The sequence below is a fragment of the Raphanus sativus genome, chromosome 4 (genome assembly GCF_000801105.2).
Source record: "Raphanus sativus cultivar WK10039 chromosome 4, ASM80110v3, whole genome shotgun sequence".
NCBI classification, from domain to species: Eukaryota; Viridiplantae; Streptophyta; class Magnoliopsida; order Brassicales; family Brassicaceae; genus Raphanus; species Raphanus sativus.
In genome coordinates, this window is record NC_079514.1 from 37580318 (window position 1) to 37721143 (window position 140826).

Here is a 140826-nt window from a genome sequence, read left to right on the forward strand (position 1 = left end):
GTATCAAATGCCTGCTGCCGGTGTGGGGAAGCAGAGACCTCGCTACATATGCTCTTTCACTGCCGTTTTGCTGAAGAAGTATGGGCGCTGGGACCTTGGACCACTGCTTTTGACCCTTCGCAAGTCACCTCCTTCAAGTCAGCTCTTGTTCTCTCTACTGCTTGGATCAACCTTCCGCCACACGGAATCTCCTCTAATGTATTCCCATGGATTTGCTGGTTCATATGGACCTCGCGAAACCAGTTACTATTTGAGAAGAAACCATCAACGGCGGCGGAGATTAACATCAGATCGATCAGAGCCGCAAGAGAGTGGGAACAAACGCAACCGGGGATGGCAAAAGCAACAAACAAACCGCCTCCCCTGCCCCTCCCTCCTCCTTCACTGATGCCGTCGTCTCTCAATCCCGATCTGGTGATTGTCAACACAGACGCGGCGTGGGATGCGAGAACAGGCAAAGCGGGATTAGCTTGGGTGCTGTTCGATCATAATGAAAGAGAGATGCGCAGAGGATCTCACCTGCAGGAACACATCCAGTCGGCTTGCATGGCGGAGGCGTTAGCCGTCAGAAGCGCTCTACTACATGCCGCCGATCTCAACATCAAACATATCTGGCTTCGATCAGATTCACAAGTGCTCATCGGAGCTTTGGGATCGGGATGACGATCGATTGAGCTCTACGGAGTGCTCTCGGATATCGCTGTGAGGGATTAAACTCACACCTAGATTTTAGATCAGGTTTAAGGTTTAGGAAAGGTTAGGGAAAGATAACGCGGGCTGAATCCCGTAATAACTTGTTGAATGAACTTCGATTTGTATTGATGATTTTAATAAAGAGGTTTACAAGAGATGATCTCTGATAAATACAAAGATTATAAGAATGTTACAATAATGAGAATGTTTTCAGAGTATCGAGTGAAATATGGATTGAATACTCGCGAAAATGAATAAGAGTTGAATTCCCTTCTTTCTTGACTTGCTTTCTCTTTAAATAGCCTCAGGTCCCGCTTGATCGTCACCAACTGATTCCCGAGATCTTCTCCGTTTGTTGAGGAATCCGCAACAGCTTCCCTTTGACCGGGTCCTGCGCTCCTTCTGTTACGACGTGAGCTTCCTTTTCATCGTGACCTCTTTAAAGATCGCCTTTAGCTTTCAGCCTCCGGCTCCGTATTAGACCTCAGTTTAGGTCTCCGATACGTGTTGAGCTTTGACTCGGCCCAATACTTGTTTTGGTTTTATCATCAGCTAACGGGCCATATTCGGGCCCAACAATCGCCACGATTTCTTCTTCATCTTTTGTTTCTTGTCATTTCAATTTCATTAAGAGAGACCTAAATGGGTTTGCGGATTTACATGCTAAGGCATGCTTGTATTCGGGTCCAAGCTTAGTGGCCTCTTAAACTCTTTGTTTGGTTTCAGCCTTTTAATCAAATGCATGTGTTTCAAAAAAAAAAGTGATAAAATGATAATACAAGAAACTCAAACAAAAAAATCAATGTTTTTACCAACTCTAATTAGGTTGGCCTATTTGAACCGTTGTTTGGCGTCCTGTGTTCCCAACCGAATCTATAGACCGTAAATAATACAAGAGAAACTTGTGATTTTCATCAATAAATTACTCTATCTAAAAAAATTCTTAAAGTTTGGTGACCGTAGACCGTAAATAATACAAGAGAAACTCAAATCTCATTGTTTTAGTGTACATATAGAATTGGTATTGTGTAATAGAGTTTGGATTACGGTTTATAAGATCGGTTTAGTTTTGAGTTAAAGTCTATATAAACACAAACTTGTACATTTTTCATAATTAAGAGAATGATATTATTTTACTAATATCGTATCAGAGCTGTGCATTCTCTAACAAACTCTTTCGCAGTCGTCTAACCGCTTCTTCCGTACAAACTTGAAAATAATATATTTTCAATCTAATGTCACGAGAAGAGAATTTAGCATCACCTACCAAGCCGAAATTAAGCCAATCTAAACGGACAATAGAATTCGTTTTTAGACTTTAGAGAGAGGCAGCTAGCTAACTAGGGCCCGGTCTTGTTTATTTTTAGTAAAAAGGCCGTGTGGTCTTACACAAACCGTGTCTAAGTGATTTTTCTATTCCAATATCAAAACATTGAAAACCAATTCTTTTGTAATGAAGTCAAAGTCAAAGTTCATATATGCGTGGTGTGTGTATACATAAGATAGTGAGACGAAACTTGCACAAGTCAAACAACGACGTCTCAAGAACCTTATAAATAAGAGTCATTATCGAATTATTTACACATACAGACCAAGAAAAGACCCTAACCAATAAATTCTAGTTTTTTTTTGGGTATTGGTCATTCTTTTAAGAAGAAGAGAAGAAAAGTCTTAAGTATGATGAAGAGACAATTAGTGCTCGTAATTATCTTAGTTGCTATTTTCGTTGTTGTCTTGGACGTTATGCAAGTTGAAGCCATGAGGTCTTTCCCGGTGGCCGTCGATGAGATCAGTCTGCTGCTGCAAGTGCTGCAAAGAGGTCCGGTTAGAGGCTCTGGTAGGAACGGTTGCACCCATATTCCTCGTGGTTCAGGAAGATGCCGCCACGGCTAAAGCTGTCATACAAAACTTCTTCGACTTCAAATTTCTTTGATTTTTTTTCCCACATTTGTGTTACGTACATAATTGCATATACGTAATTATAAGATACATTTAGAGTTGGTCTCATATACATTTAAAGTGTAATCAGCTGAAATTTAATCAATTATACTTAGTGTGTGTACTCAATGACAAATTGACAACACAAACATGTTTTGTTTTCCCTATTCACTTGGTCTAGAAAAAAAACATTTATAGAAACAAATGTAATAATCAAAGATACTTTTCGTTTTTTTCTTAAATGTACTGGACTTTTCAGTTTGAAAAGGTAAAAAGTACAGTGAATAATTAAAGTAGTTGACTTTTATAATTTTCCCAACAAAATCACAACACAGAAACATGCTATATATACAGCGTGTGAAGAAAAAACTTTTTTCATGGCAGTCCCATTGCTTAGAACATACTCCCTCTGTTTCTTTATATATATATATATGTAGTTTTAGCCAAAAAAATTTGTTTCACAATGTAAAATGTTTACATAATTTAAATCAACTTTTGCATTAATTATATATTGTGTGACCAATACAATAATACATACATTTTTATTATTGGTTGAAATTATATACTAAATTCTACTTTTTCAAAAATAATAACTTTCTTGATATTGAGACTTTTAACTAAAACTACCTACAAATAAAAACAGAGGGAGTATATTACAAGATAGCATAATATATTTATCAATAAAATTATATAAACGATACTAATTTCTTTATGATTACTATTACTATTATCAAATAAATATAATTTATGTTTATATATACACTTTAATAAAATTATATAAAAGTATAAGTAAAAAATAAAAAAAATATAAGTAAAAAATAATAAAAATATAAGTGTAAATTATATAAAGCATAAGTAAAATATTATTTTAAATGTGAGATTTTGTATTAATAACTGATTTTTAGTAAATTGTAATTGATTATAGCCAAAGTTTTGGTAATAATATTAACAAGTATTGCTATAAACACATGCTATATATATATATAGTAGACCTTTAAAGGTCTATCAGCTGTGCTCTTTTTAGTTGCTCTTGACTCGGACGAGGGTGTTCCTTAGCCCTCCATTTCCTTATGAAGACATGTTGAGGATCTTTCACGAACAAACCAAGATAGTTATGTATCCGTACTTATCTTAATACACCAAAATTTAACAGAACAAAAGATAAGAGTTAGTTGCCTGAGATTTTGCATTTGTTATTCTTTGCCACAGAGACTAAGAACTAGAATCCTGATCCAGAATTCTTTAGGATAGATATCATCAGTCTTAGTTTAAACTTGTGAAACAACTTGGGAATGAGTTTTTGGTCTTGTAGAAGTATTACCTTGTGCTCTATATTTTTTTTTGAAACCACCTTGTGCTCTATATTAAAAAGGATACAAAGCTTGATTTAGTTTAGGATGCTTTGATCTTAGTATTGAGAGTATACAAAGCTTGTCATCTGCTTTCATATATAGAGGTGGTTTGTTTCTGCTGAACCATGGCGAACCAGAGCCTCTCCAATATGCTGTGAATGCAGTTTTTCTGGCCACACTGTCCAGTGACTACCTAGACGCTTCTGACACTCCTCAGTGGTATTGTGGCCCAACATTCTTCACAACTCAGGTCCTACGCGACTTTTCAACATCTCAGATATTGAAATCAGAAAGAAAATGTTACCGTTATATGATCATCTCCAGCCGGATCTTATCTGATCAATCTTTTGTGCATTGGCGAATCTACGTTATGTACAAAGGAGGTAGCTGCCACCACAAAGACATACGATTACACTTAATTGCATAAGGGTTATATAAATATTCTATAGTTCTAGTGAACAAAAGTTATAAGTTGCCTCCACTCAACCTGGGCTCAAAGCCCCTTTGCTTACTATTCCTCCTTTTTTCTGAGTTCTTTTTTTATGCATGTACTCAAAATATTTTCCAGATCCGCCACTGATGGTAGAATACTCCCACTAACACTGTTCGTCAATCGTCACCGGAGGTTTTTCCCTACGACCCCTCTTCTTGATTAAGACATTATAAGATGTCAGGCCTTGACGGCAATGATAAAAACGCTCCTTTTATGTTTCCTGATTCACGGTAACATATGAATCTGATATGTTTTGGTTGGGGATTTACACATTCAAGTATTAAGGACAAAGATGCCACATCGGATATTGAAAAAGATTTTTAGTAATATAGAAGATAGATAAGTCACTCTATTTATCACCAATTGATTTTAAGTTGGAATCTCATCTAGTTTAATATAGTATCGGAACCCGATCCAAACAATCCAGTTCAAACCAATTAGTAATATATAAGATAGATAAATTATTCCAGTTATCACCAAATTAAAAGTCCATTTAACTTAATATAATATCGGAAATGGACTAATCCACTTATCACTAATTAGTTTTAGGTTGAAAGTCTATCTAACTTAACAAAAAGATACCACCATTTTCATCCATGTTCCTGTGACAACAAAACATGAATTGGTGTAGACTTAAAATAGCTGGTCCATGTGAGAAAGGAAAAAGTTTTCTCACCATCTAACAAGATATAGAACTAAAAAAAAATGACTCGTTGAGCATATAGTATCCCAACCTGAAACAGACTCAACCTTTTTTTTCCAGTAAAATAAGTGTTCAGATTGGTGACAAAGAGAAGATAGAAGTTGACTAGCAGAAAGGTCTTCAAAGATCTCAAGGCTATAGTCACCCAAATGATTTACCTATAGACCATTTGGTTGATAGCAGTTAATTATTTGGTTTGAAAGATAACAAAATTGGGGTTTATGAATTATGGACACTCCCAAACAGGTCAATTATAATAATTCAGTTAAACAATATATTTTCGAAAATATTTTAACAATTTAATCATAATATATATACTCAAATATTAACTCACAAAGTAGTCTTAATCATTAAAATTAAAGTAGTGCCTAAAATTATTTTTTCAGATTAAATTAGTGATTAAAATAATTAAAATAAAAATGCATGTGTAAAAATAGTTTGTTGTTAAATTATTATTTTTTGTCAACATTTATATTGATGGGACCCAAGCCCAATACTAATACAAATGGAGAACAACCTCATACACATACATAAACAGCCATTTTAAGCCCAATTACAGCATATAATTATGAATTAAACGAAGACGAGAGTGTCCTCCACGCGTCTTTCACAGGGCTGAAGAGCCTTGATACGTGTTGCACAGTGGGAATAGCTGGAGCTTCGCATGACTGGAGGCAAAACTGCTGCGTCTCCGGTACGGTGGCCACCTCTGGTTGCGAATAATCCAAGAACAGAAGACCCCAAGTTCCATCTGCATGCTTCACTCTCCCTTTTACGCTTCTGACTTACTCTGAAATTCCATTATTCCCACCAGATATGTAAGACCACCAAGTAGTTTGACTCAATTCATTATCAGCCTTTGTCTGAAACGTTTGTATATAACAAAACTCCGATTTTTCTTAAGCTGTAACAGATTGAAAAGTAAACTTGCAAATCTCAATTCTTCATGTGTTTGGACTACTCTGCCTTTTTTTTTAAGGAGCAGAGGTTGATATCTTTGAAGATGAATGTTGAGGATGCCCTACGGGAATAATAAAACCCAAAAGAGACAGTCGGGATAGAATATTTAACCAGAGAAGAAGCTTGAACTATAGGGTCAAGTGATCCCACTCTCACGCAACTGCCTCCGCCCCTTCTCCAAAATCTTGGGAGAATGTTCAATCGAAACGGTTGAGGGTTTAAGCGTTTTAAGAATCTCTCTCGCCAATGAAAAACAACAACATTCGAATCAAACCAATCTGAACCGGTACGACACTTACGCCAAATAAACATAACCGGAATCTTTAGACTGGTGACTTTTTTTTTATTACTTGAATGGAAGCTGATCACCACTGACCAGTAGAGAGACAAAACCTTTTTATTGGATTTATGGTACGTAGGCTTTGGTTAATCAAACAAATCAAACATAAACAATGATTTGTAAGATAATCAAAGAATTTATTTCCTTTAACTTTCAAATAGTTTACATTTACAATATCTACAAAACAATCAAACATGTACTATATATTTGCTATAGTACAGATATGTATACATGAACGGTTAAGTATACTTTCTAGTATTTATACAAGAACAAAATATGTTGAGCATTGGGATCCAAATATACGCGAGTGCTCATCCGTGGCACTTTCCCGAGCCTTTGGGGATATGAGTGCAACGGTTCCTGCCGGATTCAGGAACCGTACCCTTCTGCAACGACTGGAACACGGACGGCATCTCACTATCGAGGGTGGTTCGTAACAACCTTGTGGCTTCTACTTGTTTGGCGTTCATGAAAATCAAGAAGACTGCAAGCAAGATCACTCCAAGGATCACTTGTTTCTTCATCATCACTTTATTGTCTCTTTTGAACTAAATAAGGAAAGAAAAGTCAACTAGTAAGGTCTGCGATTATTTTGTTTGTCTACGATTTGTCTTGCAATTAGAGTAGATACATATATATATATATATATTGAAATTAATATTTATATGGTTTGACTTTTACGTAGAATTTGCTGGGTTTTCAACATTTTAACAAAAAAATAAATATTGAAATGGATCAAACAAGTTAACACAACACGGTTTCTGTCTTGGACAACAAGGTTTTGTTTTTGTGGCTCTCACCGAAGTTCGCGTCTCGCGAATTTCAAGCAAATGGGGAGGAAAATACAATAGCAATGTTGTGACACGGTATAAGTTGGTTACTGGAAATTCCGGTTTTGTTAACCGTAATTAATGGGAGGAAACTTGATATTTCTGCCTCATTGCCTAGGTCGTAACGGTATAGGTTCGTACTGTTCAATAAGACTGGATAGGCAATGTTTAGTAGCTTAAACTTCGATTTTATTTGTATCATGAGTCATTTTTAACTCGAAGATATAAAATTGATTATGTTGCGGTATCATATATTTGACTTATAAGTTATCACATAGTGGGATTTGTAAATGTAAGAGTAGTCTAAAGTTGCTGAAATGAGCGAAAAAAATTGTAGAGTAGGTAAAATAAAAGTAAAAACAGCAAAATCTTTCACAATTCTTTTACCCAAATCATAAGGGAAAAAATGCTGGATTGTTTTACTCTTTTTGAATAGTATGTAGAGTAAAAGAGTAAAAAAGTTTTTTACCTGATTGGTACACTAAAAACTGATATGAAAGTAAAAATGTTTTTCCCTCGAATATTCTCGCTCACTGTGTGATAACATCAATCATGTATGGTAAACAAACCAGTTATTATTGCTTTGGTGTTGGTAGAAAGGTGCTGACTCTTGGATGAATTGTATGGTTGAAGTTGCATGCAATTCACTGCCGGTAATTTTGTTGGCCTAAAGCCAAAAAAGCCTTTTTTCATTCACAAGATATCTTATCAAACTATTTTTGAATAAAATTACATATGAGTCTATCATTTTGTAAAACTAAAATACGTACTTGTTACTTAAATGTTTCTAAATCAAACACATGGAAGAACTTTTTTTTTTAAGAACATAATTTTTTAGATCTACTCTTTTAGGTGACTTGTTCAAATCTAATGTTGCTTCTACGAAGAATCATTAGAGAAGCAGTTATATCCAAAAAGAAAACTGGTTGGCTGACTTGATTTCCGAGATGCAACACGTCCAAAAAGTCAGTAGTGACAAATATTTTAGAAGATTATCCCATCTTTAGCAAACTAGTCACTTGTACTCACACAGACCATGGAAACATGACTTCCTGGTAGTAAAGAAATTCATTTGACCGGCAAAGTGACTCATCGCGATCCATGGACGTTGATGCAAAATCACTCATTTGGTTAAGGCTGGAGTCCGAGACTACTTGGTGAAACCAACTGTGAAGATCCTGGGGTGTATCTTGAGCTAGAAACTTCCCTTGTTCACTACAATCCCCTTGAGTGGACTTTCTAGAAGCTTCTTCTCTAAGAAGGAACACTTGCGCTTGTAGACTAACAACCTTAACATATACAATCAAGTCAAAGAACTTGTCACCACACTAGAGATGATGAAAAGTAAAACTGGTTTATTCAACACAAAAAAAAAACTGGTTTCTTATGGAAAAAAAAACACAAAATAGGTTTTATATGAAAAAAGTCCTTTATTTTTTTCGTCACAATTAAGTGAATCACAACCAAATAATAACATGAAAAAAACCTGTTGCTGGAGGGAGAAGATTTGTGAGACGCAGCCGTAAATAGGATCATGGAGACGAGATTGCGCCTCATAAGAGATGGTTAGTACCGCATCGCATCGGTCATGATCTGGGAGATGAGAAATGAGCTTGGAGAAGTTGCTGGCTCCAAACACTTTGTGAATGGCTGCAAAATTGGAAGATCCTTCTTCGTAGCAAAAGTATGGTGCAAATACACAACCTTCTACACATTTCCTACGCAAGAACTTGCATGCTCCACATGGTGAACCTAAACCACCCATCCTCAAAATGTGATTATTAATCTCAAATATTATCGTGGAGGAAGATTAATACTACTAATGCCGATTATATATAGTCCATGGCAGTGTTCATACAGAGTGTATGAGAAAATAAATAAGGTGGGATTTATAATATATGCATTTATAATAACTTTTTGTGTGGTGCAAAATATATATATAGTAACCCAATTTGCTAGTTTACATGTTTGTCTCTCTAATGGCTTGCAATTACAAAAACGCACCTTTATTTTTCCTCCCGCGAGTTTATATACATTGTAAATAATATATAACACTAAAATGTTATTGTGTTTAACCTTTAGAGGAGGAGAATCTTATTAAATATTCGAGAGAACATATTAATATTGATATCTGATCGATTAAGAGATTTGGTTGATGTATATGACAAAACAATGAGTAAACATGAACCAAACTCCTTTTCGTTTTTGTTCTGATTGGTATACTTATGTGGTTAACAATAGTTTTTATTCATTACTTACTTGATTTTTGTAACTGATTTAAATGCTAATTTAAATGTTTATTTTCTCTGTCATTGGTACGGTTGAAAGTGAATGATTCAAGTATATATCGGATTTTCTTCATTACCCTTATTTGAAAGTGTAGAGGAACCTGCACCAAAACAAAGGTTGGTAGTATTATCTCTGAAATTCCCCACTATTCTAACTTGATTTTAAACATTTGCTATGCTATCAGTTTTAATTAAACCTATTAGTTTTAATTAAACTTTACAGGCTAGAAAAATAGAGACCCATCATTATTCAGCCCACATGACAAACATGATTATCAACAAAGATATTCCCAAACAATTCATTTCAAGTACAAAAGGTAAATTATTAGAAAATAATGAACAAGTGATAGTGGATTTGTGACTTAGTGAAGGTTTAGTGAAGATTTAAAATATTCAGAAAAGGATTTTGGAGATCCACGCAAGTAGGCCTGGGCATCCGGGTCTTCGGGTCGGGTTCGGGTCGGGTCTTGTCGGGTCCGGGTCTTTCGGGTCCTCGGAAATTAGACCCATATGTGTATTTATAATTTTCGGGTCGGTTCCGGATCGGGTCTTGTCGGGTCCGGGTCGGTTCGGGTCTAGAATTTTAGTACCCGTAAAACACATATAATATTCGGATATTGTTCGGATCCGGGTCGGTTCGGGTATATAAAACCCCAAAAAACTCGAAATACCCAAACTGGACCCGAAAACTCGAAAAGTACCCAAAAAACCGTAAAAGTACCCGAATATTTACCTAAAATCAGACCTGAAAACTCAAAAAATATCTGAATACCCAAATTATATTTTCTGAAAATCTAAAATTACACTCAAAATTTGAAATTATACCCGAAAATACGAACCTAAAACTTAAAAAAAGATTAGAAGTACCAAAAATATACCCAATCACCCAAATATACCTAATATATAAAATAAATCTCGGGTATTTCGGGTACCCGATCGGGTCTCGGGTCGGATCCGGGTCTTACCCAAAACCCGCGGGTCCAAAATAAAAAGACACATATGAGTACTTATAATTTTTCGGGTCGGTTCCGGGTCGGGTATTTTCGGGTCGGTTCCGGATCGGGTCCTCGGGTCCGGGTAAAATGCCCAGGCCTACACGCAAGAAACAAAACATAAATGAATCCAGAACTGACACGGTACGTGCTGATTGTCTATCTTTACAGAGATAATTCTGTTTGCATTTTTCTTTTTTTTGAGAAATGGCATTCTTTTTTTTTGAGAAATGGCATTTTTTGAGATAATTCTGTTTGCATTTTTCACTTTGTGGTTTTATTTTATATGATTAGTCTGGTCTATTATTAGAACTTACATGTATATATAAATGTAAATAAAGTGTATATAAGTTACCGTGGTATATAATTCAAGATTATAAGAATTACATAATCGATCCAGGTAAGAAATATAATTATTGAGAAAATATCGTTTGTTTTTGAAATATTTTCATTCACGTTTGCATTAATCCTTATATACTAAAGCGCAAGTCGTCTAACGAATTAAATCTTGACACGTGGAATTTTCTTTTTAAAATATATATTTTTTAATTTCCTATTTTTCTACATATTCCAAATTTTCAACCAACTATCCTATTTTTTCTCAAAAACCCACGTTATACTTTTTGAAACCGTTTCCTTTTATGTCATATATAAATTAGTCTACTTTTCTTAATTGTATTCTCACAAAAGCATCGTCTTCATAGGTGAGTTCTGAATTTGAAACTGTTATATCATTTATGTACATCTGATCAAAATTTTACTCACTAATCTTTCTCTCTCTTTTCTTCATCTCTCTTTTCTTTTTCTATTGAGTCCTTCAACTGATAGAGAACTCCATAACTATTCTTAATTTAGATTCAGTTTATATTATTTTCATTTAATAACCTCTTAATTGTTCATTTCATGTGAAAATGACACTAAAATATATTCTGTTTCAAAGCTTGATTGAGTTTGGAAAATCAGAGATTTGCTAGCAATGAAGGAAGAAGACAAAAGACAAACAAGCTTTCTCCGCAACAAACTTCGAACTAAAGTAGAACCGTACTCAATCAAAAAACAAATGGTATGTTTAGTTATTTGATTCACTCTTTTATGTTACTCTTTATAAAACACTCTGTTTTGATTTTGAAACTTGGAAGAAATCATAACTCATGATTAATAAATGATGCGATGCCACTCCACCGAGAAAAAAAGAAAAAAAAGTATCAACAATTAGGAAAACCGTATAACAGTTTCGTGAAACCCCACTACATTACCCATGATCATTCTTCTTTATCCATGACCATGACCATATAGACTTTTTTTAGTAAAATGATGATCATACAGATTTTAAAGTATAGTAGCATACATTAAGCATAGAGATCACATGTTAAAAAAAAGGATCACATGTTTTCTGTTACATTCTATTTTTATTGTTTTATTAGATTTATAATATTAGTTTTGTTCGTAAATTAACATACTGAATGATTTTAGTCAAAGAAGAAAAATTGAAGGTCAAGGTCAAAAATTAGGAAAAAATAATGAAACAAAAAAAGTAGTAAAACGGGAAAGCTTCAAAGTAATATTTATATCCAACAAGCTAACTAAATCAATGAATGAATATTTAAATAAATCTAACTTCATTTATAGTATGTTGGTGGTTAAATAATGGTAAGTGTGTTGAAAAATAATAATAATGGTAAGTGTGTTAGTATGTTTTATATGTACACATATCCTTCTGATAAATCAAAGCTAAATAATACATGTTGTTTGTAGTTATATATAATTAAAATTTTATTTTATTTGTAATCAAATATATTTCCATGGGCGCAATACTAGTAATAGTAAACTCTTGTGTGAGCATAACGTCAACACGTACAACCCAATAACTAATCCAGGTAACTTTTTTTTGCTAAACTGTAAATATCATATATTAATGAATATAAGATTTTACAAACCAAGATCTTAAGTCTTAGCCATCTTGGCAAAAAAAGATGGGACACTGATCTAAACCTACTACTAGAACAACTTATCTCAACCACATAGCCATAAGCAAACTGTATATATGGGAGGGACGTAAATACATAATTAGTGTCAACTTAATTAATCATACATTGCTTATGTGACGAAAAGAAAATGATGTTGGAGATTTATAATAAATCGATCAGTTCATGTTTTCTCTGCTTATGAAAGTTGCTAGGACACCGGTAAGATCAGATCATAGTTCTAGGTGTTATGGAAGTTGCTTAGGACAAGGACGACAATAGATAAGAATCAATAAGTGAGTGTTAGTTGTCTGTTATATTAAATCTGATACAAGAAAACCCGTTAATCTGATCAGATCATATATGTAGCATTCATCGGACGTAGCTCAAACTTTAGTATTCTTACCCACAACCACAAACCCAAAGAAAATATAATGAAGAATATATCGATTAAGGACATAACACAGCGGAGGAAGACCAGTTTCTCAATAGTAAAAGAAGGATGGGATGAGCTGAAGTACATCAAGTGTTGTTAATTTATTTGCTGAATTGAATTTACAGGGATAATCTTTCTTGTGTAATTAATTGGTTTATTCCGGTATAATCTGGTTAAAGCATTTACTCAACGACATAGTCAAACAACATTGAAATACAAATTGCCAAAACAAAATAATCATTGTTATCGTTCTATTCATACCATTAAGAAAGCTACAGCAGTCGAGATTAGTGTACCAAAAAAAACCAACGGAATAAAAATCATTTTGAATGCCTAAAAAAAGAATACTTGCGTGACAGGGTAAGCGCGAGAGTGGGCTAGGTCCAGAGTCGTCGTACCTGTGAAGGATACTAGTGAGGTCTCAGTGAGGGATTACTGTGAGGTACTCCAAACATGCGTCTCTTGTACATCCTCGAGATCATGATCCATCTTAGTGTCCTCTGGAGGCGGTGTTCTGTTTAGATCCAAACCACCCTCGAGTAGGTAGAGGTTGCTGGAGTCACTTGTTGGAGGTGGAACAATACAAACTGAAGGAGTTCTGCTACTCCTTGGAATTTTAGGTAAGAGTCTCCTGTTTGCCTCTTCACACACAAACGGATCCTCAGAGATTGCAACCAGAGCCATGGATGAAGCTGGAGGGTTAACTGGAACCAGAGCTGGAGTGGAGAGATCGAAAGCAAAGTAGAGAGTGCCATCATGGGAGTGGAAGGACCAGAGGGTGATAGTCTGGTTTATCTGGAGGTCGTTTTTGCGGACGAGGTCTTTCCAGCCAGTACACAAGGCGTAGTTGGAACTAGACCTCATCTCCCATATCCTCATGTTAAGGTTCCATTTAATACCATTACGGTTCAACAAGATGACATCAACTCCTTTTGGTTTTTTATCATCATCAACTCCTTTCTTTTTAGCATGTTTTTTTGCTTCCTGATGTTCCTTAAGGATCTTCCGCTCCGCCTCGGTCAAGAAGTTCTTATCAGCTATTTGGAGAAAAGGCATCAAGAGACGTGCTTGGTTTGGTGCGAGATCAGTCTTTGTCAACGCCTTCTCAAATATCATCTTCGCATCCCCCTCACCATTGTTACTCCTCATCAGTTTATACACCCATCCCGGGGTCTTCACCGGTTCTCTTCCAACCAGTTCCTTTCTTTTAACCGGCGCCTTTCTTTTAACCGGTCCCTTTCTTTCTCTAACCGGAGGTTTGATTTCTCTAATAGGTTCTGCTCTGATGGGTTCGTCGTCATCGGACACCACCACACGACGCCTCTTGGACTCTACCAAACTCGGAAAAGAAGAAGCAGTGTTTTCTTGATTCTTGCACTCAAGATCATCAATCTTTCGCTTACCTAGCAAGAAAGTGTTGGTGGCAGCATTAATAACGGTGCGGATCATGAGCATGTTCCTCTCTTGTTCTTCTTGACTTCGTCTAGCTCTTATTTCATCGTCACCGTAAGCGTGAAGCAACGTCGCAAAAAGATCAAAACATCTCTTCTCTCCCGCGCTGCGTTTGTTATCATCATCATGGGTCACCATCTTCTTCGAAAAGTAGACTTCTCTTTTACTTTTTTTCTTGGCAATGAATCAAAATCTCTCTGGACAAAATATATTAAACAACAATAAGAAGATAGTAATGAGGAGCGAGGGAGGGAGGGAGGCAGTGAAAGGGTTAAGTAGTAGGGACTCTGTTTATATAGACGCTTCCTTCACCCTTTCCTGATCATAAGGACACCTTAAAAAAAGGAAAATTTCTTATTGTCTTTGTTTTCTAATTAGTGAACACAATCTGATATAGGTTATAAGTTCTCTCTATTTCCCTTTTCCTTTTTAAATCCGTACTAGATTTTGACCCGCGCTTTTGAAGCGCGGGATATTTTACGATGAAAAAATTCACTAATAATTTAACAAATATTTTGGTTATTTTAAAAGAGTGTGTATTTAAAATATTTTTGCATTTAAATCAATATTTTTAAATTCAACCCGATTGTGATTATACCGGTTAATCCGGAGATCTGACAATTCAATTTATGTTTTTAAAATATTCATATTAAAAATCACTAAAACCCGAGACTAACCGATTGAACTGATTGATGACCGATATGTAATCTAATTGGATTTAAATTGTAATAGTTTTCATAATTTGTAATCTTATAATCGAAATTTTTAAAGTTCACTATTTTGCAATTTATGAAAATTATGACGTTTCTACAAAATTTTAAAGAGAAAATGATAGATATAAAATAACTAAGATTAATTATTGTATTATTTGGAAACATTGATAGTAGTATAAAAAATATATTGTTTGGAAACATTGATAGTAGTATAAAGAAATAAGTATATTGTTTGGAAACATGGATAGTAGTATAAAGAAAGGAACATTAGTGACTTAATGTATGTTTAACTATAAAGTATAAAGGTGTATTTAATTTAAAAACTTACAAAATAAATGTTAGGTCCAACAGAATGTTTCTGTTTTAATAAGATAGATTTATCTTCCTATGTTTTGGTTTATCGCTAACAAAAGGAAAATATTATTTCCTTTCCTTTAGTTTTTTGATTAGTGTAGAGTCTGTAGACAATCTGATATATGTTAGAAGCTGCCTCTATTTCCTTTTTTCTTTTTAAATCCGTATTTATCTTCGTACGTCTTGGTTAGTTTTAAGGGTTTATCGCTAACAAAAAGGAAATATAGTTTCGTTTTCTTTAGTTTTTGATTAGTGTAGACAATCTTAAATATGTTAGAAGCTGCCTCTATTTCCCTTTTCTTTTTAAATCCGTATTTATCTTCGTATTGTTAATGGTAATAAAAATAATAATATAAGTGAATCTCAGAAGATTATCTAGTTGAAGTAAATCTCAGGCGATATTCTCTATTCAGTTTAAGTCCACTCGCGCACTACCACATTCTATGGAGAAATCAAATCACATTAATCTCTGCGTAACGTTTATTTGACAACTCTATTCTTACGATTATATCCCAAATTCCCAATCATCAAGCTTGGAGGGTTTTTTTCTTTCTTTTTTCCGTGGAAACCAAATTTATAAATCATAATAAAGATAACACAAAAGGTCTTATAAGTCTTTTAATATTCAAAGCACTCGTTTCGTAGCCACATTTGAAATAAGCTTTGCTGCAACAATGAAACATGGGTTTGATTCATCATCACTATCATCCAAATTGAATGCCTCAATAAGTTGATTGGTCTAACAATAAATTGAAAGGTTATGCAAGAACAGAAACCCCCACGCTTCATTTTTTTTTTAATATCTAAAAGACTATTAATTCATTTACAGCATTTCAACTTGTTTTCTAGCTTTGCTTCGTTTCCAATCTCTCGCAATTGAGAAAATCCTTCCAGTATAGCTGCAAATTCTGTAATATTGCTCTCATACATTACGGATTTAGAGCAAAGTCCAAAGAGCACCACTGTTTAGGTCATCTTCCTCTTCTAGTTGCAGATTGATCATTGTGTGTGAGGGGAAAAAAGTTAAAAGATCAAGTTAACAAACAAGTACATTACACAAAGCATCACAGACAACTAAATATGCAGAAGTAAGAGCTTGTGTTAATGAGAGAGATCAACGAGAAGCTAGAAACAAAGAAACAGAGCACAAAGGTTACAAATGGAAGCAAAACCTGCATCCATGTTTATGTCCAGAGCTAGCAAACGAAGCTTGGGCCGAGTTCTTATGTTTCGGCGAAGCATATCGGTAATAACCGCAGTGACTTGAGCTTGGAGGTGAAGCTGGGTACGGTTTAATTTTGGTTCGAGAATCAATAGCCGAATCAAACCGAAACAAATCAAAGTGCACCAAACCGAACCGAAAAGCAACTAAAACACTGGGCTAGAGTTTGGTGAAGGGAAACTATTGGGCCTAACTAGACCGACCATGAATTTTAAGAATGTGCTGGTTATTGTCTTTCAAACATTGGATCCGTGAGTTAAATATCCTAATTAACTTTTGTCATTAACGAATTGAATTTTCAGTTCTCTAGCAGCTTTCTTTAATCAGCCACTTCTTACGTGAATACCTTTTTTTTTGTTTTTTGAGCAACCCTTACGTGAATACCTAATATTAAATTGAGTGATTTTAAAGTTTTATTTCTGGTTTGCTTGGTTGCATAAGCAATGACATCAACCACTATATATATAAATTGAGTGTGCCTCCGGGGAAGATGGCAAAAAATATAAGATTTGGTATGCCATGTCTCTCTCGTGTCTCAATATAAACAACATATTAGCACTAAATAGTCTCAGTCACTACAATTCTATGCTTTAAATGAGGCAATTAAAGTTACTATTTCTAAGATTGTCAGAGACTAATAGACTACTCCCTCTGTACCATTTTAAGTGATGTTTAAGGTTTTTATACGATTATTAAGAAAATATAAATTTTTATGCACTTTATCTTGGTTATATAAAAATCACATTAAATAAAACAAGTTTAACCAATAACAAAATAGTACATGATTTTGTAATTGGTCACAAAATTTGAATAACATTTAATCTTACCTAGAATAATGAGAACATCACATATTATGAACCAAAATAAAAATCTTAAAACTTCACTTAAAGTGGAACAGAGGGAGTATAAATCTTACTCTATAAAAAGTGCGTAAGAATATATACTATGTTTCATAAAAATGTCATTCTGGTTTTTTATTTTGTTTCAGTTATTCCACATTTCTAATTTAATATTTCATATTAATTTTTTGTTTACTTTTTTAAATAATCAATAAATATTTAGTTAAATCATTTTACTTAAATAATTGTATAATAAAATAAGGATAAATCAATACATTTTTTATTTTTATTTTAAATACGTGAAGTGTGTCTAAATGACATTTTTGTAAAACGTAGAAAATAAAATTTAATATGATCTACACAATTTTTTTATTTCTATAGTTATTCCCTCAAGATTTTCTGAAGCTTACAATGTTGGGACTTTAATTTTAAAAGGTTTTAAATTAAACAATTTATCAACAAACAATACTTAAGACTAATACCATAAACATTAGGACCTAAAACATGTGTGATAAACTAAGGTTTCGATTGAAATTTTGGAAAGAAGAAAATATTAAAAGAAGAAAAAAGTGAAAACAATGTATCTAAACTAAGATAAAACATGTGTGTGGAAAACAATAGTTAGTGCAAACAATGAAAAGCAATTTTTCTGTTTAACCGATAACTTTGAGCATAATCAAGAGTAAAAAAGATTTAAAGTTGTTATTTACAAAATTGTTAAAATTTTTATACGAAAAAGTTATATAAAAATTTTAAGAGAAAATTATGGAAGAAAATATAAATAAGAAATATTTCACAACCACAAATAAAATGGAAATGATCAAATATTTACAAATTGATACGAAGACAGTAAGAAGAAAAAAATTAACATCAATTTTCTTTTCAAACCAATAAAAAACAACGTTAATGCCTAAATGGTGAGAGAAACTATAAAGGGTACAGTATATGCAATAGTTGGTAAATAATATTTACATAAAGAAAGTTATAATACAAACTCATATTAAAAAAAATTAAAGCATAACTCTTCCATCGAGGAGTCTAACTTGTAAAAGATTAGAGACCCTTGATTTAAAAATCCTCCACCTTGGAAACAAAACCTGAATAAGATTTAGGCCACATTACAGTATTTAAAAAAAACTAGCTAGGTTTGATCAAAAAAAAAAAAACTAGCTAGGATCCTAGGCCACATAATGTTTATAATACGATACACATAGGAATTAAAGACATTATCTTATAACCAAATCACTAACCCACCAACCTTTTAATTGACTATTTATTAAAGGGACATAAGCATAAGCAACAAAGTCTCATCAGCAACATTAACAACATCAAAAACTCAGGGATAAACAAAAAAAGAAGAGAGAAGAAAATGGGAGAAGAAACAAAAGCAAAAGTGTTAGTCTTCCCATTAGCGATCCAAGGACATATAAACCCTCTCCTCCAATTCTCAAAACGTCTAATCTCCAAAAACGTCGCCGTCACATTCCTCACCACATCATCCACACACAACACCATCATCCGCCGTGCCATGGCCACCGCTCTTCCGCTCTCTTTCGTCCCCCTGGACGACGGCTTCGAGGAAGGCCACTCATCCAGCGAACCATCTTCCGAGTACTTTGCAAAGTTAGAAGAAAACGTCTCTCGAAGCCTCTCTCAACTTATCTCCTCCATGGAACCTAAACCAAACGCCGTCGTTTACGACTCGTGTACGCCTTGGATTCTCGACGTTTGCCGGAAACATCCAGGGGTCGCTGCGGCGCCGTTTTTCACTCAGTGCTCCACCGTCAACGCCATTTACATCCATTTCTTGCGAGGAGAGTTTAAGGAGTTTCAAGACGACGTCGTCTTGCCTGCGATGCCTCCGTTGAAAGGTAGCGACCTGCCGGGGTTTCTGTACGACAATAATCTATGCCGTCCGTTGTTTGAGCTCACTTGTAGCCAGTTTGTGAATGTTGATCACGTTGACTTCTTCTTGGTTAACTCTTTCGACGAACTCGAGCCTGAGGTAATTATTCTTCATCTTAAGACTTTTTGTTGTTTATTAGTTATATGCGAAATGAGATCCAAAAATAAATATTTCCACGTGACATTCATAATGGTGGATCGTACTATCCCGTCGAATCACTGTCTCAGTGCTTGATGTGAACCATAGAAAAATGAAACAAAGCCAGAGCAATAATTAAGTTGCACTTCAAATTTAGTGATAGTATTGTAAAATATCAATACTTTTTTTTAGCAACGTAAAATATCATATTATTAAAACTGAAGGATAAAAAGTAATAAAAATTATGTATTTTTAGTTACATATTATTATTATTTAAACAAATCAAAGTGCACCAAACCGAACCGAAAAGCAACTAAAACACTGGGCTAGAGTTTGGTGAAGGGAAACTATTGGGCCTAACTAGACCGACCATGAATTTTAAGAATGTGCTGGTTATTGTCTTTCAAACATTGGATCCGTGAGTTAAATATCCTAATTAACTTTTGTCATTAACGAATTGAATTTTCAGTTCTCTAGCAGCTTTCTTTAATCAGCCACTTCTTACGTGAATACCTTTTTTTTTGTTTTTTGAGCAACCCTTACGTGAATACCTAATATTAAATTGAGTGATTTTAAAGTTTTATTTCTGGTTTGCTTGGTTGCATAAGCAATGACATCAACCACTATATATATAAATTGAGTGTGCCTCCGGGGAAGATGGCAAAAAATATAAGATTTGGTATGCCATGTCTCTCTCGTGTCTCAATATAAACAACATATTAGCACTAAATAGTCTCAGTCACTACAATTCTATGCTTTAAATGAGGCAATTAAAGTTACTATTTCTAAGATTGTCAGAGACTAATAGACTACTCCCTCTGTACCATTTTAAGTGATGTTTAAGGTTTTTATACGATTATTAAGAAAATATAAATTTTTATGCACTTTATCTTGGTTATATAAAAATCACATTAAATAAAACAAGTTTAACCAATAACAAAATAGTACATGATTTTGTAATTGGTCACAAAATTTGAATAACATTTAATCTTACCTAGAATAATGAGAACATCACATATTATGAACCAAAATAAAAATCTTAAAACTTCACTTAAAGTGGAACAGAGGGAGTATAAATCTTACTCTATAAAAAGTGCGTAAGAATATATACTATGTTTCATAAAAATGTCATTCTGGTTTTTTATTTTGTTTCAGTTATTCCACATTTCTAATTTAATATTTCATATTAATTTTTTGTTTACTTTTTTAAATAATCAATAAATATTTAGTTAAATCATTTTACTTAAATAATTGTATAATAAAATAAGGATAAATCAATACATTTTTTATTTTTATTTTAAATACGTGAAGTGTGTCTAAATGACATTTTTGTAAAACGTAGAAAATAAAATTTAATATGATCTACACAATTTTTTTATTTCTATAGTTATTCCCTCAAGATTTTCTGAAGCTTACAATGTTGGGACTTTAATTTTAAAAGGTTTTAAATTAAACAATTTATCAACAAACAATACTTAAGACTAATACCATAAACATTAGGACCTAAAACATGTGTGATAAACTAAGGTTTCGATTGAAATTTTGGAAAGAAGAAAATATTAAAAGAAGAAAAAAGTGAAAACAATGTATCTAAACTAAGATAAAACATGTGTGTGGAAAACAATAGTTAGTGCAAACAATGAAAAGCAATTTTTCTGTTTAACCGATAACTTTGAGCATAATCAAGAGTAAAAAAGATTTAAAGTTGTTATTTACAAAATTGTTAAAATTTTTATACGAAAAAGTTATATAAAAATTTTAAGAGAAAATTATGGAAGAAAATATAAATAAGAAATATTTCACAACCACAAATAAAATGGAAATGATCAAATATTTACAAATTGATACGAAGACAGTAAGAAGAAAAAAATTAACATCAATTTTCTTTTCAAACCAATAAAAAACAACGTTAATGCCTAAATGGTGAGAGAAACTATAAAGGGTACAGTATATGCAATAGTTGGTAAATAATATTTACATAAAGAAAGTTATAATACAAACTCATATTAAAAAAAATTAAAGCATAACTCTTCCATCGAGGAGTCTAACTTGTAAAAGATTAGAGACCCTTGATTTAAAAATCCTCCACCTTGGAAACAAAACCTGAATAAGATTTAGGCCACATTACAGTATTTAAAAAAAACTAGCTAGGTTTGATCAAAAAAAAAAAAACTAGCTAGGATCCTAGGCCACATAATGTTTATAATACGATACACATAGGAATTAAAGACATTATCTTATAACCAAATCACTAACCCACCAACCTTTTAATTGACTATTTATTAAAGGGACATAAGCATAAGCAACAAAGTCTCATCAGCAACATTAACAACATCAAAAACTCAGGGATAAACAAAAAAAGAAGAGAGAAGAAAATGGGAGAAGAAACAAAAGCAAAAGTGTTAGTCTTCCCATTAGCGATCCAAGGACATATAAACCCTCTCCTCCAATTCTCAAAACGTCTAATCTCCAAAAACGTCGCCGTCACATTCCTCACCACATCATCCACACACAACACCATCATCCGCCGTGCCATGGCCACCGCTCTTCCGCTCTCTTTCGTCCCCCTGGACGACGGCTTCGAGGAAGGCCACTCATCCAGCGAACCATCTTCCGAGTACTTTGCAAAGTTAGAAGAAAACGTCTCTCGAAGCCTCTCTCAACTTATCTCCTCCATGGAACCTAAACCAAACGCCGTCGTTTACGACTCGTGTACGCCTTGGATTCTCGACGTTTGCCGGAAACATCCAGGGGTCGCTGCGGCGCCGTTTTTCACTCAGTGCTCCACCGTCAACGCCATTTACATCCATTTCTTGCGAGGAGAGTTTAAGGAGTTTCAAGACGACGTCGTCTTGCCTGCGATGCCTCCGTTGAAAGGTAGCGACCTGCCGGGGTTTCTGTACGACAATAATCTATGCCGTCCGTTGTTTGAGCTCACTTGTAGCCAGTTTGTGAATGTTGATCACGTTGACTTCTTCTTGGTTAACTCTTTCGACGAACTCGAGCCTGAGGTAATTATTCTTCATCTTAAGACTTTTTGTTGTTTATTAGTTATATGCGAAATGAGATCCAAAAATAAATATTTCCACGTGACATTCATAATGGTGGATCGTACTATCCCGTCGAATCACTGTCTCAGTGCTTGATGTGAACCATAGAAAAATGAAACAAAGCCAGAGCAATAATTAAGTTGCACTTCAAATTTAGTGATAGTATTGTAAAATATCAATACTTTTTTTTAGCAACGTAAAATATCATATTATTAAAACTGAAGGATAAAAAGTAATAAAAATTATGTATTTTTAGTTACATATTTTTATTATTTAACAAAAATTAACTTAGCTATATTATGAAATAAAAATAAAATATAATAACTTAATATTTACTGCTGTGAATATAAAACAAGATACAAAATAATATGATATATTTATTTTAAGATATTAAACTAATAATAATTAACTATATTTTAAAATAAAATAAATTATATTATTTAAATATTTGGTGTGATAAATAATGTTATACCAAATTTGATGTAATAATATTTACAAAATACCAAACTTGGGTTTTTAGAGTTTTAATTAAAGTTAAAATATACGGGATTTAATGTCTTAGAATCTCATTGTAATTGCTGTTACACGAAAAAACTCTAAAAATCTACTAAGAGCAGTATTTTAATAATCTGTTAATAAGCTAAAAGAAACTTAAGAAATTTATTATGATTTTAGTGTTATCGGTCATTTTAAAATTGGTTTAGTTTAAATTTAATTATATAGTTCAAATATGTTGGAAATATAATATTATTTATATAAAATTACTTTGGGAATAACCATAAAAATATCTATATTTTAATTTGTATTTAGTGATTAAAATTTAAGATTTAATATTTAGGAAATAGATTAAGGTAAGAATTCAGGGTTTTAAATGATTTTGTTATTTTATTTTTATTTAATGCTGTTTTGAATTTTTTTCTCTTTTAATACTATTTTCATATTTTTTATATTTTGACATTTGACATTATTTATAAATACCCACACTGTTTCTTATTTATAAATTTCCATTACAAGTAGGTTTATCTAAAACGAAACAATTGTTATAATATTTGTATAAATATTTTACAGATAAATAAATTGACGTTTTTTAATAGAAAAAACCACAAGTACACTGCCTGAAAAGGATATTTAATATTATAATATACATGCATCACCTGTCGTACCAGGGACCAAAGACCATTCGAGTAGATCTGGACATCGTTACTCGACATTCATCTTATACTCGTTACTTCATACTTGACTGTATCTGTTTTGAAAATTTAACTATTCAGTGTTGTTAAGTCGAATAACAAATCAACAAATTTCATTATTCGTAAAGACAAAACAAGGACCAGTATTTGCTTTGTTACTTGCTACTCGTTACACGTTCTATAAATAGTAACACGTGTTAAGCAAATTTAGGGTAAAATCAAATTGATATTAACTTTAATAAAAAATTACGATTCTTTTTATAATTTTTATTTTTCTGATTCTTGTTGTCGGTGTGTTATAAAAATTGTTTTGACAAGTAGTTATACTTTCGCAAATGATATGATTTCAGTTTTATAAAACACGTTTGTAGATTTTTTTTTTTGGTGTAACACATTTGTAGATTTTTTTTGGTGTAACACGTTTGTAGATTTGTTTACCAAATTAGCAAAAGGGAAAAAACAAAGGCTTTTCTATGACTAACTCCACAACGAGGAATTGAGTAGTGTAAACTAGACATGAGCATAGACAGGCTTAACAATATTTTGAATTACAATTGGATTCTGACAGATAGCTATTTAGTTTTCTTTCATTGCTACTAAGGTATGGATAATTTACAGGTTAGTTAGTTTTTTCCCACCGTTATAACTCAAATTATAGACTTTGGAACTCTGTTTGTAAGATATTTTAGTTCCTTCAGCCTCCACTTATTAACCAACAGACGCCGCGTCCAGACTTTTCTTTTCGGTTCATGATAACAAACGTTTTAGTCCAGTTTGGTTGACACATTGACATGAACGGTTGATTATGAATTAATCTACCAAGTGAATAAGCAGTCAAGCGAGACTAACGTTTCTTCTATTCCATGTATTTTACTATTATATTTATATTTCTTCTCAGGTGCTAGAATGGATGAAGAACCAATGGCCTGTCAAGAACATAGGACCAATGATTCCATCAATGTACATAGACAAACAATTACCAGGCGACAAAGACTATGGAATCAGTCTCCTCAATGCTCAAGTCAACGAATGCCTTGATTGGCTTGACTCAAAACCGCGTGGTTCAGTGATCTACGTCTCATTCGGGAGCTTAGCGGTTCTAAAAGACGATCAAATGATTGAAGTTGCGGCTGGTCTAAAACAAACCGGTCTTAATTTCATATGGGTGGTTAGAGAAAAAGAGACAAAGAAGCTCCCAAGCAACTACATAGAGGAAATTGGTGAGAGAGGACTGATAGTGAATTGGAGTCCTCAGCTACAGGTTCTTGAGCATAAATCGATTGGTTGTTTCATAACGCATTGCGGATGGAATTCAACTCTAGAGGCATTGAGCTTAGGAGTAGCTTTGATTGGGATGCCGGCTTATAGCGATCAACCGACTAATGCTAAGTTTATAGAAGATGTGTGGAAGGTTGGAACAAGGGTTAAGGCAGATAAAGATGGGTTTGTGACGAAAGAAGAGATTGTGAGATGTGTTGGAGAAGTTATGGAGGAGACATCAGAGAAAGGGAAAGATATTAGAAAGAATGCTATGAGATTGATGGAGTTTGCAAAACAAGCTTTGGCTGAAGGAGGAAACTCTGATAAGAATATTGATGAGTTTGTTGCTAAAATTGCTAGGTAAACTGTTCGTACCTATGTGTTTTTGGAGCTTCAGAAAACTAAAAATTTATAATGCAATTTGTGTTGTTGGTGTTGGAGTTGGTTTTAATTTGATCTGAACAACATGAAAATAATTGGAGCCGGAGCAAGTACCGGCAAGTTTTGTGATTGAAAAATACAGAAACTAAGAAGTTAAGTATTATGCATTTTTTATTTGTTGAATATTTGTTTTCTTCTTATATGTCATTGATTATCTATCACTGAAGTATTTTACTATCAAATAAACTGAAAAACTTACTTTTATGAATTAGGCATGATCACTAGTGTCTGACAATATAAACTTTTTGGCTTGGGAAAACTAATGTGGAATCAAAATCCACATAATCGATTTTTTTTTTTGCTTGACTTCTAACGGAACCGAAGCTTTCGAGTTAATCACACAAAAACACTATGAAATCATAAAAGTCGGAAAAGATTAAATAATTAGTTTTTTTTATTACTTCTTTAATAAAAGCGTTGTTGAGTACAAGATATCCAATCTTTCGTAAGATTCATGTAAAAGCAAAAGTGAACAAAGTAAATTGGACTTTTCAGAAAAAAAAACAAAAAACAAAGTAGATAATCGTCTAAAGCTTAATTCGCTAGACATAAAGTTTATGTTCTCCAAAGTTAAGCTGCGGTATGCTAAGTTTAAAACTTGAATGCTTCTTTCTTCTCGTGAATCTGAATCTGTCTTTTATTGAAGATATTCGAATTGTTAATATAGCTTCAACATTTGGTCGTTGAGGACAAGACTAAATAGCTTATGTCCGAGGAGATGGGTTCCTCGGCCTTATGACCAAATCTAGTCGGCCTATGGCCGAGAAGAGCAGTTTGATAGGCTTCTTGGCCTAGTAACCAAATCGGACCCGTAGTTTTGGATGGTTTAAACTGACCTTGAGTCATTTCCGGTTCACTTGCTTACATAAGAAATTACATCAACCGATAATTGAGTGTGTCTGCGGGGAAGATGAGAAGAAAATAAACTGGTATGTCATGTTATCTCGTCTCTCAATATAAACAACCATATTAACGTTACTACTGTCGATCATACCGTAAATTGTTTGCGAGAAAGGCCAACTAGAGTTATTCATTTTGAAAGAATTAAAATGTTTTTAATTAAATAAATATTACAGTTACCATATTATTAAAGAAACAAAATATTTAGTATTAATTGTTATTGGGTATAAAATAAAAATACAAAACAATATGACATATCAATTTTAAAATTTTTGAATTAATAGATAATACTAATTTAATTAAATTTTCAAATTAAAATAAAATATATTATTTGGATGTTTTGTGTAATAATAATACTATACCAACTTTTGTGTAACAATATTCACAAAACACCATATTTAGTAGAAATATATTAATTTCAGAGTTCTGTTAAAAATAAAATTACTCCAAATTTGAGATTTTAGAGTTTTATTGGAACTGATGTTAATTAGACCAAGAGATCTCTAAAAGAGTCACTAAGAAAATGTTTCAGCAGTATTTTAATAAATTGTGAGTAAGCTAAATTTAAAATATTTATCGTAATTTTAGTATTATTGTCATTTTAAGATTAGTTTGATTCTAATTTAATTATATATTATAAATATGTTATAAACAGTATATTATTTGTAGTTAAATACTTTGGGATTAACCATGAAACCTTTTTTATTCTAAAAATTGCCCACTCAGAAATTTCTCAAAACATTTAAAAGTTTAAAATATTTATATTTCGATTTTGAAATTCTATGTTCGATTTAGAAGAATTTAGAATGAAACAAGCTCATTTTTGGCTTTAGAATATTTTGGTTAATCATTTAAGAAATATATGTATTTGGTATATCTTCATAAAATCTAAAACTGTATGTTTATTTATTTATGTTATATGTAATAATTGTATCATATAATAATTTTAACTTATTAATAGGACTGGATTAGATGTCAAAAAAAAAAGGATTGGATTATGGGTAAAATAAAATAAATGGTTAAAATTAGTAAATTTGAAAAAAACAAACTGTTACTGATAATTAATTATAAGATAGTGATAGAATATAATTAGAATATTCTTTTTGAAAAAATGAAAAAGACTACTGAAAAACATGTTACTTCGGTTTTTGAAATTTTTCAAATTTTAAAGAAAAAAATGAAGTTTACGATTGGAGATGCTCGTAAAACTCTTATTTAAAATTCTCCACCTTGAAAAAAAAAGAAACACCCATTTAAAACGGTCATATGTTTTTTTTAATTTATTTACAATGACATACCACTGAATTAACTAAATGTACATATTTTTAAGTAATTATTGTCTTTTCCTATTTATTAAATCATTTTCTAAATTAAATTTCGTCTAATTTTCGTGTTTAATATATTTCTTATAAATTAGCTAATTTTTTAGGAATATTCAAATTTAAAATCGATTTTAACAATATTAAACTTAGATAATATTACCATTAATTATTTTGAACAAAATTCAAGTTTAAATTCGATATTAAAAATATTATGAACATTCCTACATTATATTTTTAACTCACCATTAGTTATTTTGAACAATAAAATCTATATATGCTAAGATTTAAATATATTTAAACTATTTATAGAACAATAGGAAATATTTGTAATTGTATATTATTTCTTATATAATTAAATCTCCGCTAAGATTATATATATTTAAAAAAATTCTAAAGTATATGTTTAACCATTTCGGTTACTATTAACTATTTTCAACAAGAAAATTTAATACTGAAATTCAAGTATCTTTGAATTACTTTGAAAAATGTTTAATGTTTATAACCAAATATTCTTTTTTCTAAACGTATCTAAATCTTACTATATGTTCTATATCTGATCAAAATATTTAAATTTATATTATATTTGGAAAATAATTTCATGTTGAAAGAAATTGTACTCAAACATATTAATATTAATTTGTCAAAAGTTTAGTAACAGACACAAGTCACTCATTTTTACAGCACATAAACTGTTTTTGACTATTGTGTTTATAATTTTTTTTTAAAATAGAACAAATATTTAAAACATAAACTAATAAATATTTAAATAATATTTATTTATATAAAATAAAAATAAATATCTGTTTGGATCAAAATCTAGTGAGTTTTACTAGGCACATCATTAAAAAAAGACCGAGGATCCTAGGCGGCTTATGCCACATTAATTATAAGAGACACATAAGAATTAAAGACATTATCTTATAGCCAAATCAATAACCCACCAACCTTTTAATTGACTATTTAGTAAAGGAACATCTACGCATTATTAGCAACAAAGTCTTATAAACAACGTTAACAATATCAAAAGAAAAGAGAGAACAAAAAAGAAGAGAGAAGAAAATGGGAGAAGAAGCGATAGCAAAAGTGTTAGTCTTCTCAGTGCCAATCCAAGGCCACATAAACCCTCTCCTCCAGTTCTCAAAACGTTTGATCTCCAAAAATGTCGCCGTCACATTCCTCACCACTTCATCCACCCACAACAACATCATCCGCTGTGCCACCGCCGGAGGAGCCACTGCTCTTCCGCTCTCTTTCGTCCCCCTAGACGACGGCTTCGAGGAAGGCCATTTATCCAGCGAAGTATCTTCCGAGTACTTGGCAAAATTCGAAGAAAACGTCTCTCGAAGCCTCTCTCAACTTATTTCCTCCATGGAACCTAAACCAAACGCCGTCGTTTACTGTGAAGAGATGGGCCCAATCCCACTTCTGGCCCAATTCCAGCTCACTTACAAAAGACCAAACCATGCTTTGTCGGTTAATGTTTTCAGGAAAAGGAAACACCAAAGACGGTCTCGTGTTTTGCAAGAATGGAAATAATCCTTTTTCAGAGAGGATTGGGTCTAGTTTATGATTATATAAGAAGAGCTTCTACAGCAGGGAAAGATCATCCGATCAAAGAGAGAAGAGCAAAGAGATAAAGAGAGAACAAGAGAATTAGCAATTAGGAAGAGGGTTTATTGCTTAAACTTGTGATCTTTATATTTTGTTCTTGAGAAACCTATTGGTATTGAATAAAAGCAAAGACAGGTTTTTGGTATCAAATTTATTCCAAATTCTATAGCATAAAGTAGGTTTAAATCCTAACAAGTGGTATCAGAGCAATCCAGGTTTGATTGGAAGTGCTAGCTAGAATTATGGAACCAACTCGGGGAAGATTTGAGATGGAGAAATTTGATGGCAAAGGTGACTTCGGAATGTGGAAGTACAAGATGATGGCTCAGCTGGAGATACAAGGTCTACTTTCGGTTCTTAAGGAAGACTTTACGGTCTTGACAGAATCTGGAAAAGAAGTAGAAGGAACGGATGCAAAGGTTGATCAAAAGAAGGCTGACAAGGATCTTAGAGTGAGAAGTCTGTTGGGAATAAGTTTGAGTGATTCTATTCTACGGAAGATTATGCATGAAACAACTGCATTGGGGATGTGGAAGGCCCTTGAAAAGAATTATCAAACAAAGTCGCTTCCCAACAGAATCTACTTAAAGAAACAATTCTCTTGCTACAAGATGGAAGAAGACAAGACGATAGAAGAAAACGTGGATATCTTTCTGAAGTTAATTGCAGATTTGGAGAGTCTCAAAGTTACTATATCAGATGAAGATCAAGCTATTCAACTATTGTCGGGACTTCCAGAAGCGTATGAACAATTGGTTCACACACTTCAATACGGAACGGGGAAAGAGACGCTTACCGTGAACGAAGTTGTAACTTCAGCTTATTCCAAAGAAGCGGAATTGAAGCAGAAAGGATTACTTAACAGAAGTAAACCAGCTTCAGAAGGTTTATATGTGGAGTCACGTGGAAGAACTCAAAAGAGATCAGGGAACGGTAATGGAAACTCCAGTAACTGGAGAGGAAGATCTAAAAGTAAGGGAAGGCAAAAATCTGATGCGAACGACACAAGTTGTTTTATTTGTGGCAAGGAAGGCCATTGGAAACGGGAATGTCCTGATAGGAGGAGGCATCCGAGTTCAGCAAATTTTACAAAGGAGCCTGTGCAGCCATTGGTGTTAACCGTTAGCAATCACGATACACGCAAGGAATGGATCATGGATTCAGGTTGTTCATTCCATAGTACACATGACAAAGAAGTCTTGTTTGATTTCAAGGAGTACGATGGGGGAAGTGTATTAATGGCTAATAACACTAAAGGCAGCATCAAAGGAACAGGGAAGATTCAGATTCAAAATTCAGATGGTTCTGAAGTGATACTCAAGGATGTTAAATACATGCCTGATGTGAGTAGGAATCTGATTTCTTATGGGATGCTAGAAAAATCAGGCTGTAGGTATAGAGGAAGCAGCTTCAAGGTTCAATTTTACAAACGCAAGAAGAAAGTAATTTCAGGAAAATTCAAAGATGGGTTATACTTTCTTCAAGGAACGGTTGTAAAAAGTAAGGTGGATACTCCTAAAGCTGAGAAGGAAGGTAAACGAAAGAAGTTAAAGGTGTCTTTCAGTGAGAATCTGATCCAGGGACCAAGTCCGTGTGGTTTTATGACGGAAACAACATCAGCTCGAGGTGGAGACTCTTTTTCAATAGAGAAAGACGAGTCAAGTAAAGAAGCTGAGAATGGGCAGGCTCTAGATGATTATTGTCTTTCAAAGGATGAAGAAAAGTGTAATGATAAACCATCATCAAAGAAAAATAAAAGGCTTGATGGATTCAAGAAAAATTCAGAGGTTTGCATTGAAAGTTTTTCAAACTCAGATTATGCAACAAACGATGAGGAAGCATCAACTACAGGGTTTGAATTTGAAATTAGTGATGCAGAAAGCAATTCTATCATTACGGCAGTCAAGAAGGAAGACGTATCGAACAAGACGGATACTACAGCTAATCATGAAGAGAGGTTGAATGAAAAGGCACCTGATCAGAAGTTGCAGCTTTGCTGTGAACTTCCCAATGTCCACTAATAGGAGAAAAGCGTCACAGGTAACGTCATTATCGAGACACCTCGCACAAGAAGAAATAATGAGTAAGGAACTACTATTGTTTCTTATCGATAATGAAAAGGATTTAGAAAGGTTACCTGTGACGGATAAGACGAGGTGGATGTTTCAGTTCAAGGTGGAGCAGCTGAAACATAGGAAAGTTGCTAATAGGTCTCAAGTAAATCGGATGGAGGGTAGGAGAGGTTTTTTTTTTTTTGAAGTGCTACCTGAGAGAACGTCTTAAACATCAAGAATGGTGAAGGGAGACGAGTATCTCAGGCTAAAAAACAATTGCAACGGGTCGCCAAACAAGGAAGGGGAAGGTTGATGAGAGAACGTCTTAAACACCGTCAATGGTGAAGGGAGACGAGTATCTCTGGTACATGAGAAGCACAACGGGATCGTCGAAGAAACAAAAGGAAAGTCATCGTCAATAGGTTGAGGAAGCAGCGAATTTTGTCCAAGAAGCTAAAGTACACCGAAGGAAGATTTATGTGGTTTCATTATCAAGTGCATAACGAAGAAAAGGAGTTTAGTGATTATCAGCACATAGCTATGAAATAAAAGGGTTAAAGGAAGAGGATTAGAAGAAGGTCTTACTGGAAAACTGCAGAACTCCGGTGAAACTTGTTTTTCTAATTATCCTTAACGAAAGGGTCGTCTAGCGGTGACGGATCCATAAACGATGAGAAACCATCAGAGAATGCGCATAGTGGTTGAATCTTACGGATTAGAGCTATTGTGAACAGTATTAGAAAATCAGAGTTATGATTCAGAGATGTAGGTGGCAGAGACAAAGAAGATGATAATGGTAAAAGGTGTACCTGAACTCATTGAAGCAGCTGAAAAACCATGGTGGTTTATAGGAGTAGCTGTGAGAAAAAAAAAAAAAAAAAAAACAATGATTTCAGAAAGGAACTAAACCCAAAGCGTGAAAGGATGAAGAGGGGTAATGGTATAAGTGGTTACCTTCATTAATCTGAATTTTTTATAGGAGGATGAAAATCAAACGGTGGCTCTAGGGGATCAATTCGCAGCTTCCTGGAAAGACTAATTGACGAGTCAGGTGGTCAGAGTCGTTGGTGATGGATTCACCGGCTGGAATTGAAAAGAATCGGCAGACAAATCAGCTGAAACGACATAGAAGATGGTGGAGGAACTATTTTGGTTGGTGAAGAAGTCAGTTTGTAACTTTGATTACAACAAAGGATAAGTTGTGAAGGTTTATATTAAAAGGCATGCTTCTGGATATTTGCTTCCAAGTGAGAGACGTTGACGATGAAGACGACGGATTCTCCGTCAACGAGAAGACGCAATAGAAGTATGGAGTTGGGCCCAAGGTGGAGATTGTGAAGAGATGGGCCCAATCCCACTTCTGGCCCAATTCCAGCTCACTTACAAAAGACCAAACCATGCTTTGTCGGTTAATGTTTTCAGGAAAAGGAAACACCAAAGACGGTCTCGTGTTTTGCAAGAATGGAAATAATCCTTTTTCAGAGAGGATTGGGTCTAGTTTATGATTATATAAGAAGAGCTTCTACAGCAGGGAAAGATCATCCGATCAAAGAGAGAAGAGCAAAGAGATAAAGAGAGATCAAGAGAATTAGCAATTAGGAAAAGGGTTTATTGCTTAAACTTGTGATCTTTATATTTTGTTCTTGAGAAACCTATTGGTATTGAATAAAAGCAAAGACAGGTTTTTGGTATCAAATTTATTCCAAATTCTATAGCATAAAGTAGGTTTAAATCCTAACATTTACGACTCTGCTACGCCTTGGATTCTGGACGTTTGCCGGAAACATCCAGGGGTCGCTGCGGCTTCATTTTTCACTCAGTGCTCCACCGTGAACGCGATTTACATCCATTTCTTGCGTGGAAAGTTTAAGGAGTTTCAAGACGACGTAGTCTTGCCTGCGATGCCTCCGTTGAAAGGTAGCGACCTGCCGGGGTTTCTGTACGACAATAATCTATGCCGACCGTTGTTTGAGCTCACCTGTAGCCAGTTTGTGAATGTTGACAACGTTGACTTCTTCTTGGTTAACTCTTTCGACGAACTCGAGCCTGAGGTAATTATTCTTCATCTTAAGACTTTTTTGTTGTTTATTAGTTATATGCAAAATGAGATCCAAAAATGAATATTTCCACGTGATATACTTTTTACATAACGGTAGATGGTGCATACTAATAAACTATCCTTCCGATTCACTGACTCAGTACTTGATGCAAGTCATATAAAAATGAAGACAAAGCCACAGCAATATTTATGTTGCATTAAAAAAAGAATAGAAAAAGTTGCATTTCAATTAGTTGGGCGAACATGCAGATTAAAATTAACGGTAAAGGAATTGACTTGCTAACAGCCTTTATATAATATATGCAACTCCTTCTCTTCCGAAAGAGCTTACTTTTTATGGCATGAGCTTGTGAAGTCCGTTATTTTATTATTAAATTGGATGAATTTTCACGAAATATTCTTTACAATAAAGTAAATTTTGTGTATATTTAAAATTTAGAATAATTTCAATAAATTTACTGATAAAAATAGTTAGAGAATTTTTGATTGGTTACAAAGTAAATTTTATTACATTATGTTAACTATCTTAGCAAATACATCTCATAGTATATAACTATATATATACACACATTTTCTTTGAGAAAACCGAAGCATAATAAATTAATAATTAAACTATCAACTCTATATAATATTTACACATGATAGAGTTTCCACTAACTAAAACCTTATACAAATTGATTGATGCATATTACAATACATATTCTATAACAAATATGATTTTAAAGATTGAGTTGATCAAATATTTAGATTTCTATTCTAGTTTTTATTTTTTACTTATTCAATGAGTTCAAATAACATGATAAATTTAAATTGATGACTCCCAATTCAAAATCATAAGAAAATGAAAAAATAATAAAAATAAATTAAAATTATAGAGAATATGATAAATAAGCAAAATTATTTCTTATATAAAAATAAAATAAAATAATATCAAATATCATAAACATTTCTATACATCGTAATATATTATAAATTTTTCAAAAAAGTATTCTTAAAATATATAAATATTATGGAAAATATTTATTAAAATTATCAAGACTCTTGATTATTCCTAAATTATCGAAAAAAATGAAAATAGACAAACTAATTCTTAAACAATATTATTAAAAAATATTTTAGTGGCATTCAAGAAAGAAAAGTCCACTTTTAAATACAATAAATAAGATAATATCAAATACATGGATTATACATGTAATTATCATTATTTTCAAGAGTTTTCTTTATTAAATTATATAGATATTATAAAAATATTAGGACCATCAATTATTTCTAAAATCATGAGAAACTGACAAGTAAGATAAGAATAATTCAAAATATGAAATATAAACAAAATTAATAGTTAAAATTATTAAGAACATGACAACTAAACAAAATTTTCTAAACTCATGGAAAACATGAATAATAAGTAAAATCAATTAAAAATTTGATGAATAGGCAAAATATTAACTGAAATTACTGATAAAATGAAAAATAAACAAATTAACTAAAATCAGGAAGAACATGACAAATAAACAAAATCACTTCTCAAATAATAACATAGATAAATAAATTCGCTGTTTTATTGTTTTATTCTATTTTATCTTCAATCTTAACATTACATTTAACACTAAGATAATATTTTATATTGCTATAAATTTAAATAAATATTAATTATGAAAATAATAAATAATAATAAATATTAATTATTCTGGGGTTACAGTTAAAACATAATTTATAAATAATTAATATTTTGGATTCTCATTAAATTAAATTTTAAATTTGTGTTTTAAAAAACAATATTTATCTCAGTTACTTATAAATGTTACTATATAATATGTAGTAGGAGAAAATTTCAATTTCACCACATGTTTGCTACCACTTTTCAAATTTACATTAACGACTTCATAAATACCTTAAATTGTGATAAAATTACTGTAAGCTAATTTTATAAATATTTATAGAACATTTATAAATCCAATCATAACCCCTTAATACTGAGCCCTAAATAATAATCAGTAAAGATTAAATCCAAATGTTAGTAATTTTTTTATTGGCGGTATTTTTGAAAAATGGTACTTAACTTGTGGTACTTCTAACAATTTCGCTACGTAGTATGATATTTATATCATTTATTAAAAATGAAAAACACAATATAATGTAATATATGCGTTTTAGTTAAATTATTTTTTATTAAATAAATATAAATTACCATATTATTAAATAAATTTAATTATTTAGTATTTACTGTTATTTAGTATAAAAATGCAAAATATATTATATATCAATTTAAAATTTTGAATTAATAAATAATACTAATTTAACTATATTTTCAAATTAAAATAAAATATGTTATTTGACTTTTTGTGTAATAATAATACTATACCAACTTTTGTGTAACAATACTCACAAAACACCATATTTAGTAGAAATATATTAATTTTAGAGTTCGGTCAAAAAGAAAATTACTCCCAATTTGAGATTTTAGAGTTTTATCGGAACTGATGTTAATGAGACCAAGAGATCTCAAAAAGAGTCACTAAGAAAACGTTTCAGCAGTGTTTTAATAAATTGTGAGCAAGCTAAATTTAAAATATTTATCATAATTTTATTATATTGTCATTTTAAGATTGGCTTGATTCTAATTTAATTATATATTTTAAATATGTTATGAACAATATATCTATCTATTAAATTCGAAGTATTTTAAGCTTTTGTTTGGTAATAGGAATAGGAGTCTTAAAAAGATTAAATTTTGTTTGGTAACAAAGATAATAGAGAATTTTGTCTTTTCTTTATTTAAATGATAGATTTAAGTATTTAATGTCTTTTCCTAATTTAAATAATAGATTTATTTAATATAATGAATGTTAACCAAAATAAATTTCTTATATATTTTTTGTTAACATTTAATATTTTTCAATATTTATTAACAAAAATAATAAAATAAAAATCACACATCAAAATCAATTTATATATCATATAAATAAAATATAAAATATTTTTTTACAAATTGTTAGTATAACACTTTTATAATATAAGTCCAATTAGTTATAAATATTAGATTTTTATATGATACACAGTGATATAATAGACGATTAAAATCACATAATATAATTTTTTAAAGTAATAAATAAAAAAATGTTTTAAAATGTTATACTAACAATTATGTAATACATATTAATTTACACACATATATATATATATAGACATTATCATTAGAACAAAGAAAAAAATTGAAGTGAAAGCAAATATTTATACGGCCACGGGTCAAACTATAGAAATAAACAACAATGGTGTAAGATTTTTTTTAACAAATTTATTTTAATTTCAAATATGTTTATATATTTTTGTATTTATAAATTATTTTCTTTGTTATTAAGAATGCTAATATTTTGGAATTAGAAAAAATTATGACCCATCTCTATATTATTTTAATTAGAAATTTAAAATTTATATCAAAATATTTCTTAAAACTTTTAATTTTTATTATAACTAAAAATGTTAATTTTCAATCTAAATTTATGTTTAAATATTACAAATATATCATTTATAAATAAAAAACTAAAAATATAAAATAAATACCGCCCGGTTTGGCGGATCAAGATCTAGTATATTATTAAAATTGAAGTACATTTTAGTAATGTTTGGAAACTTGGATAACATATTAAATGAAATCTGTTTGGAAACATGTATAGCAGAGATTAAATATTTTTTATACACTTAAGCATTGTTTTTTTATATTTCCATATTATGCCGTTTGGAAACTTGAATAGCAGACTAAATGAGATTTGTTTGGAAACACGGATAGCATATCAAATATTTCTTTTTATTTACATATCTAGCCATTACCTTTCTTTATTATTTACAGATTCTACAACTTCATTTAAAATCGAATATTTAGATTTATTAATTACAATGAATTGTTATTTCTTTGTGCTGAAAATAAAAAAACAATCTCGAGATATAGTATTGCATAATTATTTATAAATAAAAATTGTTAAAACTATTTGTAAACAGTTTTTAACAAACACGTCATCTATAATTAGCGTATAAGATATAAGTAATTAAAGGAATTTGATAATTTAGGAAGAGAAAATTACTTCTAAACCGGTGCGTGGTGTTTAATTTCTACACACAAAATACAATGGTCTTTATTAATTTTCAGATTACAGTGTTGCCCACTCCATAAAATATTGTGATCTTATGTACTAATATTTACCAATATATTTAACAGACTTCACCAATATATATATTTCCTACAATTAAGCTTAATTAATTTGCAATCACAACTACCCGTATATTATTATATGGAAAAAAAACTGACCTTTCCTGATTTTCTTCAAATCGAATATTCCAATTTGGATTTTTAAAAATTTAATATAGATGTTTTCGGGTTAGTACTTTTCTTTGGAGCTGGATCGGTTCAATTTTTTTGATTCGGGTTTTTGCCCAATTCTATTATTGAAATGAAAACAAATAACGACACATTTTATAAAAAAATATACCCGCACAAGCGTGCAGATCAAAATCTAGTATTATTTATAGTTAAATACTTTGGGATTAACCATGTACATTTTTATTCTAAAAATAGCCTACCCAGAAATTTCTCAAAACATTTAAAATATTTTATATTGATTTAAATTAATAGATTATTTTTAAAAAATTTAATATTTAGGAAATTGATTATGGTAAGAATCTAGGGTTTCAACTAATTTAGTTATAGCCATTTTTCAAAAAGAAAGGATTAATTTGGTTTTTTTTTAACTAATGCAAATGCAGCTAAAAACGATATTAAATATACTTGTCAATGTCATGCCAAAGATCTTCTGCAATTTTATTTATTTATTAATGCTCATTCGAGTCATTCAAGATCAGACATGTGCTATGTTCCTTGCTGGGTATAATCAAATTTTGCATATACATGTTTTGTTAGCTGTAAGAGCAGCTGCATCGCTAGTTTCTCTGTAAATCTTTTGACCAAAAATAATATTCCCTCCGTTTCATATTATATGTCGTTCTAACCTTATGCACACAGATTAAGAAAATATTTAATTTTACATATTTCCAAAATAAAAACACTATTATCAATACACCTAACCATATATAAACCAATAGAAAAATTGAAAAGAGAATATTGTCAATAAATTTTGCATTGAAAACCGAAAACGACACTTATTTTGAAACAAAAAAATTCCTCTAGAACGACATATAATTTGAAACGGAGGGAGTAGTAAAATATCATAGAAAGAAGAAATAAATAATGAAAGAGAAAGAGACATCAATACTGTTAAAATGGATAGAATCTTAAAAAAAATTATTCATACAAATTGTTTGGACTCTTTCGTTTAACTCATTATTTTTTATCCTATCTTAAATTTCCCTAATTATATAACATTCAATGCATTTAATTAATTATAACAGATTTTAATTAGTACTCGACTAACTTCGGTGTACCAAGTTTCTAAATCATCTTTTGGATGTACACTAAGTGGACCAAATATTAATACATATGTATAAATCCAATATACTAAAATATCATCATCTTTAAACATGTCTCATGATGTATCATAATTTACTAAAATTATATATATTGCTCTTTTTATCAAACTTTGTTTTCAAAATCAAAAAGCTCCAAAAGTATATAATAATAATATGCAATCATTAATTCAGATATATGTTTTGGTATTTTTTGAATATTTAAGATTAAAAAAAACAGAAAATATCCAAAATAGATTCGAAAACTCAAAATATCTAAAAATATTCAAAGCTATTAGGATATTAGGATTTATCCAAAATCTGATTTTTTGACATATGTTATTAGGATTCGAAGCTACCAAAATATTTACCCAAATTATATTTTTTAAAATATAAAATTTTACATTAAACTCGAAAAAATAAATCAAAAAACTCTAACCCGACACACAAAAAATAGAATATAATACTCCAATAGAATATATATATCCAAGTAATTTTGGGAATTTCAAATATCTGATGGGATCTCAGGTAGGACATTTATCTAATAGGTATTTTAGCCTACACTTGACTAAACCGAACCTGTGATTTTTGATATATTTTGATTCAGGTTTTGTGGGAGTAAAATGCTGAAGCCTATGAATAACTAACATGTATTTATATCTTTTTAATATATACTATTAAAAGATTTTAAGATCATTCTGAAAAATCAACTTACAAGGTTGTTGCACTCTTTCATTAGGTTTTTCGAATCCTATACATTTGGACATAACTACGAATTTTAAATTTCTGATTCGGATTCATGTCGATTTTTTGGAGTCCATGTCCATAATTCAAATACCTATACATGACCTATAATTTTTGGATACGTAACGGATCCAAATTGGTTTGAGATATTTAGGACTCGAAATAGACTCGAAGTATCCTGAAACTTAAAAATAATAAAATCCGAAAATAAAAATAAATACCTACAAATATTTAAATTCACAAAAAATAAAAGATTACTATAGATCTGACCTAATGAACCTAAATACCTAAAAACATTTTCTCATACCCAAAACTCCCAAAACATTTTTCTAAAAAAATTGAAATAATACCCGAAACTATAATCTGAATACTGGATCCGAAACTTAAAAAAAAAATACTCATGATACTATAAGTATTTCACATAACATAGTTTTTTTAATTAATTGGGAGGAGTTCGGGCTAGGTATTAATTTCTCTCTAAGTCAGAGACTAGCCGGTGCTAAGAACTGACATTTAAAGTTTCCATCTCAACGGAAATTGAATTAGAAACACAATGTATCTAATTCTAAACGATAATTCATTAGTCCAATGTAGAGTTGATACATAAAATAGTACTTGTAAAAATTCACATAGAATTAAAATAACTTTTAATAAAAGTTTCTTATTCTTGTTGTTGCGGTTATAATATTTATTTTACGGGTAGTTATACTTTCTTAAATGATATGAATTCAGTTTCTTAAACACGTTTCTATAACTAACTCCATAATGAGGAATTTAGTAGTGTAAACTATATATGTGCATAGACAGGCTTAATAATTTTTTTGAGTTACTATTGAATTCTGTCAGATAGCTATTTACACTACAACAAATATGGGTATTGATAGCAGATTATAATAGCACATTTTTCGTAACTGCTATGAAAAGGTTGTTGGAAGTTTGGGTAATAATATTATAGCATTAAAATTATGCTATGCCCATAAATCAGTAAAAGATAATTAAAAACTCACTAATCCGACACGCTTTTACAATTAGCGCCAACAGTTAGAATAAAAAAATGGTTTTCGCGGCCAAATTAGCCAAATCAATAGTTTTAATAGCATTAAAAAAAAAAAACAAAACCTTCTACTCTCTCTCTTTCTCCTTCTTCGCGTTCTTCGTTCTCCTCTCTCTCTCTTTCTCTTCGCTCACCACCAATCTGAAGAAGCTCACCTCCGATTCAGCCCCAGCCTCCTCCGATTCATCCCTAATCTACTCCGATTCGGCCCTCATCTCCTCCGATTAAGTCCAACTCACCGGGATTCATCCCTCCTCGAGTTCTCCGCCGCTTTCAATCCGATTTTCAAAACTGAAAGTGAGTTCTTCCATCGATAGATTCTCGGCCCTCATCGTCTATTGATTATGTTGTTTTTGGCTCTGCTCATTGTTGTCATTAGTTAGGTTTTCGATTTTCTCTATCACTCTCCCAAGGGTTCATCGTCGTTTTTATCATCGATTAAGTGCATATAGATGTTGATTATAGACATCGTTTTTTATTTATAGATTAGATGCATATAGATGTAGATTTTATATGCATCTTGTGATATATTGACATCGTTTGTTGTTTGAGAGTTGTCCTAAAATCACAGATTTTATTTAGACACATCTATATACTTCTCATTTTGTAATACTTTGTTCATGCTTGTATAGAATGAGTTCGTTGTTTGCGGTAACCACATTGAATATTAATTTGTTTTAATTGCTGCTTGAACCATGTACGCTTGTTTGAACTGTCGCAACGGTCCCAACTAGGTTGTAGCAAACAATGTTGGACAAGTCATGGGTCCATTTATGCAGGTATGTACATTTGTTTAACTGTTCCGTTTATGCATTTCAACACTTACTGTCTTAACTGAATTTTTTTTTTGGTTTGATTTACATGTACTAAAGAGTTGATTCTGCGTATGAGAGAGGTGCTAGGGGTTTTGTCAATGCTGTTAGTGATAAGTTAGGAGTTAATGGGAAGATTGTATGTCCATGCGCCCGATGCCGCAATCTAGATCGTCATACAAGTGACCAGGTTGTCTCTCATTTGGTTATAAATGGAATGGATGACGCCTACAAGGGACGCCCGGATTGGTTTCACCATGGGGAAGATAACTCTGTTGCTGTAGTGGAAGCTAGAGATAGATTGTGGAATGGTGAGATCCTTAGTTTATACGAAGCAGCAAAATGTTTAGATGAAGATTTAGTTATTAGGGGGGCACAGTTAGGTGAGTCAGTTGAGGGTGAGGACATGAAAGAAGATGAGTTTTTAGCAAAACTTGCAGAGGCTGAAACCCCCTTGTATCCAACGTGTGCGAGTCATAGCAAGCTATCAGCTGTAGTTTCATTGTTTAGGATTAAGTCTCAGAATGGGTGGTCAGACAAGAGCTTTGATGACTTACTCCAAACGTTGCCAAACATGTTACCTGAAGACAATGTTCTGCACACATCAACTTATGATGTCAAGAAGTTTTTGAAATCTTTTGATATGGGATATCAAAAGATTCATGCTTGTGTGAACGACTGCTGCTTATTTAGAAAGAAGCTGCAGAAGGCTGAGAGTTGCCCAAAATGCAAGTCGTCTAGATGGAAGACCAACATGCACACTGGTGAATTCAAGAAGGGTGTTCCACAGAAGGTTTTGAGATATTTTCCAGTAATACCTCGTCTGAAAAGGATGTTCAGATCGGAGAAAGTTGCAATGGATTTACGATGGCATTTCAGTAACAAGAGCACAGATGGCAAACTGCGCCATCCAGTAGACTCTGTTACTTGGAAGTCAATGAACGACAAGTATCCCTCGTTCGCAGCAGAGGAGAGGAACTTGCGACTTGGGCTTTCAACTGATGGGTTTAATCCCTTTAGTATGAAGAACACCCGATACAGTTGTTGGCCTGTGTTACTGGTTAATTACAACATGGCTCCTGACCTATGTATGAAGGAGGAGAACATCATGCTCAGTCTGCTGATTCCAGGACCGCATCAACCGGGTAATAGTATAGATGTATACCTAGAACCTCTTATAGAAGATTTAAAACAGCTGTGGTGCATAGGGGAGTTAACTTACGATGCAGTTAGTAAGTTAATCTGTCTTACATTGAGTTAATTGTTGAGTTTCCCTTGAGTTTGTTTGTAGGATTGCCATGGGTAAAGGGAGAAAGACAACAAAGAAGAGGAAGAACACTCTACCAAATGATGCGCCTGAATTTGTGGGCACCATATACCCTGAGGGGACGCAGCATGAGACAAGGATTGAGGAAACACTGCCTCAAGACAAACAGCCTGAAGTCGCACAGCAGGAAGACACACCGATGACTCAGGACACACAGCAGGAAGACACACCGATGACTCAAGACACACAGCAAGAAGACACACATCAGGAAACCCAGCCTGGAGAAAAAGAACCCGAGAAAGATTCCCAAGGTGATAAGGGTCGTGATGATGATACTGATATGGTTCAGCCACAGCCTAAGAAACACAGAGGACCAACGAAGATGAAAGATATTGCTAGAGATCCTAGTGCACGCATAAGAGTTGATTTCACAGAGCTTGGAGAACCCTGTGGAGAAGGATCAGTTAAGCTGTCTTCTTACTTAGGTCCCTTGGTAAGGGAACATGTTCCTGTGGTCATAGATGATTGGAGAAAAATTGGTGAGGACCGGAAGACTGTTCTATGGAAATCTGTTAAGGTAATTGTATTCATTAACATTGTAAATTTTTTTGGTCTTAGTACTCTAACCTTTTCTTGTGATTGTAGCTACGGTTTGAACTGGATGGAGAGTACGAGAAAGCGGCTGTTATGAAACAGATGGGATGCATATGGAGGGCCTCTAAATCACGCTTGGTTAATCAGATTATTAAAGCTGATAACCACGCAGAGCGTTTGAAGTTGCGGCCAGACAATATTCCGCTGTCAGAGTGGAGGAAGTTTGTGAAAGAGAAGACTAGTAAAGAGTTCAAGGTATGAAATTGTACTTAGTTTCATTTTTAATTTCAGCATTTTAACACTTCTATATAGGCTGTCAGCGATTCATACAAGGAAAGAAGACGTAAGCAGATTCCTCACACATGTAGCCGTAAAGGAATGGTTAGATTGGCAGAAGATTTAGTAAGTATTCTATCTATAAATTGTATGCAAATTTTATTTTTATAAAATTGGTTTTTATAAGAGACACTGAATCATAATGTAGAAAAAAGAGAGCTCGGATCCCGCTGAAGTGACGAGGCTGAATGTCTGGGTCAAGTCAAGAACTAAAAAGGATGGGACAGCAGTAAACACAGATGCTGCTGAAAAAATAGTAAATCGTTGTTTCTTTTTTTTATTGGCTTCTGATTTTTACTTTACAGTTAAACTACTTGAACAGAATTCGAACATTTTCAGGAAAAGGCGAATGAGTTTATTCAGGCTGATGATCATCCAGGATCATCATCATCAAACCCAAAACAAGACACTCTTACTCAGATCTTAGGACCCGACAATCCTGGACGCTTGAGGGCAATGGGTAGAGGAATGAGTGTGAGCAAACTTGCTTTGTTTGAAGTGAAGAGCAAGCATGTGACTGAAATGCAACAGACACAAAATAAGTTGCAGAAGCAGGTTCATGAACTACAAGAGGCTCTTGCAAAAATGAATAGTCGAGTAAGTGTGCAAGACTCTCAGTACTTTGGTTATTGATTTTTGCAAAATGGTAACCGAATATTTATGTCAATTGCAGCGTCCAGACTCGGAAGAGGGTGAAAATTCAGCACAAAGAGTAAGTAGTAGTTCAAATATAAATATTCTTGGTGAACTTGAACTGAATGTAACTGATGTGTTGAATAATATTTGTAGAGTGTAAACAAAACCACACCGCAGCCTAAGTGTATTCTATACGATTGGTGTGACAAGGAGTGCAAAGTAGCCGACGGTCGTGTTCTGTCTTCTGATGAAATGGAGTTTGTTAACAATGTACCATTGGGCCCTAATTCAGTTAAGGTTGTAATTGAGACGGCATTTGAAGAAGATGCTTTTCTATGGAGACCCGCGCCGAAATTTTTCACAATTGGTCAGGCTGTAGGAGAAACTGTTGCGTGGCCTCAGGATTCTGTTCTTGTTCTTGAGGAGGAGTTATCTCCAAATGTAAGGTTTTCTTTCCTCATCTCATTTTCGGGTCTAAGTTTATATTTTGTAAAATATAGTTATGTGTTTTGTATGTTGGATTTATTTGTTTGACAGAGCCCAGAGACAGTAGAAATGAACAAGTGCAAACTTCTACATTGGCTAACAGATGATGAAGAAACAATTGCTGAAGGGCGTTGGGAGTCTCGTGATCCAAAAGCCTTGGTGGATGGTCTTCCTCTTGGACCAAATGCTGTTAAAGTATTTATAGATGCAGTTACCCTACCTGAGACTTTTCTTTGGCGGCCAACAGAAAAACATTCAAGCCTTCGTGACTGTTTGAAGTCGTTTGTAGCATGGCCTGTGAGCAGGGTTTTATTCGAAAATTTAAACACAGAGTCACCAGCTCCAGCATCACTTCATACGCAGTCAGAAGTACGCACTCCCCCAGCTCCTGCTAAGATTTCAAAACCATTTTCACAAACTCCTTCAAGCTCTCAGAAGGTAAGCCTTAAGTGTATTAGTAGGTTGTGATCATTTAAAGGTGCTAATGCTATTAGACATCGTTCTCATATACAGGTTGTGAAAGAGGGTCAGAAGTGCAAACTACTGGACATTACCGGTCAGAAAGTAGTTGTTGCAGAAGGACGCTGGTCTTCAAACAACCCAGAACAGTTAGTGCATTTTGTTCCGTTGGGAAATAATGCAGTTCGTGTGTGGGTTGATGTAGTCAAGGTGAATGATGCCATCGTTTGGAGGCCTACGTCTGCAATTGAGTGTATGGAAGATGCTATTGGTACCACTATAGCATGGCCTGAAGACAAAGTTATCATCGTTTGAGGTGGAATAATAACTCTATGGTTTTCAACTTTCCTTGCTTTAGATTACTAATGAACATATGATGCTTGTTGCAAATTAGACTTATGTTCTTTGTTTCTAACTTAATTATGATATTGTTTTTCTATTATGGAGAAATCATATTTTGAGACTTGGAGAAATCACATTATGGAGAAATCACATTTCTATTGAAAAATATATTCTAGTTCAAAAAGTTAATAGAATTTCACGACATAGCATATAAAATAAGTCATGATACACTAACTTGGTAGCACATAATAGAAGCTAATATTCATATATATATAACTCAATAATACTGCTACAACTCATCATCGAATAGCACCGTTGAAGTGCTAATACAAAGTAATTGATGACAACAGAAAATAGCTATTTTAAATATATATATAGCAATCATAAAAAGTTATTAAAACATTTAATATAACACGAATTTATTGCTACTAGTAAGTTTAATACAGCAATAAAGAACAGCTCTTCTACAATTTCCTATAGCACAAAATATGTGTCATAAATAACTGTACCACAGCATAGATGTAGTGCTATGGAAGGCCACTCTATGATAGCGGCTTCCTAAAACGCTATCGTATATAGGTACTCTATTATAGCGTCTTATTTCATAGCATTTATAAAACCGCTATTAATACCATTTAATAGCGTTATCTGTATGCTATGAAAAGACATATTTGTTGTAGTGTTAGTTTTCTTTCATTCATACTAAGGTATGGTTAATTTACAGGTTAATTTACAAGTTAATGAGTTTTCACCCACAGTTATAACTCAAATTAAAGACTTAGGGACTCTGTTTTAAGATATTTCTAGGCCCTCCACTTATCCAGACTTTTCTGTTCCGTTCATGATAGCAAACGTTTTAGTCCAGTTTGGGTCACACATTAACATGAACGTACTGTTGATTATGAATTAATGTACCTAGTGTATATGCAATACAATCAAAGCTATGCTAACGTTTCTTTTATTCCATGTATTACTATAATATTTTTTCTCTTCTCAGGTGCTAGAATGGATGAAGAACCAATGGCCTGTCAAGAACATAGGACCAATGATTCCATCAATGTACTTAGACAAACGATTAGGAAACGACAAAGACTATGGAATCAGTCTCTTCAATGCTCAAGTCAACGAATGCCTTGATTGGCTTGACTCAAAACAGTCTGGTTCAGTGATCTACGTCTCCTTTGGAAGCTTAGCGGTTCTAAAAGACGATCAAATGATTGAAGTTGCCGCCGGTCTAAATCAAACCGGCCTTAATTTCTTATGGGTGGTTAGAGAAACCGAGACAAAGAAGCTCCCAAGCAATTACATAAATGAAATTGGTGAGAGAGGACTGATAGCGAATTGGAGTCCTCAGCTACAGGTTCTTGCGCATAAATCGATTGGTTGTTTCATAACGCATTGTGGATGGAATTCAACTCTAGAGGCATTGAGCTTAGGAGTAGCTTTGATTGGGATGCCGGCTTATAGCGATCAGCCGACTAATGCTAAGTTTATAGAAGATGTGTGGAAGGTTGGAACAAGGGTTAAGGCAGATAAAGATGGGTTTGTGACGAAAGAAGAGATTGTGAGATGTGTTGGAGAAGTTATGGAGGAGACATCAGAGAAAGGGAAAGATATTAGAAAGAATGCTCTAAGATTGATGGAATTTGCAAAAGAAGCTTTGGCTGAAGGAGGAAACTCTGATAAGAATATTGATGAGTTTGTTGCTAAAATTGCTAGGTAAACTGATCGTAATAATACTAGTGTTTTGGCAGTTTCAGAAAACTAAAAATTTATAATGTAATTTGGTTTGTTGTTGTTGGAGTCGTTTTTCTTACATGTCATTGATTGTCTATCAATGAACTCTTCTATTATCAAACTAGGTGATACCCGCTCTTTGCGCGAAGTAAATGAACTAAATAAAAATTAAAACTTTTAATCTAAACATATTAGAATGGTAAAAAATTTAGTCACAAATATTATATATTATATAATAAAAGATTGAAGGTCATTGTGCATATTATAGAAAGTAAGTTTCAATTTCTTTTTGGTTAGGTGTAATTGAAGTAAATTTTGTGAAAGTACGTAAATGTATAAGAGTAGTTTACAATTTGTGTAATTAGTTAGATTTTTTTTTTAATTTTAAAAAACACTTGTCTAATAATGTTTCTCAAGTAAATCTCCAAAATTTTGTGTGTGATTTTTAACTATTAATGAGAATTTAAATAAATTTATAGTAAATTTCTTATCTATACTATTATTTGCGAAGTAATTTTTCGCAATGGAGCTCCCACGTTAAAAGTTAGAGTGGTTAATATCGATACTACCCTTAATGAATAAAATCTATAATTAAGCTAAAATAAAAACGAAAATTAATTTATTTGATTAGATAATTGATTAAAATAATAATAGTAAGATTTATCCAAAATCTAAAAATATTTTAAAATATGAATATAATTCCTATATGTATGTTGTGTTGTTATCTGATTTTTTTTAAATATAAAGCTGAAAACATAAAGTATATAACCAAGTATTAATCAAATAAAATTAGTAATTTTTCGCAACGGAGCTCCCACGTTAAAAGTTAGAGTGGTTAATATCGATACTACCCTTAATGAATAAAATCTATAATTAAGCTAAAAATAAAAACGAAAATTAATTTATTTGATTAGATAATTGATTAAAATAATAATAGTAAGATTTATCCCAAATCTAAAAATATTTTAAAATATGAATATAATTCCTATATGTATGTTGTGTTGTTATCTGATTTTTTTTTAATATAAAAGCTGAAAACATAAAGTATATAACCAAGTATTAATCAAATAAAATTCTTAATTTTATATAATTGAAAAGATAATATTAAGTGATTTTTAAGATTTATTTCTGTATAATAAATAATAAATATGTGTACAAAGAAATTTTTTAAAAAACTATAATTAATCTATACTATTATTTGCGAAGTAATTTTTCGCAACGGAACTCCCACGTTAAAAGTTAGAGTGGTTAATATCGATACTACCCTTAATGAATAAAATCTATAATTAAGCTAAAAATAAAAACGAAAATTAATTTATTTGATTAGATAATTGATTAAAATAATAATAGTAAGATTTATCCAAAATCTAAAAATATTTTAAAATATGAATATAATTCCTATATGTATGTTGTGTTGTTATCTGATTTTTTTTTTTTAAATATAAAGTTGAAAACATAAAGTATATAACCAAGTATTAATCAAATAAAATTCTTAATTTTATATAATTGAAAAGATAATATTAAGTGATTTTTAAGATTTATTTCTGTATAATAAATAATAAATATGTGTACAAAGAATTTTTTAAAAAACTATAATTAATATGTAAGAATTTTCAAACGAAATAAAATAATAATTTATTATCATAGTCTTTTAGTTAGTAACACATATATTAATGAGTAATTATAAAATATTTAGTAATTATGATTTAATATAATAAAACCCAAACACAAAAACGAATTTAAAATTTTGTAAAATCGGACAACTCACTAAAACTGATATAATACAAATCTTTTTAAAAATAAAAAGATCTCATATACATATTTTGTTATTATCCAAAAATATCTTTAAAAAAATATTAAACAATTATTTCTATATCTATATATATTATCATCTAAAAAGAATATCTTTCAATTATAAATAAAATTAGTTGCAAAAACATATAGTTCAAAATATTTCTACTATATATATGAAAGCTTTCAAGAAATTCGAAATAATAAATATATAAATAAATTTCATATATAAATAATTTGATATTCTGTAAAAAAACTTAAAGACTATAAACAATAACTTATCATGATATTTAGTTAGTAATTGTAAAATGATTAGGCCCGCTTGAACGGGCACAACACCTAGTATTAACCGAAATCAAAAAGCTAATTGTGTATATCAATTTTCTTTTTTTCGATATTATCAAATAAACTGAAAACTTACTTTTACGAATTAGGCATGATCACTAGTGTCTGGGAAAACTAATGTGGAATAAAAATCCACGTAATCAAATTTATTTACTTAACTTTTAATGAAACCGAAATCATAAAAGTTGAGAGGCAGCTCGGCCCTACATCCGAGGAGATGATTCGCTGAGGCTAGCTCGGCCTTATGTTCGAGTGGATGGCCCATTGGGAGGCTGCGCGGCCTTATGGACGAAGAGAAAGATCAAGTACGTATGCTTGGCTTTCAATCGGGCCCATAGTTTTGGAAGATTTAAACGGACTTTGAGTCATTTCCGGTTCCCTTTCTTACATAAGCAATTACATCAACCGATATAATTGAGTGCGTTTGCGGAAAGATGAGAAGGATATAAACTGGTATGTCATGTCACCTCGTCTCTCAATACAAACAACCATATTAACATTATTACTGTCGATCATACGGTAAATTGTTTGCGAGAAAGGGCAACTAGAGTTATTCATTTCGAAAGAATGCATGTATTAGGAACTACACACATCAGAAAAGATCAACATTAGCATGTTAGAGGATAAAGGGTTCATACATTCATCGACATTAGTTTCAAATTCATAATGAAGTTCGTTAACGATAATCGTGTGCTTTTTTTTATTGAATTATCATAATCGTGTGCTTTTCATTGTTATTGTTTGGTATTTTGGAAGCCCTTACAACCTAAACTTATTTGTTTTTTTAAATAAATTGTTCAGATCCATGTATTTTGTAAGTGTCTACGTGCAACTCGTTAAATCCATTCAATCATTCATTGCATAAGAATCTGGATGGACAGATATTGTGGGCAGTGATTGGTGTCAGGGTCCCTGTATTGATAGAGCATACCTAACAAATACAAAAGGTGTACGTGACATTGATAAAAATATTAAATACCATCACAAATCTAACCTAGCTGACATCCATATAATTCTCTTTTGTCGTTCTTACTTGTTTGTGCAAGATGACTCATGTGAGCCACACGATTGTCTGATTTCTCTTTCTGATTGTGTGAAAAGCTTAAATGTTGGTACTTTATTTTACGAAGATTAAAACGATTGTTAACACGATTTAGCATAAAATCTATACATTAAATATTATAATGAAGAATTATTGTTTAAAAATAATAGTAATTTTCCAAATGTAAATGCAGAATTATTATTTAAACATAATTGAAATTTTCCATACGTAATAAAACGGCATGTTCTTAATTTATATATCACATATTTACAACTAATACAGATTGTTATCCAAATATAAAATCTATTGTTAAAAAAAAAATCAAATATAAAATCACGAAAACCTGAAAATTAAAGACTAGGGACACATCATTTGTAAAAAAACTCAAGACACAATCTTATAGTCAGGTCATTTACCCACCAACCTCTCAATTGACTTGACTAATTTATAAAGGAATATATAGTAATCACATCTTCAACATAAAACATTGCATATATATATTAACTATTATGATCCCTCCCCACCACATATAGAAGAGATAGTGTAAAAAAAACATTATCAAAAACTTAGGGAAGAACAAGATGGGAGAAGAAGCGATAGCAAAAGTGTTAGTCTTCTCATTTCCGATCCAAGGCCACATTAACCCTCTCCTCCAGTTCTCAAAACGTTTAATCTCCAAAAACGTTGCCGTCACATTCCTCACCACTTCATCCACACACAACAACATCATCCGCCGTGCCACCGCCGGAGGAGCCACCGCTCTTCCGCTCTCTTTCGTCCCCCTCGACGACGGTTTCGAGGAAGGCCACCCGTCAACAGACTCATCTCCCGAGTACTTTGCAAAGTTGGAAGAAAACGTCTCTCGAAGCCTCTCTCAACTTATCTCCTCCATGGAACCTAAACCAAACGCTGTAGTTTACGACTCTTGTACGCCGTGGATCCTCGATGTCTGCCGGAAACATCCGGGGGTCGCTGCGGCGTCGTTTTTCACTCAGTGCTCCACCGTGAACGCGATTTACATCCATTTCTTGCGTGGAGAGTTTAAGGAGTTTCAAGACGACGTCGTCTTGCCTGCGATGCCTCCGTTGAAAGGTAGCGACCTGCCGGTGTTTCTGTACGACAATAATATATGCCGACCGTTGTTTGAGCTCATTAGTAGCCAGTTTGTGAATGTTGACGACATTGACTTCTTCTTGGTTAACTCTTTCGACGAACTCGAAGTTGAGGTAATTATTCTTCATCTTGGTCTTTTTCGTTGTTTGTTTTCATGTTTATTAGTATTAATTATCTTCAAAATGAAATCCAAATATAAATATTTTCACGTGTGATAGATATAATGGTGGATAGTGGATACTTTCCTAGCGAATTACATGAGTTAGGCCATATACAAAATTTAAACAAAGCAAGGGCAATATTCAAGTTGCAGATTTTTTTTCTTTTTCTTTTTGCTATAAATCTTGAAAAGGTTGCAGATTTCAATTAAAATTGAGGTAGTTTACAATATAACTCATCTAATTAATATATGGTTGTAGATTTAGGTTCGTGTACAAAATGAAATTTAACGATAGTTTTGTATATACCATTAAATAATAGGAAAAAGACAATAAGAAGAAAAAAAGTTTAATAGAAAATATTTTAGCAGAAAAAAAGGTTCATCATTTTTTTCAGACTACAAAAAGACATCTCTGAAACCGAAAGATATTAATTGGCGATCATCCCAAGGTGCAGATAATTTGTAACATGTCTGAGGTCATCTCGAAATGAGTCCTTTAAGGATGTGACTATCTGTATGTACTTAGGGCATTTCCTGACACTAAATTTATTGAAATTACACTCAATCTAATGTTTTATTGTCAAATTTTTGTCATTTTTAATTATAACACCAAATATTACATCAAAATAATGTTAAATATTATTTAGTATTTTTTTATCATATTTAGTATTTTTATTTTAATAATTTTTTATTTTAATAGTTTTTTATTTTTATTATTTGAAATTGATAAATAATTGTTATTTATCACAAATTGGTGTTATGTTTATTAAACTTTTGTAGATATATGTTTATAAATTTATTTACATTTATATATTTTAGTTTAACAATATTATACATGTATTTATTTTATACAAAATACTATATTAAAAATTACAAATTATTAATTATGAATGCACATAACAAAATAATATAATTATTTTTAATAAAATATGTATAAATTAGTAATACAGGTTTAACTTTATTCTACAATAAAAATATTTTTTTACAGTTTGGTGAATTTAATAGTATTAAATATAATTTAAATAAAGATTATAATAAATATTTTAAAATAAAATAAATGATAATAAACATTCAATGATTTTTATTTAAAAATAAAAATACTATGATATTTTTTATAACATAAAGAAAATGATAATAATAACTTAGTGATTTATTACTTTAAAATAAAATAAAAATAATTTAATTATGTAAAATAATACAGTATATTTATGTTTAGTTACAAATTTGAACTAATTAATAATAATAATTGAACTATATATATCATTCAGTGAAACATAATAAAATATGTATATTAAAAAATTGGTGTGATGAATAATGTTATAGTGTAACACTATTCCTCTACACCAAATTTGGTGGGATAATCTCATTTTTAGTGTTCCACTGAAATATGAAATTATACCAAATTTTTGTGTGTTTGGTGCCATTAGAGTTAGTTTTAATAGAGTAAAACTTTACTCTGAATTTGACTAGAGGTGGACAAGGGCAAAATATTACCATATTTTTAGTATTTATGATTTGTTTCGCATTTCACGGATATTTTACTTTTTATTTGATTTATTTTGAAAAAATACGGATACACAGTTTCCGAATTTTTTTCAATACAAGTAAATTTAGAAACTATTATACAAATTTTGTTTTATATTTTTAACATAATATAAAGATAACGTAAAATTAATACAATTTCTTATAAAACACATGTTTTAGAAAATTTTAATTTTTTATAAATATTTTATTTTATTTTCTTAATATAATATTTTATAAGTAAAATATATGTTAAAATTATAAAATTATAGATGTCTTTGTTCCATTTTTAACTAATACTGATTTTTAATATTTGCTTTACTTCAAAAACTTACGGATATCTAAATTTTTTTGATCAAAACAAAATAAATAACGAATCTAGTTAAATTTAAATTTAAAAGATAAAATGCTCCGTCCTGAATTTGACTATTACTCTCGTTCTAACATTTTTCACGTGAAATTGGAAAAAAAAAGATAAAAGTATATGGGTTTTGGTGAACCATCTCTCCATTAGAATGATGTGAAAACAAATAATCTATTTCTCCACTTTTTATTTTCTATTTTTATTTTCGCCCAATTAAATTATTTATCACCAATCATACCCTAAGATCATTTCAATGTTGTCGTTCAAATCAAAAATAAAAGATCATTTCAATATTATTATTATCATTTTAAAGAAAACAAATGATAAGAGAGTAAACTAAAATAAGAAAAAGGGTCCTATACATCACTGTATAATTTGTTCATAATATAACCTTATTTATTTTTAATTATGTGAGAAATATTAGTATTAAATATATTAAACTTTTTATTAATAGCAATTTTTTTTGAATTATACTTGTAGCAAATTCAAAAGATTTTTTTTTCAAAAAAAAAAAAAAGAAAGCATCTGCACTCGAGCTGTGTTCTTCAGTTCTTGTCCAATTGTGTGGGTTTTATCGTGGCAAATATGTAGCCAGAAAACATATATAGACGTGCCGTGCCATAGGCCATTTGATTATTGTAATATACATCTGAGTTTATGTGTCATGTCTTCCTCGCTAGTGGCTAGTGGGTAAAATTAATTTTCCGTATAAATGTTTACTAGCTGTAATAAAATACATTAAAAATAAATTTACAAATGTTTATTAGCTGTAAAGAATACATTTAATTATTCTCAGTTATGAATTTATGATTGTTGTTGTTCTTGCGGTATTATAGTATTGGTTTCCACGAGTAGATACTTTGACAAAGTATACTATTGCAGTTTTGTAAACTTGTTGTAGTTTTGTACCAAAATAGTTAGAGAGAAAAAATTCAAAAGCTAAAAAATATTTTGAATTAGTTTTGGATTCGGTCATACAACTATCTAACCTATTTCATTACTATAGATTATGAATGGGATATATATGCTCCATACTTGCATGTTAATTAGTTTTATCCCACCGTAAAACGTAAATTCTAGACTTTGGATTCTGTTTCTTTTTATTTTGAATTTCTAAACCAAAAAGATTTGATTCAGAGATCAAAACCATATATGATTCCTAGCAAACTTTTTTTTTTTTTATTAATCTGGGGATATCCCGGGCTTATGGAAGGGCCCAGACTAATCCCCAAAGGAAGGTGCAGCCTACGGATAGATCCTTTCTCCGGATATGCAAATGAGCCCTAAAATATAGGCCCATATCCGTGTTGGTGTCCAGAAATCATGACTTAGTTCCCTACAGCAAGGTTCGAACTCACAACCTGGGTGCAGGAAAGAACCCGTCCTTACTATTGGGCCATGATGTTCTGGACAAAAACAAACGTTTTACTCCAAGAACTTTTAGGTTTTGTCGAACCGGTTTGGTTTACACATTTTACCCAACTTCTTAAATTGTCTTTTTGGGGTATGAATATTTTGAAAATGAAATATAGGTCCCCTTATTTTTAGAAAACACAAAAGTTGATAACTTTAAAGAGTGTAACATATGGCTACGGCGTTAAGCTAACAAAACATACGTATTTGCCGTCATTAACACAAGCTAAATATTAAGCATAATTGTAAAATAAGCTAAACATAAGCAAAAAAAAATGTATCTTTTCTATTAAAAAGTACTATTTCTATCTGCCATAAAAAGTCATAATAGATCAATTTCATTAATTACATAATATAACATAATAATCAATAGATCAATTTTAACTACAAATTTGAATTTTACTTTTGGTTATAACAAAATGTGTTGAGAAAAATCTAAAAAAAAGTCCCACTAAACTTTTATTTTTTATATTAAATAATGCATTAATTAATCTTGTAATTAATAATACAATATTAATTAAATTTTATTATAAACAAAAAAAAGTTCTATGCTTTTTTATAAATTTATAATTATAGTATGTATTATATTAAATTAGAAGTATTATATTAACCTTTTTAAAATGATTTCATTTACATAAATTATCATTTTACCATTAAACAAGTGTTAACTACGTAATATTTTATACCAAAATAAAGTTATAAAATCATATGTTGAAGAAGATTCTTAATTTGATTATTTTAAATTATATATTAGTTGTACCAAACTCAAAAATGTAATAACATTTAATAAAAAGGTAAAACAAAAAAAATAAATCACTATATATTAATAAAGAAATAAAAATCTAAACAATATGATTTAATAGTTATACAAAACATAACACTAAAATATAAATCATATATTAAAAAAATTTACGATAATATCAAAATTTATAAAATGAAAAAACACATGCACGAATGTACGGGTTAAACTCTAGCATTGGTTTATTTGGAGTCGTAAATGAATCAGGCTTTTACTTTCAAATATAATTTCATTTAGATATATTTAACACTTTATTATGTGTTCTCATGTGATCTAGAAAATAAAATAATTCGAGAAGCATAATCATAAAAAAATATCATTCTTTTTCTTAATTATTCTTTTTTATTTCACAAATTTTCTTTTGGGTTAAACTATAGAAATGTGAACTTTTGAAGAAACCACACTATTATAATAAATAACGATAATATCAAAGTTTATAAAGTGAAAAAACACTTGCACGAATGTGCGGGGTAAACTCTAGTAGTATTTTATTTAGAGTCGTAAATGAATCAGGCTTATAGTTTCAAATATAATTTCATCTAGATATATGTAACACTTTATTATGTGTTCTCATGTGATCTAGAAAATAAAAATAATTCGAGAAGCATAAGCGTAAAAATTTGTCATTCTTTTTCATAATTATTCTTTTTACTTCACAACTTTTCTTTTGGATTAAACTATAGAAATGTGAATTTTGAAGAAACCGCACTATTATAATAAATATATAACACATATATGAGAACATAATCATTCAACAACGTGAAATTTATAAAATGACATGAGTTCTATTAGTAACTAAGATTTGTACCAAACCCGTTTCCAATCAAAGTTATATAGTAGAATATATGCATGGATGCAATTGTTTTGGTTTGATTATGAACTAATCTAGCAAGTGTATATGCAATCCAGCGATACTAACGTTTCTCTTATTGCATGTATTTACTGATATGATACCTCTTGTTTTCCAGGTGCTTGAATGGATGAAGAACCAATGGCCTGTCAAGAATATAGGACCAATGATTCCATCAATGTACTTAGACAAACGATTAGCAGGGGACAAAGACTATGGAATCAGTCTCTTCAATGCTCAAGTCAACGAATGCCTTGATTGGCTTGACTCAAAACCGTCTGGTTCAGTGATCTATGTCTCATTTGGAAGCTTAGCGGTTCTAAAAGAGGATCAAATGATTGAAGTTGCCGCCGGTCTAAAACAAACTGGCCATAATTTCTTATGGGTGGTTAGAGAAACAGAGACAAAGAAGCTCCCAAACAATTACATAGAGGAAATTGGTGAGAGAGGGCTGATAGTGAATTGGAGTCCTCAGCTACAGGTTCTTGAGCATCACTCGATTGGTTGTTTCATGACCCATTGTGGATGGAATTCAACTCTAGAAGCATTGAGCTTAGGAGTGGCTCTGATTGGAATGCCGGCTTATAGTGATCAGCCGACTAATGCTAAGTTTATAGAAGATGTGTGGAAGGTTGGAGTTAGGGTTAAGACAGATAAAGATGGGTTTGTCACGAAGGAAGAGATTGTGAGATGTGTTGGTGAAGTTATGGAGGAGACGTCGGAGAAAGGGAAAGAGATTAGAAAGAATGCTCTAAGATTAATGGAATTTGCAAAAGAAGCTTTGGCTGAAGGAGGAAACTCCGATAAGAATATTGATGAGTTTGTTGCTAAAATTGCTAGGTAAACTGATCGTAATAATGTGTGATGCTTAAAAATGTGTTTGTGGAGTTCCAGAAAACTAAGAATTTTATAATGTAACTGTGTGTTTGTTTCGGTGTTGGCTTTGGTATGGACAACGTGAAAAATATTTAAGCTAGATAAATTTCGGGGATTGGAAAAAATAGAGAAACCAAAAAGTTAAGTTTTGTGTTCTTATTTTTGGATATTTGTTTTCTTAGTAAATTCCATAAACATACCTATCACTAAAATATTTTAGAGTCCCAATATTTTATCATCAATTGAAAGAAAACTTACTTTTTAGAAATTAGAGATTTCACTAGTCTTTGCTAATATGAGCCATCTTTTTGCTTGGAAAACTAGGTGAGATAGTAGCAGTATTTTTTTTGTTACAAGCTTTTTAATCATATATGATACAAAGTATTGATGTGTTAAACTTATAATGGGTAAAATAGCCCATTATTTTACAAGTCCAATCTGGAAAGAATACCCATGGATTACCAAAATTACAATTAACTACCAGCGAAAGAGGAAAGGTTTGAAAGATGATTGATTCACATCTCTGTCATGCTCGTTGAAGAAGAAAAATTGAACAAGCTATTAAATTAATAATCTAGGTTGGTTCTTCTTTGCTAAATGAAAGTGAAGATTGGGATGTGGACTGTTATTAGCAGCTTGAATTCCTCTGATCTGGGAACTCCATTATCAGGTACTAAACGAAGGCACATTGAGTTTATAAAATGTACAAGTGTTTGAGTGCCAAAATTTTTATATTTGATCATTTTTTGATGTATCCATGGACCATCCACTTCAACTGAATTTGATTTGAAAAATCAAATCCATTCCAAAACATCACTTTTATTCTTATTTAATCTATTTCGTTAACCTCCGTTTATTTTATAAATAATAATAAAAAGTACTATATCTCAGTATAAGAAAATCTAATAGTTTCAAAACCATATCTTGAATATCATAGACTTCGGAGGTTAAATTATGTTTGATAACAACTACCAACGATTGACTAGTTAAAATCTGTATACCCAAAAATCCTCACAAAATTGCGGCATTTCCTTAAATATAGGATATTTTTCGATAGCTAAATCTCAAAAAGTGTTTGATTTTTAGGTACTTGTATATACGTTTCAGTTAAATGTGGCGAACGTCTATTGGTTCTGACATATGAGTTTCGTTCTTCAGACGTTACTCAAAGCTTTAAAGGGAACACGTGGACATAAGTGATTGGTTAACTATTTATACGACGTGGATACGGAAGCCTATATTAAACGAAATGACGAGAAGAGAGTTTGGTGGCCACAGAAAAAAGAGAGAGACAGAACTTTGTAGAGCGAAATCCTAGCTCCGAGCGAGAAGAAAAAGGGATTTAGTTTCGTATCTTCTTAGGGGTTTGCACCACTCGATCATGGATTATTCGGATGATGATGGCATGCTTGATAATGAATCAGGTGAAGATAATTTATACAGTGACAACATGGCCGACAGTGATTCTGGATTATTAGCCGAGGAAGAAAATGACAAGGATTCCACATCTCAGCTAGGTTACGTAGTTCTCAAGGAAGAAGACATTCATGAGCATCAAAGGACCCATATCGAACAAGTTTCTACGCTTCTCTCTATAAACCAAGTCGAAGCGATCGCTCTGCTTCTTCACTATCAGTGGAGTGTTAGTAAAGTTGAAGATGAATGGTTCACGGATGAAGACAAGGTCCGCAAAAGCGTCGGTTTATTGAAGGAGCCTGTTGTTGTTGCTTTTGATCTAAACGACAAAGTGAATATTGAATGTGGGATTTGCTTTGATTTGTATCTTCAGAAGGAAATCGCAACGGTTTCTTGTGGTCATCCTTATTGCAAGACTTGCTGGACCGGTTACATCACTTCGAAAATCAACGATGGTCCTGGATGCTTAACGGTTCAATGTCCTGAGCCTTCTTGTTCTGCTGTGGTTGGTCAAGATATGATCAATAGTCTTATAACGAAGGAAGAAGATAAGGAAAAGTTCTACCGGTACTTTCTTAGGTCTTATGTAGAATCGAGCCGTAAAAAGGTCAAATGGTGCCCTTCACCGGGATGCGAATACGCTGTAGATTTTGGAGGTGAAAGTGAAAACTATGATGTCTCTTGTTTGTGTTCCTATGACTTTTGCTGGAACTGTTGTGAAGAAGCTCACCGCCCCGTGGATTGCGGTACGGTGGCGAAGTGGATATTCAAGAACAATGATGAATCCGAGAACACGACTTGGATACTTGCCAATACAAAGCCTTGTCCTAACTGCAAACGTCAGATCGAGAAGAACCAGGGATGCAACCATATGAGCTGCTCTATTTGCAAACATCAATTTTGTTGGGCTTGTCTTGGTCCATGGAATAATCACACGTATTGCCACAACTTTAAGGGTGATAGTGAGAGTGAAGTTAAGCGAAAAAGGGCGAAAAAGGCAATCGATAGATACATGCATTATTACGAAAGATGGGTAAGCAATCAATCTTCGAGGGTAATGGCTATGGCAGATTTGAAGAAATTACAATCGGTGCAGCTTAAAAACATGAATGCCAAATATGACATACCGGAAACTCAGCTCCAGTTCACCTTAGAGGCATGGCTTCAGGTTAGTGGATACATATATTTAAATAACTAAGACTTTGGCAACATTTAACTGAAGACAAGTTATGTAGAATGGAAGGTTGGGAGAGAATAACATCGGAAAGTAGATTAACGTCGGCTTCAAAAATGCATATTTCGAAAACTTTAATTGTTGCAACCGATGAGCATAAAACATTATTTAACTTAAAGCGTGTGAATGGTAAAGAAAATTGCAACCACTCTACCGTTATATATAAGAGTTAGTAATGAGACTCTAAGTGGGACTTTGTATTATAACATTTTTCTCAAAAGCAAATCTATGTATCGTGCTGATCTTGCGTTTGTAGATCATCGAATGCAGAAGGGTCTTGAAATGGACATATGCATATGGATACTACCTTCCTGAGCAGGAGAGTACCAAGAAACGATTTTTCGAGTATTTACAAGGAGAAGCTGAAGTTGGTCTGGAGAGGCTACATGATTGTGCAGAGTTGGAGTTTAAACAGCTCGTCAAGGAAACTGAAGATTTCTCTAAAAATTTCGAAAATTTCAGGTGGAAGTTAATTCGTTTGACTAAAGTAACCAAAACCTATTTCGAAAATCTTGTGAAAGCTTTGGCGAATGGTCTTGCTGATGTGGAAGACAATGACACCAAATCAGCAAAAGGGTCTAAAAGACAAAAGTTGGTATAAAATGGTATGAAGAAGATCCAAGTAGCTGAGATCTCTTGGTTTCAAGTACTATCTGTGCTTTATGTTTTTTTTAATGGCAAGGATTTAGAATCTGTGACTTTTTAAACCTTATTTCCTAATAATTATTTAGCATAATGGAATTTGCACTCCTTTTTACTTATGAAGCCTGATCTTGCTTTGGCAAAAATTCAGAGAACATTAAAATTGGTTTTTTGCTCTATCTGACGGGTTTGATAGTTTCTCTCGTCCAGAGTTTGAGATTCCTTTTTCAAGCTAGCCCTCTCCTCCTCTCGTTGAGGATGCACATCTAGGCTTCTCAAGTCCTCTTGCTCAGGTTTGGTATATGGTAAATGTATTTTCTCTGCCGGTTTAACTTTTTCATCATCCATTCATAAGTTGTTTTACTTTAGTCTGGTCACTCCACCACTTTTTTTTCTAGCTCTTTGAAACTCATATTATAGAATAACGTGCAAAAACATGTTTTATCAACACACAATGATTCACTGCTTTCAGCATCTTTGAGCGTCAAGGTAAAAACATTTTCAGTCCCAATCTCTGTCCAGATAATAGATTAGAAACTCAATAGAAGATATGATCACAGAAAAAATTGAAGAAAACAAGAAACATGTGGAATGCCTAGGCCTGGGCGTTCGGGTACCCGTTGGCATTCGGATCGGGTTCTCGGATTCTCAGGTTTTCGGGTTTACGCTCTTAGGTCCCATAGTAAAATTTCATTAGTACGGATCGGGTTCGGATAATAACATTTCGGGTTAGGTTAAAAATTATATTGCGTCCTAAAATCCATAAATTAACCATATATCATTCGGATTCGGGTTATATCGGTTCGGATATAACAAAAAAAAAACAAAAACGTAAAGAAAAACGTAAAGAAAAACAACTAAATTAATAAAAATTAATCTATCACACATAAAATTGTTAAAATAACAATAAAATGTTAAATCAAGTATGAAAACAAACATTATTTGTAAACAATATACATTATAGAGAATAGACTTGCTATTCCAATGAACAAATTATAAACTAATTATTTATAACTAATTGTGTACTTAAAACATTTTTAATATTGTTAATATTTATTATTATATATCATATTACCACGAATATTAAATTTAATAACTAAAATACTTATATATATATATATATTTCAAAATATTTATATTAACTATTAGTTTCGGGTTTTTGGGTTACCCGTTCGGGTTTGGTTAATAACATTTCGGGTTCGGATACTTTTTATACCACCCTACAAAACCCGTTCAGGTATTTTTACATTTCGGGTCGGATAACGGGTCAGATTTTTCGGTTCGGGTTCGGTTTGGATTTCGGGTTCCGGATTTTATGCCCAGGCCAAGGAATGCTTTTATTCTTTTTAAACTAAATTCTGACCTTCTTCTAGTTGCACCTGATAAAACAAAAGTCAGATAACTGATGAGATGCTGAAGATAGCTGATGAGATGCTGAAGAAGAGAATGAAGTCAAAGGCGACTGGTTTTAGAGAAGAAATGAGGAAGAAGAATGAGTCTAATTTGAAAGCCTCCATATACAAATTAGAGATCTTTTTTTTATGCTTAAACAAATTAGAGATCTTCTCACTAAACAAAACCCTTTATGGCTTTATCTTAATAATTTTAAAGTCTCCATATGAATTAGAGGTTTAGAACTAAACAAAAATTCCTTTTTACTATCAATACATCATCATATATTATAACACCATAAACAGAGTCGTCCCAGGACATGTTTTCTCCACAAGACAATCCGCTGCTTTAGTACCGCTTCTTCACACACATTTAAACTCTATAGATGTAAACTTAGATTGTTTGCAAATATATTGGATTACCAGACCCGAAACTACATAGTTTTATGTCAAGCATTACTCTGTTATGTTCCATCTAACTTTTTGTTTGGCTAACAATATTTGGTGGATTTGTTATCGTTTTTCATAGATTAATTTTAGTACTAATTAAACTACTTCGCTCAGTCCAAAATATATACTTTTACTTTTGACAAAAATTAACATGGTCTCTCAATCAGATCTGCTGATCCAATGTATAGTTTATCGCCAGTTGTTGAATTAGACTTAACTCCTTAGAGCAAATACTTTTAATATTAATGAGAAGATTAATAAAAGTGTTCCAAAAAAAAAGTTTTCCAAAAAAAGAGAAGATTAATTAAAAAAAAATCCTAGAGAGCAGATACTACTTCTTGATATTAATGAGAAAACATTAATAAAAATCTATGTTTAGAACAAAATCTACGGTTTTTGAACAAAATCTTGAAAATCTTTGATACTTATTAAAATTATTCTAATTAATAACAATGGCCAGTGTCTTATTTGAAAATACCAATTTCTTTCTTCTTGTATACGTTTCAGTTTCAGAGTTTTCCTTTTTTAGTCGTTACTTAAACTTAATGCGTCCCACGTGTTGAAAACTCATTGGTTAAGTATTATACGACGTGGATACGGAATCTTATAAAACGAGATGAAGAGAGAACTCGCAAGCCCACCACCAAAAGAAAAGTTCTCAAGACTGACTGAAACCCTAATCACGAGACAGAAGAACAGGGTTTTGGGTTTTGTCTGCTTCCTGTATAAATTTCAAAATCATTTTAGGGGCTACTGTCTCTTGATCGGATCATGGATTATTCGGATGATGATTGCATGCTCGATACTGAATCAGGTCGTGAAGATAATTTATACAGTGAGGACGGTGATCATGGATTCGCCGAGGAAGAAATGGACAACGATTCTGCATCTCACCTAAGTTACGTTGTGCTCAAGGAAGAATGATTTACAGATGAAGAGAGAGTCCGTAAAGCCGTCGGTATATTGAAGGAGCCTGTCGTTGTTGATCTTAATCACAGAGAAGTCGCGAATATTATATGTGGAATTTGCTTTGAGTCCTATCTTCAAAAGGACATTGCAACGGTGTCTTGTGGTCATCCTTATTGCATGACTTGTTGGACCGGCTACATCACTGCAAAAATCACAGGTGGTCCTGCTTGTTTGGCGGTTAAATGTCCTCAGCCTTCTTGTTCTGCCGTGGTTGGCCAAGATATGATCGATAAGTTCATATCTAATGAAGAGGATAAGGAGAAGTATTATAGATATTTCTTTAGGTCTTATGTTGAAGCCAGCGGAAAAAAGATCAAATGGTGTCCATCACCGGGATGCGAATACGCGGTTGATTTTGGAAGTGGAAGTGAAAACTACGATGTTTCTTGTTTGTGTTCTTACGACTTTTGTTGGAACTGTAGCGAAGATGCTCACCGTCCTGTGGATTGCCAGACGGTGTCGAAATGGATATTCAAGAACAATGAAGAATCCGAGAACACGAATTGGATACTTGCGAATACGAAGCCTTGTCCCAAATGCAAACGTCAGATCGAGAAGAACCTGGGATGCAGCCATATGACATGCGTAGCGCCTTGCAATTTTGAGTTTTGTTGGATCTGTCTTCGTGCATATCCCTGTGGTGGGGATTGCAACAAGTTTAAGGGTGGTGATGAGGCTGAAAACAAGAGAGAAATGGCGGGAGCTGCCTTGGATAGATACATGCACTATTATGAAAGATGGGCAAGCAATGAATCGTCAAGACTAACGGCTAAGAGAGATTTGGAGAAGTTGCAATCGGTGCAACTTAAGCAGCTTAGTGACAAACAGAAAACACCAGAAACTCAGCTTCAATTCATTGTAGATGCATGGCTTCAGGTTAGTAGATATATACATAACTAAATAACTAAGACTAATTTTATAACTTGGTGTAGAAATTGTATATTTGTTTTCCTTTATCTTTATGCAGAATGGAATATGGAAATGTTATAGGTTAACTGAAAACTAGACCATAACCACGGTTTCACAATTATATTTTTCATGATAATTCTTGTGGAATCGATGAATAGAAAGCTTAATTTCTCTAAAAGTGTGATTAGTAAAAGCTTGCAATCATTTTCATTTGGGAGGTTTTCATGTGACTCATTTTACGATTGCAGATCATCGAATGTAGGAGGGTATTGAAATGGACATTTGCATATGGATACTACCTTCCTCAACATGAACATGCCAAGAAACAATTTTTCGAGTATTTGCAAGGGGAAGCTCAAGTTGGTTTGGAGAGGCTTCATCATTGTGCAGAAGTGGAGTTTAAACAGTTTGTCAGCGAAATCCAAGATCCGTCTAAAGATTTTGATTTTTTCCGCAGGAAATTGACTGGTCTAACTACAGTAACCAAAACCTACTTCGAAAATCTGGTGAAAGCTTTGGAGAATGGTCTTGCTGATGTAGAGCACAATGAAAGCACAATAACAACAGACTCTATGACTTCCACCACAAGATAAAAGTTTGTGAACATGGTCTAAGGAAGATGCAAGTTGTAACTGAGGTTTCTCAGCTTCAGTTTTATGTTTTTTGTGCAAAGCACCTTAGAGTTTGTGATATTGTTTACATTATACCCTAATTGTTGCCACCTCATTGCCTTCTGCTCCATCAATTTTGGGTGAACCAAAACCAATGCCGTTTCTTACAAAAATTATCTAGGCCAGTAGATGTTTCCTCCTTTCAATATTTGTCAATGAAATTTATATTAACCTTCGGCTAGAAAATCTGTAAACAGAACAATATGGAGTGTTTTCTTACCAATCAAACGTCTAGACGGAACAGCAAAACTATATAGATGGAAACGTAAGAGTTTTATTGGAACTGAGAGAACTCAATGCTCCATATAAAAACTAAACATTAGCACCTCTATCCCTATAGTATTTTTATTACAGTATATAATCAAAACAATATGATATTTTTCTTTAGTTTAATTTTATTTTCTAACTTTAATATTACAAAATAAAAATGGATCAATTAAGAAAATGACACATTGTAGTAGCATGGCATGCATTTCTTGAATTCTAAAATTCGATCCATTTGCTATGCAAAACTAAATCATATTATTTCTGGACACCAACATAGATATGGACCCATGATTATATATCATTTGTATATTTAGAGATAAAGTTTACATGTGGTTACATCCCTTTTTCGAGATTAGTCTGTGCTCTTCCATAATCCCGAAATATTTCCAGGTTATTTAAAAAAATCACCTTTTTTATCTTATGTTTCATCTTATATTTTATTTTCACTAACAGTTTTAAGCTGAAATACTATGTAAGAACCTTGCATTTCTTTGTCCATGTCCCTTTTTAAGCTGGTCCACAATTTTTTTTTGAAGTCCATAGAAACAAAATACATAATAATAACACGAAAAAACATGCGCCACAAAAACAAAGAAGATGAAACAAAGAAACAGAAGTATTTCTTCAAAATGTATAATGAGATAATCTACCAAGTTGAAAAATAAAGAAAATAATTGAAACATACTCTGAAATTTTATTTTTTTTGCTTATCCAACATTGTAACTAACGAGACATAACTACAAGGAATCCTAAATACTAGTACATAGGAGAGAGTAGAATTAGAACATATCAATCATCACCCACTTCTTGTTTTCTGCGTCTCTCGGCAAAAAAAAAAAAACATAGAAGAAATGGGTGAAGCTGCACACGGCCACTTACTGTTTTTCCCATATCCATTACAAGGACACATTAATCCAATGATGCAACTCTCCAAACGCTTATCCAAAAAGGGACTCACCGTTTCACTCCTCATTGCCTCTAACACCCACCGTGAACCCTACACCTCCGACGACTACTCCATCACCGTCCACACCATCCACGACGGTTTCCTTCCGCACGAACACCCTCTCACCAAGATCAAAGATCCTCTACGTTTCAACGTCTCTACCACTCGTAGCCTCACCGATTTCATCTCTAGGTACAAGTTCATTTCTTTTAATTTGACCTTTTCTTACAGATTTTGAAAGTCATTTACTTTTTGCTTTTAATAACTGGTACTACTACTTCATTAAAGTCGCTTACAACTAATTATATTGCTAATAATAATGACATGATGAACCTTCATGGCTTCATCCTCTCCCAATTTCACCCATAATCAAATGTCCACAAAAACTCAAAGTTTTACGTTTTAGAATAATGTTGCTTTTGAGTCACATAGTTCAATGATTTTTACAGATTATGAAATATGTGAAAAATATAAAAGATGAAATATTATTAATTTACTTAAATTGGTTTTAGCATATTCAAAACTGTCATTTAATTGATTTTAGTAACTTAATTAGTAAGTCATTCTACTATATATCTAAAATAAATAAATAAATAAAAATAATATAATAAATATATCGGATGGTTAGTTGAATTAGACCATATCACCCACTTATAGTTTCTTTGGCTCTTAACCATACAAAAATGAGTGGAGCAAGCGGTCATGTGCTGGTGTTTCCTTATCCCTTTCAAGGGCACATCAACCCAATGATCCAACTCTCTAAACGGTTATCCAAAAAGGGACTCACCGTAACACTCATCATCGCCTCCAACAACCACCGTGAACCTTACAATACCTACGAATATTCCATCACTGTCCACACAATCCACGACGGTTTCCTGTCACACGAAAACCCTCAAACCAAGTTCAACGAACCTCAACGTTTCGTTAACTCTACTACTCGCAGCCTCACGGATTTCATCTCTAGGTATAAGTTTTTGAACGAACTTTCCAGCTTAACACGTAAAGTTAATTTTACTTTAAAAAGAAAAGTGGAAAGCTAAAAAGTTCAAAGAATAAGGAAGAATGATCTAAACGCCATAAAAACAGAGCTTCTATTTTAATAACTTAAAGAATTATTCAAAATGAAAATATTATTTAGCACCAAGTATCATGCTCAAAAAAAAAAAAAGTATCATGCTCATGTATATATGTATTTATGCAGGGAGAAGTTAACGAGCAACCCTCCAAAAGCTCTGATCTATGATCCCTTCATGCCCTTTGCACTGGACGTAGCCAAGGAGTTGGGTCTATACGTAGTAGCTTATTCCACTCAGCCATGGCTGGCAAGTCTTGTTTACCACCACATCAACGAAGGAACCTATCATGTCCCCGATGATAAGCACGAGAACCCGACGCTTGCCTCGTTTCCGGCCTTCCCATTGTTAAGCCAAAATGATCTTCCTTCTTTCGCACGCGAGAAGGGGTCTTACCCTCTATTATTCGAACTTGTGGTTAGCCAGTTCTCTAACTTGCGGCGAGCTGATTTGATCCTTTGCAACACTTTTGATCAACTTGAACCTAAGGTGAAATGGGCAACAATTTCTATTTGATAATATCAATTTGGGAGCTGAAATTATATACACATATTAACCACTAATATACCATATGCGAATGATTCATTTCGCTATGCTCAAGACTGGCTCAGGCTTTGAGAAGGTAGTTTCGTTAATATTATTTTGTGGAACGTGTTTTCTAGGTAGTGAAATGGATGAGTGATCAATGGCCAGTGAAGAACATTGGACCGATGGTTCCCTCCAAGTTCTTGGATAACCGGTTGCCAGAAGACAAAGATTACAACCTTGGAGATTTCAAGACTGAGCCGGATGAGTCTGTCTTGAGGTGGCTAGCGAGTAAACCGGCGAGGTCGGTGGTATACGTGGCGTTTGGGACATTGGCGGCTTTGAGTGAGAATCAGATGAAGGAAACCGCAATGGCGATTAGACAAACCGGATACAGCTTCTTGTGGTCTGTTAGAGATTCGGAGAGAAGCAAGTTACCATCTGGTTTTGTGGAAGAGGCTTTGGAGAAAGACTATGGACTGGTGGCTAAGTGGGTTCCTCAGCTTGAGGTTTTATCACATGACTCTGTTGGATGTTTCGTGACGCACTGTGGATGGAACTCGACGTTGGAGGCGTTATGCTTAGGGGTTCCATTGGTTGGGATGCCTCAGTGGACGGATCAGCCGACGAACGCTAAGTTTATAGAAGATGTGTGGAAGATAGGGGTTAGAGTGAAGGCTGATGACGAAGGGTTTGCGAGTAAGGAAGAGATAGCGAGATGCATTGTTGAGGTTATGGAAGGAGAGAAAGGGAAAGAGATGAGGAAGAATGTTGAGAAGTTAAAGGTGTTGGCTCGTGAGGCTATCTCTGAAGGAGGTACTTCCGACAAGAACATTAATGAGTTTGTTGCTCTTTTGACTTGAGAACATGATCCAAGTGTTGTTCCGTTTGTTAGTTTATTACCGAATAACGACTTCTATGTCGGTTAGATTCTGGTTGGAGTGTTTCAGAGTTAAAGCTCTACTGGTCTTACTGTACAATTTCGTGAGAAATCAGACTCTTGGTATATGAATGAAGAGCTTTCTTGCTATTTACATGAAAATGATACATTGTAATTTCGTAATGCTCAGTTCTGTGCATTAGAGAAGTCTCTATATAGCTCAATGAAGTATACTTTCCGACGTAATACATTGTTCTTACACAACAAGACATAGACATATGGGAGAGGGCGCACCGTTTCTTTTTGTATTCTTTGTACCGTTTTTTATTGTAAGCATGAGAAAGTGAGCTCTTGAATTGCTGACTTCTTTGTGTTTCTGAGTTAAACCTCTCCCACTTCTCTCTATTATTTCCTGAGAAATCATCCATTTGGTTTTTAGAAATAAACTCAAAAACATATGAGAGATTGGCTCTGAATTGCTAAACATAAATGCTAGAGTTGCCAAAGAGAAAGAACTTTTTTTACCAAGGAAACTTGAATTTCTCTTTCCACCACCCTTGTTTTGAGCAGTGTAGGAAGATCCTATCCAATCGAACTATGATCTCAGAAAATGTCGGTCTAACAACAGCTTCGGCATCCCAGCACTCTTCAATCAATCTGTTTATTATTAAAAAAAAAAAATTGAAACAATACGTTAGTAGAGGTTGATTATTAGGATCAAGGACCAAGCAAATGATGGTTACTGTACACCAAGCAATCTATGTTACTAATTTGATAAATAGAAGATATGTGCATTTACTCTCTCATCTCTTGGGGACAATTTTTGGACTTGGCCTTAAAGGAAGGTCTTCTTCCTTCCAAACACATTAGCTTCACTGCCTCCTCTGGGGGCTTAGGATGGAAAGGTTGCCCTTCAATCATCTGTATAATTTTAAATATTAACTCAAACAAGATACAGTAAAATCAAGAAATGAAGATGAGCAGTATTATCACGAATACATGACATTAATGGTAATCATAAGGTGCATACCTCATATAATAGGACACCAAAAGAGTATGAATCCACACTTCTGTCAAATATTTCATTTTTGTAAATCTCAGGCGCCACACAGTAGTCTGCAAACAATAGGCTCATTATTAAATCAGTATTGCAAAAGTAGAACAGCTTTTTTGTACTTGTATCAAAGCTTCTCAGAAATACAGATGTTTGATGTACATCACATGCCCTCAATTCTGAGCTATACAACTCTTGTCGATAGTAAATTTATCAGATGGTATAATATATGGGCACTTACTTGAAAGATCTATATGTGCCCCGTGATTAAGGAGTCTTGATTTATCAGGCGATAGCTTTGTAAAACTTATCGATCCAAATCCTGCCACCTTCAAATGTTTTCCATTATCCAGCATAATATTTCTGCCACCTTACAAGAAGTTGCAAAAATTAGTTAACAAGAGGTCCAAAGTATGTTCACTAAATATTTTCACATAGAGATGCTTCTTTATTTAGTTTATCTTACTTGGGTTTTAGATCACAATGGATTACTAGTTCTGGCTTACACTCGTGGAGATAATTCATTCCCCTGAGAAGAGCCAAATGATTTGTTCAGAAGACATATAAAAACAGTGTAAACTTGAATACAATCTTGGAAAAAAAGGGTACATGCCTGGCTATATCGAGGGCAAATCTTAGAACTTTGGATGGAGAAAGGCGTCCTTTCTTTTGGAGATAGCTCCCAAGGTCACCCTGCAAGTTACCCCCAAGCCGAAAGAAATTATATCCTAGAATCCAAAAATTGATTAATGAGTGTGACAAATCTTGTAAGGTGTAAAAAGAGGGAGATGCTTACTTTAGGATGATACTCAGACACAATCATCATGGGGACATTTTGAGTAACAGCTCCAACAAATTGCACAACATTAGGATGACGAACCTTTTCTAATAAAGTAAGTTCGTGTTTGAAGGCCTCTCTGTAGGTAAAAGTAATATAACAGTTTCAGAAAAAAACGTAACCCATTAAAACAGAGGGAATGAAGTAAATTCCAAAGACTACAAGAACTATGATTTAATATCTTACAGCTTATACATTTCATAATCACAAAGAGCATAACAAATTTCAACTATCAATAGCTTAGCGTAAGAAAAAAAATTGAAAATCGCTCTTGATCTATGTGCTAACTTAGACAGATACTCAAATCTAAGAGAAGAGTAACACGTACATGGTTTCATTATCCTTGTAGAGATCCTTATCAAGTATCTTTACAGATACCTTAGTCCCATTCCACTTAGCCACTTGATAGATTCCCTGGTAAGAGTAGTATTTTGTTAAGACCATACAAACTAGAAAACCAAAAACATCATCAACTGAAAAAGTGAAGCAAAAAGAGCCCTTGCCTTTGAGATACCATCAGCTTTCCGAACCTGAAGTTCTTGTGGATTCAACTCATATTCAGGAACTTCACGAGGATTCGCCACAACCATCGGTGTCCTTTTGGTTTTCTAAAACCAAAACAAAAAGTAACTACACGTATTGAGATATATGGAAAGGAAGGGTCCTCCGGCCTTGAGATTCATGAGACATGAAACTAGGACTGATATTTTAGCCCAGATTCAAAGGAGCAAACAAAACAAAAACAAGACCGGACTGTAACTCACAAATATCCAGATGGTTTTTATATTTTTACATCTGAAATATTTAAGCCGAACCAGAACCAAATTTAAAAAAAACCGAATGAGTATCCGAATTAGAAAATATAACTTTATATTTAAAATATTAATTAATTTAAATAAAAATAATCAAATTTCTATAAATATAATTTATAAACCTATAAAAATATTCAAAAAGAACTAAAAGAGATTAAACTATCCAAAATTAACAGAATTATCTGAAAACATCCAAATATTTTTTATCTGAAATATCTAAAATCATTTGAATTATCCTATACTTTTATTAGAAACCATGTAAATTGGTTCGTATTACACGATATGTTACCTAAAATACCCAAAAAACTAACCGGACTGAACCAATCTAAACTTTAAATTTTTAGAATATTAGCTAGTTTAGTTTTATTAGTCGAACCACAGACTAACCAAACCGATCCAAATTGCTTTTTTTTTGTCGGTTACTAACTGGATTCTAAATTCCTCTTACAAATTATCCAATATCCGAAATAAACGATTCGAATTAAACTCCAAAATCCAAAATGCTCATGTTTACTTGAGACATACCGGAACTTTGGCTCCACGAGCTTTCAAAATGTTGTAAACGTCCATGTTCCCATAGAACTTAGCATCAGCAGCTGCCTATCCACACAACCACCACCCAAAATTTCAGATAAAAAAGCACACACAAAAATAATAATATTAAGGTCAAAGAAAGTTAAAAAAAAAAGGACATTCACATTACCGTGCTTCCCCAACGATCACGAGCATCAATGTTAGCCTTCCTCGTCAGCAAAAGCTTCACAACCTCCACGTGGCCTTCACAAGCAGCGATGTGCAGAGCGGTACGACCATCGAGATCGATGCTATTAACGTCGACCCCTTCATCAAGCAGATCCCGAACACCTTCGACGTCTCCCCCACAGGCGACGAAGAGGAGCTGCATAGTGGCGTCGAGGTTATCAGGGACGGCGAGCTGAGGAGGGCGGTCGGAGGAGCCTCCTTCAGGACTACTCCTACGGAGATTCGGATCGAGGGAGGATTGCCTTCCGAAGCTGAACCGCATGTTGTTGTTGCGAGGATCGTGAGATGATTGGCGCGTGAACTGGCGGCTGAGCGTGCGGCGAAACGATGCATGAGATGAGAATTGCCTCGAGATTCCGCGTTTTAGGTGTTCCATCTGCGGGTTTTTTCGGAATCTGTTTCACGGAAATAAAATCAAATCACATTTTTTTTTGTTTTTGGTTTGAGCTGTGAGGATTATGTGAGATCCGGAGGAAGCGCGTTGGATTATCGAGGGAGATTTAATTTAATCAAATTAGTAGTTGTGATATTATTGGTAGGCGAGGTTATGACTTTGGTTTTGACTTCTGGGTGTTCCAATCATTGTTTGGCAACTCCCGCGTAAAGTTGGACTGTTGTCCACTTATTTCGGTTGCTAAGTTTGTTTATTTCTATAATTATGAAATTGTCCCTAAACGTCTTGTAATGATGAAACTAATCCCTGGAAAAATCCTTTTTAATTGAGAAATTGTTGAATAAGGATGTTGTGTCGGCAATCGGCATGAGATCCAGTCGAGGCCTTTTTGAGCTTTCTTTAAGCCTTTTTAACGTTTACGTATGACCCACATAGAGACAGACCAACGTATGACCCACATTTAGACAGAACAGGCCTCAGATGTTTTTCTGAATCGAATTCACAAAACTAAATGAAAACCGAACAGTTGAAATTCAATTTTTTTAAACATAGTGTTAAAATTTATATTTATAAATATCTAATATAAAATAGAATCAAACTTTCCTAAATAAACGAACTATCTAAATTATATAAAATTATTTTAGTTATTCAATATTTTTATTTAAATTATCTTAAAATTTCGAACCAAATCAGAATCAAAATTAACCAATTTTGGATATTTTTTATTAGCACCAAACCAAAACTCAAAAAAAAAAAAAAAATCAAACCGTAATTAAACTGAATTTGACAAATATGCTAAACCGTTCTTATATTTCTATAACCCAAAACATAAAAACCAAGGAAACAGAACCAGTACCGGTACCTAACCAAAAAAACCAAATGGCAAGATCTAATGCTCAAAACCTCTTATCACGTTTTTGCGTTTAGGACTTGGAGTGTGGTGGTCTCGGCACTTTCACCTGTCATTCCTTCTTCAATCCTCTCTTCAATGGCAAGCATCTCTACAAGCTCTCCCCCATCCCTTCGCAACTTGAGATCGGAATGTTCCTATTCTTCTTCTCCCGCCTTCACACCCTTGACTCGTGTATCGTTCCCGGCGAAGATTTCTCACCTCTCCGGTAAATCTCCGAACCACCGTGACAGCGAAACGAGAAAAATAACAGAGAGAATCATTACAAGGGTAGTAGACAAGAGGGTCTCTGACGCACCCTTCTCAGATGCTTCTCCGCCACCTCCACAATCAAAGTACACTGTTTTTTCTTTTAAAAGTTTACATCTTTTATCTGTGCATTGGATATATGATTGTAAAGTTTACATCTTTATCTGTGTCCTGACTCCTGATCGTTGGATATGGTTATAAAGTTTGTATCTTTATCTGTTTTATGATCATTGGATATGATTGTAGGGTGAGGAAGCACACGATTTCGGTATTTGTTGGAGACGAGAGCGGAATGATTAACAGGATCGCAGGAGTCTTTGCGAGGAGAGGATACAACATCGAGTCTCTTGCGGTTGGTCTCAACAGAGACAAGGCTTTGTTCACCATTGTGGTCTCTGGAACTGAAAGGGTGCTTCAGCAGGTCATTGAGCAGCTTCAGAAGCTCGTTAATGTTCTAAAGGTTGTTTTACTTTTTCTCTATCAGATTCTGCATCATCATTAGTATCTCTTATGTGGCTGTTTGACTTGATAAATTAGGTTGAAGATATCTCGAGTGAGCCGCAAGTGGAGCGTGAGTTGATGCTTGTGAAAGTGAATGCACATCCAGAATCCAGGGCACAGGTAGTTTTCTTTCTGTACTCGGTGGTTGCTTTTGGTTCAGCATTGAGGTGGAGTATTTTTTCCTCCTTTGAATTTTTTACCTGCCTTTGTTGAATAATGGATTTGCAGATCATGTGGCTAGTTGACACATTCCGAGCCAGAATTGTAGATACTGCGGAACATGCATTGACTATTGAGGTACTTCTTCTGCTAATGTTTTCTGGTGTTTTTAACTTGTGTTTTTATCCTCTTACTAATCAATAGAATACATAATTTTTCTTTGTCTAGTAGTGTATCATTTGAAAATTTCTGTCTTAGTGGTTTGGATTGTGGCTGCCGTTTGAAGTTGATTATGACAAATGTTTCTGTTTAAGTTTGTGTTAAAGGTTTATTTGTAATAGATGGTGTATCACCTTCAACATATTTTTGACTGTTCGCTAACTTAATATAACGAGAAAGTTCTTGATCAAGTTGCTTCACTCGACCACACTAGCCAATATTCTGAATTTTTAAAGTTTGTTTTGTCTGTCATGATTTCTATGGTAGTGCTCAGTGTTGTTTATGATTGGTAGAGAAACAAGAACATATATACACATATTGTTCCTTGCTTATTATGAGGAAGTGGGATAAAAAAAAATGGTTTCTCTAATTTACATATTTTATTTCTGTAGTATTTATTTTGTAAGTTATCTTGCAGGTAACTGGAGATCCTGGGAAAATGATTGCTGTAGAAAGAAATTTGAGAAAATTTCAGATCAGAGAGATTGTCAGGACAGGAAAGGTAGTAATCTTAGATTGTTTGGCTTTTAAAATGAATGAATGTAAATAGTTACATCTTTCAGTGGACATAAAGACAGACAGATCTCGTGGACTTTCACTAATTTACGGAATATGGGATGATGATTATTGATAACAGATAGCACTGAGAAGGGAAAAGATGGGTGCAACTGCTCCATTTTGGCGGTTTTCAGCAGCTTCCTATCCAGATCTCAAGGAGCAAGCACCTGCTAGTGTTCTTCTAGGTAGCAAAAAAGGAGCTGTGGTCCCTCCAACCGAAAAAACAACAGGGGTTTGTGCTTCTCTTCTCTCAAAAAAAAAAAAATTCAGTTTAAGAACCTTTTGTTTTCTGTCCCTTGCTGTCATCTAAATATCTTCATCCAGTCTTAAAAGTTTTGTATGGGTTTTAAATGTAGGGAGATGTTTATCCCGTTGAGCCAGCTTCTGACCTAATGGTACACCGTGTTCTTGACGCTCACTGGGGACTTCTCACGGAAGAAGATGTAAGTGAGCTTGTTGCTAGATGAGATATATGTAGATTTTTTAGATAATGCTACCTAAATCCATAGAGTGTGTAAGACGGCTGTGGAGTTTTTTTTTTTTTTCTGTTTACTTACAAGGCTGACAGGTTTTATTTTGGTTGTTTTGTTTCACTGATAATAGTTAATTTTTTTTCTGATCTTTCAGACGAGTGGGCTACGGTCACATACTCTATCTTTGCTTGTAAACGATGTTCCAGGAGTTCTTAATCTCATTACTGGTGTTTTCTCTCGAAGGGGATACAACATTCAGGCATAGTCCCTTTCTCTCTCTATCTCACCCACACCTAATGTTTTTGCTAATACACTGACCAATCTTCTTTTTGGTTTAGAGCTTGGCCGTAGGACATGCTGAAACAGAGGGAATTTCACGCATTACAACAGTTGTTCCTGCGACAGATGAATCAATCAGCAAATTGGTGCAACAACTTTATAAACTCGTAGATGTGCATGAGGTATATATATAACAGTTTGAATGCTCTTCATGTTACTATCCTTTGTTCTTTTATTTTTTTTTGCCATTTATCATACAACAAGAATTCTTGTGGGGGATTTTCTGCAGGTCCATGATCTTACTCATATGCCATTTTCTGAAAGAGAACTGATGCTGATTAAGATTGCTGTGAACGCTGCTGCGAGAAGAGATGTCCTGGACATTGCTAGTATTTTCAGGGCAAAAGCTGTTGACGTATCTGATCATACCATTACATTGCAGGTAATTTGCATTTATCATTTGAGGTGTAGTTGCACATCTTTTAAAAATAAAAAATATCTTATCCATTGGAGATCTTAAAACCCATAACTTGTTTGATCTAATCCTGAGTTCTGTTTGACAAAATTTATGAAGCAGCTTTTCCATCTAAATTCCTTTCTCCTTTAGTTTTTTTTTTTGAAATTGTTGCTGATATTTGTCTGCTGTGGATTTTAGCTTACTGGGGATCTTGACAAGATGGTTGCACTGCAAAGATTGTTGGAGCCCTACGGTATATGCGAGGTTAGTTTTCGTTTCGTACTCCATGTCATAACTTGTAAACCTTGGCGCTAATAAATAAGTCTGGTAAAATCAAAAACCAAAGCCTCTGATCCATTTTTCTAATGTCTTCTGGTTGTGCTTAGAACAAGAATCAGTTTGAGAAGCGTTGTTTCTTGTATAACGTATCCATGTCTACTAATGAGCAATGAATCAATCACAGGTTGCAAGAACAGGGCGTGTGGCATTGGCTCGTGAATCCGGAGTGGATTCGAAGTATCTTCGTGGATACTCTTTTCCCTTAACAGGTTAACAACCCAATGGCAGAGTAGGATACAAAAACTGTATCCGTGGAACAGCAAAAATGACTTTTGAAGATAAAAGTTTCATTAAATATTTTATGAGCCAACCCAAAGGTCTATAGCTAGAGAGACTGTGTAGATATGTTTGGGAACTTTGTTTATTTTATAATTAGCAGATTTTTGAATTTTGTGACTTCATTTCAGTTCCTTTATTTTGAGAATAAACTGTTGTTGGGATTGATATTGGCTCGTCTTCTTTTTTTCCCAATAGTTATCTCCTACCATGCGTATATTACTGTGACGATATCTAACAGCATAGTCTCTTACAGAAAAGATTTATGAGAAGAAAATAATAGTTACAGAAAAATCTCAGCAGATACTTGGACTCTTAAGTCATGTCATTTGTCTATTGATACAATTATTTTGTATTTACATAACTAAATCATTTTGGACTATCAATATATTAAAGTTCAGAAACTCAATTGAAATAGATCAATATATTAAATGACTTAAGCGCACAGATGGACTGACTTTGTAAATGTTTTGGATTGGATAGTCAAAGTCAAGCGTTGACTGAACCGGTTATGTACTGATATTTATGTCCATACTTATCTTTTTTTTGTAAAATATGTCCATACCAGTGTTGTTAAAACCGGACCGGCAAGCGAACCGGAATTCTTTTGGGTCATGGATCAATGTGGTTCGACCGGGTTCGATCCGGTTCGATCCGGGTTTGATTAGACTAAATTGAATTTAATGATATTTTGAATATGTATATTCTTACGAAGATAAATATTATATCAAATAAAATATTTCAATAATCATAATATTAAAAAAATTTAAAAAGTACCAAACTGAAAATGTAATAAAAGTAAAACAATGTAATAGTTCAAATCTGAAATCCATAGAAAAAACACATTTAAATTTTATTCTCTAGATTTTTGTCACTCCAAATCTTCATGGGCTTTAAAAAAATTATAGACACATTAGTTAAAAATTTATACTATTAAATAAAATTAAAAGTATACCATGATTGAGACGGCTTTACTTTATTAATCTGTAACCCTATTTTTATTTTAAAAAGAAAATGTTAATTGTTTCATTAATAATTTTTTGGTTTATACAAGAACCATGGTTTAGCCGGTTCGTTGGGTCATCGGTTCACGGGTTTTTAACGGTTCGATAGGGGTTTTTAACTGGTTCAACTATAGTTGGGTTTTGCCATTAACCCAAATCGCATTTGTGTCTGGTTCGTGGTTGAACCTGGTCCGACCGCCGGTTCGGTCCGGGTTTAATAACACTGGTCCATACTTATCTTCTAGTGAGAAATTCGATTTGCTTGCAGTATTAAATTACAAAAGAAAATGAAACAGTTTTGTGGATACTAATGAAACACAAGAGATGTAGCAATAAGTAAAAATATATGATATCTTTAATATGCAGAAACACACAAAAAAATCTTCTTAGACATACAGACAAACCTTAAAACTTCATTGGCAAGAACCCTTAACATGCAGAAACACACAAAAGACTTTCACAGAAGCAGAACAAATGCCAAAAATCTACATCTACTATTTTGTGGACTCATTGTGTTTCATTTTCTTCTTTATTTATGAAATGAGGTTTTTTTCAAAACTTTCATGTTTAAATAAGTTATGAGATTTTGTGATTAAGATTTAGAAGTGTAAAATCCAAATGTAAATTAAGAAGTTTGTAGTTTGGGGTTCGGAGTTTCGATTTTTAGGGTATTAACACATATATTCTCTAAATCGTCATACAACTTACACATAGGTCGTCCCTAAATCATCGTACAACGTTAACATGGGTCGCCCCTAAATCATCGTCAACGTAAAAAATGGTTGTCCGCAGGGGCGGATCTAGAAATCTTTTTAATATGGGACACACTATATGGCTTCAATTGGTGACTGCACTTTAGGAAAAAAATAATGGTGAAATTCTTATTCCTCAAATTTTATACCATTTATGTTGAATTTTTGGTCAAATTATAGACATATGGGTCTCACTCCATTCCTCTAATTTTCTTATGAATGAAAAAACTTATGAAGAAAAAATTCCTTCTCCAATTTAGATGAGGAACGGATTGAACAATAATTCATATATTTCTGTTTATTCATTTCATTAATTGAATTTTTGTTCATTATTTTTTTCATTTTCTGTTCAATAAAAGTGTCACCAATTGAAGCCATATTTATAAAGATATAGATAATTTAGGAAACTAAATTTTAATATAGTTTTTAAGTTACTAAAATTTACATCTTATTTTTTTAGATGTGTCAAATAATTTTTTTTAAATCAGATATTCTTTTTAGTAGTATTATTAAATTATATACTGCACATGATAATTTTCTTAAAATATTTATTCATTTTTGTTTTTTACTTCCAGCTAAATATTGAAAAAAAAATTTAAATAATTTTTTTGTTAGAGTAATATTTAAATAAGGTATAATTCTTATTTGGTATGTACTACTACTATGTAGCAAAAACAAAATTAAAGAAGTGATTAATAATGCTTAAAAAGTAAAAAAAAAAAACAAATATACAACTTCATTCAAGCACTCGAACTAGAATTGGGTGGGGCACAGTTAAATTTAGAAAAAATTGGCAAAATTGGCAAATCGCAAGTTTGTAATTTGACAGTTGGGCGACCTCAAGTTTAAATTAGCCAATTGGGCAATTTTTTGCATTTGCCCATGTAAACTTATGTCTAAATATCCTTTGGGATCTTTGTCAGATTCATTATTTACATCTTTGCCATTTTAATTAAAATATATCTAAAATAAAATTTGTCATATCACCTCTCTCATTCTTTTTCTCTCTTTTTTTTTTCACACCACCAACCATCATCTACGAAATCATCTCACTCTCATTCTTTTCCTCTCATCTTCTTTTTCTCTCTCATTCTTTTCTACACCACCACCTTTACAGTTAAATTAACTGAAGAAGAAGAAAATGTTTTCTTCAACTGAAGAATAAAAAACCATTACGCCCATGTGCAATCCAAGCCCCTGTTTATGAAATTTATACATATGCAACTCCTAATAACATCTAAATACAATTTTTATACACTAAAAATGATTAAAATGAATGCTTAATATCATACAAAAATACTATATATCATTTATTAATTATTAAAAGTATAAATACTAAAAATGTTTATTAAAATTTAAAAATTGATTTCTTAAAAGTAATCTAATGGGAAAAATTATCTAGGTTAGATTTCGATTTTATTGAAATTTATTGTAACTGTATTACATATTACATTCTCTTAATTATTTGGTTTTAAAAAAAAATCTTTCATTATATTTCATTATCTTTTAATTGTTTAAATTACATTTCATTATCTTTTAATAATTTAGTTTTTAAAAAATCTTTGAATAATACAAGATAATATAAAATGTCTATTTTCTATTAAAACATCTTATATCCATCTAAAATTCTAGTTTTCATGGCTGTGATTTTATTGAAAAAAACTAAACAATTAATAGAAAATGTCTTTTTTCTATTGAAAAATTATCTAGATTTTACTTCGATTTTATTGATTTGTTTTGTAACTGTATTATATATTTCATAATAAAAATTTGATGTATTTTTTTTAAAGAAATCTTTCATTATATTTCATTTTAGATGTCTTTAATGTCAATTATTTATTGTTTAATCTTTAATTGTTTAGATTTTTAATTATTTAGCTTTTTATTATAAAAAATATTTAATTGTTTAGTTTTTTTATTATAAGATGTATTTCACTTATTTATTTCAACATTTCATTTCTAAACAATCTTAAATTTTATATGAAAAATTATGTTGTCTAAATGAATGTGCTTCACATATATGAAAACACAATCAAACTAATATGTTAATTTATTTTATAGAATTTAATGAAAATATTTTGGTATATCAGCTTTCACAAATGAAATGTTGTTATAAATTATTTGATTGTTTTTACCACCTTTTAGTTAATTAGATCATTTATAACGAGATTGACAAAATTTTAGATTATAATACCAATAGGTTATTAGCAAAATATTTAAATTTTATATAGAGTAAAATATGAGTTCTAAATAATTAACGTATAATTGTTTTGGAGAGCACTATACTCTCGTTGTATTCGTAGATGTATTTAAATTTTATACTTAATATGTATTTAAACTCTTCAATGCCATAAGGGATATAAACAAAAGGTATTCATAGATGTTATGTATTCGTACACCGATGTATTCGTATACCTTAAATATATGTATACTTATGTATTTGTACACCTTAAGTATTCGATGGGTTATGTTGGTATTCATACATTTTATGTATTTGTACACCTTATGTATACTTATGTATATGTACACCTTATGTATTTGTACATCTTAAGTATTAGATGGGTTATGTTGATATTCGTACACCTTATGTATTCGTACACCTTCTGTATATCTTAGGTATTCGTACACCTTAGGTATTTGTACACCTAAGGTATTCGTACACCTTATGTATACTTATGTATATGTACACCTTATATATTCGTACACCTTAGATATTCCTACATCTTATGTATACATATACTTATTTCTTGAGTTATAGTGAATTAGATTGTATTAAACGTTAGGCATAGGGTTCCGGATTTACCTAAGGGTTCCAGATTGTTTCGGATTCTGGATTTACCCAATGGTTCTGGATTTATCCAAGGGTTCCGGGTTTATGATTCAAGGTTTAGAGTTTAGGATTTTAGGTTTAGTGTTTTGTTGATGATTTTTAATATTTAAGATAAATGTAGACAAATTTGTTCTTCCTACCATTTTGACAAAAAATGAAAGATCCATGTAGGTTTCCAAGTTTATTAAATTTATCCAGATTTATGAAAATTACCCATAAATTTATATAATTTATGAATAATTTATCATTTATTTGGGTAAATTTCATAAATATGAAAGTTTCTTTTATGGGTCAAAATGTATAATTTATTCGGATTCCGGATTTATCCAATGGTTCCGGATTTACCCAAGGATTTTGGATTTAGGATTCATGGTTTAGAGTTTAGGATTTTAGGTTTACTGTTTTGTTGATGCTTTTAAATATTTAAGATAAGAAGTTTATGCGAGAGAATTTGGTCAAACTCAGGTTGAGTCTTAACTTTTTAAGACATAAAAATCACTAGATACTTGACATGGAGGCACCAAATTATCCTATATTTTTTGGACTTATTCTTGGGTTCACCCATAGAGTGAACCTTAAGGTTCACCAACCAATAGAAATCACTCATTTCACAATTGATATCTTTTAAAAAATTAAACAAAATATTGTCGAGTTATATTACATTTTTAAAATAAAAATATTAAAAAAATAAAAATAATAATATATGAAGAAAAAGATTTTTAAAAAGATTTTAATTTCGTCAACAAAACACTAAACCCTAAATTCTAAATCCTAAACCCTTGGATAAATATTAAACCCTAAATTAAAAACATTAAACCATAATAGTATTTTTAAGATTTAATGTTTTTGTGTTTAGTGTTTTTGATTTAGAATTTAGGATTAATTAAGTGTTTATGATTTATCCAAGGGTTTAAGGTTTAGAATTTAGGGTTTAGGGTTTAGAGTTTAAAATTATCCAAGGGTTTAGGGTATACCCAAGAGTTTAGGGTTTAGGATTTAGGGTTTAGGGTTTAGTGTTTTTTGACGATATTAAAAATAGTTTTCAAAAAATCATTTTTTGTAACGACTATTATTTTTATTTGTTTTTATTTTATTTATTTTAAAAACATAATATAACTTGACAATATTTTCTTTCCTTTTCTAAAAAATATTAATTATGAAATACTTGATTTCTATTGGTTGGGTGAACCTAAATGTTCACTCTAGGGGTGAACTTAAGAATAACTCTATTTTTTTGGAGTTATTCTTGGGTTCACTCCATAGGGTGAACCTAAAGGTTCACCAACCAATAGAAAATTGTCATTTTAGATTTAATATCTTTTAATTAAGAAAACAAATAACTTGTCAAATTATATTATCTTTTCAAAATAAAATTTAAAAATAAATAAAATAGTATATAAAAACGAATTAAAAAAAATAATGTTGTCAACTAAACCCTAAACTCTAATACTAAACCCTAAACTCTAATCCTAAACCCTAAACCCTTGGATAAACCCTAAACCCTTGGAAAAACACTAAACATGTTGTCAACAAAACACTAAACCCTAAATTCTAATCCTAAACCCTAAATCCTTGGGTAAACCCTAAACCCTTGGGTAAACTCTAACACTTGGAAAACAATAAACATTTGGATAAATTCTAAACTATAAATCTTAAACACTAAACTCTAAATCTTATAAATAAATATTTTTTTAAAAATAATATTTTTTAGAACTATTGTTATTTTTATTTATTTAATCTTTTTATTTATTTTAAAAGCATAACATAATTTGGCAAATTATTTTGTTTCCTTAATTAAAAGATACTAGATTTAAAATGACAACTTCCTATTGGTTGGTGAATCTAAAGGTTCACCCTAGGGGGTGAACCCAAGAAAAAGTCATTTTTTGGAGTGAAATAGCACTATAGCGGATATCTTTTTCAATAGACTATAAGTACGGCTCTACCTATGACTAATCAAGAACTTGGGATGATTGGAAATCTGCAGGTTGTACTCAATATGGGATTATATTGGTTCTAGCAAGTAGATTTGATCCTTGAAAATTAAAGCTATTAGATCACTTCATCGTGAAAGGTGTAGGATTTGTCATTTTATTAACAAATTTGTCATTTCATTAACAATTTTTGTCATTTTATAAACATAAAAATTATAACACTTTGCTGCCAGATCCCAATTTGTCATTTTATTTTTGGGAAAAAAATGTAGCATTTCGTGAGTGTTTCTATTTTTGGCAAAAACAAAAAGTGTGAGATCAATTTTGACCAAAAAATGTAAGATTCACGTAGGTTTCCAAAATTATTAAATTTACCCAAATATATTTAATTTAAATGTAGACAAATTTGTTTTCCTGCCATTTTGGCAAAAAATGAAGGATCTATGAAGGTTTCCAAGTTTATTAAATTTACTCAGATTTATGATAATTATCCATAGATTTACATAATTTTATGAATTATCATTTATTTGGGTAGATTTCATAAATATGAAAGTTTCTTTTATGAGTCAAAATGTATAATTTATTGGGTAACTTTCATAAATTTTAGAGTTTACATCGATTTTATATTAATTCATATAGATTTATGTTGACTTTATATATGAAAAACATGTATTATATTAAAAGCAGTTGCTCATATATGATTTTTAAATATTAAATATGATCCACAAGTTTAATGAATAAAGAATGTTTATGGGGTCCACAAAAGTTAGTTGTTAAAAGTTAGTGAGAAAAAAAATTATTTTTATAGGAAAAGTGAATTTTGGGTCTCACGAAATTACTTTTCCAACTTGCCAAGTTTAATAGGCAAAAAGGTTAAAAAAATCATAAATTTATTCTTTTTCTACTAGGTTGCCCAACAACCTAATAAAAACTTGGCTTGCCCAATTTTCTAATTCAAACTTAAAAATTGCCTAATTCCCTAATTCATCCTTAAATTTATTAAGCCAAAAGAGCTATACGTTTATGATTTTACACAAAGCATTTACATTATTAATATGTGGCACTTGCTACATCCCAACCTTAGTTGGGTCCGCCCCTGGTTGTCCGTATTTTTTGGTACAAGAGCGTCTCTTATCGTCATGCAACCAAAACACAGCTCGTCCCTATGTAGTCGTACAATTTTTTTTATATATATGCTATCCACAATCATTCTTCAAAGCACAAGAAACAAACATAAATCAAAGCGAGAAGATTGAATCTTCTCAAGAAACATACGGGAGTGCTCGCTCACCAGAAAAGTTCTTTTAGACTCTGCATAGCTTTTCCTCGGTTTCTTGATTTGAAACTTGAGGAACCGGGAAAAGTCATGTGCAGTAGACAAGAACTGTTATGGAACCGTGCTCTCCTGTTTTTTTTTTATAATTCAATCCTATGACTGCATTAGGACGAATCAAAAACATGAGTCGTCCCTAATTCGTCGTACACTAAAAACGTGGATTATCCCTAATTAGTCGTAATTTTACGACTACTGTACAATGATTCTTAAAATTCTATATATACTCGACCCCCAACGAGAGAAATCAGTTTCTCTCTCTCTACCATCGCCTTTCCGTCTCTTTAGGTATAACTTTTTTTTAGTTTAAGTGGTTAGTTTAAAGAATTAGTTTAGGTTTGGAACTAGTAAACTGTAGGTGGTTAGTTTAGGAAATTAGATTTGATATATATCAACTAACAATTTTTTTTCAAAAAAACAGGTTGATCGAGCAATATGTCTGGTAAACAAAGACTTAGGAACAAACCGAGGTACGGGACTACATTCCTCGGTGGGTCGAGTGATCCATCAGCTTCTACCTCCGGTGGTGGAACCACACCGGACTTTGTCCCTGAGAGTCAATCTCATAGACGAACTTCGACTCAGCAGTCAATGCCTCCGCCTCTGTCGCTTGTGCCTCCTCCACAGCATCCCCACCCTCCTCTGCAGCCTAAGCCACATCCCGAAGATGATGTCCCACCTCCTGCAGCACCTTCTGGGAATCCGGGAGGCCAGGTATACGGTTGAGGACCTGCTCCAAATGCCTGGTCAGGAAGGTTTAACTATCATCGACCCCGATCGACCACCAAACACAGTTTGGTAATAACTTTTCTTATTCTTAATTATTTTCGAATTTACTTTATTAATAATATATTATTTTAAATTTATTGTTCTTCTAAATTTTCTAGGTTTAAGACGGACAATGACTGGGAAAAATCTGTTGATATTGCATCAAGTCATACTTCACTGACCGCATCCAAACTGGAGTCTTGTACCTGACTATGTTCGAAGGACGTGGTTCAAGATTCTTGTGGTTAGTATTAATTATTGATTTTTTAATACTTTATTTTTTCTGGTCAAATTTATTTATTTAATTCAATTATTAATTAATAATTTTTTGTAGCAAAACTTTAATTGGTCTATTGCCGTCAACGAGAAAGTCAAACAGGCTTTCAACAAGAAGGCGATGACTCGCCTTAAGAACAATGTTGGCGACTGGAAAGATAAGTGGCGGTTTAAGGAGGATGCTGCAAAACCAACATTCCCCAGCGACTACGTCTTGACCGGCCTCAAGGCTATTGAACGAAGCTTCGCAATTTTTGCAAGTCCAACAACTGTTCGGCGGTTTTGTTGACGCGTGATGCTGAGGGTAATCTGCGCTTGGCCCATACTTCTGGCCAGATTTCCCACGTTGGAGTCGCCTTGAAGATGGTAAGTGTAATTTATTTAATTAACTAAATTTTAATTTTTAAAATTTATAAATATTTTAGTTACGTACTAATGCTCAAATTTAATTATAAAAAAATTCTACATAGGCCGCTGAGATAGGGGAGCCACCATCCCTTGCAGCCCTTTACAAGAAGACACACAGCCATAAAGATGGCACGTTCGTGGATGCTCGGGCATAAAGGATCCATAACGAAGTGGAGACTCGGATTCGGTGAACGATGTTTTAAGGGCAACAACGGTTGACGCTGCTACAAGGCAGGAGGAACATGTTCAGATCCAGACAGATTTGACGATTGCCAACAGAGTCATTGCGGAACTGTGGGCCGATAATCAGCTTTTCTCTAACATGCTCGACCTCATGGCTGAATCAAACCCATACGTTGCACGGATATGGCGGGCTGTACGACCGCGCCGTGACCCAACTCCCAAAGAGCAAGCGGATTTAGATAGACAAGCCGGAATCCGTAATTCCGAGCTCCGAAATGATCATAACCTTCCTTAGTTAGGTTAATTTTCATTTTTGGTTTGTGTGTATATGTTTTTGGATATTAAAATATTTTTAAAATATTAGATTTCTTTTAAAAATAATGCTATCTTAAATAATATTTTTAAAATTTTACTTTTTTACAATTTTAAATTTTTGAATAATTATTTTTTAACTAGAATATTAAAAAATATCAATGTAAATAAGTCGTTGTTTTTACGTTGAATTGATGTGGACTTAGATCTAATGTGGACGTAAATTTTAAGACGATTTAACGTCGACGTCGATGTATATTGATCGTACAATGTACGTCTATGTTCCCTCTATTCTACATCTATATTTTATGTCATCTTTACGACGATACATACTACTGTATGACTACATGAGTGGACGTAATAGTACGTCTCCCTTACGAAGATTTGACGATTTTTCTACTAACTTTAGTCGTCTTAGTCGATAATCAGTTACGACGGACTATTTACGACAAACCTAAAATTGTGGGTATGTCGTCGTAACTCGTAATATACGGTTAACAGCGACATAACGACTATATCTGCAGTCGTTGTGTACCAGTTTTCTTGTAGTGAAACCTTTTTACAACATATATGTTTCTGTTTTTGTTTTTATGAAGTTGATCTAAACTGTGTAATGAAAAAACTTTTTGACAAAAAAAAACCACCCTTTCAACAAAAAGAAGCGGCAACTTATAGTTACAGCAGCCTTACAGGACTGAGAAGAAGAGGCTAAGGCTATATGCTCTTGGAGTCACAGTAGCACAAGTCATTGTTTCATAGTCACAATAGTAAAGCCTGTCACAGACTCACAGTTACAAAAAAATAAAGAAACCTGATTCTGTATGCGGAAACCAAGCAGAGGATGACAATTGACAACTTCTTAATTTTCCAGGACTACAAAAATGCAATCGACAGAGAGTTTTTCTGAATTCGGAAAAGTCCTTAACACTTCAAACAAATAATGTCATTATCGTTGTTAAAACAAAAAAAATGCCATTAGCGTTGATAAATGAAAGCTAAGTAAAAACAACTTCATCACTTCATTGATGATGCTAAATTATTCCAGTCCAAAGTTATACGCTAGAAAAATCAACTAACGTGGATTTCACTTCATGATTTCAGTGGCAATTAGCCATACTAACTTATTCTATGTCAAGTTGCCTGGGTGGGGACCGACCAGCTCAAGTTGAAACCCACGTACCTTTATTTATACCACCAACCTTCTCTCATTTTTCTTAAACCAAAACAACTCTTCTTCATAAAGGTACCATGTCTGAGTCACGTTTCCATTTGCATTTTCTCTTGCTATTCTTGCTCTATTGTGTCTCCCCTTCAGGCTTCTTCAGTTTAAACATAGTCTACATAGACCATTGTAGCTATGTTGCTTGTCCTCCCCCTCAGATTCAAGCTCTCACTGAGTTTATGAATGAGTTTGATAGCAGACAGTGCAACCTCAGTGATCCCTTTAATGGAGTCTGGTGCGATAACTCTACCGGTGCCGTCACGAAACTACAGCTCAGCGACTGTCTCATTGGAACTCTAAATCCCAATAGTAGCCTATTCAGGTTACATCACCTTCGTCACCTGGACCTCAGTCAAAACAACTTCACCTCATCTTCACTTCCTTCGGAATTTGGCAATCTCAACAGGTTAGAGGTCTTATCTCTTTCCAATAATCGCTTTGTAGGCCAAGTTCCTTCCTCATTTAATTACCTAAGCCTTCTTTCCCTTTTAGACCTTTCCCAAAATGAGCTCACCGGTAGTTTTCCACTTGTAAGGAATCTAACAAAGCTCTCTATTTTAAGCCTTTATAATAATCATTTCTATGGAACTCTCAATTCCAACACTACTAACCTGTTCAATTTGCACCACCTCCTTTACCTTGATCTAGGTTCCAACAGCTTCATTTCATCACTCCCTTCTGAGTTTGGAAATCTCAACAGACTAGAGCTATTGGATCTTTCCTCCAATAATTTTTTCGGTCAAGTTCCTCCCACAATTAGTAACCTAACCTTGTTACAAGCATTGTACCTTGACAAAAACAAGCTCACTGGTAGTTTCCCACTTGTACAAAACCTAACCAAGCTGTTATATATAGATGCCAGTAACAATCACTTCTCTGGAACCATTACATCTTCTCTAGTTAATATGCCTTTCTTATCAATTCTAGATCTGCATACAAACGATCTCACCGGATCTATTAAATTTCCTAACACCTCTACCCCATCTAGGCTCAAGGCCTTGTACCTTGGGAATAACCATTTTGAAGGAAAAATCATAGAGCCTATCTCAGAGCTCATCAACCTCGAGATTCTTAACCTTTCTTTCCTAAACAAAAGCGATCCAATTGACTTAAGTCTATTCTCCTCTCTCAAATCTCTGTTGCTCCTTGATCTTTCTGGTAACATTATATCTCCGGACAGTCTAGATTCAAAGTCAGACATCCCAACCAACTTGGAGAATTTGTTTTTAATGGGCTGCGACATCAGCCAGTTCCCAAATATCTTAAAGAACCTTGAGAAGTTGGAGTTTATAGCATTGTCCGACAATAGAATCAAAGGAAAAATCCCGGAGTGGTTTTGGAACCTTCCTCGTCTTACCTCAGTGTTTGTTCCAAATAATTCTTTTGATGGTTTTGAAGGTCCACTGGACGTTTTGGTAAACTCATCGGTGAAGAAATTATTTATCGACCAAAACTGTTTTGAAGGAGCAATTCCTATTCTACCACTCTCCATCAACGACTTCTCTGCATCATACAACAGATTCACAGGGAGCATACCTCTTTCACTTTGCAATTATACGTCTCTGATGCAATTGTCGCTAGCTTACAACAACCTCACGGGTCCAATTCCTCAGTGCTTGAGTCACAACAACTTGACAACTGTGAATCTTCGGAAGAACAACTTGGAAGGAAGGATTCCTGACGCGTTTGTAACCGGTGCTTCTCTACAGGAACTTGATGTTGGACACAATCAATTAACAGGAAAACTTCCAAGGTCTCTTCAAAATTGCTCATCTCTAGAGGTTCTAGTTGCTGACCACAACATGATTGACGACAAGTTTCCGTTCTGGCTCAAGGCGTTACCGAATTTGCAAATCCTTATCCTCAGTTCAAACAAATTATATGGCTCTATCTCTCCTCCTGATCACGGTTCTCTCAGGTTTCCAGAGCTGCATATATTTGAGATATCTGATAATAAGTTTACTGGAAACTTGCCACCATCATTCTTTGTGAACTGGAAAGCATCGATGAACGAAGACGATGTTCACTATATGAAATACGATGAAGATAGCTCTGGGAGTGTGAGATATAGCGTTTTAGAGTCTATAGATTTGCGATACAAAGGTCTATCAATGGAGCAAAAGATGGTCCTTACCTCCTACGACACCATTGATTTTTCTGGGAACAGAATTGATGGACAGATCCCTGAATCGATTGGTCTCTTGAAAGCATTGATTGCACTCAACTTCTCAAACAACGCCTTCACAGGTCATATTCCTCTGTCTTTATCCAATCTGAGCAATCTCGAGTCATTAGATCTATCAACCAACCAACTCTCAGGGACAATTCCTAGTGGACTCAGTAGTATCTCGTTTTTGGAGTACATAAATGTGTCTCACAACCAGCTCAAGGGTGAAATACCACAAGGAACACAAATTACAGGGCAACCTAAATCCTCCTTTGAAGGGAATGCAGGCCTTTGTGGTCTTCCTCTCCAGGACAGTTGCTTTGGAACTAATGCGCCACCGACACAACAACAAACTCTGGAAGAAGAAGAAGAAGTAAAAGTGTTGAACTGGAAAAGTGTGGCAATAGGGTATGGACCTGGAGTGTTGCTTGGACTTGCAATAGCACACCTCATTGCTACATACAAACCAGAGTGGCTAATTAAGATAATCGGTCCGAACAAGCGCAGAAGCCGTTAGGAATGTTTTCAGTTTGAGTATGATCCTTCTAATGTATGTCAAGTGGTTGATGATTCCTCTTGTATGGAAGCATCTCTTTATGTTTGTTGTATCATTATCTGATGCTTTGTTTCTTTTGTCGTTTTCTACAAAATAAGAATGGTGAACGTTTTGTTGTCAATTTCATATGCATCTCCAAGTCATTATCCTCCGTTCAAACAAATTCTATGGCGTGATGTCCCCTCTTGATAAAGGTCCTTTAGGATTTTCCGTTGGCAACGTGTCAGCTCGGGAGTGGGAGATGTAATCGACGTCTTTGTCGGTGTCTTTGAGGTGGCTTCGCGAGGAACAACGCTGGACACGCGAGCGTGAAACCCTTCTACAAGAGATTGCGGATCTCCAGCTCCGAATCCAAACCTTAGAATCGCAGCAGGTGCCAGATACGATCTCGAACATAGCTGCTCTGCTTCGGGTTCTCAAGAAGAAGAATCGAATTTCAGAGAGTGGGTCAAGCGCAAAACCAATGGTGTTGGAGAACACGAGAGAACTCGAGGAGGAGGAAGAAGAAGAGGAGGTGGTGGAGAAGCGGGTGATTGCTGAGGAAAAAGTTAGGGGTTCGGAGGAGGCGGTGAAGAAGAGAGTCAGATTGAAGGTGGGAAGCGAAGGTGAAGAGGTTCAAGCAATGCAGGTCTGCTTGCAATATCAAAAATCTTTCTCTCAGTTTTAGAGCCAAAGGCGAGTATAAGATGAATTTGATCTAACTAATATAAAATGAATCTTTCAAAGATTAGAATGATTGATGTTTTGTAAATGTTAATATTTTTTTATTCCAATGAATTCTTATGTGAACATTCTTTTGCCCTTGTTGATAAAAAGCTTTGCTAAAATTAGGATTCTATTGGCGTGAGGAGGATATGGAGTTTTCCAGCTTCTCAAGTGGGACAGCAAGAGCTGTTAAGACTTGGCAAGTATGTTCTGTACCTCACCTCTGGTTTCTCTTGATGTGGATTCTGACGTAGTTTATGTTTTGGTTCGAAAGGCATCACTTGGTGTCCGTGAGGATGGGATAATGACAGAAGAGCTCCTTCAGATGTTGTTCATGGATCAAGTAATCAATGAAGACGTAAAGACAGCAAGTACAGTAAAGCAAGAGGTAAACCTGTACCATTTTTGCCTTCTTTTCTTGTTCTAAGTCATGCATCCGAGTATAGAACAATCGAAGATTTTATGGAAAATACTTGTGGCGGACGTAGCAAGCCTTTGGTCTCTCTATGCTTTGGTATGCAGTCTCCTTACTATGACTAATGGGGACTTTCATTGTATGGTTTGGCCTCAAAAGCTTGTTGGTTGGGTATTGTTATGACCACAAAAATGTACAAACAACTCTTCTGTATATCAGCTAGTAATCTTTGTATTAGACTTGTTATAAAACAGAGGTCTTGTCCAGTGGTGGATTGAAGTTTTAAAGAGTGAACTTATCAAAGCCTTGTTGAAAATGTTTAACAATGTTGTATCAAAACCATTTAAGTTTGCTATAGATTTGTAGATTAAGCCGAAGAACAAGAAACAAGAGCTTATGTTTTGCCCTTTCATAAAAATAGAGAAGTTCCAACGTGTGGGCGGCTAATGAGTCTGAAGATCGCAATCTCTCAGCTGGTGTAGTTTTCCGGGTAATTCTGAGGTCGAGTGTTTGAACATCTCTTTTCCCCATCTCTTCTTTGAAACAGAGGTTAAAAAAAGAAAATATTACATTCTAAAGCAATTTTAAGTTTTTATTAACAAAATAAGACAGTTGTTACTACTAGGATAGTTTTGTTTAACCAAATCCACATTCCTTTACAAACTAACTAAATTAGCCTCGATACAAGTGTTTATCACCTTTGACTAAATTTAATATATGTTTTTAATTTATTTAACTTTAACTCTTACTCACAAACAAAACAAAGTGGATATCACATCTTTTTGTTCTTCGTCTTCTTCATCTCAAGTTCACAACCATTTTTTATGAACTGAAATCTGTTTTTTCAGATTTTCTTTTTACAAAAAACTAACCAATTATTATCTCTATTTATTATATCTATCTTTTAAGATATGTCAAGCTATATTTCTAATGGTGTAAAAGTCATGACACAACGATGTCAATGGCGGAGATTGATTAAAGCTGCAAACATGATGTTTTTGTATCTTCCTCCTCGTGCTCAGCTCCTCTGTCCAAGATGTTGTCGATGTGAGGTCTCATCCATCGGTGGTCACTGCTCTTCGTCGTGTCTCGTCAACATAGAGTTCTCCACGTCTCAAGCCCACACCCCCTCCATTTCCAAATCGTGTTCTCAGCCTTCGCTGTAGTGTCTCTGCTCCGTTGCAGCTGGCTCTCTGTTTTCGTCAACAAGATCCGATGCGAAGTGCGATATGCAACATTAATGGAGGAATATTACTTTTTCACTTTTGGTCCTCTAGTTTTCTATTTTTTTCACAATATGCCTCAAACTTCTATACATATACACATGTATTCTACTTGTACATCAAAATTATATCTTAACTTTGTATTCTACTTATACATCACTTCAATAATATACACATGTATAAAAATAAATATGTACACATATACACAAGTAAACATATACATATATACATAAACATGTACACAAGTAAACATATACACATGAAAATAAGTAAACATTTACATGTGTAAATGTGTACATCCTTCCGTGTACGCCCCATAGTGTGCCACTGCAACTGAAGTTAATATACACATTATAGATATATTTGTACATGGTTACAAAATCACATAACTTAAAATTGTGTTCTACTTGTACATCGCTTTAAAACTATATATATATATATACACATGTATTATACTTGTACATCAAAATTATATCTTAACCTTGTATTCTTGTACATCACTTCAATAGTATACATATGTACACAAATAAATATATACACATATATACAAGTAAACATGTACATATATACATAAATAAACATGTATACACATATACATAAATAAACATGTACACATGAAAACAAGTAAATACGTACACATATATACAAGTAAAACATGTACACATGTACACAAGTATATATGTACACATATATACAAGTAAACATGTACATATATACATAAAAAGATGTACACTAACGAATGTACACATGTACACTAACGAATGTACACATATACACTAATGAATGTACACAACTATATACAACTTTACACATTAACCTTTATTGTACACATGTACACTAATGAATGTACACAACTTTAGAACATGTTGGGCATCTAACATATATCTCAAAACTATAGCTTCACAGATCTCAAAAGATAGATCGAGTGATGGAGAAAACGATTTCATAAAAAAAATTTGGAAAAAGAAATTTAAGAATCAAATATGAATTTTCTTAAAAAAATAGAGAATGAATGAGCACTCTAGTTAGATAAAGCGAATCTAGTTGGTTTTTAGTCACAAAAAACTACTTCAAGAGTATAAACTGTCTTAGATTGTAATTAAAATCTTAAAACTGTTTTAGAGTGTAAAAAACTCTTAAAAAAAATTTAACCTAAGGAGCATCATAAAATTCCCACCAATAATCACCATTTTAATTAAAAGTCTTTAACAAATTCCTAATCTACAAATAACAATAAAAAACTCTAAGGACCAAAAATGAAGTCCCATTGATAATGTTGGTCTTACACACTTGCACTCAGACTTGGTTGCGGATTCTCAGGTACCAAATGATTTTTCACTTCCTCCTTGGAATGCCAGGTTATTCAAGAGGTACCAGAGGAAAGCCAAGCTTCAAAGAACAACACACGTTACTCTACCCCACAGGTCCAACAGGATAACCAATTAGCACAGCCAACCTTAACCAAGACTTTATCACCATTAGTAGATATTGTATCTACTCCTATTTCAGCTCCTATTATGGAAACTTCTCCATCAAACATTATCAACAGATTGATCCCTTCAACACATCGACTCAGCTCAAGTTAGTGGATTCCAGAGTCCTTCTCGATTTGCTGTCCTTGGTGATGTGGACATGGCCCTTGATGGAACAATGAGCTTGCTCGGGTTTACAATGGCTGGCAGGAAATCAAGACCTCCAATCAAGTTTCAAGATCTAGAATGGTCATGCAAACTTTTTCTCGCTGTAAGATTTCGTACCTTATCATGTAAACATTTTAATCTATAACTAGATTTTGACCCGCCCTTAAAAGGGCGGGTATATATTTTGTTTTAAATTCAATTTTTGATATTTGTGTTTTCTTTATGATTATATTTGTATTTTTTTATAATCATATTTATATATAAATTTTAATCAAAATATATTTTATTAAATAATAGCAATTTAAAAATTGATCTGGTATACGTACGGTTAAGGCTAGATTGCATGTCAAACTCTCTCCACTGACCCGCCAACCCGTGGGTTTTCAGTTTTGTTTTGGTAAAAAAACCTGATCCGCACAACACGAAAACATATAATTTTGTATCTGCACCCGCTCCACTTAATTTTGTGGTTATCTGCGGGTTATATATATATTTTAAAAATCATTATCTAATTTAAATATTATAAAAATATATTTATAATAAAAAATTTATACATGATTTAAATTTTAAATTATCTTTTTCTATACTCTTGTATTTAAAAAAAAATTATTTATTTTTTTAATTTTTATTTTTTAAATATTTTGTGGGTCAACGGGTAGCCGCGATCCAAAATTCACCAATCCACACTCACTTTGCAAGTCGATTTTTCAAATAGTTAGACCAAACTTATGATCGGCCCTTAAAAGAATAGATATATTTTTTGTTTTATATTTTTTAAAAATATAATTTTTATAAAATACATGTTGTAACCAGCAACAAACAACTAACTGTCGTCCATTCAACAAATTACCACGTGTCAGTTCCGACTCTTTTAAAACGGGTTGTGTAACTATTTTTGACCGGTTAGTTGTTATCTGTGTATTCCTAAAAAAAACAGCAATCTTTTTGACCGGTTAGTTGTTGGCATGTATTTTAAAATAAAATTAAAGGTTAAACATTTAGTTGTTGTAATCCTATTTTTTCTTTAAGACAAAAAAATATTTTTTATATCTAGCGTTTTCAATCATATTTTTTTTTGTAATCCTATTTACGTTTAATATTAATTTAATTTAATATAATTTTTGGTAACTGTATTAAATATGTCAAATTGCATAACTATACAGTTGTGCTATATGCATTTCAGAAATTATTTTTTAACTTTATTCCTAGCTTTTGCAACATATTATTTTTTCTTAGTAGTTACTTAACATAATTAGTCAAAAATATTAATACAAAAAATGAGTTGGAATCGACCCGGAAATCAAAGTCTTATATTCTATTAGACATGATCTATTTTTTTTTTCCCATCAAAGATTTATATTAAAACGGGCCAGGCCCAAATATTACAACTGTTGGATCACCAACTACAAAGCTTAAAGACAAAGAAAAAGCCCAGTAATCTACAACACAGCACATGATCTATATACTCAAACAGTTCTTAAAATGTTATATTTGAAAACCAATATCAAATCCAACCCATCCGAATCCGCCCAGAAGACCGAACAATTTTTTTAAAAAATGTGAAAATTAATTTTTGATATATTATGTTACATATATATATTGTAAGTATATTAAGTTTATAAGTTTAATTTAATTATATTAATTTCATTTTTAACATTTTGGAATTTTAAAAACTGTTTTATAAATTTAATTAACTATTATGCCAAAATCTTGTGTAATTATTAAGCAAGCTTATTCTTTACATCAATCCATATTCTTTTATAATGAAAGTGCATCTTTTTTGTTTTAGAAACCTTTTTTTTTGTCAACTGATTGTTTTAGAAACCTATTTTGTTATTTTAAATACTTTTATTTTAAAATACTGATTAACAATCAAGCATATATTGTTAAACTGACCCATTTAAAAGCCAGGGCGGTCAGAAACTATTTTGTACATAAATTTTATAATAGTTGATCAACTGAATATTATTTTGTTGGGAACTTATATATGTTCGCTATTTTATCAATTACGGAGTAATATTCTAAGCTTGATGCCGTTTATATTCGTAGCTCTTCTTTTTTTAGATAGATATAGATACAGTTTTTTTCTATCAGCAGTTATAAATGCAGTTATATTATACATTATACAGTTACTTTTAGATGCTGTTTTATTTTAAATTAGACCCAACTAATATCAATTGATCATGCTGAAGAATTAATAGAATAGATTGAAAGTTTTTTGTCAAAAAAAAACCTAATCTTCCTTTGAAGAGAATCCATGGCACTCTGTTTTTTTCTCCGTAATAAAGTTTCTTTGAGACTAACACACCGCCAATACAACAGCACTATAACCGAGCTAGAAGTAGAAGATGCAGTAGCAATTGGAAAGCCGTAGCAATTTAATAAACAAACTGTTGTGAACAAATACAAATTAACTTTGAATAAATCAAAAGAGTAAATATCCGTTTAGAGTTTTTTATTATTATGTGGATAAATAATCTTATAATCCTCAGACAAATATTTATAGCAGACTCAAAACCCGACTTTTTTCCCAACAAATGTTGGGGGTTTTTACTGGTGCACCATAATTTAAGACACACCCAGATGGAACACAAACAAAATGAAAAATATATTCCTACATATATCCATAATTCATCCATACAAACAAACAAAAATTAACTTCACAAAAAGACTTTCACAGAAGCAGCACAAATGCCAAAAACATACAAACCTAATGTAACTGGTGCTACCAATAGGTCAACTGTAATGGATTGTAATACGAACAGAAAGCAACATCTACGTTAAAGAAATTAGAGAGGCTCAATTTTTTTTGTCGAAAAGAAACATTACGAGCCAATATCTTATTATACAGAGACTACAAAACCATCAGAAATCTCAGTGAACACCAAAGGAGAAAGAAGAATCAGAGAGATGTAACTCAGCTAATTCACACATTTCTCCACACGACATTACACTTAGCGTGCAAGACGTGTAAGGACTTCCGTTCGCTAAACCAATATACACGTGACGACTTTGCCGTGACCGTCTTTCACGTTACCAGGTCTGCAACTTGACACTCCACAAACATTATATGCACATGGTCGGACCTAGAAAATAAATTAATGTGGGGCATAATATATAATTTATTTTGTATATTAAATATAATTTAACAAATCAAATTAAGCTATATTTTAAAAGTACAAATTAATGACAAAAATACATTAGTCGTTAATTCTTCTCGAATTGAATAAATATAAAAGGGATAATTTCACAATTTTAAATACTCATTTTCAATAATAACATAAATTAAATTATATATGAACATAGTAATTTTCATCACAAAAAGTTCTTTCTTTTAGTTTTCATGTTTGTCTAAGCATCGAAAAATACTTAAATAAAAATAACTGTCAAGGTTAAATATTAATAAATTATAAGTTTTTAATTTTGAAAAAAAAAATAAAATATGATTGAAATGCTATAAGTTGTGTACCATTTCTCAAAAAGAAAATTCAATAACTTTAACATTTGGGTTTAAGGATTATTGTTTAGGATTATATTTAAGGAATACATTTAGATTTGAGCAATTCTCTCAAATAGTTATTTTAAGTTTTTGTCACAAAATAATCCTCAAAAAATAAAATGACCAAAATAGTCTTTAATTTTGAAAATTTTAATATAATTTTTTTATTTTTTTAAAAAGAATTTGAAACAACATCCCCAAAACGCACTCTTTAACTCTAAACTCTAAATCTACATTAATTAATCTAAGGGATATAAATGCATATTTTACTTTTTAATAATTTTTTTTTGCTCATTTTCATCTTTGAAAACTATTTTGTGAAAATAAAGTAAAAAGAGTTATCCAAGAGTATTTCTCTAATTTAAAAGAGTTAGTTTAGTCATTTTTCTTCACAAATTTAAAATATTTATGTAAATAAGTCATTTTTAATTATAAATTTGGAAAGTGACATCAAATTTATGGTAAATTAGATTTTTTCTATTAAAAACAGAAAATAAAACAGTTACTAAAAATAGTTTTGGTTGCAAAATCAAAAGAAAATATTTGATGAAAAAGTGGTGAAGAGTTTATAGAAAAATTAAAAGCAGAGAAAAAAAAACATGGGTAAAACACATGGACTGGGTTCGAACTTGAGCTGCGTGGGGTACTCTTTAGCTTGCATGGAAAAACTAAGCTACATAGTCAGCTTTGTATTGCTAGGTGGATAAAAATTACTCCCTCTGTTCCTAAATACTTGATGTTATGGATGATGGCACAAGAATTAAGGAATATATTTTTATCTTAAAAAGTAGCATTGAAAAGAAAAATTAAAACTAATCCAACCAATAATCAAAAAGATTATAAGATTCTATTGGTCACACAATTTTCAATAAAGCTATAACTAATATAAAAATATCAAAACATCATCTATTTTGAAACATCCAAAACTCTCCAAAACATCATCTAATTTGGAACGGAGGGAGTATTATAAAAGTATGTGGTACGTGCCACGGGTATTTACTATGTGGGTCCCTCCTGTATGTGCATGCATATGAACTGATTTATGTGAGAATTTTTTTTCTGGTAATCATGTTAGATAAAATGTGAGAAATTTCAAATTGATGTCTTTCAAATTCAAAATTTTCACTTCTATTTTTCTGTTTAACTATTCCAATCCACACTTATACGCTATAAAAAATCAACTAACGTGGGTTTCACTTCAGGATTGAGTGGCAATCAGCCATACTGTACCTCAGAGCCAAAATACAAAGACTTCAATTTAGCTCTATCTTCTTCTAAGTCAAGTTGTGTGGTTGACGTATAGCTCCAGCTGAAACCCACATATCTTTATTTATACCACAAACTTTCTCTCTCACATTCCTTAAACCAAAATAAATCTTCTTTTTGAAAATTTTCATAAAACTCATGTCTGAATCCTGTGTGCTTTTGCATTTTCTCTTGCTAATCTTGCTCCGTTTTGTCTCCCCTTCAAGCTTCTTCAATTTAAACATCGACTATAGTAGCTATGTTGCTTGTGGTCCCCATCAGATTCAAGCTCTAACTGAGTTCGTGAACGAGTTTGATAGCAGCCAGTGCAACCTCAGCGATCCATACAATGGAGTATGGTGCGATAACTCGACCGGTGTGGTAACAATGCTACGACTCAGGGACTGCCTCAGTGGAACTCTAATGCCCAATAGTAGCCTCTTCAGGTTACATCACCTTCGTTACCTTAACCTCACTCAAAACAACTTCAACCTATCTTCACTTCCTTCGGAATTTGGCAATCTCAGCAGGTTAGAGTTCTTATCTCTTAAGAATAATGGATTTGTAGGCCAAGTTCCTTCCTCATTTAATAGCCTAAGCTTTCTCTCCGTTTTAAAGCTTTCCCAAAATGAGCTCACTGGTAGTTTCCCACTCATATGGAATCTAACAAAGCTCTCCGTTTTAATCATGTCTCATAATCATTTCACTGGAACTCTGAACCCCAACAGTACTAGCCTGTTTGAGTTGCACCACCTCCGTTTCCTTGATCTAGGTTACAACAACTTCAGTTCACCACTCCCTTCTGAGTTTGGAAATCTCAACAGGCTAGAGGTCTTATCTCTTTCCGATAATGGCTTTTTTGGCCAAGTTCCTTCCTCGTTTAATAACCTAACCTTGTTAACCGAATTGTACCTTGCCTCTAATCAGCTCACTGGTAGCTTCCCACTTGTTCAAAATCTAACCATGCTCTCAGTTATTGATAGCAGTAATAATCACCTCACTGGAACCATTCCATCTTCTCTATTCACCCTGCCTTACTTTTCATATCTCGATCTGAGAGTAAATAATCTCATCGGTTCTATTGAATTTCCTAACAACTCTTCCACCCCATCTAGGCTAGAGCAAATGCGCCTTGGGTATAACCATTTAGAAGGAAAAATCATAGAGCCTATCTCAAAGCTCATCAACCTCAAGTATCTTGAGCTTTCATTCCTTAACACAAGCTCCCCAGTTGACTTAAGAATCTTCTCCCCACTAAAGTCTTTGTGGAGCCTCGATCTTTCCGGTAATAGTATATCTCCCGCCAGTTTAGATACAAATAATTCAGACATCCCAATAAACCTGGAGATATTGTTCTTATCATACTGCGGCATCAACGAGTTCCCAAATATCTTAAAGGTCCTTGAGAAGTTGGAGTTTATAGACGTTTCAGACAATCTAATCAAAGGGAAAGTCCCTGAGTGGTTATGGAAGCTTCCTCGTCTAAACGCAATGTTTCTTTCCAATAATTTGTTTAATGGTTTCGAAGGTCCGGTGGATGTTTTGGTAAATTCATCGTTGAAGAATTTATTTATGGTGCAAAACTATTTTGAAGGAGCAGTTCCTATTCTACCACTTTCTATCAACAACTTTGCTGCTTCAGACAATAGTTTCACAGGGAGCATACCTCTTTCACTTTGCAACTACAGATCTCTGAAGCTTTTGATGCTATCCAATAACAACCTCACGGGAACAATTCCTCAATGCTTGAGTAACTTGACAGTTGTGAAACTTCGGAAGAACAACTTGGAAGGAAGTATTCCTGACTCGTTTCATCTGGGTGCTTCTCTACAGACACTTGATGTAGGACACAATCGACTAACCTGGAAACTTCCAAGGTCTCTTCTAAATTGCTCATCTCTGGAGTTTCTAGTTGCTGACCACAACATGATTGAAGACAAGTTTCCTTTCTGGCTCAAGGCGTTACCCAATTTGCAAGTACTTATCCTCAGTTCTAACAAATTATATGGTTCTATATCCCCTCCTGATCAAGGTCCTCTCGGGTTTCCAGAGCTGCGTATATTTGAAATAGCTGATAATAAGTTTACTGGAAGATTGCCACCAAGATACTTTGTCAATTGGAAAGCATCATCACTTACTATAAACGAGGATGATCGTCTATATATGGAATACATATTTACTTCTGGGAGACTTTACTATATCGAAACTGATACTATAGATTTGAAATACAAAGGTCTATCAATGGAGCAAGGGAGCATCCTTGCCTCATACGCCACTATTGATTTTTCAGGGAATAAAATTGAAGGACAAATTCCTGAATCAATTGGTCTTTTGAAAGCATTGATTGCACTCAACTTCTCAAACAACGTCTTCACAGGCCATATTCCTCTGTCTATCTCCAATCTAAAAGATCTCGAGTCACTAGACCTATCAAGCAACAAACTCTCAGGAACCATTCCTAGTGGACTTGGGACTCTCTCGTTTCTGGAGTACATAAATGTGTCTTACAACCAACTCAGAGGAGAAATACCACAAGGAACACAAATTACTGGACAGCCTAAATCTTCCTTTGAAGGGAATGCAGGGCTTTGTGGTCTTCCTCTCCAGGACAATTGCTTTGGGACTATTGCACCACCGACACAACAACCTCCGGAAAAAGAAGAAGAAGAAAATGAGGAACAAGTGTTGAACTGGAAAAGTGTGGCAATAGGGTATGGACCTGGAGTGTTGCTTGGACTTGCAATAGCACACCTCATTGCAACATACAAATCGGAGTGGTTCGTTAAGATAATTGGTCCCAGTAAGCGCAGAAGCCGTTAGGAATGTTTCAGTTTGAGTTTGATCCTTCTAATGTATGTCAAGTGGTTGATGATTCCTCTTGTTTGGAAGCATCTCTATATGTTTGTTGTATCATTATCTGATGTTTTGTTCTATTTCCTTATCTATAAAGTAAGAATAATGAATTTTATAGTCAATTTCATGTGCATCTCTATTATTTTCTTCTAAAGAGTAAAATGGCAGAAGCAAGGAAAGATGGTAAAAGGGGGTCATATTTGTTAAACTATATAATCTAATCTCTCCTTAATACATTTACATAAGTTAGTTATTAGTCGGTTATTACACAAAGAGGTGTGTCTCTTCTTAGTATTGATTCGATCTCTATATAAAGATCAATCATTTGTTGTAAACATTATCACAGAATCTCAATAAAAGACAAAGTATTTCCAGACAAGTATACAAAATTCGTAACTTGTTGAATAAGCCTAAAGCGTCTATCTTATTTCTTATTCCGAACTCGTGTGTAACCGTGTGTAACACACTGTGATCTTTCTGTAACACAAGCGGTTGGTAAAAGATTAACATGGTATCAGAGCTTTACGTTTGAGAGGACGAAGAAGAAAGCACTATTGAGAGAAACACTTTGCGTGGAGAATAGAGGATTTTTGCATACGATTTATTAAGAAGGATGACGATGCAAAATCACAATCAAGTTATACCCATATTCGATGGGGAGAAGTATAACTTCTGGAGCATTAAGATGACAACCATTCTCAAACCAGGAAGTTATGGTCTGTGGTTGAAGAAGGCGTGGCAGTGCCACCAGCACAAGTGAATGATACCCCTGAGACAACGAGGGAGAGATCGCTTAGAGAAGAAGCGATGGCGAATGATACGATGGCTTTGCAAATTTTGCAAACTGCCGTATCAGATGAGATCTTCTCACGGATTGCAGCAGCATCAACATCCAAAGAGGCGTGGGATGCATTGAAGGCAGAGTATGAAGGCTCTCCTCAGGTTCGTTTGATTCGGCTTCAAACGTTGCAAAGGGAGTATGAGAATCTGAAGATGAACGAGGATGAAGACGTTAAGACCTTCACAGATAAGTTGGTTGCTTTGGCAAATCAATTAACTTATCATGGAGAGCAGAAGACCGATGTTCAACTCATACAAAAGATACTCATCTCTCTCCCAGCCAAGTTCGATAGCATAGTCAGTGTATTGGAGCAAACAAGCGATTTGACTTCAACAAGGATGGCAGAGTTGATCGGGATCTTGAAGGCTCATGAAGCAAGGCTGGCTGTAAGAGAAGAAAGCACAAGTGAAGGAGCATTCGATGCTCGTGCTAAACAGAAAAATTCTGGTGTCACACACGACAACTCAAAGCGCCGTGGAGGCAAGAAGTGGTGCGGTTTCTGCAAGAAGAACAACCACAATGAGAGTGAGTGTCTGAAGAAACAGAAGAAGGAGGATCCAGAGAAGGATCACAAGAGTAACAAGAAGTGTTACAACTGTGGTAAGTTAGGCCACTTTGCAAATCAGTGCTACTCAAAGAAAAAGGAGAAAACACATCTAAGTCTTGAAGAAGAAGACTTGAATAAAGACCACACGTTGTTCAGTGCGAGTGAAGCAGCAACAACAGTGATGGAAGATGTCTGGATAGTTGACAGTGGAGCAACTAATCATATGACAAAAGAAGAGAATTATTTCTCAAAGCTTGATAGGAGTATCAAGGTTCCAATACAAATTGGAAATGGAAGCATCATCATGACAGCCGGTAAAGGAGATATCACTGTCATAACCAAAGGTGGCAAGAGGACCATCAGAAATGTGTTCTTGGTTCCTGGTATGGCGAAAAATTTGTTGAGTGTTCCACAAATTGTTTCAAGCGGATACCGAGTGAACTTCCAAGAGAAGAGATGCATCATAGATGATGCAAAAGGCAGAAGGATAATGGATATCCCAATGACTCACAAAAGCTACAAGATCAGGATGAGATCGGCTCAAGAAGAAGGAGCCATGAGCGCAAGTGAGCAAGCCAAGATGGAGACATGGCACAAGAGACTTGGTCATGTAGGCAACAAAAGGTTGCAACAAATGCAAGACAAAGACTTGGTAAAGGGGTTACCAAAGTTTAAAGTCAAGAAGGAAGCATGTGAAGCATGTAGGCTTGGAAAGCAATCACGCAAGAGCTTCCCAAAGGAATCTCAAACTAAGACAAGAGAAAAGCTTGAGATTGTGCATACTGATGTATGTGGACCGATGCAGCACCAATCTTTTGATGGAAGCAGGTACTTTTTGCTATTCTTAGATGATTATACTCACATGTGTTGGATATACTTCATGAAGCAAAAGTCAGAAGCCTTCTCACTGTTTAAGAAGTTCAAGACAATGGTTGAGAAGCAATCGGATTGTTCTATCAAGACGTTGAGATCAGATGGAGGTGGTGAGTTCACTTCACAAGAATTCAACCGGTTCTGTGAAGAAGAAGGAATCAACAAGCAAGTTACCTTGCCTTATTCACCACAACAAAATGGTGCAGCAGAGAGGATGAATAGGACCTTGGTGGAGATGGCTAGATCGATGTTGGCAGAGCAAGACTTACCGCTCAAGTTATGGGCAGAGGCGGTATACACTGCTTCATATCTTCATAACCGTCTACCATCAAAGGCAATAGAAGATGATGTCACTCCTATAGAGAAGTGGTGTGGACACAAGCCAGATGTGTCACACATGAGGATGTTTGGTAGCTTATGCTACATACATATCCCGGATCAAAAGAGGAGGAAGCTAGACGTCAAGGCAAAGCGTGGAGTCTTTGTTGGATATAGCAATCAATCCAAAGGCTATAGAGTTTTCATTCTGGAGAATGAAAAGATTGAAGTATCAAGAGATGTAGAGTTTGAAGAAAACAAGAAGTGGGATTGGGAAAGGCAAGAAGTCAAGAAGACATTGGAGTTGTCTATGGAAGACACTCAAACGCCTACTCAACAAACCGAAGGTACTTCTAGTCCTGTTTTCATTCAAAATGATAATCATGATACTAGTGATGAAGATGGAGAAACGTCTGGGCCACCAAAGAAGTACAAGTCTATGATTGAAATCATGGAAAAGGCACCGAGAGTAGACCTTGATGAGGCGGCTCAAGCAATAGAAGCTTGTGTTCATGCACAAGAAGAACCATACACTTATGATGAAGCGTGTGGTAAGAAGGAATGGAGAAAGGCAATGGATGAGGAAATCGCAATGATAGAGAAGAACAAGACATGGGAACTAGTAGACAAGCCAGAGAAGAAGAATGTGATCAATGTGAAGTGGATCTACAAGATCAAGACCGATGCAAATGGCAATCACATCAAGCACAAGACGCGGCTAGTTGCTAGAGGATTCTCTCAAGAATATGGTGTTGACTACCTTGAGAGGTTTGCCCCTGTCTCAAGACATGATACAATAAGAGCCATACTCGCATATGCAGCTCAGATGAAGTGGCGTTTGTATCAAATGGATGTGAAGTCAGCTTTTCTCAATGGGGAGTTAAGAGAAGAAGTGTATGTCACACAACCACCTGGGTATGTGACGCATGGGAAGGAACACAAGGTGTTAAGGCTACACAAGGCTTTATATGGTTTAAAGCAAGCCCCAAGGGCATGGTATGGAAGGATAGATTCATACTTTCTTCAAAACGGTTTCAAGAGGAGTATGAATGATGCAGCCTTATACATCATGAAGCAAGGAGGAGATGTGTTGATCGTGAGCTTGTATGTGGATGATATAATCACAGGAAACAATACTCAGATCATCAACACATTCAAGGAGAACATGAAGAAGGAGTTCGAGATGGTGGATCTTGGATTGTTGAACTACTTCCTTGGAATATAAGTTATTCAAGACGATGGAGGCATATTTCTTTCACAAGAAAAATATGCAAACAAACTTGTAGATAAGTTTGGGATGCGAGACATCAAGAGTGTAAGCAATCTACTTACACCACAAGGGAAAGGAGGAAAAGTTGAAGATGACAAGGAGTATGGAGATCCGACTAAGTATAGAAGCATTGTTGGAGGGCTTTTGTACTTGTGTGCATCAAGACCGGATGTGATGTATGCAAGCACCTATCTCTCAAAATACATGTCATCACCTCGCATGAAGCACTACCAAGAAGCCAAAAGGGTGTTAAGGTATGTCAAAGGAACTTCAGACTTTGGAGTGTACTTTACAAGTGTGGAAGAACCAAGACTTGTAGGCTACTCGGACAGCGACTGGGGTGGTTCTAAGGAAGACAAGAAAAGCACTTCAGGTTATGTGTTTACTCTTGGTTCAGCCATGTTCTGTTGGCAGTCAAGCAAGCAACAAACAGTGGCACAATCAACGGCTGAGGCGGAGTACATAGCCGTGTGCGCAGCAGCAAATCAAGCCGTGTGGTTACAAAAGTTATTTGAAGACTTTGGACATAAGTTTGAAGGAGGCATTCCGATCCTATGTGACAACAAATCAGCAATAGCAATTGGGAAGAATCCAGTGCAACACAGAAGGACGAAGCACATAGAGATCAAGTATCATTTCGTGAGGGAAGTTGAGCAGAAAGGAATCATTGAACTCGAGTATTGCAAAGGGGATGATCAACTCGCAGACATTCTCACAAAGGCATTAGGCGGTTCAAGGTTTGAAAATCTCAGGAAGCAGCTTGGAGTCAAGTCGAGATATGATTAAAGAGGAGTGTTAAACTATATAATCTAATCTCTCCTTAATACATTTACATAAGTTAGTTATTAGTCGGTTATTACACAAAGAGTTGTAACTCTTCATGAAGAGGTGTGTCTCTTCTTAGTATTGATTCGATCTCTATATAAAGATCAATCATTTGTTTGTAAACATTATCAAAAAATCTTAATAAAAGACAAAGTATTTCCAGACAAGTATACAAAATTCGTAACTTGTTGAATAAGCCTAAAGCGTCTATCTTATTTCTTATTCCGAACTCGTGTGTAACACACTGTGATCTTTGTGTAACACAAGCGGCCGGTTGGTAAAAGATTAACAATATTGCGGTTTAGTAATAATCAAATATTAGATAGATCACACTCCGATCAGAAGAAGCCAAGAAACTGTTGAGACCTAATCTTTTTCTTTTGTCGTCAGCCCATCTGTTTAGATCAAGTGGTGGTCGGTCGGGTGACTCTTCGTAGAGTGTTTCCGTCTGATCGGGTCTGATCTATATGGGAAAATATATGGCTTCTACTCCTTGCTTCCTTCGCCAGTGCGTCGGATATAGAGAACTAATATTTTAAACTGCCTTTCAAGTTTCAAGGTACTACAAAATATTGGTCGTATATTCAAGCTACACCTCCAACATCACAATATAGTACAAGTCATTGCTTCATCATAGACACTGGAGTGGCTTATTAACTCTCGAAACTGTTATGATTGTTTCGGTTCTGTATTGATATTTGAAGTTTTATGCATTACATGGTGGCGTTGTAATGAAGCAAATTTCCTATGTTTTTTCTTATATATTTACCCAATGCTATGTTCTTATTTCATGTGCGTTTTTAAGTTAATAAAGCTGAAACTTCACTACTCTTATTTATCTATAGTCATTTTGCCTCCAAGCTCTCGAGGGTAAAGCCTGACGCTGATTCTCAGTTACCAAAAAAAAACTGATTCTGTATACGAAAACGAAGCAGAGTGAGGAAAAGCAGAGGAACACATGTTAATTTTCAAGACTACAAAAATGCAACCGTGTTTTCTGAATTCAGAAATATCCTTAACAATAATGGAAAAGAAAAGCCTTTTATAGTTGATAAATGAAAGCTAAGTAAGAACAAAATCATCACTTCACTGATAAAACAAAGTCAACTAGGCTTGACTTCTACCGTGAAGGGCTAAAGAGAAGGATTAAAACCATCATGGTTTTGATCCAACGGTTGACTATGACTTTAAAGGATGATATGAGAACTGTAATTATTTAACTAGATGAGAACATATCACAAATATAAAGGAGCAATTCCTACTTTTTGGAAGGAAGTTTAAAGCTCTGAGACTAACACACTGCCAATACAATATATTAAAGTATTTACATGACTAAATCATTTTGGAATATCAATATATTAAAGTATTTTGAAAAAGATCCGTTAGTAATGATGCTTAAATGATTTTAAGAGCACAGATGGACTGACTTTGTAAGAAATTCGATTTCTTACAATATTAATTTATGTGTCTTTTAAAAAAAATGTAACAGTTTCGTGGATACTAAGAGCATGATTATTGCAAGTCCTTCTGGTAAAATCTTTAGTATACATATATGTATATGTATATACTATATATGCGTATATAATTATTTGCTAAGGACTTTACGGAAACCGAAACCGAAAATTTCTTAATTAAGGATTTTTGGTTTCGATTTTTGTAAAGTCCTTAGCAAACAATTATATACGCATATATAGTATATACATATACATATATGTATACTAAATGTATACTAAGGACTTTACCACAAGGACATGCAATAATGATACTAAATGTATACTAAGGACACAAGAGATGTAGCAATATGATATCTTTAATATGCAGAAACACCCAAAAGATCTTCTTAGACATACATCCATGCAAACAAACGAAAACTAACTTCATTGGCAAGAAACCTTAACATGCAGAAACACACAAAAGATCTTCACAGAAGCAGAACAAATGCCAAAAGTATACAAAACCAATGTCACTAGTACCACCAATAACTAACTAAATAGCTCCACTGTAATCGATTGCAATACAAACAGAAAGATACATCTACGTCTACGAAATCAGTTAGCCTTCAGAAACTTATCGTTACGAAACCAAGTGCTCGTAGCTTGGTGGTAAAGGAGGTACAGCTGTACTGCCCGCCACCCGGGTTCGAGCCTTGGCCACAACGGATTTAACATCCCTTCCGTTGGGGCGCTGAACTCCTTTCGAGGGGATAGTTGGGAGCGTGGCTGCCCAGATACCAGAGTTACCAAAAAAAAAAAAAACTTATCGTTACGAGAATCCATGGCATAAATAGAATCATATCCACACAAATCTATGAGTTCATAACAGAGCAACTATACAATTTTTTTTTTACTCCAAATCTAAAGCTTTCCTCAGCTTAGGACTCTCGTTATTTAAGGCCCATACTACTGAGTCCACAAAACCTCCAGGAATCTCGAAAAGGAGAAAGAAGAATCACAAAGAAGTACCCCGCTAATTCACACGACAATACATTACACAGTAACACAAAAACTTAGTGGGCGACACATGTAGGGTCTTCTGATGTCTTTCCAAGTTATACGTTTGAAAAATCATCTAACTTTAGCCATTAAGTTCTCCAATCAAGAATATATAAAGACTTCAGGAAGCTCTCTATCATTTAGGGGTGGGCGTTCGGGTACCCGTTCGGGTTCGGGTCGGGTATTTCGGATTTTCGGGTATTTCGGTATAGGAGTATAATACCCGTTCGGGTATTTCTGAACTTCGGATCGGGTTCGGGTTCGGTTATTTCGGATCGGATATTTAGATTTTAAAAGAAATAAAAATAAAATTTTATTTTTTAAAGTTTTTATATTTAAAAATATAGATTTTACTTAACTGATTTTTTTTTTTTTATAGATTGAATGATTAATAGATTTGGAGATAACATTTCCAAAATAAAAATATTAATTTGGCTATTGTTTTAAAACTTTGGATGTAACTTTGGTTAATACATGAAATAAAAAGTTTAACATGCATTTTAAATGAATATCAAATTATTTTCTCCATAATTATATATATACTATATGATTTTAAAGTATGTCTAACATCAATATAAATATTTTAAATAAAATGAGAGATGTAAAATAGAAATATAAGGGTAAGTATACACATGTTCGGTTATTTTCGGATATCCATTCGGGTTCGGGTATTACCCGTTCGGGTTCGGATATCCAATCTCTCCTAACTTAATACCCGTTCGGGTTTTTACTACTTCGGTTCGGATTTCGGTTCGGGTTTTTCGGGTCGGGTTCGGGTGCCACTTCGGATATCGGGTAAAGTGCCCACCCCTACTATCATTTTCCAAGTCAAGTTCATATCCTTATTTAAACCTACCAACCTTCTCTCTCACTTTTCTTAAACCAAAAACAATTCTCTTCTTCAATACTTTTCATAAAGACCATGTCTGCATCCCGTGTGCGTTTTCTGTCGCTAATCTTGCTCTGTTGTGTCTAGCCTTCAAGCTTCTTCACTTTCAAAGTCGATTCTAGTCGTTATGTTGCTTGTGGTCCACATTAGACTAAAGCTCTCACTGAATTCATGAACGAGTTTGATAGCAGCCAGTGCAACCTCAGTGATTCCTTTAATGGAGTCTGGTGCGATAACTCGACCGGCGTCACAAAGCTACGACTCAGAGCCTGCCTCAGTGGAACTCTAAATCCCAACAGTAGCCTATTCAGGTTACATCATCTTCGTCACCTTGTCCTCTATCAAAACAACTTCATCTCATCTTCCCTTCCTTCGGAATTTGGCAATCTCAGCAGGTTAGAAGTCTTATCTCTTACGAGTAATTGCTTCGTTGGCCAAGTTCCTTCTTCCTCATTTAATAGCCTAAGCCTTCTTTCCTATTTAGACCTTTCCCAAAACGAGCTCACTGGTAGTTTCCCACTTGTAAGGAATCTAACAAAGCTCTCCGTTTTAATCCTTTCTCATAATCATTTCTATGGAACCCTGAATCCCAACAGTACTAGCCTGTTTGAGTTGCACCACCTCCGTTACCTTGATCTAAGTTACAATAACTTCAGGTCATCACTCCCTTCTGAGTTTGGAAAGCTCAACAAACTTGAGATCTTGTATCTTACCTTCAATGACTTTTGGGGGCAAGTTCCTCCCACAATTAGTAATCTAACCTCGTTAGAGGAATTATCCCTTGAACACAACCAGTTCACTGGTAGTTTCCCACGTGTACAAAATCTTACCATGCTCTCATCTATAGATGTCAGAGAGAATCACTTCTCTGAGCCATTCCATCTTCTCTCTTCACCATGCCTTTCTTATCAAATCTCAATCTGAGAGTCAACGATCTCGTCGGTTCTATTGAAGTTCCTAACTCATCTAGGCTCGAGTACTTGTACCTTGGGGATAACCATTTTGAAGGAAAAGTCATAGAGCCTATCTCAAAGCTTATCAACCTCAAGATTCTTGACCTTTCTTTCCTTAACACAAGTTACCCGATTGATGTAAGCATCTTCTTCTCTCTCAAATCTTTGCTGCACCTTGGTCTTGACGGTAATAGTATATCTCAGGCCAGTTTAGGTTCAAAGACAGAAATTCCAAAAAGCCTGGAGATTTTGTCATTACAAAGTTGCGGCATCACCAAGTTCCCAAATATCTTAAAGAAGCTTGAGAAGTTGGAGCTTATAGACTTTTCAAAAAATATAATGAAAGGGAAAGTCCCTGAGTGGTTATGGAAGCTTCCTCGTCTAAACACGGTGTTTCTTTCAAATAATTTGTTTGATGGTTTCGAAGGTCCAGTGGATGTTTTGGTAAACTCATCTGTGAAGAATTTATTTATGGAGCGAAACCATTTTGAAGGAGAAATTCCTATTCTATCACTCTCTATCAACGACTTCTCTGCATTATACAACAGATTCACAGGGAGCATACCTCTTTCACTTTGCAATTATACGTCTCTGATGCAATTGTCGCTAGCTTACAACAACCTCACGGGTCCAATTCTGTAATCTTTTAGAACTGCTTTCTTGTATTCATTCACATACGTAACATATTTATACAACTCCCTACACCGACTTGGTGAGGATAAACTCAACAACTAATTACATGTTTATCTCTAAGATATAGCATCTTTATCTCTAATGACATCTTTATCTCTTCCGACAATGTCTCCTCCAATACCCCCCCTCAAGTTGGGAGTGTGGAAGTTTCGAACTCCCAACTTGAACAACAATTCTTCAAACTGCACTTTCCCAAGCGCCTTAGTCAATACATCAGCTAGTTGCTCTGTTGTTCTCACATGAACAGTTTTCAACAGTCCCTCCTTAATAGCATCTCTCACTTGATGACAGTCCGACTCAATATGCTTAGTTCTTTCATGGAACACTGGATTTGCAGCTATGTATATGGCAGATTTGCTATCACAGAATAGCTTAGATGGAGTCTTTTGTGGAGCACCCAAGTCTTTAAGTAGTCTCCTGAGCCACTTGATCTCTCTTGTTGCCTGCGCCATCGACCTGTATTCAGACTCAGCTGATGAGTGAGACACAACCTTTTGCTTCTTAGTCCTCCAAGACACTGGTGAATCACCAACCAACGCTACAATTGCACTCAATGACCTCCTCGTAACAGGACACGACGACCAGTCCGCATCGCAGTAGACAGACAAACCAGTATCAACCTGAGAACTCAGTAGTATCCCCTGACCAATAGTTCATTTTAAATATCGCACCACTCTCATAGCAGCATTCCACTGCATCTCTCTAGGCTTCTGCATAAATTGCGACAGAATATGGACCGCATATGATATGTCAGGCCGTGTGATGCCTAAGTAAATCAAGCGCCCCACAAGCCTTTTGTATTTCTCAGCATCTTGTAACCGTGGACTCGAGTCTAAAGCCAGCTTATGCTGAATCTCCATGGGCGTAGCAGCTGGTTTCGAACCAAGTAACCCAACCTCTGCAACTAAATCCAACGTATACTTGCGTTGTGATAACATAAAGCCTTCAGCTCCTCGTCCAACTTCTATTCCTAGGAAGTATTTTAGTTTCCCTAGGTCCATGTAATCTTTTAGAACTGCTTTCTTGTATTCATTCACATACGTAACATATTTATACAACTCCCTACACCGACTTGGTGAGGATAAACTCAACAACTAATTACATGTTTATCTCTAAGATATAGCATCTTTATCTCTAATGACATCTTTATCTCTTCCAACAATGTCTCCTCCAATATTCCTCGGTGCTTGAGTCACAACAGCTTGACGTTTGTGAATCTTCGGAAGAACAACTTGGAAGGAAGTATTCCTGGCGCCTTTCATATGGATTCTTCTCTACAGACACCTGACGTTGGACATAACCGACTAACCGGAAACTTCCAAGATCTTTTCAAAATTGCTCTTCTCTCGATTTTGTAGTTGTTGACCACAACAGGATCAAAGTATAGGTTTATGGAATTGGATAATGTTATTAGTATGTGCAATACACGTATATATACTAAATACAAGTAGAATACTAGGTCTAGATGTTTTACTATACTACCCTTTATACATACGTACTCTATACGCCCCCTCAAGATGGAGGTAGTGAAACAACTCCAATCTTGTTCATCAGTTCTATGAATCGCGTCCGAGAGAGAGGTTTGGTGAGGGCGTCCGCAAGTTGATCTCTAGTTGAAACATGAGTAACCCGCAAGGCACCAGACTGAACATTTTCACGGACAAAGTGAAAGTCTAACGCAAGATGCTTCATACGGGAGTGGAAGACTGGGTTCGCACTAAGATACGTAGCTCCTACATTATCGCAGAAGACGACTGGCGGATGCGAGAGCGAGACCCCAAGTTCAGTGGGGAGCGAGCAAACCCACTTCATTTCTGCAGCAGTATTTGCAACGACTCGATATTCAGCCTTTGTCGAAGATCTAGCAACACCGGTTTGTTTCTTAGACGACCAAGCTATTGGTGTTGCACCAATGAAGAGGATGAAAGCATTAGTGGAGATGTAATCATCTGTATCTCCTGCCCAGTCCGCATCGGAGTACGCATGGAGAGACAGTGGCGTGTCGCGGCGAAGCATGATACCGTGGGAAAGAGTGCCAGCAAGATATCGGAGTACACGTTTCGCGGCTTGACAGTGCTCATCAGTGGGTTGATGCATGAATTGGGAGAGACGGTTGACGCCGTAGGCGATATCAGGTCGCGTAATAGAGAGATACTGGAGGCTCCCTACTAGCATATGGAACTCACTCGGATCAGCCATAACCGTGCCCGACTTGAGCGTCAGTTTCGGCGAGACGGACATAGGTGTGAAGACAGGTTTGGCGTCCAACATCTTCGTCTTAGTTAAGAGATCGATGATGTACTTGCGTTGCATAAGATGTAGACCAGCGGAAGTTCTTGTAGCTTCAACACCCAGAAAATAGTGAAGATCCGTGGGTTCTTTTAGCGAGAACCTAGTGGCAAGAACATGTATCACGCTATCAACAATCAGGCTACTGCTTCCAGTGATGATTATATCGTCGACATAGACCAAGATGTATACGATGTGAGCTCCCTTGATACAGCCCGTCTGGAGTAAGAAGTTTCGGAGTTCCTGATACCATGCCCGTGGTGCTTGTTTGAGTCCATAGAGTGCCTTCTTGAGGCGACACACATAGTGTGGTCTATCCGTATCAACGAAACCAGGAGGCTGAGAAACATAGACTTCATCCATTAGTGTTCCTTGAAGAAAAGCTTTGTTGACGTCCAGCTGTTTTATAGGCCAGGCGCGAGTGACGGCAAGTTGAAGTACGAGACGAATCGTGAGGGTTTTGACGACCGGACTGAACGTCTCTGCATAGTCGATGCCATACTCTTGGTTGTATCCGCGAGCCACCCATCTCGACTTGTACCTATCAATGGAACCATTAGCAAGATATTTAATCGTATAAATCCACTTAGTAGGTATGACATGCTGATTTGGCGCCGGTGGAACCAGTTCAAACGTTTGATTCCGAACTTGAGCATTGTACTCATCTCCCATAGAGTGTCTCCAGTTTGGATCTCGCATAGCTTGGGCCACAGTGGTGGGTATAAGAGGGTTCTTGGCTTGGTTTACGGCTAAAAGAGTAAGCTTTTGGGCTGGTTTGGTGATTTTGTTCTTAGCTCGGGTTTGCATAGGATGGGCGTTTGCTGTGGGAGGAGGTGGTAAGACTGTAGGTATAGGTGGGATAGGTTCAGGTGCGGGTGCAGGTTGGGTAGTGGAAGTAGAGGGAAGCTGGTCCGGGTGGAGAGAGGGAAGAGTTTGCGGTTGTGGAGAGGGAAGAGTGGGTGGTTGTGGAGTGGGAAGAGTTTGTGGTTACGGAGCGGGGGCTGGGGGTGGAGGAGATCTCTCTTCATGTACCTGCACAGAACCAATAACAGTACATGTTGTATTATTTCCTGGTGTTTCCTGGTGGTGAGGATCCGGACACGGGGGCGTAGGCGCGACAGAGTGTACGAGTGGCGCGATCGGAACAAGAGTCGGAGGAGCAAAGCTTGGTTGTTGGTTCTCATCGGCATCTCTTCTCACTGGTGGGGGAGTCATGTATGGGAACGTAGTCTCAATGAACTGAACGTGCCGAGAGGTGTATATTCGGCCGGTCTGTTGATGGAGACACAGGTACGCACTTTGCGTCAGTGAGTAACCGAGGAAGATGCAAGGTAGAGACCGGTCGTCGAGTTTGTGTTGAGCATAAGGTCTGAGCCATGGAAAACACAGACACCCAAACACCCGAAGCTTGAGATAATTTGGTTGTTTGTCAAAGAGCTTCATGTAGGGCGATTGGTTCTCGATGACCGGTGTCGGAAGTCGGTTAATGAGATACACCGCAGCTGCAAATGCATATGTCCAGTATGCTGTCGGTAGGCGAGCCTGGTGGAGTAAAGTTAATTCCGTCTCAACAATGTGACGGTGCTTGCGCTCAGCCATGCCGTTGTGTTCTGGAGTGTGAGGTGGAGAGGTGAAATGCGCGATCCCATGTGAGGAGAGGATAGACCGTAGAGCAATGTACTCTCCGCCATTGTCGGAGAACACATTTTTGATAGGCTTGCCGAAGTGTTTCTCCACTAAGCTTTTGAAGTGAACAAAAGTTTCTTTGACTTGAGACTTCTGTTTGAGAGGATAGAACCATGTGTATCTGGTGAAATGATCAACAAAGATAAGATAATACTTGAAATTATCGATGGATAAAATAGGTGAGGTCCACACATCGGTATACAAGTATTCAAGAGGCTGAGTAGAAGAGATAGTGTTTGTATGAAATGGAAGTTTATGGCTTTTATTAATGAGGCAATGAGAACAAGAGTTTTCTTTTTGAGCTGAAGCAGAAAGAGGTAACAAAAACTTGGAAATAATAGATTGCAAAACAGAAAAAGCTGGGTGTCCCAATCGGGGGTGCCAGGAAGCTAGAGTGGTTTTCGGTGTGGGAGAAGCAAAAAGGGAGATGGTGTTTGATGAAGAAACCGGCCACTCGTACATTTGATCTCTAGTCTTGCCTTGGAGTAATCGGACCCCCGTGCTGAGATCCTTCACCTGAAAATGTGCAGGAAAGAATTCAACAGAAACGTTATTAGAATTGCACAGGCGATAAACAGAGATCAGGTTACGGTGAAGGTTAGGGACATATAATATATCGCGAAGTTTAAAGGCATGAGTAGAAGAGTTTAGAGTTGTGGAACCCGTATGCGAGATTTGCAGACCGGAGCCATCTGCGATGGTGACTTCTTCTCCACCGGTGTAGGGCTGATGGAGAGCCAAGTTGCCGAGATCAGTAGTCAGATGATGAGTGGCGCCACTGTCCAAAATCCAGTTGCCGGAATTGTAGTTTTGAGCAGTCACCATGTTAGCCCGAGGTTGCCAAGGCGTCAATGGTGGCGTGCTCGTCCTATTGGCGTTAGACGCCCCCTGGATTTGCGGACATCGTCGAGCACTGTGTCCTTGAACGCCACAGAACTGGCAGCGTCCTTGATATCCCCGCGGAGCAGTATCACTTCTTGGTGAGAACTGTTGTTGTTGCCAAGTTTGATTGGATCGCTGGTTGTTGTTGTGGTTGTTTCGGGGCTGAGAACTGGTGTGGCGTGGTGTGTTGTTGCTGTAGGAGCCCCGATGGTTAGCCATATTGGCTGTAGCAGGAAGAATCGCCGGGGTGGAGCTCTTGGCGAGAAGCTTGTTCTCGTGATTCAAGAGCTTCTCATGGATCTCCGCAAGCGATGGGGGAGTTTCACGGCCTTCCAGTTGATCTTTGATCGGCTTGTACTCCTCTGGTAGTCCCTCTAAGATGAACTCAATTTGATCCTCGATATCGTATGGCTTGCCGAGAAGCGCCACCTGATCGAAACGAGTTTTGAAGCCCTGAAAGTAGGCATCAATAGTCACCGTGCCTTTGGTCCAAGACTTGATCTGCTGTCGCAACTGCTGGATATGAGCACGACTCGGTTTGGCGTATGTAGAAGACAAAGTGTCCCAAATCTGAGCCAATGTCTCCGTAGTAGACAGAATAGGCTGGATCGAGACGGTGATCGCCCCAAGCAACCCACTGTAAACAAGGCGATCTTGGCGCTTCCAAAGAAGGTGCGCGGGGTTAGCGGTCACAACTCCATCAGTCGTGATCGTCGGAGAAGGTGGAACGCTGGATCCGTCGAGGTGGCCTGACAGATCGTATCCGTCGAGAAGAGCTCGAACTTGACGGCTCCACATAAGAAAATTGGAGGCCGTAAGTTTGGTGACGTTTGTCATGTTAATGTTCAAGAGTTTGGGAGTTTCAGAGATCTCAATGGTTTCGTTTGAAGTGATCGACATTGTTAACAGTCGATAGCTTGGGAAAGAAGAAACCGGGTGGGGAAGAAGATGGCGTGAGGAAGAAAAAGAAAATAACGGCTAGGGTTTTGTTTATGGATCAATGCTCTGATACCATATAGGTTTATGGAATTGGATAATGTTATTAGTATGTGCAATACACGTATATATACTGAATAAAAGTATAATACTAGGTCTAGATGTTTTACTATACTACCCTTTATACATACGTACTCTATACAAAGACACGTTCCCTTTCTGGCTCAGGACTTTACCGAATTTGAAAGTCCTTATCTCAGTTCAAACAAGTTCTATGGCTCTATATCTCCTCCTGGTCAAGGTCCTCTCGGGTTTCCAGAGCTGCGCATATTTGAGGTATCTGATAATAGTTTTACTGGAAGCTTGCCACCAAGGTATTTTGTCAATTGGAAAGCATCTTCAGTTATGATGAACGAAGAGGGTGGTCTATATATGGTATACACAAAAAAGTCTTCTGGGAGTCTGTCTTAAGTCAGTATAGAAGCTATAGATTTGCAATACAAAGGTCTATCAATGGAGCAAGAGAAGATCCTTACCTCCTTCGCCACCATTGATTTTTCAGGGAATAGAATTGAAGGACAGATTCCTGAATCACTTGGTCTTTTGAAAGCATTGATTGCACTCAACTTCTCAAACAACGCCTTCACAGGCTATATTCCTCCGTCTCTCTCCAATCTTAGCAATCTCGAATCACTAGACCTATCAAGCAATCAACTCTCAGGGACCATTCCTAATGGACTTGGGAGCCTCTCGTTTTTGGCGTACATAAATGTGTCTCACAACCAACTCAAGGGTGAAATACCACAAGGAACACAAATTACGGGTCAACCTAAATCTTCATTTGAGGGGAATGCAGGGCTTTGTGGTCTTCCTCTCAAGGAAACTTGCTTTGGGACTATTACGCCACCAACACAACAACTTCCTGAAGAAGAAGAAGAAGGAGAAGAGGAAGAAGTGTTGAACTGGAAAGGTGTGGCAATAGGGTATGGACCTGGAGTGTTGCTTGGACTTGCGATAGCACACCTCATTGCTACATACAAACCAGAGTGGCTCGTTAAGATAATTGGTCCGAACAAGCGCATAAGCCGTTATAAATGTTCACTTTGAGTATGATCCTTCAATGTATGTCAAGTGGCTGGTTGATGTGATTCCTCTTGTATGGAAGCATCTCTTTTATGTTTGGTGTATCATTATCTGATGTTTTGTTTCGATTTCGTTTTCTATTAAAATAAGAATGATGAATGTTTTATAGTCAATTTCTTGTGCATCTCTATTATTTTCTTCTGAAGAGTAAAATGGCAGAAGCAAGGAAGATGGTGAGAAAAGGGGTCATATTGCGGTTTAGTAATTCTCAAATATTAGATAGATCACACTCCAATAAGAAGAAGTAAAGAAACTGTTGAGACCTAATGGGGATATAGAGACAACTAATATATTAAATGGCCGTTTTGTAAAGGATGCTTTGTGATTATGTCACTTATTAATTTGAAGTTGCCTGTAAGATATTTCTGCCTTTCAAGATACTGCAGAATACTCTGATCATGTTATGAAAGCTACACCATCAACAGAACGAAACCTCTAACTTATAGTGACAGAAGTGGGAAGCAATGGCTATAGGCTATGCTCTTGGAGTAACAATATCACAAGTCACTGCTTTATACACACCGGAGTTGCTCCTCAATCCTAGTATTTTATGAATTTTTTGGTTTTGCATTTGATCTTTGAAGGTTAATTTATGACTTGGTGGCGTTATAACGAAGCAAATTTCCTATGGTTTTTCTTATATCTTTTAAAACAAATCGATTTTCGTTTTGTTTATAGATCTAAGAGGGTCCTGGGAAGGAGAAGCATTGGTGTGTCAGAGAACAAGAGGCTTGACTATTGAGGAGGCAAGGCGTGGTTGCAGTGGTGGTGGTGCGGCGAAGAGAACATGGCGCTTAGGGTTTAGATGCGACGGTGGTAGTTTTGTTGTTGTTGTCGTGAGCTTGAAGACAGAGGAGGTACGTCGCGGTGGTGGTGTGATGCGGCGGATGATGATGATGTTTAGATTTACCCTTAGGTTTTTTGGTTTTGGTTTTGGTTTAGTGATTCTTTTAACCTGGTTAAGTTTGGATTTAGATTTATTTATTTTGGCTTAGTGTTATACATCATTTTTTGTAAAGTATTAATAAAAGTTATTATATTTATTCTACTTCGTATACAAGAATATTTAAGAAACAATTACACTTATTTAATTTCAATAGCAGTAATATTAACAATATAAATTAATATATATATATATATATATATATATTTAAATGTATTAAAGTAAATAATAACAAAAACAAAATGCTATTAAAAAATATTTAATTACATATGAAAAGGCGCTATAGCAAATCACAAAATGGTAGCACAACGAAAAAACGTTATCTTAAGTGATAGATCTATTATCGCGGCCGATGATACATCATACCTAATAACGCTATTGTATTGTTACATAGCGTTTTTCCGGCGCAATTAATACTCAATTTTCTTGTAGTGACCAAACAATCGTTGTTTGAAAACACAAATGGAAGTAATGGTTATTAACTATATTATCTGGTTTGTTTATCATTTTCCTTGGTACGGTTTTGCATTGCTAACAATATTATATATCAAAACCTTATCATAAAATAAAATTATCAAATTATAAAATTTCTTGTTATAAATATGCACTGTTTTAGGGTTTAGGCGATCACGAAGGCAATTCAGATCTGACCAAGCATACGTACGTCAACGGCGGTAGATCTCCGGTGTACTCAACGGATCTAGGTACATAGGAAGACTTCCATACACTTCTCTAGACCTAGAATTCCTGCTCCTTGCAGCGTATTAAACATAGTTATAGTCTCAATACTTGTTGTTTACTTGGGTAACAAGTCATGACTCGTTGGAAGAACCAATGGAACAAACCAGAATGGACAAATGGATCGAAGAAGAACCGAAGACTCTCGGCAAGTCAGAAGACGTAACCGTGAAAATGATGACATAATCAAGGTCTCGAACTTCGACTATTCGGATCTGATTGAGAAATACAAACTCTCTTTAGTCGGAAGGATGTTTCACCGTGATGGAAGAAGTGTTGATGCTCTGTTAACACATATGTCAGAGCCTCCGATATGGGATGTGGAAGGTAGAGTGCGGGATAAAAAAACCTTTACATTCCAGTTTGATTTATATAAGGAGGAATAAATAATAATGAAACACAAAAGATTTGCTGTTTTGGTGTTTTCTCCTTTAAAAGTTGGCTTTAATTCGTGTCTTCTTTTTGTTATAACTTTGTTTATCTCTCTTTAACACAAATTCAATAACCCACATATGTAATGATTTATCAACAAAAGTAGACATATCACTTCTCGACTTTAGCAATTAAATCACAAGTAAACGTGGTTACCCACTAATTTGGTCTCATATTTTGATCACGTTTCTCTTCCTAGTTCTAGTCAAAAGTTTCCTCCACTTTTTTCCGAGCATAAACACTTACATTTTCAAACACATTCACTCTAGTTCAGTTTGGTTTGACAAAAATAAAATTACTCGTTTTTTATTCTTACGTGCATGTTCCACTAATCGGATAACAGTCTACGCGTCAAAAATTTCTCTGCCGTTATTCTACTAACCTACGGGATTATGTACACATTCCCATACAAATATAGTATACTGTATTCTGTATACAATCCTTCTTAAGTATGGTTAAGTTAAGCATATTTGTGTAATTATGTTTTTAGTTGTCTTTAAAGTATAGCTGTATAGGTTGTCGAGATTATTCTCAAAACGCAATTATATTATGCAAACAAGTCACAAATACTTCTGCAGCTCTACTACATATATCAGCAATTCAAAAAGTATATTTCAACCTATGTTACTCATTATTACAACTAATAAAAAGATTGTCATTATATACTTAACCAAATTAATCTTAGCCTTGGCTAGTAATAGAAAGATTCAAGCTGTTTGTCATGGGTTTGATTCGGCTTGTTCATCCAACCGTATTGTATTGATGGATTTTAGTTGTGTAATCAGACGCTATGCCTAATCTCCACCATTATTAAAAAAGATTATTATGTATTCATGAGTTCATGCGACTACTGTTTTTCTAATTATAGTTAATATAATTTTGGTTTACCAATTTTTTTACACAAACAATCAAATAACTGGAAATTTATACAATATTAATTCAATCATTTTAACGTACAAATGAGGTCTATATGCTGTGCATACCCTTTTATCCACTTCAATAAGTATCACTTCTCCAAATGTGCAAGTTCCAATTCCAATATCTGACCATTTTTCGTGATTATTCATTTTTGTGATTATTCTATTTTAAATCGGGTAAACATTGGATCATTGGATTACATGTGATATCAACCTCAGTTTTTTTAGAGAAAAAATGTAGAAAGTTGTTTTTCCATATGCAATTAAAAAGCACAATGATTAATGAGCAGACCACGTGCTTTTTTATGATTTGCTCGTTAATTTTAGGGTGTTTGACTACAAAATTATCGGCCACATGGAATGGATCGATCACTTATTTATTACTCTTTCGACGGAAGAACTTAATTATTTTATATTTTCTTTGTCTTCTATGATGAAATAGATTACTGATATCTAATATGCAGATAATTAGATTCGATTTTTAAATATATACTATTATTTACAAAATGATTTTTCGTAACGGAGTTCTCACGTTAAAATTGAGTTTGCTTATTTGTCATAATCTCCATAATTATAGGTTTAGTCATATTTTATACTTAATTATTAATATTAATCTATTAATAATTTTATTTAATTTAACTAATAATTTATCATTATCTTGAAAATAATTAAAATATGCTAAATACAATATCATAGTTAAATTATACATTATAATTTGGTAATATTAAAGTATTACCTATATGTTTATATTATTTTTTGGTTTAATAATATTAAACCGATATATATATTACATAAGATATAATAATAATTTATCTTTTACTATAGTTTTAGGACAATCAAAATCACTTATTGTGATAATTACTAAAAAAATTGGCATAAAATTTAAAATTATTTATACTATTATTTACAAAATAAGTTGTTCACTCTCACTTTTAAATTTAGAGTGTCAAAAATCTTTATTATTCTTAATAATTAATTAGGTTATATTTGTTAATATATAATCACCCATAAATTAAAAAAAATTCATTAATTTGGTATTCATCACTATCTAAAAGATTTTATATTATATTATCTAAAAATATTTTACATCATATATTTTTAAAATAAATATAATTTATGTATATATGAATATTTAAAGTTTATTTTACGTAGCAAAAGATTTTTTATTAAAATAAAATTATTTAATATAAAATTAATATTTAGTTAATTATTAAATATTTCAAAAATGAGAATAATTTTATTCTAAAGTTTTTGAATTTATAGTATTAATGTAACAGAGCATAATTGTAACATGAACAACTAAGTTTACAAAAAATATAATAAACAACTAAGCTAAATTACTTTTATTTTTTTGATAAGAGGGTTTAACAACTAAGCTAAAAAATTACTTAAGCTAATTATTTAACATTTTCAAACTAATTCTTTGATTTCTTTATTATATTAATATATTCTTATTTTATTAAAAAGATTTTAAATAGTTATATCCATTTCATACAAATATAAGTTAAAATTTACGTACTAAACTATGTATTATGTCAAATGATTCCTATAAATTTAACTAATTAATTTATAAGAATATAAATCAATTTTTTTTTTCTTTTTTTTGAAAAAATTATAAAATCAAATCTCAAAAATTTAATTTACTTATAATAGTTAGAGCACTTGCAATGAAGGTTATTCTTAGTAATGATGTAACAGAGCATAAAAAAAATTAATTTACTTATAATAGTTAGAGCACTTGCAATGAAGGTTATTCTTAGTAATGATGTAACAGAGCATAATTGTAACATGAACAACTAAGTTTACAAAAAATATAGTAAACAACTAAGCTAAATTACTTTTATTTTTTTGATAAGAGGGTTTAACAACTAAGCTAAAAAATTACTTAAGCTAATTATTTAACATTTTCAAACTAATTCTTTGATTTCTTTATTATATTAATATATTCTTATTTTATTAAAAAGATTTTAAATAGTTATATGAGTAACCTTTTTAAACATTTATATCCATTTCATACAAATATAAGTTAAAATTTACGTACTAAACTATGTATTATGTCAAATGATTCCTATAAATTTAACTAACTAATTTATAAGAATATAAATCAAAACTTTTTTTTTCTATTTTGAAAAAATTAAAAAATCAAATCTCAAAATTTTAATTTACTTATAATAGTTAGAGCACCCGCAAAGGATATCTTTAAGAGAAAGTCTTTAGGAAAAAATACTAAATAACCAGTAAACCCTATCAAAAACTAAGGATTCAATTCTTAAAATTCTTAATTTGGATTCGTTCTTAGTGAATTCTTGCACTATTTTTTTTAATCTGAAAAATATAAAAAATAAAATAAAAAATAAAATAAAATAAAAAACTTTTTCTGGGTGCTCTTATATTTTTGGTCAAACTACTTAAACCAAAGAAACTTCTACAGTAAATACTTCGATTAGAAATGCAGAAAGAGTTGTAAGAAAATGACAGTTTTTATAGCCGTCTTATATTTTGTCTTCTTACAAGACAATTCTTTGATTGCAACACTATAATACTGTACAAAACTAAAGAGAAAATCGTTAATTAACTACCAAAGTGATTAAACCAAAATGCTACGTCTACTATAAGTCCCATAAGTGACATTGACTAAGACTTTTAACAGAGAATTCAACTGTAAAATAGTAGATGTCAAATTGAATCGTGCTTTAAATATTTTACCTTGTGTAGACTTTAAACTCTGGGAGTAGTAGGTGACATGGCACCATCAAATACAGAAGTCAAAAATATCTATAGTCACCACAGAGACTTCCAAAGAAGATGAGTGAGGTGAAATTAAAGCGTGTTAAAAACAAGAAAAGGCACTAACAACAAAACAAAGAAGTGTGGCTGCTGCTAAAAGATTCTTCAAAATTAAAAGATGATGCTGATGTTCTACTTCTGACATTCTCTCTCTCTCTCTCTAGAACATAAAAGACTAAACCTTTTTCCTTCAAACCAAACTCTTTGGGGTTTCTTATTAGATTTATATTCTTCCGATCTTTAACCAATTCCAAGTTGCTGTCTTCTCTCCAATTCGTTTCCCATAGAATAAAGTTCCTCTGTTTTTCCTCTAAACATGGATTCTCCGAGGTGATTGATAATCAAGAATTTTTTCTCTCTCTCTCTCTAAGGTATTACTCCGATTAGATTAGGCTGCTTTGTTAGATTAGGGATAAGAACTCATCTGGGTTTAGGTTCCTTTTGTTGATAACGACGATAAAGGCGAGAGCTTTTTATAATGGAGGAGAAGCAGAGTAGTATGACTATAATGGAGGAGAAACAGAGCTTTAACCAGACGGAGAATCATCATCAGCCTAGAAAGGCGAGAGCTTTAGAGAAACAAGTTAGTTTCCAAGGCGTGAACGTTGAGAATCATTACCATCATCAGCCAAGCAGACTGAGAAGGTCAATGGAGAAGCAGCTGAGTTTTCGAGGTGTGACGACCAACACTGTAGAGAATCAGAATCAGAATCAGAAACGTGGGGTTATGGAGAAGCTTCCCAGCTTTGGTAAAGCGTCGTCATCAATGGAGAGGCAGAAGAGTTTCCGTGGCGGGTTTCTAGAGAAGCAGAAAAGCTTCCGCGTGGTGATGGAGAGGCAGCTGAGTTTCATCGGTGAGAGGAGGAGGAAGACTGAGTCGCCGGGGAAGAGAGGTGACTCTCCTCTTCATATAGCAGCTCGGACTGGGAACTTGGGGAAGGTGAAAGAGCTGATCAGAGGTTGTAGCTGCGGCGATGGTAAAGAGTTGAGAGAGTTGTTGTCAAAGCAGAATCTCGAAGGAGAGACTGCTCTTTATACTGCAGCAGAGAATGGGCATTCGTTTGTTGTTGAGGAGATGTTGAAGCATATGAGTCTTGAAACTGCTTCTATAGCAGCTAGAAATGGGTTTGATCCATTCCATGTGGCAGCTAAACAAGGCCATCTTGGTAAGAAATAGATCTTCTTTGAAACTTCTCCAACAGAACCATATAGGCATATGCGGTTTCGGTTAGTTTGGGTTATTAGGTTTGGGCAGTTTGCTTCAGTTAGTTCGGTTCAACATAAATTTTATCAATTAACCCGAAAAGTTTGGTTTAGTATTCAGTTAGTTCGGTTTTTGAAAATCCTACTGAAGTTTCTGATTTCGGTTTAATTTTTGTTAAGATTTCGGATAAATTCGGTTAGTTCCATTAAATTTTGATTAGTTCAGTTATTTCGGTTAGCTCAGTTCTAAATTTGGTTGGTTCAGTGTTTTAGGTTTGGGTATAAATTTTTAAAAGAAGAAAACCGAAGTAACTGATTGTCAAACCGAACTAAAGTTTTTTTAGAAAGCCTGCTGAACTTCTAAATCGAACTAGCTGAACTAACCGAAATTTCGGTTCAACCAGGCCTAGAACCATCATGGGATTGTTCTGTAACTTTAGCTCTTCTTCTTGTGCAGAGGTGTTGAAGAAACTGTTAGAGACATTCCCAAACTTGGCAATGACAACAGATTTATCATGCACAACTGCGTTACACACGGCTGCAACGCAAGGACACATCGATGTGGTGAATCTTCTTTTGGAGACAGACTCTAACTTGGCTAAAATAGCTAAGAACAACGGTAAAACCGCGCTTCACTCAGCAGCAAGGATGGGCCACGTGGAAGTTGTCAAATCCTTGATAGGTAATGATCCAAGCATCGGGTTTAGGACCGATAAAAAGGGACAAACAGCTCTTCACATGGCTGTGAAAGGTCAGAACGATGGGATCGTTGTTGAGTTGGTGAAACCTGATGTTGCGGTTCTGAGCGTTGAGGATAACAAAGGAAACACACCGTTGCACATTGCCACAAACAAGGGCCGTGTTAAGGTATAGCTCTGAGCACACTATGAACATTAGTTTTCAACACAAAAAAATTATTTAACTTCTCAAAAGAAATTATTAAAATTCTTTAAAAAATTTATTAAAATTCTTTAAAAAATTTATTAAAATTCTTAAAAAAATTCTCTCCGTTATAAAAATTAATTGTTTTTTTTTATGCAGATAGTGCAGTGTTTGGTATCTTTTGAAGGCATTAACCTAAACCCAATAAACAAAGCTGGAGATACACCACTGGACATAGCTGACAAGATAGGAAACGGAGAGCTTGTGTCTGTCCTAAAGGAAGCAGGAGCAGCCACAGCTAAAGATCTCGGGAAGCCTCAGAACCCCGCCAAGCAACTGAAGCAAACGGTCAGTGACATCAAGCACGAGGTGCAATCTCAGCTCCAGCAGTCCAAACAAACCGGCGTGAGAGTCCAGAAGATAGCCAAAAGACTCAAGAAGCTCCACATCAGCGGTCTTAACAACGCGATAAACTCGGCGACAGTCGTCGCCGTGCTTATCGCCACGGTGGCCTTCGCGGCCATCTTCACAATCCCGGGCCAGTACGAAGAGGATCCAACCAAAGGAGCGTTGCTAGGACAAGCGCACATAGCGAACAGAGCGCCGTTTCTTGTCTTCTTTGTTTTCGACAGCTTGGCGCTGTTTATATCGTTAGCTGTCGTCGTGGTGCAGACTTCGGTGGTTGTGATCGAGCAGAAGGCGAAGAAGAAGCTCGTGTTCGTGATCAACAAGCTCATGTGGTGCGCTTGTCTGTTCATTTCCATTGCGTTTGTGTCTCTCTCTTACATTGTCGTGGGGAAAGAGGAGATGTGGTTGGCCGTGTGTGCTACGGTTATCGGCGGGACGATCATGTTGACGACAATCGGGGCCATGTGTTACTGTGTGGTGAGGCATAGGATGGAGGAGTCTAAGCTGAGGAGTATAAGGAAAGAGAGGAGCAAGTCTCAGTCTTTCTCTATGTCTCGTATGCCTTCTGATTCGGAGATTCTGAATGGTGAATACAACAAGAGAATGTATGCACTATGAAAGACAAACCAATATTATATATACACTTGTATTTTTTTGTACCTGTAAACCGTTTCTATTCGTTGAAGTATCATCAACGCAACGCAATATACAGTATAGTTTTATTATAGTATATCCATTATATCTAATGATTTATACAAAGTTAATATGATCGGTTTCTACAAAGAATCTCCTGAGTTTACTTAATTATGTTGAAACTTATATTATTATTATTTTTGTTACCGTTAACAATAATACGAAGAAAAAATACGGATTTAAAAAGAGAAAAGGAAATAGAGGCAGCTATTTCAAATTGTCTTCACTAATCCAAAAAAACGAAAGAAAAGGAAATTATATTTTTCTTTTTGTTAGCGATAATTAAACCTAACAAATAAAAATACGAAGATAAATACAGAATTAAGAGAAAAAAGGAAAAGATTGAATTTATAACAGTATCACATTATCTTCAGTAATCAAATACATAGAGACAATAGGAAAATTTCTATTTCTATAGGTCCGTATAGGAGAAGGTTAATTAAAAAGGCCTAACTCTATATAAACAGACAGACCCTTTCTCATTCTCCTTAGTCCTTTCTCATTAACATCTTCTTATTTTCTCTTGTTTATATAATCTTTCTCCAGAGAGTTTTTGTTGATTCATCGCCAAGAAAACAAAGAAAAGAAAAAGAGAACTCTGCAGTTTATCGAGGAGGAAGATGGTGACTCATGATGATGATGCTAACAAACGCGTCGAGGGTTCGAAGGGAGGAGAGAAGAGATGCTTTGATCTTCTCGCGACGTTGCTTCTCGCGTACGGTAACGATGAAACGAAAGCGAAACTAGGGCAAGAAGCGCAAGAGAGGAGGGACATGCTCGTGATCGACACTGTTACTTCTACTAGTGCAGCCACCAAAGCTTTCTTGTTTGGTAAGCGAAAGATTGATTACGAGTGCAACAAGAATCAAGAAAACACTTCTTCTTCTACTTCATCGAGGAGTTTGGTCGAGTACAAGAGGCGTCGTGTGGAGTCCTCCTCCGACGACGAACCGATCAGAGCAGTACCTATTACACAAATCAAGCCTCGGTTTAGAGAAAGAAAGGGACCGGTTAAACAAAAGGAACCGGTCAGAAGGGAACCGGGGATGACACCGGAATGGTTGGTTGAGCTGATGAGGAGACACGAGGGCGTGGAAGCGAAGCTGGTCATCGAGAAGGTGATTACGAAGACCGATCTCAAACCAGACCAAGGGCGTTTCTTGGCACCCTTCAAGCAAATAACAGAGATGGACTTCTTGAACGAGAGAGAGCTGAGCATCGTGGAGAAGCATCACAGGGGAGATAGCGAGAAAGGGCTTGATGTGATCTTGTTGAACGGTAACGACGCTGAGGTGAACTGGGACGCTAACCTGAGGATATGGGAGATGAGGAGTAACTTCAACTACGCCTTGTGCACTGGTTGGAACCAGTTCGTCCGCGAAAACGACCTAGCGGTGAACCAGACTCGTCGCCTCTGGTCTTTCCACTCTCGAGATGGCACGCTCTTTCTTGCTTTCGATCCTCTCATCACTCCAGTTACAACACATGCTGCAGCTTCGTCTTCATCCATGGCTATGGTTGTAGTCTCTGAGGATCCGTTTGTGTTGGAAGAGATAAACAGGAGACTTTTGCCTGAGATTCCAAGGAGAAGCAGAACTCCTCGAGTTTGGATTCCAGATCCGACAAGTGACTCCAGCAACGTCTACCTACTCGAGGGTGGTTTGGATCTGAACAGAACACCACCTCCAGAGGACACTGATGAGATGGATCTTGATCTCGAGGATGTACAAGAGACGCATGTTAGTAGTACCTCACAGGAATCCCTCACTGAGACCTCACTAGTACTCTTCACAGAGACAACGACTCTGGACCTCGAGCTCGGGTTGTAAGTAGAGATTCATGGGAAAACAGCTCTGCTCTATGTGACTTAATCTTTGTATTATTCTGAACCCTAATCTTTGCCGTGTCACGCAAGTAGATTTTTTTTTCTTCCTTATTGATTGTTGTAGCTACTACCTTGATCGTATGAATGAATGATATAATATGTTTATTTTTTTTGGTGATTTGCATTTCAATCTGGTTTGACTATGTTGATGAGTAAATGCTTTAAATCAGATAAGACCATGATAAAACCAATTAATTACACAAGGGAAGCTTACTCAAAGCAAACTCAAATGTAGCAAAGAGTTGATGTTTAACAAATAAACAGACTAAAAGATAAGTCATACAGATAAGAGTAATGTAATCTTATAGTACTCAGCAACGAAGAAGTAAGCTTTTACTCAATCGGTGGTAGAAGAGAGTGAGGATGTGAGCCAAGAGAAGAAGCCAAGCCTTGTTCTTCTGCTAGACCTCTCTGCAGAATACTCCACTAGCTTACTCCACAGCTCTCCTACCTTCATTTCTTGCAAACCGATCCTTTCTATCACCTGAAAAAAAGCTTATATTATATACATGCTTTCTTTAAGGTCTTGAGACAGTTTCAATGAGTTAGGATTGTAATAACCTGATCGACATTTTGCAGGACTTGTAATCCAAATGTGTAGTATGATATTAATGGTCTTCCAGACTAAAGAAAGTAGATTGAGAGCGTTTACACTACTGTTAGATGGAATGATAAATTGTGTGCTTCCAGGAGCAACTGATGAAAGCAGAGAAGGCATACCTGTGAAACGGCAAGCCACTGAAGCATGATCTTTACTTCTGGATCGCCTCCAAACACACCGCAACCCCAGTTCCCTGTAGCTACACCGACCTTCTCTTCATGATCATCCATACACAATCTCCTCGAGCTTTCTACAGCTGATGATGGAGGAGGACCGGCTTGATGTTTGCATTGATGCAAGTATCCGCAAAAAGCCTTGTTAATCTCTCTACAGAAAACAACAGGAGTATCTGAGAAATCCACAAACCTTAAACTAGATGAAAAGAAAGGACTCAAGGGCAATTTTTTGATTACCGAAGTAGGGCCTCAGGTTTGTACTGTGTGCTTCCTGGGTTAGGAAGTGCATCTATTGCTATGACTCTCGTCTTTCGCCTCTTGAAACTGTCAGAGTCCTTCTCGTCTGTGTAATCGCCAGCGTATTGGAACGAAGGTCCATACCTAAATGGTGCAACAACATGTGTTAGATTTCTTTAAAGACTATTATAATAAGCTTAGCATCTATCTACCTTTAAGTTCACTGGTATTACTAACCCTGTGTAACGTGAAAATCTTTCAACACCAACAATCTCAATAGCTTCATTTGCATCCATACGAGGCAAGAAGATCATCCCAGCTATAAGTTCTGGATTGATCACAAACCTTATTTCTTCCTACACAGGAAGAAGTTTTGACATGTTCATAAGATGGTAGAGAAATGGAGAAAGAAGGAAGGTATCAACAACAAGTCATTCAATTACCTGTAGAGTATCATAACTCAGAGTAAGGCCTCCAATATACTCATCTGCAAAATCCACTTCAAGAGCTTCACCAGGTTGATCTTCTATAGCTCCCGAGGTATGAATCTAAAAATGGATCATCAGAAGGATTCAATGGCTAATAAGGATCAGTTAAAGAGTGTTTACCTCAACGGAGCAAAGTGGGGTGGTGGATTTGGCCCAGTAATCAGCATCAGGATAAGAAACATAGTGAGGATTGTGTCCTCGGGGAAGAACTTTCCTCTCAAATGAAACAAAGCCGGTGGGCATACATTGACATACTCGTTCAAAGTAATGGAGAAGACATCTTATTTTGTTTTCCCGCTTGGTGCAGGAACTCATTGACGGAAACCTTAGGAAAAAAAAACAAAAGTAGGATTTGTAACTTTTGAGTTCTATAGTTGTAACTTGTAAGGATAAGAAAGGAGTCGCATACGAAAACAAATATTCGAAGTTGATGCTTTGAAGATGCTTTGAGCGCCTGTCAGCTTCAGGGAACAAACAGAAGAAGGAGCATGCAAGAAGAGCTGCAATCAACTCCTGCAGAAGACGACAAATGAATGAAGCTTGAATACAAAACAATACTAGAAAGTTAATATAAGCAACTTCAATTCAATGCGACCAAACACATGTTTTTTTTAAACTCAAGTGAGTATATATACCTGGCTAAGAAACACAATGCCAGCTTCTTGAGGGGCTAATATGCGAAGCCCAGACGCAACTCCATCAAGAACATGGTCTGCTTTCTGATAATGCGTTTCTAACATTGAAGGTAACTGGAGAAGTAATCCGCACAACGTAGGAACCACCTCACCAAAAAACTTGTCTGATTCTTCTCTGGAAATTTTCTGCATCGCATAGTCCATGCCATTTCTTAATGTCCCATTGTTAAAAGGTTTGATGTTTAGCTATATTGACATCTTTAGGGACACAATGAATAAAGAAACAAAACAACCAAGAGGACAGACGAAGAGATATAAAAACTGTTACCTTGTCAAAGAAAACAGAATACCCTTGTAATGGATTAGGTGAGCCATCACCTGCATTCAAGGAGAGGTATTTGCGCATGTTTGTGATATGCAAGGCAAGAGCCTCTCCAGAGTTGACCATTGACTTGTCCGGTCCCTTAGAGATTGTTTGGAGCTCCTGTTCAACAGAACGTGGCCAGGCTAGAGATGGAGACTGAGCCACAAGAGGCAAATACTTGAGAATTGACCTAGGATCTTCCCTCTTCTCCATCTTTATCGCCTTTCCTAGTTTCCTGAAAAACATTTACGAAGCAGAAGATAAAAGTCTGCAATGGATAAAGGAGAAGAAATCAATATCTGAGGTTGTATATATATTACTTAGTTCGATAACATTTATTTCTTTATAACAGACGGCACTAAAGTCAAACAAGAACACGTCTTACTCAGAGACTCCGTCTACGTTCATTTACTCTTGCCAACAAACTTTTGTGACCGGGAAATTTCAGCATATAACAAGACAAAAAGAACTTCTTTCATTTAAATATTAAGAGTGATTCAAACATTTGACCAGTACCATACAGCAGCATGACTAGTGCACCTAATGAATGATGCTTGATGATGATCAAGGACTATAATACAACTTAGTTGAAAATAATCACTTTTACATATCTGTGTGGGGAAATGCATATAGGTACAGCATGAAATGCGGCAATGAACTTGATCAAGGCAAATTTGCAGGGTCAAGACGGCGAGATAGCCTCATTGGTGGTATATAGAGATGGAAGTAGCCAAGAGAAGAAGCCAAGATTTGTTTGCTTGTACAGCCTTTGAGCAGAATATTCTAGCATCATGTTCCAGAGATCTCCAACGGTCCAATCATGGGAAATAATCCACTTGGTCACCTGCACTTGCAAGATGATGTATAAGTTGCAAAATCAATGCAAGTAGGCACAACGGCTAAGCATTACAATACACTGGATACTCTTATTCCGCTTACTACAGACCCAATTCTTGGTAAATACCAGTTCTGAAAGTATTGGAGGAAAAGAAGCAACTGGAAGTAAGGATTAAGAGTTGTGGAGTTTCAAAGAGCACGAGAGGTTACCTGATCTAGGTTTTCGAGGGCCTGTGTTCCAAAAGTGTAGTATGATATAAATGGTCTCCGCGCCTGGAAAGTAGACATGACCAAGTCAAGAAACAAGCAAATGAAAACTGCTATATATCTCCTCTTCCAAACGAAAAAAATCTGATCTAATTCTAAAAAGTATTAGTCAATCAAGACTCAAAAGTGACATGGAGTGCGTCTTCAAAACATACTGAGTTCATGGTTTTAGAGAGAAGTAATCCTTATGTTTTATTCCCATAGCGTAATGGTACACAACTTGTACCATCCAGAAGAGTTATAATTAAATTGAGAAAGGGTACCTGGGAAGTAGCAAGCCACTGGATCATAGCTTTTAGTTCTGGGTCTCCTCCAAAAACACCACATCCCCAATTACCAGTCGCCACACCAACATCTTCATGATCCATGCAATTGGATCCTTCCCCACAAAAATCTCTTACAAAACTGCCAACATGCTTCTCTCTATTTGTCTCGACATCATTTACTGGAGCTCCATGTGACTGTACCAAGAGCATCAGACAAAAACTTTTACTTTCCAAAAGATTACCTAAACAGTGCCTACAAGGCCACAAATGAAAAAAAGAGCACTAAAGATTTGTAGCAAAAATTCCAACCGTAGAGGTTTCTGTATCCATGAGATCAGAATCTTTGTCGTCACTGGCAAGCTGCATTTCACTGTCTTCTTTGTCTATGAATATACTCTGGTTCTGCCAAGATTTCCTTTGAATTAAAAAGCCACATAGAGCCTTGTTAATCTCCCTGGAAAAGATAAAAGAGAGAGAGAAAAAAAAGACATTAGATTTCAAGTATAACGAGAACAAAAGAGTAGCAAGCCTCCAAAATGTCAAATAAACACAAAATTAGATTATCTAAAGAACCTAAGAATCCGCAAAAGAAAGTTTCACATACCGCAAAATGCACGTTTCTTTAAAATGTCTCATCTTCGGGGCACATAATGCATCTATTGCAACAATTCTGGTTCTTCGCCTTCTGAAAGCATCCATAGTCTTCTTGTCAATGTAGTCACCAGTAAACCGAAATGAAGATGCATACCTACAACATAAATTAATTTCAAAGAAACTGATGATGCCGTATCTACAACATAGAACAATTATCTAGGTGCACACTTCCTTAACTATAATTCAGCGTGCCCGAAATAGGATTTTTACAGACTGATATGTTAACGAGCCTATTGGTCCATAGAACTATCAAAATACAGTAAATTAATACAGCTACTACTAAGTAAACATAGACCGATGGTACAAATTACAAAAGCTCACCCTGTGTAACATGAAAATCTTTCTGCACCAACTATTTCTATAGCTTCATTGTCATCCATGCGAGCCAAGAAAAGCATGCCAGCGATTAGTTCAGGGTTGATCATGAAGCGTATCTCCTCCTGCACAAGAATCCATTCAGAAGTCTTATAACTCAAGAATCCTTCTGAAAGCTAATTTGCATTATGTGTCTCAAACCTGCACGCACCCCCTATTCAGGGCACCACCTCCAAGATACTTGTTTGCGAAGTCCACTTCCAGAGCATTGTCAGATTGATCTTCTATAAGCCCGGAAGAGTGAACCTATAACAACAAAGGCTGTTGGAAAATATAATCTACAAGCATTTGCAAATATTTTGGTGCAAAAGTAAGTAGTATTACAACCTTATTCTGATTACCTTAAAAGCACAAAGGGAGATGTCAGACTTGCTCCAAAAATCAGCGTCATGAGCAGTGGTAGAAGAAGTGTGGTATTCAGCTGGAAGAATCTTGCGTTCAAATGAAACAGTCCCAGTGGGCATGCAGGAGCACACCCTTTCGAAGTAATGCATAATACACCGTATCTTGCTTTCATGACTTTCACTATAACTTTCATAAAGGCTCCTGAAAAGAAAAATGAAACTATGATGTCGAACTGCATCTATACGAATTTGAAGATGTGGCCAATTTAACAAGTGAGCTCTCAATGGATAGTGAAGCCCTTATAGGATCTCCAGAGGATTTACGTACTTTAGACTATCAACTGTGATCGTCAATGGAATAAATAATAAAATTCTCTTTCTTTCATATAACTTGTTTGACCATCATTTATCACTTAAACAACTGACTTTGCAACAGAACCCATTTCTTCCAGACCTAGGCCTAATAGCTACGAAAACTATAGAAGTCAAAGAGAGAGAGATCACATACGCAAACAAATGATCAAAGTTGATGACTGGAAGATCTTTTGCACCTCTAGTAGAAACTGGAAACAAACAAAAGAAGGCACACGCCAGAAGAGCTCCAATTAACTCCTGCAAAGTTAAAAAGCATAATGTACATTTAAGGAAAGCGATAATCCATATTAGAGAGACAAAACACTACATCTTCAACAAAAACCAGATCATTACTCTTTCCCAAACACATGTTCCACTATCCTCTAACCTAATAAAAATCTAACAAAACGAACTATGCAAAACCAAAAGAAACAAAAAAAAAACCTTTCATAACATCATATAATGAAGGTAACATAACTCTGCATTTCATCAAATACCTGGCTGAGGAAAATTATGCCAGCTTGTTGGGGCTCTAACAAACGCAAACCCGTCTCCACCCCACCAACAACACCATCAGCACTCCGAAAATGCGTTTCCAACAAAGACGGAAGCTGAAGGAGCAACCTCGCCAACGCCGGTACAACCTCATCGAACCATCTCTTCGAATCTTCCCCACGAATCAGCTGCAATTTAACAAAGATGGAACCTTTTGATCCCTGTCCTTAAACCCATCACAACAAAATTCGATTTTTAAAAAATAAAAAAATCACTCTCACTTCGTCGAAGAGAAGGGCGTAGCCTTGAGGAGCAGAAGGGGCAAGAAGGCGAGCTGATAGGGAAAGTGATCGCCTCATATCGGAAATAGCTTGCCACAGAACTTCTCCCGAGTCGACTCGGCTGTGAGATGGGCCTTCGGACATGGCCTTTAGGGCCTCCACCACGCGCGGTGGCCAGTAGAGTGATGAAGAGCGGATGAGAAGCGGGAGGTAGGGGAGAATGGAGTTGAGATCTTCCCGGTTCTCCATTTTTGTTGGGATTCTCTGTGAATCGCTGCTTCTGCGACAAGTTTCTGCCGCCGGCGCGTGTGGAGAGAAAGTTAAAGTGAAAAAAAAGTCAAAGAGTGAAGAACGACGGCGTGGTGAACCAGTTTGGTTGAACCTGGAAGTTGGGATTTAATCGAATAGAGAATGTAGTGGATTGAACCGGTTCGGTCTTGTTTGAAATGTGGTATATCGCTTTGGTTTTGGTAAATGGTTTTTTTTTTTCCTTGTTTTGTGGGCCAAGACCAATCCTTTAATAATAGACCATCAATTGAAGTATCCGAGTAGTAGATTTTAACTATATGAATTGTTCCCCTTTTTTGCATTTTATCGAATATGGTTTGAATTATTCATTGCCAATCTTTAACCTGCTATTTATTTTCTAGATCCTGGAAATAAGTAAAAGTGATAGATCTCAAAATCCATTCAGAAATTAGGTTTAGAGTTGTATTAAAAATACTAGGTAATGAACTCACGCGATATCGCGTGGAACTCATTTCTTATAAATAAATAATCATTATTTAATTTATATTTTATAGAAAAATTAATTTTATTTTCAAATAAATTTTTCATGTCAAAACATATGAAAATATTTATTTATAGATAATATTATAAATGTATATTTAGGTAAGTACCAATAAAATTATACATTTTTATTAATTTAGGTAAGTTACTCTAAAATTTTAAATTATATCATTTTATAATAAATAAAAGATCTCTTTTTAAACATTAAAATAGTTTTAAATAAAAATATATTATTTACTGGGATATGTGTAAGCTAATTTAATTTAGTTAGTATTACAAAATCATGAGTTAAAAAATAAAGAGACATATTTGTATAAAATTTAAATATTAACTTATACACAACTCTTGAAACAAATAATAAAAAGACACATCTTAATATATAATGAAAAACATAATTTTTAACAAGAAATAAAATTCCTAAAAAATACACAATTTTTTCAACACTGTTTGGGATTTTTTCATATAAAAAAATTATGAGATGCAAATTTTATGTATAAAACTTTAGAATTTTAAATTTTCATATCAATACACTGATTTTTAGATATAAAAAATTACAAATATTTATGAAATATTAATAATAGATATTAGCATAATAAAATGAAAATACATAAATATTTGTATAAAAAATTAAGACATGCAACATTCCATATATATGAATAGTCACATATTTTTTAATTTAAAGGTGGTTATTTTGAAATGATAATTATATAAATATTCGCAACTTTTCAATTCAAATAGTCATATGTTTTCAATTTAAAGGTAGTTATTTTGAAATGGTACATATATGAATAGTCACAACTTTTCATTTAAATAAGTACATCTTTTTAATTTAAATATTAACTAATATACAAATCTAAAAATAAATAATAAAAGGACACATCTTAATATATAATGAAAAGACACAATTCTTAACAAAAAATAAAATTGCTATCAAATTCTGAAGATTAGTTGTTAAGTTAGTCAAATCTCTACTGTTTCTGAAAAGATGAGCTCACTATCACCATAGTTAATTCTCTATCTATAGATAAAATTCTAAAAATCCTGTGCAATTATACAATTAAAAAAACTTAAAATCTCCTAAAGTTGCTTAAAACAACCAGTGGGCAGAATAATGACGATCACATAAAGTTCATAAAATTCTGAAAATTCTGTGCAGTTATGTATTTTAAAAACTCTAAAATCTCCCAAAATTGCACGAAACAAACCAGTGGATAGGGTAATGACGTTTAAATACAATTTAGGAACGTCTCAAGACATTCCAAAGATGTCTGGTGACATTCCACAATCTTATGTGCAATGTCCACATATGTCTTAGGATATTAAGTTTTTCTTCGAGCGTCAAACGACCACTCTTCAGTAAAACTACCATAACTTTTGACTAAGAACCCCAATTGACCTCAAACTGGTGGCATTGGAAAGCTTATCAAAATCTCTACCGTTTCTGAAAAGATGAGCTCAATTTCACCATAGCTAGTTCTCTATCAATAGATAAAATTCTGAAAATTATGTGCAATTATACATTTCAAAAAACTAAAAATCTCCTAAAGTTGCTTAAAATGTACCAGTGGGCAGGGGTAATGACGTTCACAGACAGTTCAGAAATGTCACAGGACATTATACAACTGTCTCTGGAAGTCCACAGATGTTTTAGAATAGTAATTTACCTCTTCAAGCGTCAAACGAGTACACTTCATTAAAAGTATCTGACTTTTTACCGAGGACATTCCAAGAGAGTCCTATGACATTCCAAGAAAGTCCTATGACATTTCAAAGAAGTCTTATGACATTCCAAAGATGTCTGGTGACATTCCACAACCTTATGTGCAATGTCCACAGATGTCTTAGGATATTAAGTTTATTCCTCGTGCGTCAAACAAACACTCTTCTGTAAAACTACCATAACTTTTAACTAAGAACCCGATTGACCTCAATGGTGGCATTAGAAAGCTAACCAAAATCTGTAACGTATCTGAAAAGATGAGCTCAATATCACCATAGCTAGTTCTCTATCAGTAGATAAAATTATGAAGATTATGTGCAATTATAAATTTAAATAAAAAATCGAAATCTCCCAAAGTTGTTTAAAACCTACCAGTGGGCACGATAATGACGATCACAAAAAGTTCATAAAGCTCTGAAATTTCTGAAATATCTGAAATTTTTGTGCAGTTATGTATTTAAATAACTCCAAAATCTCTCAAAATTGTTCGAAACAAACCAGTGGATACAATAATGACGTTCAAATACAATTTAGGAACATCTCAGGACATTCAAAGGAAGTCTTATGACATTCCAAAGAAGTCTCGTGACATTCCAAGGATGTCTCGTGACATTCCAAGGATGTCTCGTGACATTCCAAGGATGTATAATGACATTCCACAACCTTATGTGCAATGTCCGCATATGTCTTAATATATTAAATTTCTTCTTAAACGATCACTCTTCAGTAAAACTATCATAACTTTTGACTAAGGACCCTGATTGACCTCAAATTGGTAGCATTGTAAAGTTCATAAAACACTGAAATTTCTGAAAATTTTGAAAATGTTGTGCAGTTAAGAATTTAAATAACTCCAAAATCTCCCAAAATTGCTGGAAACAAACCAAAATATGGTAATGACATTTACATACAGTTTAGGAACGTCTCAGGACATTCCAAGGAAATCTTATGACATTCCAAAGAAGTCTTATTACATTACAAGGATGTCTGCTTACATTCCACAACCTTATGTGCAATGTCCACAGATCGCTTAGGATATTAAGTTTCTTCTTCGTGCGTCAAACTACCATTCTTAAGAAAATTATCAAAACTTTTGACTAAAAACCCTGATTGACCTCAAACTGGTGGCATTGGAAAGCTATTCAAAATCTCTACCGTTTCTGAAAAGATGAGCTCAATTCACCATAGATAGTTCTCTATCAATAGATAAAATTTTGAAGATTATGTGCAATTATACATTACAAAAAATCTCAAAATCTCCCAAAATTGCTTAAAACGTATCAGTGGGCGGGATAATGACGATAACATAAAGTTCATAAAACCCTGAAATTTTTGAAAATTCTGAAATTTTTGTGCAGTTATGTATTTAGATAACCTCAAATTCTCCCAAAATTGTTCGAAATAAACCAGTGGATACAGTAATGACCTTCAAATACAGTTTAAGGAAGTCTTATGACATTCCAAAGAAGTCTTATGACATTCCAAGGAAGTCTTATGACACTCCAAGGAAGTCTTATGATATTCCAAAGAAGTCTTATGACATTCCAAGGATGTCTGATGACATTACACAACCTTATGTGCAATGTCCATAGATGTCTTAAGATATTAAGTTTCTTCTTCGTGCGTAACGATCACTCTTCAGTAAAACTATCATAATTTTTTGCTAAGGACCCCGATTGACCTCAAACTGGTGGCATTGTTAAGTTCATAAAACTCTGAAAATTTTGTGGAATTATGTATTT

At 34.3% G+C, this 140826-nt stretch overlaps 20 protein-coding genes and 1 long non-coding RNA gene across 24 annotated transcripts; 14 read left to right on the forward strand and 7 right to left on the reverse strand.

Annotated features, from left to right (window-relative positions):
- The first annotated feature begins 2294 nt into the window (after positions 1-2294).
- Positions 2295-2790, forward strand: LOC108853269 (uncharacterized). The gene has a single exon (XM_018626702.2). The coding sequence runs from the start codon at positions 2371-2373 to the stop codon at positions 2584-2586; it is 216 nt and encodes a 71-aa protein (XP_018482204.1). The 5' UTR covers positions 2295-2370; the 3' UTR covers positions 2587-2790.
- A 3909-nt stretch (positions 2791-6699) lies between these two features.
- On the reverse strand, positions 6700-7018 carry LOC108853654 (uncharacterized). Its single transcript, XM_018627068.2, has one exon. It carries the CDS (start codon positions 7004-7006, stop codon positions 6791-6793), a length of 216 nt encoding a protein of 71 aa, XP_018482570.2. The 5' UTR covers positions 7007-7018; the 3' UTR covers positions 6700-6790.
- Positions 7019-8334: 1316 nt separating this feature from the next.
- On the reverse strand, positions 8335-9074 carry LOC108853469 (LOB domain-containing protein 14-like). Its single transcript, XM_018626882.1, has 2 exons — positions 8796-9074; positions 8335-8598 (listed from the first exon to the last, which is right to left on the reverse strand). Exons 1-2 carry the CDS (start codon positions 9072-9074, stop codon positions 8335-8337), a joined length of 543 nt encoding a protein of 180 aa, XP_018482384.1.
- Positions 9075-13243: 4169 nt separating this feature from the next.
- On the reverse strand, positions 13244-14817 carry LOC108853262 (B3 domain-containing protein At2g31720). The gene has a single exon (XM_018626698.2). The coding sequence runs from the start codon at positions 14577-14579 to the stop codon at positions 13422-13424; it is 1158 nt and encodes a 385-aa protein (XP_018482200.1). The 5' UTR covers positions 14580-14817; the 3' UTR covers positions 13244-13421.
- A 3788-nt stretch (positions 14818-18605) lies between these two features.
- Positions 18606-25720, forward strand: LOC108849768 (UDP-glycosyltransferase 74D1). Its single transcript, XM_057006836.1, has 3 exons — positions 18606-19574; positions 21902-22624; positions 24752-25720. The coding sequence occupies exons 1-3, from the start codon at positions 18939-18941 to the stop codon at positions 25475-25477; spliced, it is 2085 nt and encodes a 694-aa protein (XP_056862816.1). The 5' UTR covers positions 18606-18938; the 3' UTR covers positions 25478-25720.
- Positions 25721-28785: 3065 nt separating this feature from the next.
- LOC108838940 (UDP-glycosyltransferase 74D1-like) lies at positions 28786-47469 on the forward strand. The gene is made up of 3 exons (XM_057008712.1): positions 28786-29175; positions 33167-33492; positions 46682-47469. The coding sequence occupies exons 1-3, from the start codon at positions 28836-28838 to the stop codon at positions 47405-47407; spliced, it is 1392 nt and encodes a 463-aa protein (XP_056864692.1). The 5' UTR covers positions 28786-28835; the 3' UTR covers positions 47408-47469.
- LOC108834177 (uncharacterized) lies at positions 29027-33159 on the reverse strand. Its single transcript, XR_008945063.1, has 6 exons — positions 32396-33159; positions 32251-32298; positions 32027-32162; positions 31654-31894; positions 31362-31571; positions 29027-29220 (listed from the first exon to the last, which is right to left on the reverse strand). It is a non-coding gene; the product is annotated as an uncharacterized LOC108834177 (long non-coding RNA).
- Positions 43028-43827, forward strand: LOC130511560 (uncharacterized). Its single transcript, XM_057008711.1, has 2 exons — positions 43028-43408; positions 43477-43827. Exons 1-2 carry the CDS (start codon positions 43031-43033, stop codon positions 43684-43686), a joined length of 588 nt encoding a protein of 195 aa, XP_056864691.1. The 5' UTR covers positions 43028-43030; the 3' UTR covers positions 43687-43827.
- Positions 47470-51079: 3610 nt separating the features above from the next.
- On the forward strand, positions 51080-57751 carry LOC108854202 (UDP-glycosyltransferase 74D1). Its single transcript, XM_018627710.2, has 2 exons — positions 51080-51825; positions 56938-57751. The coding sequence occupies exons 1-2, from the start codon at positions 51181-51183 to the stop codon at positions 57661-57663; spliced, it is 1371 nt and encodes a 456-aa protein (XP_018483212.1). The 5' UTR covers positions 51080-51180; the 3' UTR covers positions 57664-57751.
- A 1206-nt stretch (positions 57752-58957) lies between these two features.
- Positions 58958-61090, forward strand: LOC108854203 (probable E3 ubiquitin-protein ligase ARI11). Its single transcript, XM_018627711.2, has 2 exons — positions 58958-60279; positions 60602-61090. Exons 1-2 carry the CDS (start codon positions 59077-59079, stop codon positions 60944-60946), a joined length of 1548 nt encoding a protein of 515 aa, XP_018483213.1. The 5' UTR covers positions 58958-59076; the 3' UTR covers positions 60947-61090.
- A 2392-nt stretch (positions 61091-63482) lies between these two features.
- LOC108854205 (probable E3 ubiquitin-protein ligase ARI9) lies at positions 63483-65432 on the forward strand. Its single transcript, XM_057008591.1, is given in 2 exon segments — positions 63483-64673; positions 64955-65432. Coding segments are annotated over 2 exon segments (1419 nt in total). The 5' UTR covers positions 63483-63599; the 3' UTR covers positions 65300-65432.
- Positions 65433-66374: 942 nt separating this feature from the next.
- On the forward strand, positions 66375-69233 carry LOC108854207 (UDP-glycosyltransferase 74C1). 2 transcript variants are annotated; one of them, XM_018627714.2, is made up of 3 exons: positions 66375-66782; positions 67795-68155; positions 68329-69233. In XM_018627714.2, the coding sequence occupies exons 1-3, from the start codon at positions 66496-66498 to the stop codon at positions 69052-69054; spliced, it is 1374 nt and encodes a 457-aa protein (XP_018483216.1). In that variant the 5' UTR covers positions 66375-66495; the 3' UTR covers positions 69055-69233. The 2 variants fall into 2 exon arrangements, with proteins under 2 accessions (XP_018483216.1, XP_018483218.2); XM_018627716.2 differs by lacking the exon at positions 66375-66782 and adding an exon at positions 67236-67557.
- Positions 69200-73145, reverse strand: LOC108854206 (integrin-linked protein kinase 1). Of its 2 annotated transcripts, XM_018627712.2 has the most exons (12): positions 72479-73137; positions 72301-72375; positions 71467-71571; positions 71292-71377; positions 70922-71042; positions 70739-70818; positions 70592-70654; positions 70367-70488; positions 70102-70187; positions 69871-69992; positions 69597-69728; positions 69200-69483 (listed from the first exon to the last, which is right to left on the reverse strand). In XM_018627712.2, exons 1-12 carry the CDS (start codon positions 72911-72913, stop codon positions 69477-69479), a joined length of 1434 nt encoding a protein of 477 aa, XP_018483214.1. In that variant the 5' UTR covers positions 72914-73137; the 3' UTR covers positions 69200-69476. The 2 variants fall into 2 exon arrangements, with proteins under 2 accessions (XP_018483214.1, XP_018483215.1); XM_018627713.2 differs by lacking the exon at positions 69200-69483 and having other exon boundaries at positions 69593-69728; positions 72479-73145.
- Positions 73146-73808: 663 nt separating this feature from the next.
- LOC108854208 (acetolactate synthase small subunit 1, chloroplastic) lies at positions 73809-77521 on the forward strand. The gene is made up of 12 exons (XM_018627717.2): positions 73809-74176; positions 74337-74550; positions 74628-74711; positions 74820-74888; positions 75388-75471; positions 75607-75759; positions 75884-75970; positions 76155-76259; positions 76339-76461; positions 76569-76721; positions 76935-77000; positions 77200-77521. Exons 1-12 carry the CDS (start codon positions 73824-73826, stop codon positions 77287-77289), a joined length of 1581 nt encoding a protein of 526 aa, XP_018483219.1. The 5' UTR covers positions 73809-73823; the 3' UTR covers positions 77290-77521.
- Positions 77522-88382: 10861 nt separating this feature from the next.
- Positions 88383-91217, forward strand: LOC108848668 (receptor-like protein 41). The gene has a single exon (XM_018622090.2). The coding sequence runs from the start codon at positions 88400-88402 to the stop codon at positions 91055-91057; it is 2658 nt and encodes an 885-aa protein (XP_018477592.1). The 5' UTR covers positions 88383-88399; the 3' UTR covers positions 91058-91217.
- Positions 91218-91559: 342 nt separating this feature from the next.
- On the forward strand, positions 91560-92553 carry LOC130510651 (protein disulfide isomerase pTAC5, chloroplastic-like). Its single transcript, XM_057007174.1, has 3 exons — positions 91560-91724; positions 91928-92004; positions 92076-92553. Exons 1-3 carry the CDS (start codon positions 91560-91562, stop codon positions 92104-92106), a joined length of 273 nt encoding a protein of 90 aa, XP_056863154.1. The 3' UTR covers positions 92107-92553.
- Positions 92554-99810: 7257 nt separating this feature from the next.
- On the forward strand, positions 99811-102798 carry LOC108854665 (receptor like protein 23). Its single transcript, XM_018628278.2, has one exon. The coding sequence runs from the start codon at positions 99983-99985 to the stop codon at positions 102641-102643; it is 2661 nt and encodes an 886-aa protein (XP_018483780.1). The 5' UTR covers positions 99811-99982; the 3' UTR covers positions 102644-102798.
- Positions 102799-118683: 15885 nt separating this feature from the next.
- LOC108854667 (putative receptor like protein 25) lies at positions 118684-120355 on the forward strand. Its single transcript, XM_057008461.1, has 2 exons — positions 118684-119856; positions 119992-120355. The coding sequence occupies exon 1, from the start codon at positions 118684-118686 to the stop codon at positions 119275-119277; it is 594 nt and encodes a 197-aa protein (XP_056864441.1). The 3' UTR covers positions 119278-119856; positions 119992-120355.
- Positions 120356-125248: 4893 nt separating this feature from the next.
- Positions 125249-128369, forward strand: LOC108855503 (ankyrin repeat-containing protein At5g02620). The gene is made up of 3 exons (XM_018629349.2): positions 125249-126296; positions 126791-127200; positions 127375-128369. Exons 1-3 carry the CDS (start codon positions 125609-125611, stop codon positions 128239-128241), a joined length of 1965 nt encoding a protein of 654 aa, XP_018484851.1. The 5' UTR covers positions 125249-125608; the 3' UTR covers positions 128242-128369.
- Positions 128370-130367: 1998 nt separating this feature from the next.
- LOC108855356 (probable poly(ADP-ribose) glycohydrolase 2) lies at positions 130368-133079 on the reverse strand. 2 transcript variants are annotated; one of them, XM_018629159.2, is made up of 10 exons: positions 132667-133079; positions 132339-132524; positions 132113-132216; positions 131824-132028; positions 131659-131763; positions 131453-131571; positions 131216-131359; positions 130922-131129; positions 130763-130825; positions 130368-130685 (listed from the first exon to the last, which is right to left on the reverse strand). In XM_018629159.2, exons 1-10 carry the CDS (start codon positions 132946-132948, stop codon positions 130539-130541), a joined length of 1563 nt encoding a protein of 520 aa, XP_018484661.1. In that variant the 5' UTR covers positions 132949-133079; the 3' UTR covers positions 130368-130538. The 2 variants fall into 2 exon arrangements, with proteins under 2 accessions (XP_018484661.1, XP_018484663.1); XM_018629161.2 differs by lacking the exon at positions 130763-130825.
- A 75-nt stretch (positions 133080-133154) lies between these two features.
- Positions 133155-136934, reverse strand: LOC108855355 (poly(ADP-ribose) glycohydrolase 1). Its single transcript, XM_018629158.2, has 11 exons — positions 136576-136934; positions 136297-136482; positions 135954-136057; positions 135443-135647; positions 135243-135347; positions 135048-135166; positions 134677-134820; positions 134382-134526; positions 134070-134267; positions 133750-133812; positions 133155-133546 (listed from the first exon to the last, which is right to left on the reverse strand). The coding sequence occupies exons 1-11, from the start codon at positions 136822-136824 to the stop codon at positions 133385-133387; spliced, it is 1680 nt and encodes a 559-aa protein (XP_018484660.1). The 5' UTR covers positions 136825-136934; the 3' UTR covers positions 133155-133384.
- Between the last annotated feature and the right edge of the window lie 3892 nt (positions 136935-140826).

What these genes read in the sequence shown, in the direction of transcription:
- LOC108849768 (XM_057006836.1), top strand. Translation starts at nt 18,939, where the DNA reads ATGGGAGAAGAAACAAAAGCAAAAGTGTTAGTCTTCCCATTAGCGATC. An exon ending in TCGACGAACTCGAGCCTGAG is followed by an intron (nt 19,575 to 21,901) that starts GTAATTATTCTT and finishes TATTTATTAAAG; the next exon opens with GGACATAAGCATAAGCAACA. An exon ending in TCGACGAACTCGAGCCTGAG is followed by an intron (nt 22,625 to 24,751) that starts GTAATTATTCTT and finishes ATTTCTTCTCAG; the next exon opens with GTGCTAGAATGGATGAAGAA.
- LOC108854208 (XM_018627717.2), top strand. Translation starts at nt 73,824, where the DNA reads ATGCTCAAAACCTCTTATCACGTTTTTGCGTTTAGGACTTGGAGTGTG. An exon ending in AGCTCGTTAATGTTCTAAAG is followed by an intron (nt 74,551 to 74,627) that starts GTTGTTTTACTT and finishes TTGATAAATTAG; the next exon opens with GTTGAAGATATCTCGAGTGA. An exon ending in ATCCAGAATCCAGGGCACAG is followed by an intron (nt 74,712 to 74,819) that starts GTAGTTTTCTTT and finishes ATGGATTTGCAG; the next exon opens with ATCATGTGGCTAGTTGACAC.
- LOC108853262 (XM_018626698.2), bottom strand. Translation starts at nt 14,579, where the DNA reads ATGGTGACCCATGATGATGATAACAAACGCAGCGCGGGAGAGAAGAGA.
- LOC108853269 (XM_018626702.2), top strand. Translation starts at nt 2,371, where the DNA reads ATGATGAAGAGACAATTAGTGCTCGTAATTATCTTAGTTGCTATTTTC.
- LOC108838940 (XM_057008712.1), top strand. Translation starts at nt 28,836, where the DNA reads ATGGGAGAAGAAGCGATAGCAAAAGTGTTAGTCTTCTCAGTGCCAATC. An exon ending in ACCAAACGCCGTCGTTTACT is followed by an intron (nt 29,176 to 33,166) that starts GTGAAGAGATGG and finishes AGCATAAAGTAG; the next exon opens with GTTTAAATCCTAACATTTAC. An exon ending in TCGACGAACTCGAGCCTGAG is followed by an intron (nt 33,493 to 46,681) that starts GTAATTATTCTT and finishes TTCTCTTCTCAG; the next exon opens with GTGCTAGAATGGATGAAGAA.
- LOC108854207 (XM_018627714.2), top strand. Translation starts at nt 66,496, where the DNA reads ATGGGTGAAGCTGCACACGGCCACTTACTGTTTTTCCCATATCCATTA. An exon ending in CTCACCGATTTCATCTCTAG is followed by an intron (nt 66,783 to 67,794) that starts GTACAAGTTCAT and finishes GTATTTATGCAG; the next exon opens with GGAGAAGTTAACGAGCAACC. An exon ending in TTGATCAACTTGAACCTAAG is followed by an intron (nt 68,156 to 68,328) that starts GTGAAATGGGCA and finishes CGTGTTTTCTAG; the next exon opens with GTAGTGAAATGGATGAGTGA.
- LOC108855355 (XM_018629158.2), bottom strand. Translation starts at nt 136,824, where the DNA reads ATGGAGAACCGGGAAGATCTCAACTCCATTCTCCCCTACCTCCCGCTT. An exon ending in ACGCCCTTCTCTTCGACGAA is followed by an intron (nt 136,483 to 136,575) that starts GTGAGAGTGATT and finishes GTTAAATTGCAG; the next exon opens with CTGATTCGTGGGGAAGATTC. An exon ending in AGATTTTCATGTTACACAGG is followed by an intron (nt 134,821 to 135,047) that starts GTGAGCTTTTGT and finishes TTTATGTTGTAG; the next exon opens with GTATGCATCTTCATTTCGGT.
- LOC108853654 (XM_018627068.2), bottom strand. Translation starts at nt 7,006, where the DNA reads ATGATGAAGAAACAAGTGATCCTTGGAGTGATCTTGCTTGCAGTCTTC.
- LOC108853469 (XM_018626882.1), bottom strand. Translation starts at nt 9,074, where the DNA reads ATGGGTGGTTTAGGTTCACCATGTGGAGCATGCAAGTTCTTGCGTAGG. An exon ending in TCTTCTCCCTCCAGCAACAG is followed by an intron (nt 8,599 to 8,795) that starts GTTTTTTTCATG and finishes GTATATGTTAAG; the next exon opens with GTTGTTAGTCTACAAGCGCA.
- LOC108855356 (XM_018629159.2), bottom strand. Translation starts at nt 132,948, where the DNA reads ATGTTTTTCAGGAAACTAGGAAAGGCGATAAAGATGGAGAAGAGGGAA. An exon ending in ATTCTGTTTTCTTTGACAAG is followed by an intron (nt 132,525 to 132,666) that starts GTAACAGTTTTT and finishes TATGCGATGCAG; the next exon opens with AAAATTTCCAGAGAAGAATC. An exon ending in TGAGTTATGATACTCTACAG is followed by an intron (nt 131,572 to 131,658) that starts GTAATTGAATGA and finishes CTTCCTGTGTAG; the next exon opens with GAAGAAATAAGGTTTGTGAT.
- LOC108854202 (XM_018627710.2), top strand. Translation starts at nt 51,181, where the DNA reads ATGGGAGAAGAAGCGATAGCAAAAGTGTTAGTCTTCTCATTTCCGATC. An exon ending in TCGACGAACTCGAAGTTGAG is followed by an intron (nt 51,826 to 56,937) that starts GTAATTATTCTT and finishes CTTGTTTTCCAG; the next exon opens with GTGCTTGAATGGATGAAGAA.
- LOC130510651 (XM_057007174.1), top strand. Translation starts at nt 91,560, where the DNA reads ATGGTGTTGGAGAACACGAGAGAACTCGAGGAGGAGGAAGAAGAAGAG. An exon ending in AAGAGGTTCAAGCAATGCAG is followed by an intron (nt 91,725 to 91,927) that starts GTCTGCTTGCAA and finishes TGCTAAAATTAG; the next exon opens with GATTCTATTGGCGTGAGGAG. An exon ending in GAGCTGTTAAGACTTGGCAA is followed by an intron (nt 92,005 to 92,075) that starts GTATGTTCTGTA and finishes TTGGTTCGAAAG; the next exon opens with GCATCACTTGGTGTCCGTGA.
- LOC108854667 (XM_057008461.1), top strand. Translation starts at nt 118,684, where the DNA reads ATGGAGCAAGAGAAGATCCTTACCTCCTTCGCCACCATTGATTTTTCA.
- LOC108855503 (XM_018629349.2), top strand. Translation starts at nt 125,609, where the DNA reads ATGGAGGAGAAGCAGAGTAGTATGACTATAATGGAGGAGAAACAGAGC. An exon ending in AGCTAAACAAGGCCATCTTG is followed by an intron (nt 126,297 to 126,790) that starts GTAAGAAATAGA and finishes CTTCTTGTGCAG; the next exon opens with AGGTGTTGAAGAAACTGTTA. An exon ending in CAAACAAGGGCCGTGTTAAG is followed by an intron (nt 127,201 to 127,374) that starts GTATAGCTCTGA and finishes TTTTTTATGCAG; the next exon opens with ATAGTGCAGTGTTTGGTATC.
- LOC108854203 (XM_018627711.2), top strand. Translation starts at nt 59,077, where the DNA reads ATGGATTATTCGGATGATGATGGCATGCTTGATAATGAATCAGGTGAA. An exon ending in CCTTAGAGGCATGGCTTCAG is followed by an intron (nt 60,280 to 60,601) that starts GTTAGTGGATAC and finishes TTGCGTTTGTAG; the next exon opens with ATCATCGAATGCAGAAGGGT.
- LOC108854206 (XM_018627712.2), bottom strand. Translation starts at nt 72,913, where the DNA reads ATGGAACACCTAAAACGCGGAATCTCGAGGCAATTCTCATCTCATGCA. An exon ending in GTGATCGTTGGGGAAGCACG is followed by an intron (nt 72,376 to 72,478) that starts GTAATGTGAATG and finishes TTGTGTGGATAG; the next exon opens with GCAGCTGCTGATGCTAAGTT. An exon ending in TGTCCCCAAGAGATGAGAGA is followed by an intron (nt 69,729 to 69,870) that starts GTAAATGCACAT and finishes AATAATAAACAG; the next exon opens with ATTGATTGAAGAGTGCTGGG.
- LOC108848668 (XM_018622090.2), top strand. Translation starts at nt 88,400, where the DNA reads ATGTCTGAGTCACGTTTCCATTTGCATTTTCTCTTGCTATTCTTGCTC.
- LOC108854665 (XM_018628278.2), top strand. Translation starts at nt 99,983, where the DNA reads ATGTCTGAATCCTGTGTGCTTTTGCATTTTCTCTTGCTAATCTTGCTC.
- LOC130511560 (XM_057008711.1), top strand. Translation starts at nt 43,031, where the DNA reads ATGACTCAGGACACACAGCAGGAAGACACACCGATGACTCAAGACACA. An exon ending in TTCTATGGAAATCTGTTAAG is followed by an intron (nt 43,409 to 43,476) that starts GTAATTGTATTC and finishes TTGTGATTGTAG; the next exon opens with CTACGGTTTGAACTGGATGG.